Source organism: Amblyomma mixtum, chromosome 1 (assembly GCF_055824585.1).
Source record: "Amblyomma mixtum isolate Tamu chromosome 1, ASM5582458v1, whole genome shotgun sequence".
Taxonomy (NCBI): domain Eukaryota; kingdom Metazoa; phylum Arthropoda; class Arachnida; order Ixodida; family Ixodidae; genus Amblyomma; species Amblyomma mixtum.
In genome coordinates, this window is record NC_143012.1 from 66,343,673 (window position 1) to 66,487,145 (window position 143,473).

General features: G+C 48.6%; 3 protein-coding genes and 3 long non-coding RNA genes across 9 annotated transcripts; 4 read left to right on the top strand and 2 right to left on the bottom strand.

Annotated features, from left to right (window-relative positions):
- Positions 1–18,013: 18,013 nt before the first annotated feature.
- Positions 18,014–27,374, top strand: LOC149366574 (uncharacterized). Its single transcript, XM_089571350.1, has 3 exons — positions 18,014–18,244; positions 23,852–24,073; positions 27,186–27,374. The coding sequence occupies exons 1-3, from the start codon at positions 18,014–18,016 to the stop codon at positions 27,372–27,374; spliced, it is 642 nt and encodes a 213-aa protein (XP_089427476.1).
- A 2,200-nt stretch (positions 27,375–29,574) lies between these two features.
- LOC149366575 (uncharacterized) lies at positions 29,575–46,083 on the top strand. 3 transcript variants are annotated; one of them, XR_016283958.1, is made up of 4 exons: positions 29,577–29,674; positions 41,563–41,805; positions 44,235–44,307; positions 45,734–46,083. It is a non-coding gene; the product is annotated as an uncharacterized LOC149366575 (long non-coding RNA). The 3 variants fall into 3 exon arrangements; XR_016283957.1 differs by lacking the exon at positions 41,563–41,805 and having other exon boundaries at positions 29,575–29,674; XR_016283956.1 differs by lacking the exon at positions 44,235–44,307.
- Positions 46,084–46,495: 412 nt separating this feature from the next.
- Positions 46,496–61,513, bottom strand: LOC149366576 (uncharacterized). 2 transcript variants are annotated; one of them, XR_016283959.1, is made up of 3 exons: positions 61,132–61,513; positions 60,357–60,402; positions 46,496–46,671 (listed from the first exon to the last, which is right to left on the bottom strand). It is a non-coding gene; the product is annotated as an uncharacterized LOC149366576 (long non-coding RNA). The 2 variants fall into 2 exon arrangements; XR_016283960.1 differs by lacking the exon at positions 46,496–46,671 and adding an exon at positions 54,918–55,165.
- Positions 61,514–62,038: 525 nt separating this feature from the next.
- On the bottom strand, positions 62,039–63,083 carry LOC149366577 (uncharacterized). The gene is made up of 2 exons (XR_016286210.1): positions 62,807–63,083; positions 62,039–62,123 (listed from the first exon to the last, which is right to left on the bottom strand). It is a non-coding gene; the product is annotated as an uncharacterized LOC149366577 (long non-coding RNA).
- Positions 63,084–68,203: 5,120 nt separating this feature from the next.
- On the top strand, positions 68,204–106,378 carry LOC149366578 (uncharacterized). Its single transcript, XM_089571365.1, has 7 exons — positions 68,204–68,710; positions 68,804–68,941; positions 70,246–70,362; positions 79,710–79,844; positions 85,337–85,582; positions 88,055–88,209; positions 105,997–106,378. The coding sequence occupies exons 1-7, from the start codon at positions 68,204–68,206 to the stop codon at positions 106,376–106,378; spliced, it is 1,680 nt and encodes a 559-aa protein (XP_089427491.1).
- A 4,933-nt stretch (positions 106,379–111,311) lies between these two features.
- LOC149366579 (uncharacterized) lies at positions 111,312–125,838 on the top strand. The gene is made up of 3 exons (XM_089571376.1): positions 111,312–111,705; positions 121,279–121,500; positions 125,650–125,838. Exons 1-3 carry the CDS (start codon positions 111,475–111,477, stop codon positions 125,836–125,838), a joined length of 642 nt encoding a protein of 213 aa, XP_089427502.1. The 5' UTR covers positions 111,312–111,474.
- Positions 125,839–143,473: the final 17,635 nt, after the last annotated feature.

The following is a 143,473-nucleotide window of genomic DNA, read 5'->3' on the forward strand; positions in this document are numbered from 1 at the left end:
TCACCCTCGCCAAACTTTTCAAGGCCTGAGAACGCTGTCTCACCCGGCACAGACGAGCCAGACAAGTCGCGGAGGCAGTCCAACGAGGACGTCGATGCGGAGCCCGTAGCACGACGAAACCTGGCTAAGTCTTCCTCCTACAAGTCCGGCCGCAGCGCTCCTGTCGACCAGAAGAAGAAACGGGGACTCGAAAGGGACCAGAGCCAGAACAGCATCCACTCGGACCGTGACGTGTCGGCTGCTGCTTCAGCGGCTGCCAGCAAAAAAGCACAACCGAGACAAGACGAAGACAAGAAATCCCCGGCGTCCGATAGCCTCGCCAAGACCGCCGGCAAAGTCAGCAAACGTAACCAAAAGGAAGAAGGCCGTGGAAAGAGTCCGCCAGGCGCAAAATTCAAACCTAGCGCAGCTGGTAAAGCTTCTTCCCAGGGGAATAAAGATAGCTCTCCCGTATCACTTCCGAAGTACCCGGAGGCGTCGTCTGCTGCCCCCAAGGGGGCAGGCGACGGAGAAGATGCCGACGAGAAACCAGAGCTGCAACTCATTGGTGCTTGGCTAGACATCCTGGTAAGTCTCTAGCACTCATTATTCACTAACGTCGGCCTCCGTTTTGGTTCCTGCTGTCAGCTCTCTTGCAGGACGTGTATACAGTAGCACTGTGTTTTCGGCTTTTTATCTGCACAACCTTCCGCTTACTGATATCTGCTTCCCTCCTCATCTCGAAATTTGTCCGCAATTCGCTTTGAAAAGAATTTTTTTGGACCGTTGTCTGAAAAGAGACCCGACCCTCGGTTTTACAGTGTGCCTACTTCTAGGCACCCTGTGCGAATAACTCACTCCTTTTTCCTCTATATTCAGCGCCACTGAGTGAAACGGTTTTCCACGCGTTTGATCACTCTAAACGCTGCGTTGAAAGCTATGCAAATCTGAATCAGATTTAATTCCGGCACATTAGGGTCAGGTTTCTGAAGCCGCTACTCTGCCAGCAAGACAAATGACGCGATCGGCGGCATCTTGGTGAAGAATTTCAGTCTTAGAGCGAAAGCTGTTTTAAGCGTGGCCCGCATGGAGCGTTTTTCCGGCCATTCGTCGGCGTCGACGGCACCGGAGCGTTTTTTTGCCGCCGGAGAGGACGTTTTTGCCAAATCGTCAGGTTCTGTCGAAACAGAAAAAAACGTCGACGCCGCGCCGACGCCGGGAGAGGGCAGCGACAGAGGGCCAATGAGAGCCGGAGCGGGCGTCACGTGACTCTGGACGGAGCCACGCCGGCCGAGAGACGCGCTCGCGAGCTCTCTCTGGCACTCTAGCTGCGTCGCTTCTCGGGTATCTGCGCCGTGTAACTGCGTCGTTCTTCCCGGAAAGACGGGCGTTTGGTGCTCCGAGGGTACCGAGTTCTAGTTCACTATAGTACCGGGGCTTGGGCTTCGGGTTTCTCGGCCGAAATGGCCGAGCAGCGTGTTGTCTTTCGGAGGAGTCGCTTTTAGCTGGCCGCGCCGTCCCTCAGGTGGCGTCATCTAGTGACAAGACGCCAAAGCACATAAACGCTGTGTTGAAGAAATTTTTTATCCGTAATTACTGGTAACTAAGATGGCTGCGTTGCGAGCCTTTTTTCGGTCCAAGAAGAAAAACTGCAAATAGATGAAAATGTAGCAAGTGACTAAAAGCTAGACAACTGCTTCACCAGGTGTCGTTCTTGCGAGGTAAACACTTTAGTAAACACTCTGTATTTAATTAGGCCTAAGAGCTTGAAAATCGCCAAATTATCTGAAAAACAAGGTCTAGTTATCGCTTATACCTCTACGCGTGGGCAAGAGTAGGCGGAATAAAAGCGAACCGCTACCATTTGAGCGAGCTATCACGTCGAAGAATACAGCGGTGACATGTATTTATTCCGAAGTGGGCGAGCAGGGCGCCGCCATCTTGTCAACGTATCCCGTAACGCACCCGTAGCGCGCGCCGCTCGGCTGCTGACTATGCGGGAGTGAATTCGTCGACGCCGGCGCGGGCATCGAGCGCGCGGCGCGATTTCGCGGGTAAAAAACGCTCCATGCGGGCCAGGCTTTAGAGCGAAAGCTCTACTCTTCGCATTACAACTCCCAAGGTCAAGTTCCGTGCGCGTTTGACCTTGAGCCGGAGGAGCGGAGGTGTGGCGAGTGACGTCATACCACGTGACTCGCTGTCGAGAGGCGCCGCAGCTGCGCTCGCTCGCAGCCACGCCCCTGTTGTTCGACGTGACTAGCGGAGGATATAAAAGCTGATTCGCTGGCACTCGGTCGCTCAGTCTCGCCACGGGTGAGGCGCGTGCCGGACAGACTCCGTTGCCAAACCATGCGTAACCGTACTTAACAGAGCTTTCGCTCGTAACACCAGGTTTAACAAGCGCTAAACCTCTGCTAGTTTTTCTGCCTGGATTCGGGCACAGGTTTTTAGTATGGAAATAAGACTGAGACAAGTACTATGTTACCGCAATCCTCCAGAGTCCAGTAAAAATTCGTTGGAGGCACTTTGATATTTGTTAAGTGCGGGAAAGCGAGACCAGTTTGCGGCTCATTGCACTGATTTGATGTTGCCGCTCTTGAATTCATTTCACGACAGAGGAGAAGAGCCTGGCGAGAGGAAGCGATGACGTCACTCTGCGCATGCGCAGCGCGTCGGCAGTTGCTGCTTGGCGACGGATCACACTGCTTCGAGCTCCTTTCGTCTGATATGACGTCGTCATCCACTTTTCCTCGTTTCTGAGCAATTTTTACCGAAATTGTCGACCCTTAGATGATATGAAGTACTAATTACGCCTAATTACACATTTTCAACCTAATTTGACACAAATCCGGTGATTTCCCGCCCATTTTCTGATAATTTTCGCTATGCCGTGACGACTTCCGGCGGATGTGACGTCATACCGTTCTCGTCGCTATATCAACGCATTTCGTTGTTTTCTTTGTTTTTTTTCGCTATAAATGGCTATAATTAACGAATTACTCTACAGTCGCCAAACATGGCGTCGGAGCTACATTTTGTCCCCTCTATCTGATGCTACCATTCGTTTTCTCCTATCCTGATCAGTTGCCGCGTTATTCGTGGAAGACAGCGTTACACCGGACGTGACCTTGGCCGCGAGTATGAGCCATTAAAGGCTTTCGCCTTAAAAACCATTCACCTTCATTTGCAGCGTGGCGCACAACCCACCCTACTAAAGGTCCCCCGGAGCGAAGAAAGCGACGAGTCGGGAAGTGATTCTGGCCCCAGTGTGAGCCGCCTTGAGGCCGTTCCGGCCAGGGGCGACCTCAGGGTACGTTGCACCAAACTGCTGCAGCTCATCTGCCGCCTTAGACCAGAATGATAAATATAAATAATGGACAGTAACTATGTGGGGAAAAAAAGAATTATTTAACAAGCATATATTCACATCTTGTTTAATAAGATGGTGTCTTTGACAACTTGCCACTGTGGGTTGCGTGGAAGTGCAGCGTGTCAAATCACATGAATTAAGAAAGCGAAGAAATCAGAATTTCACAAGCGCAACTGCAGCACAAGACACTATTCGCTCTCATTTGCCCTTTGGCGCTAAATACACGCGACTCAGCTGGCTTTTGTTAGGATACACAGGCGCACCCCCGGATACCACTTTATCGTGACGTGGTGGCTGTCATCGCTACAGAATCATTCCACTATCTGAAGCAGGAAGTGTCACACTCCAGCTCTCCTACATAGTGTGCCCTTTCTCCGGACATTGCCGCGCAGGTGGAGAAGAGGAATGCGCAGCCGTCCAGGGATGCTGCCCACAGCCAGGCGCCCAGCCACTCCGAGTCGACGTCTTACGTACAGCCTTACGACGCACCTCTGAGCGTGCACACGAGGGACTTGGAGAGCGAGTCGGTAGGCGCACTTTTTCGCATCTGAGTGGGGCTGCGAAAAAGAGCATTGTCTATTGGAGAGAATGGACAATCGAGGTTGTTGGCACGTACACCTAACTGTACCCTGCAGTCATTAACGATACTCTCGTTAATGGCACCCGGTGTCGTTAACGCAGCGTGTGTTCCAGCTTCTGGAGGAAGACGACGACGGCGCTGGCGTGGAAGAGGCTGAGGGACGGTGGTGGTGGTGTACCTGGTCCAACATATGGCTGGGCAGTATCGTGTGTTTCGTAGTGGTGGGGTTGCCCGTCATCCTCCTCCTGATGGCCCACAAGGGACAAGTCTACCCACACGAGCAGCCCGAGAACGAGACGGAGACCAGCGACCCATCGGCCGTAGTGACGCCTCGCAAGCCGCGACCGCCCATGATTCCTCCGGTAAGAACCTTTGACAACCGTCCAGAGGTTCTGTTAGTCACCGAGGGATCAACAAACAAGCGCACACTGAGGCAGAAATCAAGTCAAGTCCGTGCTTTCGAACGCTTTGTTTAGTTTATGGGGGTTTAACGTCCCTAAGCGACTCAGGCTATGAGAAAGGCTATAGTGAAGGGCTCCCGATATTTCGACCACCTGCGGTCCTTTAACGTGCACTGACATATCGCACATTGCACGGGCCTCTAGAATTTCGCCTCCACATAAATTAGGTCACGGCGGTAGCGTTTCGACGGAGGCGAAATTCTAGAGGCCCTTGTACTGCGCGATGTCAGTGCTCGTTAAAGAATCCCAGGTGGTCGAAATTTCCGGAGCTCTTCACTACGGCGTTCCTCATCGCCTGAGTCGCTTTGAGACGTTAAACTTGTGTGATTTCCTTTTCATATGGTCGTTACATAGTGGTGACGAAACCAATATTCACAACGTGGTCCAGACTTGTCCGGGCCCTCCAGACCAGGCGTCATATCCCCATTTATTATAAAAAAAAACTAGGAAACTTGGCTCTTAGTAATTGCGAACGGTGGTCGAGATTTAAGGGGAATTGGTGTGATCTCGTTGCAGACGGGTACCATCGCGTGTGCACAAGACTGAGCGTAGTATTCGTTGACCGGATTACCGTCAGCCGCATTGTCCGTTCTTTCCGCACTACAAGCATGGGTATTTATGCATGCATACTACTCTAAATGAATCAAAGGTCTTCATGCCTCACTTTTTCGAATTTCCGTCTAAGGTGTGGGGAATTCTGCAATGTGCGTGTCTTTCGTTTGTTTGTGCACCGGGAACTCCAGGGGGAGATAACTGAGCGCCAGGACCTAAAGCGTCAATTCGGCTAACACTTGAGCTGGCATTAGACTACTCCTTTCATTTCATTGCCTTTGCTTGTATCGAGTTTGTACCCCTACCTACTGCAGCGGCAATTTACTTACTATGGAGGGAGCCAAATATTTATTTATAGGCACTGAAGTCGAACATCATGGATGCCTTAAATTTATATCTAAATAATGGTACATAAATACAACCGGTAAATTTCCTCGAACCAGGCTGATGCCATCTGCAGGCGGGCTATGCTCTTAGGTACACTCCAAATAGAAAGGAGTGAAAGGGAAGCAAGCTGCCCTCCACCGCACAGCAAGGGAGTGAACTGGGGGAGCTGACTACCTTTTTACTCTCATATAAGCGTATCCGTGTTTACAGTGTAATGGCGGCTTTTATTCCCGGATTCAACGCATTGCCCTCAAGGTGATGGGAGAAATGGATTTGGCGTGATTTCGCATGCCTTAATACAGGTAACTCGTACATAGCACTTAGAGCGTTAGGTTAATTAACACATCTATAACACAGATATAACACATCTCGGATTCGTGTGTTAGTCTCATCAAAGCAACTTTTTTTTTTGTAGCGGCCAACAACAAATTAGCTGTGGTTTAGCTCTGGTTAAACCGGCCAAGTTGCGCAAGCAGCGTGGAGCCTGGCGCAGCGCGGCTGAAACGGTTGCTATGGCAACGGCGCTCCATCTGTTTGACCTCGCTGCGGCTGAAGGTCAACCGTGACCACCGCCGGGAGCTACGCGGCGGCTCGAAACCTGGCGTAGTACTGCTTACGCAATAAAAAATTCAGTGCAGTTCAACTCAGTAAGGTTGAAAACGTAAGCGCGCAGGAAGGCGGGGACACCAAAGGGACACAGGACACAGCGCTATGTCCTTTATCTTTCTCATATCCCCGTCTTTGTGCGCGCTCACGTATTCGTTCAAATTATGAGCAACCAACTAGCCCATGAAACAGGTTTGCAGTAAGGATTGCAAATTAATGCAGGAGGGTATCACAGCCAGTCGTCCGAGACAACTGTTGTTTACCTTAAATCTAATATTGGAGGATCGTGCGGCTATGATTAGACATCGTTGCTTATTGCATCGTAACGCCACTTCAATATGCTAGGTCATGTAGGATGGCCTAGCAGGCTGAGCTGCTCGGCACAGAAAGTTGCGTATATATGAAGGAGCTAAACACCGCAGAGGACACGGGACAGAGAAAGAAGACGACCGCCCTGTGTCGTCTTCTTTCTCTGTCCCGTGTCCGCTGCGGTGTTTAGCTCCTTCATGTCTCACCAACTGGCCTACACATCTACCTTCCTTAGTTTGCGTATATATGGGGTGCACTTCTTGCGTGAGAGCTTCCGACATTGTGCATATTGCTGGGGCATCAATTTCCACACTGCAGGAAGACGCTTACAACGAGGACGAGATGGGAGTTGTGCCTGTATGCGTTTACGCGCAGCCTCCAACTGAAGATTCAAGCTTACAAATGCCGCCCGAGATCTCCATTTCCACCACCAGCACACTTAAGCCCCAGTACAGGCCGGTTATCTGTGTTGTAGACGCCAAGTGAGTACCTTGATTCATTGCCTTTTCGCCTCTTTTTCAGCGCGAAATATCGCTAGTTATTCAATTAGTCAACGGCCTATAACTGCGCTCTAGTACGATCGATAAGCGCTCTTGTGCAAGACAAGCGATGCTTGGCCAACCTGAACGTCCTAGTGCACTTCGGCCGATACCAAGGGATTGACAAATTACGCAAACCACACCGGCCCCTGTACCTTCACATTGGGGAAGTGCATGGGATTTAACGCCCGGCAGCTGTGCATAGGCGACGAGAGAATCCTCAATGGAGGACTTCTCATTATTTTAACAGCCTTGGATTCTTTTGTGTGCTCTGACAAATCGCAACAAACGCGCGTCTTTTTGTGCTCCTTGATCTAAGTCGGTCGCAGAGGCCTGGATTTGGTCTCGGTCTTCGGATGAGAGATTTAACGCGATTGCCAAGTAAGCAATGGCCCACACTAGGCTTGCGGAAGTATGTTCTATTCTAGCGCAGCCTCCTGATACCGGTAACAAGTCGTTAAGGTGGAAACAAACCGAAAACTGCAGAGAAAAAAGTTACTAAACAGATTCTCACAGCGCTGCAGAACGAGGACAGAAGGAACACTAAAAACACAGAACGGCCGCTGACTACCAACTCTTTATTTTCCTGCCTATCTGAGCTGCAGATGTCAAAGGCTGTAGCTGGGTCATGCACAACTTTTATCTGTTAGTCCTTTTATCAATAGTTTAGTAATGCTATAGTTTGATAGTGCATACACTTTACATGAGTTCTGTCGAGCTGTGTTACGACTCGCCAAGCGTGTGAGGCGTTCCTTCGCTGTGTCCCGTGGCTGACAGTGTATCACGTGGTCCAGAAAAATAGTGTAAATCTGTGCCGGTTTTTTCACGCAATAAAGAGTTAGTAGTCAGCGCCCGTCCTTTGTTTTTCGTGTTCCTTCTGTCCTCGTTCCGTAGCGCTGTGTGAATCTGTTTATTAAGCATGAACCAACTAGCCCACACCAGAATCCGCTTAAAAGAGCTACGCAGTGAGAAAAAGTGAGGCAGTGTTTAACTACGGTTATACCCAAAGTTCAAGAAAGAGAAGGGGAGCATTGGATCACCGCACAGTAGCATGTGCCGCGCCACCTATGCATCAGTGCAATTTTGTCAATGGCCCGGATCAAATTCGGAGGTCGCCATTCCACAAATCGTACTACTTTGCGTCATCCTCCAGCGTAAATACCTCTTATGGATGCTGTGTTCACCATCCAAATAAATCTAATCTAATTTATTCCCCAACAAATGTTACGAGAAGCGCTAGGGCAGGTAAAGGCTGTGAGGATAGCTTGAAGAGCCCTGACCCCCTAGAATACGGGGAAGCATAGAAGCGTGCGGCTAAGGAAGTACAATGCACTAGGACGAACATATGCGTGAGTTATGCAACATCGCTCAAACAGGGAATTATAAGATAAAGAAAGAAAGAAAAAAGAAGTCACTGTATCACATCATTAAACAAACACTGCACGCAGTTCTTTTGATGATATGTTAGTTTTGGAGATCCGCTAGGTGGCGCCGCCCTGGTTAGCTGGCTGACTATCGTGCTCCGTTTTTCACCTGCCCCTGGCCTGGTCCAGGGCCTTGCCCGCCCCTGGATTTACACTCCATCGCGTCAGGAAGACATCCGCACCACGAGGACACCATTCGCATCACGGCCCGCTGTCGAGCTGGCGCTCCAAGCGCCTCCAAAAATCTGCTGCGGCGCGGCGCCTCACTAACCCTAACGCGCCGCGCCTGCACCTCTGGCATGCAGCGTCTCAACAAGCCCCTGAAGCCGAGACCCACCCATACCTCGCCGGTGTCAACTTCTTCCGACGCGGCCGCCGCGGGGCCTACTCCAACCATGCTTACAGCCATGTCTCAACCGGCTGCGTTCACCACCGGCCACACCACCGCGCCCATTCCCGTCGCGTTCACCGACGCTGGGAGCTCCGAATCGACAGCCGCAACGCAGCCGGCAGCGTTCGTCACCGCCGCGGCGTCCACTGCTGGCCAACTCCACGCATTAAGGGAAGCCAAGAGCTTCGGGCCCACAGACGCATCGCAGTCGACTGCGTTCGTCGCCGCCGCCAGTGCCGCCGCACCTACTCGGACCACACTTCCCGCTGACAGCAAGTCCAGCACCTTGGTACCTGCGTCGCAGATTGCGGCTCAGGCTGACGACACAGCAGACATGGACCTTACGGCGTCCCCGGTCGACGGCCATCTCATTCCGGCCCCTGAGGTCGGCTGGACCACCATCGGTGCCTGCCGTAAGCCTGCCTCCGCCACCCGGCCCCGCACCGAGCTCATCACAGTTGGCATACAGCTTCCCCCTGGCACCCTCAACCCCAAGATACCGCTCTACGACGTCCTCGCCGCAGTCGTCTCCGCTGCACAACTGTCCTCCGAGAGCAGTGCGGAGATTACCCTTCAGGCCAAGCCAGCCCAAAGCCTCGTCTTTTTAAAAACTCATTCTCCTCTCACCGCCCACCTCCTGCTTTCTATCACGCATCTTCAGCTTCACGGTAAGCCTATCACCATTAAAACATATGCCCCTAATCCTCCCATCTCATGCCTCGGCGTCATCCATAACGTCGGTGGCCACTTCACCCCTGATGACCTCATGCATGATATCGAATCATTCAAAACCGATATTCGTGCTGCTCGTATGATGGGCACCACTCAGTCGGTGCTCATAACTTTCGCTGGAACCGTAATCCCCCACTTTGTGTATTTCAAACGCGTTGCCTTCCGGTGCCGTCCCCATAAGCCTAAGCCTCCCACCTGCACCCGTTGTCTCGCTCTTGGGCACCGCGCCCACCAGTGTCCACAGCACAGCGTTCCGGCAAAGTGCCGTCGCTGTGCTGCTCCTCTACCCGCCGACCCTTCCGCTCATGTATGTGCCCAGCCCTGGTGCGTTCATTGCCAGGTAAACACCCACTCCTCCCTCGACCCCACTTGCCCCTTTCTCCTCGGTAAACAACGCGAGTATGCCAAAGCTGCGTACCTACGACGCCTAGCTTTGCGCCGGGCCACGCAACCCACCCCTCCTCCTCCTCTAATCATGAACCTCCGTCGGCTCCGGTCACGTCACCACCAGGCTCCTACGCCGCCAAAGTTAAAGGCTCCTCGGTTCCAGCGTCCCTTTCCAGCGTCTCTTCCACTGCACCACCCTCTCCATCCCTGACTGACGAGAGCCGCTCCTTCGACCTCCGGCTCGCTATGCTGGAACGCCAGCAGCGAGAGCAACAGCGAATTTCCCACGACCTACAACAACAGATCCACGCCTTGACCCAAACACTCCAGACAACCACCTCCTCTCTTACCTCCCAGCTTACCAAGCTAAATGAGCACCTTGCCACACTCACCACTCCCTCCTCCACCGCCCAGGTCGCCCCTTTGGCTGATCTTCTCGAAACCACCACACAGGCACACCACACTCGCTTGGTTCAGCTAGAGACATCGGTTCTGCAGATTCTTACCACCCTCCAAGCACAATCCAAACAATTAGAATCCTTCACTTCTACGCTCCAATCCCTGCATGAGTCACTGCCCCCGGCCAAAAAGAAGGAACGCGTACCCTCACGAAGTTCTACCTCTACACTATCATAATGGCTCTTGGCGAGGACCTCGAGATTGTGCAGTGGAACTGCCGAAATCTGTGCCATAATAAGACCCCCCTCCACCAGTATCTACTCGCCCGCACCTCCCTGCCCCATTTTCTCCTTCTCCAGGAGACCCGGACGGCCCGCACTGTCCCAGGCTACCGCGCCTACCATGCCGCTACGGCCACACCACTTGCGTCTATTTATGTACGTAGCGACGTGCTCGTGGAGCCACTTGATATCCCCTCCGTCCTTCTTAAATATTTAGTTGGTGTGGTCTATTACCACCCTTCTTCCCGCGTCTCACTCGCCCTTTTGTCTTTCTACAACCACCCTGTTACCTCCTCTTTATTTTCCGCCCTGGGCAAGTTCCTTCACTCTCTTCCTTCTAACTCCCATCTCCTCTTTGGTGGTGACTTTAATGCCCCTCACACACTCTGGGGCTACCCTCAAACCCTCAAACCCGGCCGCCTCCTCCACTGTCTTGCCCAGGAACGCCACCTCACCCTTCTCAATACTCCTGGCTCCCCTACTCGAGCGGGCACTGCCTCACAGCGTCCCACGACACCCGATCTCACTTTCTCTCGGGGTTCACTTTCATTTCACTGGCAAGTCACAGCCGAAACTCTTCTCAGTGACCACTATCTTGTCCACATTTCCACCTCTCTTTCCCACATCCCTCGAAGTCATCCGGTCACTCATACTGACTGGCACGCCTTCCGCGCTAATCTCTCCTCTGACTCCTTTCAATCCTACGACGACTGGACGTCGCGCATCACTGCAGCGCTCACGTCCAGTAGCCGTCGTGTTCGCTCCTGTCACCCAGTCCCAGACCCAGATCCTCACCTACTCCGTTTATGGCGTCGCCGTAAACGTCTCCAACGCTCCTTCCGCTGCCAACCCCACAATGCCCAACTTTCTTCCCGGATCATTGCTCTGCGGGCCGAGATCGTCGCCCACTGCGCCTCACTCGAGCACTCTCGTTGGAGTGCTCTTTGTGACCGTCTTGACTCTGCATTGCACTCGCGATCCACATGGTCTCTGTTCAAATCCCTCCTTGGCACTAAGCCTGCCCTTGCTCCCACTCTAGCTAAAGCCCTGACTCAAGGAACTCCCTCCGATGTTTTGGATCAGCTCGCCTCTCACTATATCCCGCCCCCTCTGGCACCCTCTTACCCGATGTACTGCGGTGGACCTAACCCCGATCTGGACCAATCCTTCACTCTCCGGGAGCTCGAATCGGCTCTGGCTGCTAATGCTACACGCTCGGCTCCCGGTGAGGATGCCATTACATACACCACGCTTCGCAACCTTCCTGACTGCGCCAAAGAATTCCTCCTTAAAACCTACAATGATGCATGGGACAGCGGCTGCCTGCCCAGCTCCTGGACCTCCTCCCTCATTTCTATGATTACAAAGCCGGGCAAGCCTCCCTCTCTCTCTAACCTCCGCCCAATCTCCCTGACATCATGTGTTGGTAAGACCCTTGAGCGAATGGCCCTGACTCGCCTCTCTAATTTTCTCGAGACGAGGGAGTTCTTCCCTCATTCTCTCATCGGCTTCCGACGCCACGTCTGTGCACAGGACATGTTTCTAGTTCTCCAGCACACGTTTCTGTCACCTACCCCCACTCAAATTCACGCACTTGTGACCGTAGATGTTCGCAAGGCCTTCGACGGTGTTTGCCACGACCACATCCTTTCCCAACTCTCCTCCCTAGACTGTGGCTCCCGCATGTACTGTTATATCCGCTCATTCCTCTCTAAACGTGTCGCTCGCTTTCGAGTCGACACCTATCTGTCCGACCCCCACAACCTCACCCGAGGCACTCCTCAAGGTGCTGTTCTCTCTCCTACCCTTTTCAATCTTGCTATGGCCCCTCTCGCCTCCCAGCTAGCTGAAATTCCCGACCTGCATCATATATTTTACGCCGATGACATCACTCTCTGGTGTTCGTCTGGCTCTCCCGGTCACGTACAGGACACCCTGCAACGTGGCCTAGATCTCATCGACTCCTTTCTCACCACTGCTGGCCTCTCTCCTGCTCCTGAAAAATCCGAGCTCCTTCTCCTCAACCATTCCTCATACCAGCGCTCACACAACCAATTCGTCTCTCTCCACCTTTCTGGCTCTCCCATTCCTGTCGTCACACAGTGCAAAGTTCTTGGCTTTCCTTTGCATGCAGCCAAGAACGTGCAAGCCCTTCACCGTGCTGTCACCACCTGCCACTCCGTAACTCACCTTCTGCGGCGCGTGGTCACTCGGCGCTCAGGTCTCCACGAGGCTCATGCGTGCCGAGTTGCCCACGCGCTGGCCCTCAACAAGGTCTTGTCCTTTGCACCCTACGTTTCCTTCAATCAGACTCAACTTAACGCTCTTGAGACTGCCCTTGTGGGCCTCTACAAGGCAGCTCTCAACCTCCCTATCACTACCTCTACTGCAAAGATCTTTGCAACAGGCCTCTTTCATCCTCTCCGTTCTCTGCTCTCTCTCCATCATGACTCGCAGATTGCCCGGCTTTCCCTTACCCGTCAGGGTCAGTGGTTACTGACTCAAGCGGGTATCTCGCCCATTCCCTACGCCCCGTTTACCTCTCCTATTCCCACCCCGGCTCCCAATCTTCGGATCCTCCCCCTTCCGTCCAACATGTCCCCCGTTCTGCACGCCGGCCGTCGTCATGCGGCCGCACAGCACCATTCCCCTCTATTTGATACCCAGGGTGTAGCTTACACGGATGCCTCCTTCGTGGCTCCTCGAGGTTCCTGCGGCTACGCCCTGTACCACCCCCACCTCCCCGCTCCTGAAACTCACACCAGCGGGCCGTTTCTACGCCCTCCGGATGCATTGTCCCTCGAGGTCCTCGCCATTGCGCATGCCCTCCAGTCATTTGCCCTCCTTCCCTCTCTTCAAGAGTACACAGTCTATTCAGACTCACAAGCCGCTATACACCACATACAGAAACGCACCCTAACCCCTTCTCTTCAACAGGAGGTCGAACGAGCGGTCTCCGCATTGCAGCCTTCCATCGTTTTCCTCCGCTGGGTCCCTGGGCATTCAGGGATTGACGGCAATGAGCTGGCTCATCAGCTCGCCCGTGACACACTTTTCCGGGCACCGTTGATCCCCTGGCCCAAGCCCTCGGAGGACGGTGGGAGACTCACCCTTCGCCGCACCATAAAAGAGGTCTACCTCGAGCTCCGCCTCGACAAACGCCTTTACCCTCCCCCTCATCCATCACTTACAGTGCCGGAGGCTCGCCTTCTTCGGCACGTTCAAATGAATGCAATCATCACCCCGTCTCGCCTCTTTCTCTATCGCTATCGATCGGACCCTTCCTGTCCCAACTGCCCCTGTATCTATGCGGACCTTGCCCATTGCCTCTTCTATTGCCCGGCTGCTCAGCAGTCGGGTTCCTACCCCCCACCTTCTTTATCCATCACCACCTGGCTCGACTGGCTTGGCGCTGAAGGGGAGGAAGAACAGCGACTTCTGGTCGCCCAGGCGGTCGATATGCTCGGCCTGTAAATTTTGGCCGAATAAACGTCTTCTACTACTACTACTATGTTAGTTTCATTTAATATGCGATTTAGAAGTGTGGGCAATAGAAGTTTCCATATTTGAAGTCCATAATGGTTTCAGCATTTAGCGATATACCACACTTCAGGATGGCGAACATTACAAACCGGGAAGTAAAACAAAGGCATTAGCCTCGCAGCCAGCACTTTTAACCTGGTTCTCACTGCTTCTCAGATAAAACCTGAAATGCGGTTAAACGTAGGCATAAAGTCTTGTTTTTGCAATACCTTTCCTGCAGTAATGACCGGGACTTGCGGGCTCTATATGACACGCGCTTTCATTTCTTGCTACCGCAGGTACACCTTCGAGCGACCATCCAGCAACGGCTTCTACTACAGCCTTAAGGCTATCCCCAATCGCTACTGCACAGCAATGGTCTACTACTCTGTGGCCATTGCAGCCGGAAACCAGCCTCAGTACAGGATGGACAGTGGTCGAGCCGAAGAGGCGCTCGGGCAACTCGTGCAGTCAGCCGGACGCCGCCACCGCAATCGGAGCATTCCCGTCTACCTGACCATAGGCGGGTCACGGAGCGACAGCTACGCAATCATGGAACTGATGCGCAAGCCGAAAAAACTGCCCAGGTTACTCGATGTTCTTCCTGGCATTAGGGACGTTCAGGCAAGTGGCATGCAGTTTTAGAGTGCTCACTCGTCAACAGGCGAGAAAATAGGGGGCCACTTTACACCATTATTGCCATAAGGGAAGGGACGCCATAAGGGAAAGGAAGAAGGAGGGAGTGAAAGGAGAACGAGAGAAAGAGGTGCCGTAGTGGTGATCTCCGGAATAATTTCACCACCAGGGGATCTTTGACGTGCACTGACATCGCACAGCACACGGGCGCCTTTTGCGTTCCGCCCCCATCGAAACGCGGCCGCCGCGGTCGGGTTCGAACCCGGGTACTCCGGCTCGGTAGACGAGCGCCTTAACCGTTTACAAGGTAAGTTGCTGGGCGAGTTGGTTCCGATATTCCATGACTACAGCGCAAAGAACGGGATAAGAAGAAGGACACAGGCAGAGACACAACACATCGCTGACGTATACAACTGAAATCTTTATTATCTGCCAGCCGGAATAAGTACCTAGCAGGCGGTGAAAAATGAAAAGTAATAGACACAAGTCATGCAGCGGAAACAAAAAAATGCAAAAAAAAAAAACACTAAAGCACACGCGTGTCAACATTCACATTCAAGGTACCGTTTTTCTTTTCCTGACAGCAGTATAGATGGTGCGCTTATGCAATCTTCAGGGAGCCTTGCTATCATGTGTGCTTCTATGATTTCTCTTGTCAGCGAATCGCGGTTCCTTCCTATCACAACGCACTCGTTGTACAATGGTACGCAGGCATCATTGTCATCTTCGTCATCAACATCATCACTTTTGCAGTTTCTACAGTGTTTCGATACGTTCATTTTTCACCGCCTGCTAGGTACTTATTCCGGCTGGCAGATAATAAAGATTTCAGTTGTAAGTCAGCGCTGTGTTGTGTCTCTGCCTGTGTCCTTCTTCTTGTCCCGTTCTTTGCGCTGTAGTCATGGATTAACCGTTGAGCCACCGCTGCAGCTCCACGAAAAACCTAGTTGTGCGTCTTGCAATAGGCACATACAAAGAATGTACCCCTGGTAGTGATGCCGTCAAAAGGTGGCGCGACCAAGGTGGGCGGCCTGCGCGCAAGGTAGCTCCCCTGGGAATTTTTAGTGGATTTTTCGCTGACGGCCAATTACGCCGACGCCGGCTTTCCCGAGGCACGTGAGGCCCTAAACGCAGTCGCGTTGTTATATGCCCTGTAAGAACATACAAACCCAGCGGCAGGGCAGCATGCGTTACGTTCAGAAGGTGGAAGTAAAAAAAGGTAAAATATATATAAAGCGTAAATATATAACGTATGGATGAACGTATCCACACTGGGTAGATACTGAAGTGCAGTCGCATGATACGCTTGCTGGATTGTAGTCAAAGGGATTGATGGGTGGCTAGCGCGGATATTCCCAGCACTTGCGACAAAAACAACAGTTGAGGGAACCCTTAATCTCTTCCTTAAGGGTATGACGCAATAGCTTAATCGGTTAATCCCCATTCATGCAGAAGGTCATACTCTACAATCATAGATCCCTGGGAGTCCTCGTACCCCTCCTGGCGCAGTGGTGCAGCGGTTAAGCGATGCGCCACTGCCCTGCGACGGCAGGTGCTCACAGCGGTGGGCCTTGTGCGGCCCCGGTTGCTGTCCCCGAGAGACCAATAACTGCCACCTGTCAAGGTAGGCAGCCGTTTGCTCACTTGGCAGGCTGTGATGACGCCGTAAGCTCACCACGTGACCTACGCGATCCACCTGCCTCTTAGGTTGCTCTCTAGCAGTAACGTAAATCCACCCAAATTTCAGACCGGTATATGGCTCTCCAGTCCCCCCCCCCCTCCCGGTTTGTCGTGACGTCAGATCAGAGCCCTGTTGAGATCGTGTTAGCGTGATCGGGCCGGAGAAGGGACGAGGAAGTCAGCGATGTGGTTAAGATGAAAACGAAGAAAACTTTATACAGGCTATTTACACGATTTACAGCAGAGCAACTGAGAGGGACTCTCAGTGGATGAGGACTGCTTCGCTAACGGGAGTGCACTCGAGTCTCAAAACAACTTCCCGTTAAATAGTCTTCGTATTCCCCAGATCCCTGACTGGGGAATAAACTTCGAACAATGACATCCAATCAGATGGACAGTTGCGGACACTGTTGATACCGCCCACGGCAGGGGCGGCGCTGGGCCGTGGGGCTAGCACTTCTGTCTTTCAGTCAGCACACCACCACTCTGTTCGTTGACCCGAGGGTCGACTCGGCCACGGAACGCCGCCATCGTCGCCGCATCTTCGGCCTTCGGCGGTCTTTGACTTCGCCACTGCCACCATGGTCTCTCGGTCCTGGAAGTTCGCTGCCTTAATCCACTTAGGCAGGAGGGGAGCGCGAGCTGCCTTAATCCACCCAGGCAGGGGGGGGGGGGGGGGGGGGGCATCCCAAACCCAACAGCCCCCGCAGCTCTCCCGAAGGTCATGTTGCACACACGGCGATCTCGTCTATTTTTTTATATGCTAGAAAACGCTCTTAAAGAATGGTAAGCAATTTATGATGGTCGTTCGAGCATACACTTTTGCAACGGCCTCTTTTACAGCAGTAAAAGTTGCAGTAAGAGAGGTTATAAAACACTTACCACAAACCAATTCGTAAGTTGAAAGATTAAGATAATTTAACATGTCACGCAGCCGCTTTTTCCACATCAATCCGCATAAGCTTCATAAGTTTATGACGGCAGACACAGTCGTTCTAGCGTCAAAGTTTTTCCACAATGCGGCAACTAGGCGATAAACGATGTTTTGGCTTAAGTGCACCGTTTTTCGCATGGTTAGCTCCTATGAAGAATTTCTCAATGTTAACCAAAGGATAATGAAGTAACTTTAACAGGTTATACATCATTCGTACGCAGTCGTCGCAGTGGCTTAGTGGCTATGGGCTCGGCTGTTGACCCAAAAGACGCGGGCTTGATCCCGGCCGTGGCTGCCGAATTTCGATGGTGGGGAAATCCTAGAAGCCCGTGTGCTTTGCGATGTCAGTGCACGTTGAAGAACCCCAGGTGGTCGAAATTTCCGGAGTCATGCACTACGGCTTCCCTCATAGTGTGAGTCGCTTTGGGACGTTAAACCCCATAAACCAGCCTACAATATTAAACGGTACCGATTGTTTAGACAGCAGTAGGCTTGTAGTAACTTAATATTTGGGCTTTCCATTTCCATCATGCCTCTGATGCTGCCAATGTACTGGGACTAAGGGCTTTTCAAGCTGCTTTATGCAGCTTTTGCCTCAGTTTCCACCATTTTCTTTAAATGAAAAAAAAATCAAATCAAATCAAGCTGACGTTAGAGCGACAGCAACTGATTGTTCATCGCTTTCAATGTGAGCGGACTGCACTCTGTTCTCTTATTTGCACATGCGTAGGGCATCAATCTCGACTGGAACCGACCCGGAGACCGCTGCACCAGTAACTTAGGCGAGAATCAAACGAGCGTATTTCTGGAAAAGTTTGCTTCCTTTATGACGAAATACAAGCTGATGTTCACGGTGCCGCCGCTGCTCAAACTCCTGGGATTTTACCACTTGCGGCTGATGCTTCCGCAATTGCAATACGTGGTCGTGGCTACGCACAAGCTTCGTCGGCCGGAAGTGGTCGCATGCACCGGCGAACGGCTCCTGGCAGCGGCAGCCTTCCGCCACATCAGGGACCAGTTCGTGGAGCCCGGAGGCGACGACGAGACGCTCCGCAAGTTTGCCTACAGCATTTCGGTGCGTCATACAGCACATGCACAAGATTTAGAGATCAAAAGATGTGTTTCTGCAGAGTAGTCTAAAGATTTAGAAATCAAGAGATGTTTCTACAGAGTAGTCTCAAGATTTAGAGATCAAGAGATGGGTTTCTGCAGAATAGTATCAAGATTTAGGCATCAAGATGTGTTTCTGCAGAGTAGTCTCAAGATTTAGGCATCAATAGATGTATTTCTGCAGAGCAGTCTCAAGATTTAGGTATCATGAGATGTGTTTCTGCAAAATAGTCTCAACATTTAGGCGTCAAGAGATGTGTTTCTGCAGAGTAGTCTCAAGATTTAGAAATCAAGAGATGTGTTTCTGCAGAGTAGGCTCAAGATTTAGAAATCAAGAGATGTGTTTGTGTAGTGTAGTCTCAAGATTTAGAAACCAAGAGATGTGTTTCTGCAGAATAGACTCAAGATTTAGAAATCAAGAGATGTGTTTCTGCAGAGTAGTCTCAAGATTTAGAAATCAAGAGATGTGTTTCTGCAGAGTAGGCTCAAGATTTAGAAATCAAGAGATGTGTTTCTGTAGTGTAGTCTCAAGATTTAGAAACCAAGAGATGTGTTTCTGCAGAATATACTCAAGATTTAGAAATCAAGAGATGTGTTTCTGCAGAGTAGTCTCAAGATTTAGAAATCAAGAGATGTGTTTCCGCAGAGTAGTCTCAAGATTTAGAGAGCAAGAGATGTGTTTCTGCAGAACAGTCTCAAGATTTAGAGAGCAAGAGATGTGTTTCTGCAGAGTAGTGCCAAGATTTAGAAATCAAGAGATGTGTTTCTGTAGTGTAGTCTCAAGATTTAGAAACCAAGAGATGTGTTTCTGCAGAATATACTCAAGATTTAGAAATCAAGAGATGTGTTTCTGCAGAGTAGTCTCAAGATTTAGAAATCAAGAGATGTGTTTCTGCAGAGTAGTCTCAAGATTTAGAGAGCAAGAGATGTGTTTCTGCAGAACAGTCTCAAGATTTAGAGATCAAGAGATGTGTTTCAGCAGAATAGACTCAAGATTTAAGCATCAAGAGATGTGTTTCTGCAGAGTAGTCTCAAGATTTAGACATCAAGAGATGTGTTTCTCCAGAATAGTCTCAAGATTTAGACATCAGGGGATGTGTTTCTGCAGAGTAGTCTCAAGATTTAGAGAGCAAGAGATGTGTTTCTGCAGAACAGTCTCAAGATTTAGAGAGCAAGAGATCTGTTTCTGCAGAGTAGTCTCAAGATTTAGAGATCAAGAGATGTGTTTCAGCAGAATAGACTCAAGATTTAGACATCAAGAGATGTGTTTCTGCAGAGTAGTCTCAAGATTTAGACATCAAGAGATGTGTTTCTCCAGAATAGTCTTAAGATTTAGACATCAGGGGATGTGTTTCTGCAGAGTAGTCTCAAGGTTTAGAGATCAAGAGGTGTTTCTGCAGAATAGTCTCAAGATTTAGATATCAATAGATGTGTTTCTGCCGAGTAGTCTCAGGCTAATTCTGTCACCGCTGTCACCGTAGTGGTGTCTAGTGGTCTGAGCACCCGCCTAACATGCGAAAGGTGCGGGGCTCGATCCCCAGTGCCGCCGGGTACCCGCCGGTTATACAATGGGTACAAGCTTTCCCCTGGTCTGGTGCTCTGCTTACATAGGCCTGATATGCTTGGAAAATGGGTCCTGGACCCCACCTTGAGCAGAAGGGAAATTGTGCCTTGGCGTTCTTTGGCCGCAGATGCCCCTGCGCCATAAAAATCCGTCATCATCATCATCATCAACCTCCGGAACTTCGTGAAGGTGAAATGAGCTGTATTCGTCGCCTTTCGAAAAGTTAGGACTTTCATGGAAACTACTTAAGCTCTTGTACACTGTGAAGCTTTGACATCCTTCCAGGTTTAAAAAAAGCCGCCGCGGTGGCTCAGCGGTTATGGTGCTCGGCTGCTGACCCAAAAGACGCGGGTTCGATCCCGGCCGCGGCGGCTAGAATTTCTTTGGAGGCGAAATTCTAGAGGCCCGTGTACTGTGCGATGTCAGTGCACGTTAAAGAACCCCACGTGGGCGAAATTTCCGGAGCCCTCCACTACGGCGTCTCTCATAGCCTTAGTCGCTTTGGGACGTTAAACCCCATAAAACCAAAACCAAACCAAACCAGGTTTAAAAAAAGATGCCCTAAAGCGTTCTAGGGCTAACACACTTCATGATGTTCATAAACACCCTTATATTGTCTCATAAACCATTTTCAGGGTGTTCGTGAGCACCCAACAAGGTTTTAAAGATGTAATGGCCTTGTCCCAGCGATACCGTCGTTTGAGGGCGTTCGCGAGCGCCCTAATACAATAAGGGTGCTCACGAACACCAATAAGATGTTCACGAAGCCCATCAATAGCTGTTAGCATCCCTGGAAATGCGTTGCACCAGGAAGAGTGTAAACATTTTTTAGACGTACACTACTTGATACAACTAAACACCTTGCCTCTTCACTTTTCGCAAAGGCTGTACCAATAGCTGTAAAAATCCAATCCGCAACCGCAGCGGTAGCTTAAGCGAAGAGAGCCTCTGGCTCGCATGTGGGAGGCTTGGGGATAAATCCCCATAGCCACCTTACACTCACTGTCTTTTTTTTTTCGATCAGTACAATTGCTCCCTACCCCCGGTGCTCGACATCTCAAGTGGTGAACCGCTCGCAGTATGGGCCTTCATCACTGTGGTGTGGTCCCGTCGCAGTGGTCTGGAAACTGAAAGGCCTTACCTCTGCCTCTATCCCTGCCTGTGGGTCACTAACTTTCACTGTGTACGAGGCGAAAGTATTCATCATCAGCATCATCATCAGTCTGACTACACCCACTGCAGGGTAAAGGCCTCTCCCATGTCTCTCCAATTAACCCTGTCCTTTGCCAGCTGCGGCCACCGTATCCCCGCAAACTTTTTAATCTCAACCGCCCACTTAACTTTCTGCCGCCCCCTGCTACGTTTATCTTCTCTTGGAATCCATTCCGTTACCCTTAAGGACCATCGGTTATCTGGTCTTCGCATTAGATGCCCTGCCCATTTCTTCCTCTTGATTTCGACTAGGATGTCATTAACCCGCTTTTGTCCCGCGCGGATGATGATGATGCCCTTTTCAGTAACCACGGTACATGCAATCTGTAAATAGACCTATTACCTGTCTCGCAGGACGCTCCAGCAACAATGCTGTTCTCAGAGCATCGTTCAGAGCATTTATTCGTAACTTTGTGATTCAAGGACTGTGGAGGGAAAATATAATTTAAACGGGTAGAAATAACCAATTGAAGGTTTTTTTGGGGGGGAGTTTATTAGATAAACTACTGGTCCAAAAACCGTTTCAGTGAAATGTTAACCTCGAGAAATGCTGAGTCGTTTTCGCACCAGGGAATAGTTATTTAGAAGGGCGCTCTAAAAAAAAAGAAGAAAAAAATGAAAATTATTCATATCACAGGTTTATTTTCAAAAGTAAATGCATTGCTCTTTCAAATAAAAGCTTCAACTTGTGTTTCTATCACAAACAGAAGGGCATCTGTGCTCGTCAAGCGTGGGAGGCCAGCCTTAAAGGAGGTTGCGATGTGCATCTGCCGTTGCCTCCGGAGAAAAACAGTAATGCTCACGTACAAAGGAAAAAAGTGCACTGGAGTGTGAAAAATACTCCACACTGTTTTTAATTTAAGTTTTATTTGCATCTATACATGTACAGATGAGGGGAGTGCAGACAAAAAGCCAAACAAATTTGTCTTGACGGGGTCTGTATCCTCTAAGAAATGGCACTATGCACAATAAAGAGAACACAAAGATACAATAATGGATAAACGAAAAAAATGCATTAGTGAACATTCTATAACAGAAATACATACGGGTAAAAAATCAACGATAAAATGCTGCAAGGAATTAAATTAGAGAAAGCGTATAGTATAAAACGATATAAATAGAACAGCTTTGAAATTCACAAGTATGAATAATAAGTTAGTAACAAGCAAAGAAAATTGGTTAGGCATTAATGGCGTCAGTGTATAGCACAGCAAAGCAAACAAAACAAAAAATAAATCCAAAATGAGCCCATTAAAAGGAGAGATAGGTTGTTATTGACTTTCTAATGAGTTTAACTCATTAATTTTCATATCCTATGATTTACACCGCGGATGGCCTGAATCAATGAAGTGTGACGCTGAAATAGGCTTTCAAATAGGGCAACTTTATTAGCCGTCCAGCCCATTCCTCGAAGAAGAGCCTGCACCCAAAATAGTAGGCAACGCATGGTAAGACGGTAAACTTTCTGGTAAAACTTCGAAGGAGCTGCAAAGAGGGCGCCGCGGGAATTAGTGTGCCAAATGTTAGACGGACACTGTTGGTAGGAACTAGAATGCATGGTTTAAGTAGGCAGTATTGTTATATTAAAGGTGCACTGAAGAGGAATCTGAACTCGTATTTTTCCCGCGGGAACTCGATCTACACGTTCCGAGCATTCTTGGAAACTGCGAATTATTGCCCTGTGCGGCCGATTTCCCTAATTTAAATCGAATTAACGTCGGACTCCCGCCTTTTTTTTTTTTTTGAATTCCCCGCAAACGGTGGGAGGAGTCGACCAAGCTTTCACCCAGCCCCGTGGCGGCTTGCCGCTTTGCCATCGGCGCAGTGATACGTAGTGATCGGCGAAAGCAATGAGACCACGTGTATTTTTATTTCCGTGGGCCCAATTTGCACCTATGCAGTCTCTGACTAGATCTATTTATTCACGGAAACCTAAAGAAACAAAATAAAAGCGAAAGCAAAGTCGCCACGAGATTGAATGAAAGGCACTCCATGCGTTGGTCGACTCCTCCCAGCGAATGCGGGGATTTCAAAAAAAAAGGTGGGAGCCGGACGTTAATCCGATTTAATTAGGGAAATCGGCCGCACAGGGCAATAATTCGATGTTTCTAAGAATACTGGGAACCTGTAGACTGAGTTCCCGCAGCAAGACGACGAGTTCAGATTCCTCTTCAGCGCACCTTTAACTCAATAGCGTTTGGGAGTTCGTGTCGGAGAAAATCCGGCGGTGTCGCCGACGTCGTCGACCGCAAGTGAAAACTTCCCAAAAAATCCTCAGAGAAGCAATCTAGGAGGTAGGTGGGCAAGCTAGGTCACGTGACCTTGTGACGTCATCACAACCTGCCCACCGGATTGTGAGCAAACTGCGCACCGTGGCAGGTGGCATTTAATTTAACGATTGTTCGCGAGAGGTTGCTGGGAGGAGCAACCTGCATCGCACAAGTCCTGCCTGTGTCAGCTCCTGCCGTCGCAGGGCAGAGGCGCATAGCTTAACCGCTGCGCCACTGCGTCAGGAGAGGTGTGAGGACTCCCAGGGACCTACAATGTTAAGTAGAGAATGCCCACTTCTGCATATATGGGCATTAACCCATTAGGGATCGCATAATACCCTTTAGGCGGAGCTTAGGCGTTCCTTCCAATTTTCGCTACCATGTTGAGGGTGATTACAGCGAATACTTCAGTACATGTCAAAGTTATGTTTGGCGTTTTGACCGCTCCTCAGTCGAAAAAAACACCTAAGGTGGGCTTTTGCATGCTGGCGCGAGTCCGCTATGTCAACCTTGTTTTCCTTTCCAGGTGGGCGCCGACATCTACCATCTGGCGCACGAGACGGAAATGCAATACCTAGCGCCCACTGTGCGCATCTCCTCTGTCTTCAACGGGAGGGAAATTATGTGGGGCAAGACAAGCTACAAGGACGTGTGCAAGCTGTCCACCGAGGATCAGGATGCCGATGAAGAGTGCCGGGTGGTGAAGGGCAAGAGCACTCTCAGCCAAAATGACGGCGTTCTTCAGGAGGTGGGTGATGCTGACAGTGCATGCGTTTAACCCTGGCTGCTATAAAAAATCGCACCACGCCACCGTCCGTGTCTGCAGGCCAGCTGCGTAATTCACTCGCTCGGCTGAATTTCGATGGAGGCGAAATTCTCGAGGCCCGTGTACTGTGGGATGTCAGTGCACGTTGAAGAACCCCAGGTGGTCGAAATTTCTGCAGCCCATCCCTACGGCGTCCCTCATAGCCTGAGTTGCTTTGCGACGTTAAACCCCCATAAACCAAACCAAACCAAACCGTTTTCAGTTTTTTATTATGCGCTTGTTAGAATGACGTGCTTAAAAAGTGGTAGGGGCTTAGTGCAGTTAAACCGAGTAGACGTGTCATTCTTCAATTGAAGGAGACACTTACGCTCCGCCTTAAGGGTATGGACGTGATAGCTTCAGTGGATTAATGCACATAAATGCAGTATTGGCCTTTCTCAACTTATTCATAGATCGCTGAGGGTCCCCATACCACTGCTGGCGCAGTGGTTCAGCGTCAAGTGTTGCGTGGTTATTCTGCGATGGGAGCCCAGCGCTACCATGCGACCTATGTTGCTCTTTCCGAGCAACCTCTCGCGGGCGATGATTAATATAATTACCACTAGCATCTGCAGCCATAATGGGTCAGGGAGCAAACGCGGGTTAATGACATTCTTGTCGAAATCAAGAGGAAGAAATAGGCTTGGGCAGGGCATGTAATCCGAAGCGTAGCAGGGGGGGCAGAAAGTTAGGTGGGCAGATGAGATTAAGAAGTTTGCGGGGATACGGAGGGTGCTGCAGCTGCCAAAAGACAGGGTTAATTGCAGAGACATGGGAGAGGCCTTTGCCCTGCAGTGGGCGCAGTCAGGCTGATGATGATGATGATGATGATGATGATGATGAGCCAAGGTGATAGCTTGCTTAAAAATCATATGGGCAGGTTGTGACGACACCACCAGGTTACGCGACTTAGGTGGCGCGACGCTCTCCTCTGATTGGTTACAGCTGGCACGACGCCACTCCGAACTTACCTGAGATTCATCCCATCGACTGCAAACCGAGGTACAGCGACAGCGCATGACAAAACAAGATTACAAGGTTGTTGTTCGGGGTTGGTACGCCTATAGTAATGATTTAGCACCAATACCTGGAGCCACGCAAGGGAAATGGTAATGGTGGCGGCCGAGACGCGATAGTGCTAGCGCTACATCACGGTCTTCTGGGTCAGCTATGCACCATGTGACTATACTAGGTCGCATTACTCTTCGCCCTATCGAAAAAAAAGGGCATTGCCGTGATGCGGAGAGCCTCGAAGCCAAGCCGACATTCAAAAGCAAAACAAACAAGACACGTAGAAAAATAAGCGATCAGTCATAACTGAAGTTCGCGACGACTAGAACTCGCTTGCCGTTACCACGTATTCATGTCTTGAGACGCACAACAGGCGCGATGTCAGAACAGAAATGCCGCCGTCTAGGCTGCGCTGTTCGCTCTGGAAGGACTTCACATTTAACATCACTGACACGTCATGGCACTTTGTAAGGCCAAAGTAGCGCCAGAGCAGGCTCTCGAAAAAGTCTTGACGTGGTACTGGTGACCCTAAACACGGTGTCCTAGACTTGGTCACCGTTTTTGTAGTCTCAATTTATCTACGGCAAAGCTTGTGGAGGTGCGCATCAGTTCCCTGCTGCTTCCAGACGAGCACGTGGGCCAGCTGACGGTGTTGGGCAACTTGCTGGACATATAGCGTCGGCTAATCATCATCTGGCCATGGGAGCAGGGCGCCAAGCATGATCTGGATTTCTTCATCATCATGAACCTGACTGCGTCTACTGGAGGCCAAAAGCCTCTCCGATATATCTCCAATTAACCCTATTCTGTGGCAGCCACGGCTGAGTTATTCTACCAAACATCGTAAACTCATCCATCCACCTAACTTTCTGCTGCTCTCTGCTACGCGTGCCTTCTCTCAGAATGCAGTGCGCTATCCTTATTGAGCATTGGTTATCTTGCCTTCGCAGTGAATACCCTGCCCAGTCCCGCTCCTTCTTGATTTCGGCTGGAATGTCAATAACCCGCGTTTGTTTCCTCACCCACTCTGTTCTCTTCCTGTCACTTAGTGTTACACCAATAATTTTCCTCTCCATACATCGCTGCGTTGTCTTCAATTTTAAGCTGATTGCCCTTCGCAAGCCTCCACGTTTCTGCCCCATAGGTGCCTATCGGTAGAATAGAGCTGTTATAAAATTTCTCCTCAGAGATGTGAGTAAATTGCTATTCGTGATAAGACAGTACCTGCAAAATGCGCGCCACCTCACTTTTTATTATTCTAAATTATTTCCCTTTCATCCGAATATCTGGCCGCACCTGCCCCAAGTAGACACATTCCTTTACCGTTTCCTGCGCCTCGCCGCTAATTGTAAACTGGTGTTTCCTTTCCAGACTGTTGAACGTTACATTATGTAGCCAAATTATAATGCCTGCTGTTATAACGAACGCTCGCTTATTGCGAACGAGATTGGAGCTGCGTCAAAATCTTGTTCTACAATATATTGTTCTGCCCTGTAGCAATATATTAGGGCTGTGGCACTGGGCCTCGGATACAGCAAATAATCGGGGTCGCACTACTCACTACTACTAGGGTAGCATTAGAGCAAAGTAAGATAGAGTAAGTAAAGTTACACGCGAGATTATGGAGGCCTTTCATATTCACCAGAGAATTACTTTGTGTATCAGCAGCCCTTAAATTGCTTTATCTGAGAGGGAATTGAGGTATCTAAACTCCCACGGGCCTTCCAGACAACTTCTGTGTTCCTCATAAGTGTTTTAGTATTTGTATATATACGCCTTTCGTTCTTCAATAAAAACTAGTTGATAGTCAGCGCTTGTTTGTGTAACCCTTTCGTCTTTCCCGTTCTTGTTGCGCTGTGAACAAAATCATGAATACTTACCAACTCACCGGAATTTCCGCCTTGCTGAAGATATTCAGTAATTACGCCTTGACTGCGCTCGCAGCGTGTGATCGGACATCTTTACGTGTGTTATGGATGGAGAGATACACTTTTCGCTCAATGTTTCTGCAGGCTGTCTTTGATGGACTGCTCTGTGGTCGCAGGCGGCAGCTCTGGCGGGACCTCAAGAGCTGAAGCGTCGCATGCAGAGGTCGTACGATGACGGCATGGGCGAGGCACCCGTGGCGGTGTTCGACGTCTTCCTTGACGATGATCCCCGCAAGACGTGCAATGATACAGACATGGAGGCGCCACTGCTCCAGGCCATCGCCGAGACGGGGCCTGGGGAATAACTGCAATCCCGCCAGTGCAGCCCTCCTCGGTGATGGGAACCGGAAGTGACGTGTGCTAGTGGGAAGTGTACATGGTTTTGTTAGGCTGTTAGGTTAACATTGGGGTACTGTGCGTTATGACCAAGGACGCAGCGTCTCTGAGTATTGTCCAGGATCGCTGGTAGGCTTAGCTGCCCGGGGCTACAAGCTATGGAGACCAACTCTGTGGTAGCTTCTCGCTCTAAAATGTAACGCGAGATCCACACTTATGCACCTAGAAATCGAGAATACATATACGGCAATATTGAGGGCAGATTAACGCGAATTTAGTGTAACTTGACGCATATTAACTTGACACTTCGTACACTTGACACCTAAGGCATAGTACTTACTAACAAATGTATGTACCCTCTCCTGCTTGGGCCGATTCAGTCTGCACTATTCTGTAAATAAATAAATAGACACCTCGCACACAAGACCCATTTTCTACCGCCGCTGTCGTTTGATGGCAACAGCCAGTGCTTTCGCAACAATGGGCTTCGCTGGGAAAATGAGCACTGGGACACTCATTATCAGTTAAAATAAATTGGTTTTTGAGGAAAGGAAATGGCGCAGTATATTTCTCACACACACGTCGGTGGACACCTCAGCCACGCCGTAAAGGAAGGGATAAACGAGAGACTGAAGGAGGTGCCATAGTGGAGTGCTCTAGGAAGGAAGGAAGGGAAAACATAATTTTCCCTTATGCTTTTTCCTGCGGTTTGGGGGCATCTTCAGAGACGTCTTGGTTCTACCCCCAGGAGCCTTCTCTGTCGAAGTCGTGCGCCTGTAATCAATGGTCGGTTGCCCTCAGTCCAGGGCTCCTCTGGCCACTGCCGCCCGTTGAGCTCGCTGTACCAGACCTTGATGGTTTTCACAGCGGTCGCTGGACAGCAGAGTGTCCCATTGCTCCGCACTCGGGTTTTGTATTTTGGGGACCATGTCTATGTTTTGGCAGGTCCATGTGATGTGACACAGAGTAGGTTTTTCGTCGCACCGAATAATTTCGACCACCTGGGGTCTTAACGTGCACTGACATCGCACAGCACACGGGCGCCTGTTGCGCTTTGCCTACATCGAAACGCGGCCGCCGCCGTCGGGTTCGAAACCGGGTACTACGGCTCGGTAAACGAGCGCCTTAACCACTGAGCCACCGCGGCGAGTTAAGTTCTCTTTTTACAATAAAACTCCGAGAACCTGGCCCCAGCAACCAGCAGCCTGTGTGGGCGGTGGAGAGCACAACGAAGACTCATCACCGATGAGAAGATTTCTTCCACTGACGTCAATAAATGGTTTTCAAAACAATACCACTGATTTTCACAGCGTTGAGTATCGTAATTTTGCTATGAATGGAATTGTTTTCGATTGGCGCAGACAGATAATGGGTGAAGTCTCTCTGGTCCGAAGAAAGTGAGGTGTATACATACTCATTTTTTTTTGCTTTAATCACGAAAACTATTACACTGAGATAGTGTGGTCAAGAGACTGTTGGCCAAGAAGTAAAATTATATGCAGTTAGCGACATAACTTTTTGTTAACTGAGGTTTAACCTTCTGCTGTCTGGAAGGCAATGATGATTTCGTTAACATTCCAATAAAAGCTATCGCAAACTAGTGTGAGATATAAATAAGAAAATAAATAAGTAAACAAATGAATTTTTTAAATGTGGTCTCTTTACATCATTATTACATGAGAGAGGGCGGGAAGAGTGAAACCGATTACCGCTCGGCTATGCTACTACCTTTCACGGTGATACTGTGGTGCGATTCTCGCGGCTATTCCCAGCCTTAAAGGGAAGCTGAAGAGTTTTTAGAATTAATTAAAATGCTCACGTGTGGATGTGGGAACTTTATAAATCATGCGGGTGAAATTTTTTTGCAGATTCATAACTTAGGAGCGACGTAATCGCCGTTTAAAATTACGCGGTAGCTCTGCCCCTCGCGGTCGCGTGTTTCCGTTTGCTAGCCGCTACAGACAAGCCCAATGTTGGCCACGCCCGTTCCCGACAAGTGCAATGTTGCCAAAACAGACGCTGCAGCCAAGTTCAGTGTTGCTCACGCCCGTTCCCGACAAATGCAACGTTGCCAAGGTGTTGTCTGCTGTTGCCATGACGCCCAAACAGACGCCCCGCTGGGTGAATGCTAGGGAGCCTACATGTTGCGCGCCACCGTCTTTTTACACGTAGGCTCTCTAGTGAATGCAGAAATGCAGCGCCGCGTCTTTCCTGGCCCAAGTGTATTGTAGCAACGTTTGCCTGGCCTGCATATGTGCGAAAATTATCGGTGAGTGGTTCAGCGGTAGAGTGAGATTCCTGCCTGGCCTTTCAAGCCAGCATTGGTGGCACTTGTTTTGATTGTCGGTGATTTGACTGTGTAACTGTCGCTTTTTTGAGTCTTTTCTCTTAGCGGGTTTCGTGTAAAGTCCACGGCGGAGTGGTGTTTGTATGATGTAGGTTTTGAGCGTATATTTTCGTGGTTTACTGCAAAAATTGTCTTGACAGCCCGTACTCATTGTGCCCATTCTTCGTCTTAGGTTGTGGCACAATTTTTTGAAATTGCTGAATCGTCAAACTCATATCTATCTCACACCTCTCATGAAAGCTGCAGTTACGGATGACGTTGTCGCAAAACTGAAATAAGGGAGCTGGAGTCAGGTAACCTAGAACAGTGCATTGGGCTGTAAGATCATTTCCTTTAGACATTGTTGCAAACAGTTTCATGATGGCATATACCTGTTGTCTATTGACACAGGAATGATGATACGTCCACACAAAGTACTAGTGTTAAACGGTTCCGAGTGCAAACAGTAGGCGTTAGTAATATTGCACCCACTGCTCTGTGTGTAATCTGAGATGGATGTGGCAGCCACATATTTTCTGCAATCTGTGATTTTGTTGGTAGTTCCTAAGCATAGATGATCTGAAAGTGCAAGCTTCTCTCATCTAGAGACCAGCTTTCCATGCTTGGCATATGTGCTTGCTCCTTTTCTCCAATGCATAATGACTCTTTTGGTGTAAATCGTACCTTGATGGAAACAGCGCTGCTAGCGATTTTTTTAGACAATTTACAACTTCTACATTGACACTTTGTTCCTCAATTCAATAATGAAAAAGTTAGCTAATTATGCTGAACTAATTAATTAACTTTGAAGCACGAAAAAAAAACTGCAGACTAGGTCCATAGGTCGGCACACTCACTCTTGAGTGCACTCATATCAGCTCACATGTGAGTGAGTGGTCGTGCGTGTGAGTGGATGCGAGTGCGAGTGAGTGTGGGTGGTGATGGGTGTGAGTGCGAATGAGTGGACGTGAGTGTGAGTGAGAAGTTGTGATTGCTAGTGAGTGATCGTTGTGAATGCAAGTGGTCATGAGTGTGAGAGTAAGTCGTGAGTGCGAGTGGTTAAGAGCGTGAGTAGACATGAGTACGAGTGTGAGTGAGTGGTTGAGAATGCGAGTGGTTACGAGTGTGAGTTGACATGAGTGTGAATGCGAGTGATTGGTTACGAGTGTCAGTGCACATGAGTGTGAGTACGAGTGAGTGGATGTGAGGGTGAGTGGCTGTGAGTGCGAATGTTATTGAGACACCCCCCATGGTGCCGAGGTATGACTAGGTCACATGACTCTGAACTACCCTCAGTTGGTCTCACGCAGCTAGGACATTCTGTGTTTTTTAAAAGCTTGGATACTTTTAGCTGGGGCACCTCGTATATGACGCATGATAAAATATGGTAGATAGCAACTGCATACCGGAAAAAGGTGCAGTGGGAATAAACAATCATAACAAAACATTTTATTAAGCATGCTCAATTTGACAAACGTATTAAGGAGCACCGCAAAAAGAGAACACAATACTATATAAAAGCACTCAAGCAATAAAAGCCGTACACAATAAACACAGGGTTCATTCGCATGGCAAATGAAGGTTTTTAGAAATACACACTTTTTCAAGTTTTTATGGAATGATGCTTCTGTACTCGATGATTTGATGATTGTTAGTAGTGAGTTCCAGACACAAATTAATAAAACATAAATGAACAAAATGAATAATGAATAAAAACGAAATATCATCATTTTTCAAGCCAGGTATAGGGCTGTTGTCCTCACCAATATCTCTCACGTATTCCAACTACTCCGGGGAATTAAATGCCTTGTACTTTTGGTACACTTACTGCTAACTTTGCATAAGGGCTCCTAAGTCAGCACTGAACCGTAGTTTATCTCAAGCTTGCCTAGAGAATAAACTCTTGCCAGGACAGAAGCATTGCATATTTGAAACACTTTCTCTGCAATTTATTTATTTATTTATTTAGAGCATACTGCAGTTCCAGTGAAGGGCCCTGGCAGGAGGGGCACAATAAGCACAAAACAAATTTGTACAAGTCAAGTCATGAAACAAAAGCAATTCAATTCAATTCAATTCAAGCCTGTTCTGAGGCATCAGTGTCAACTATATATGGCGATGGTGGTAGCTGATTCCACTCGGTAATGGTGCGGGGAAAAAAAAGAAAATTTGGGTATGTTAGTTGTAGCAGCTCTGCATGCAGCACACTTGTCCGTTTTCGTTCCATGTTGTATGAAACTAGTTGGGACGATGTGCTGTCTTTAAAAGACGTGAATGACGCATATAATGCTTTTTTGTTCAAAGTTAAAACTGTCTATGATAAATGTTTTCCACTAGTCCATCCGCGCAAACGCAATCCAAAGAAGCCGTGGGTTACGCAAGAACTGCTGCGCAAAATAAGGACCAAAGAGAAAATGTTTGCGCAATTCATGAAATCACGGCAGCCTTCCAAGCTTGAGAAGTGTAAGAAATACCGAAACCAGCTCAAAAACAAACCTCAAAAACAACTATTATGACAATAGTGAAAGATGGTACACCAAGAGGTGGGGAGAAGTGTAAGAAATACCGAAACCAGCTCAAAAACAAACCTCAAAAACAACTATTACGACAATAGTGAAAGATGGTACACCAAGAGGTGGGGAGGAACTGTGTAATGAATGTAATAATTACTTTGTTAACATAACCAAAACATTATGCTGTCCCTCTGACACACCTGTGGGTTACGCGTATAATACACCATGCATTCCTGAATCCCTGTTCATGTATCCCACTGATGAAGGTGAAACAGTGACAGTGTTTAGAAATCTAAGAAATAGCAGAGCTGAAGATAAAGATGGCTTTCAGATCAAACCCTTCAAATTTGTAGTTGACATACTAGCTCCAATACTAATGCATATCTGTAATCTAGCTATAGAATCTGGCGTGTTTCCAAAAGAAATGCAGGTAGCAAAAGTGGCTGTCATTCACAAAGGTGGTGCTACCTCAGATTTGGCTAACTACAGGCCTATTTCCATTCTTCCGATATTATCCAAAGGTCTGGAAAAGATTATTTATGTGAGAATCAATACTTTTCTAGCCAAACATTCAGTTCTATCAGACAGTCAGTTTGATTTCAGAAAACAAAGGCCCACGGAAACGGCACTAATTAAGCAAAAAGAAATAATAAAAAATGCGTTTGAGGAAAAGCTCCTTGTACTAGGAATATTTGTTGATTTTTCCAAAGCATTTGACCTGCTTAATCATGCTTTACTGGTGCATAAACTCAATAACTATGGAATTAGAGGTAACAGCTTATCTTTAATTGAATCATATCTGAAATATCGTAAACAAATCAACCTTGCAAGCTATCCTCTCTGGTGTACCACAAGGCAGCATTCTGGGCCCCCTATTATTTAATATTTACATTAATGATATATTTTCTGCTCCCCTTCCTCTCAACATAATAGCGTATGCAGACGACCTCAAAATGCTTTCCTCAGGTAACACAGAGTCAGACCTGCTAGAACACGTCAATAAGTTCTTAGAATTCCTGCGTCAATGGTCCTTTAAGAACTACCTAAGGGTAAACATCACGAAGACCAATGCGTTCTGAGCTAAAAACAGAATGGTGCGTGCAAATTTTGACCTTTGGTTAGCAAACAAAAAAATTGATGTCGTGCCAGCTGTGAAATGTCTTGGTGTTGTTTGGACCGCATCACTTATTTGGGATAAACATACTGAGAATATCTGCGCTAAAATAAACAAGATTAATGGCATCCTATGCCGCCAGAGGCATACACTTCCGCCTAGAGTTAGAGTTACTGTATATGCTACCAAAGGTAGCTACCTTTGGTAGCATATACAGTAACTCTACCTAGAGTTAAAGTATTAATTTACAATGCATTAATATTGCCACATATAACTTATTGTCTCATGGTCTGGGCGACAACAACCAAGCAAAAGCAAATGAAAATTCTAATGGCGCAAAAACGAGCAATTAGATTAATAGCTAATGTGCTGTGGTGTACTCATACGGGTTCCTACTTTGTAAGGTTCAGTATAATGAAAATCTCTGAGTTATTCCCATTCAAGTTAATCTCTATGTATAAAAATGCTGTTTCAACTAAGAATGATTTCCTCTTATCAAGTTTCAACCTCATTTGTTCGATTCCATCTTATAACACACGGAACAAAATGTTATGGTCCGTACCTTTCTGCCGCACTACATACGGTAAGCAGTCACCGACATACAGTCTACCACATTACCTCATTATTGTGCACAAGAACAACATCATACTTGAAAAGACTTCACGGCATAAATTAATAACACTTATTCCTTTGTTTCAATGTGCATAATTTTTGACGTCATGATTAGAACATATACATATAGCTTTGTGTATCTTCTTTCTACTTGATTTGTATCTCGGTTGATTATAAATGCGTTTCCTGTACATAAATATTTTGAGCAGTTTCTTTTGTCAAATAATGTCGAGTGATAATAGAGGCATAACATCATGCAAATGTTAATGTATATATTTTGTGGCTGTATTTTCTTTTGTGCTTGTGAGTGCGCTCTTCCACTGCTGTTGTGATTAGCTGCCAGGCGATACCGCCGGCAGAGGGCGCAGGGTGGCCCTCAAGCTGCACCAACGCAGCTTTTTGCCTTGCGTCTTCTCCCCTCTGTTACTAATGTAACCTTGTGAGAGTTAATAAAGATGTATGTATGTATGTATATGTATGTTTTAGTTAAAAATGCAGAATCAAGCCTGGCTTTCACAAATGCACAGAACTGTCTCAAAGAGGAAACTTACTGAAGCGTTTTAACACACAAGGGACAAAAACACTGACTGGGCTTCTTTACCAATGGCTGTTCTGACAGAGTTGCTCGATGGGAATGCTTACAAGGTGATCTTGAGGCCCAAGATCAGATTATGTTTGATTGGTGCAGCAAGCATATACTTTCTAGAAAGCCCAAGAGGGAACCTGAACTCAAATGTCAGCATGTGTTAGTTAATCCTCTAGGTCATCCTGCTAGGATTGCAGTCACAGCAAAAAAATGTGAAGTTGCTTCCATGCATGTTGCACAAAGCATTATCTAACATTATCTCTAATCCTAAGTTTCAATGTACTCCATAAATGCAGAAAGATGACCCCGAGAAACTGCTGGAAGGCACATGTTAGGTCCAACAGGTTTGCAGCATAAGAATCCAGGTATCTTAAAGCTCTGCTACATTTTATTCCATTGCAATGACAGTAACTTCGAACACTCTGTGGACTGCAGCTACTAGCCTGCTAAATGTACCTATTAATTGAAACAGGTGCAGTCAGACTCCACAGCCTTGGCAAAAGAAAAATAGGAAATTGGAAAGGGGTAGGTAATGCAGCCAGCACTACAGCAGAAACCCTCCCATAACCAAACAGTAAACATGAACATTCATCGTGAGAGTCACTGAATGGAAGAACTGTAAAGTGAGAGTGTGATTGATTTGTGTCCTAAGTCTGTGTACACAATGCTGTTTCAAAAGTATCGTTACAACAGGATGCATATATTCTCAAAGACTGAATAGAAAATTCCTGTTGACAGTGTCAGCATGGAGCCTCTTGTATTGTTTTGAGTTTCAGATCGCTATCTGTTTTGGGGCAAGGAGAATGTTGGGGAATGGGAGATGCCCTTGGAGTGCACATTCAAAATGTAGTCCATTAAGGGAAACACCCAAGGTGAAGTACATTTCAATTAGGCAGTAATTACTCATGAGTTTGTACTTGATCGCAATTATACGGTTGTAGAGCAAAGCTAAACAGCTTTCTCAGAACCTTTGCAGCTGAAGGGAAATCCGTCTTAGTCTGGCGATAGAGCCAGGGACCACTGCCTGCCTGGGCAGTCACTCTACATTTAAGCTAACCAGGGTGCCTAGCAGATGCCATGGTGAGGCCGAATTGATAAGCAACCCGAAGCAAGAACGGTGTTAGTCTCGCTCTGAGTTGTCGATCAATTAGCTCTCTTTATCTGAATGGTGTGAAGCTTCTGACACCATGAGACACTGTGCAGGAAATAGTTGGGGATAGCCCTTGGCCTTTTGCTTCTGACAGCCTATGCAAAAGTTTTTGAGGCAGCATGGTCACATTGCATTAAGTGTATGTCTCTTCAGTCTTCTTTAGATGCTTTAAATTAATCCGGAGCCCTCCACTAAGATGACCCTTGTAGCCAGCGGGTTCTTTTGGGATGTTAAACCGTACAATTTACAATTTTTTTCACGCGCGGGATGCTGGAGCCATAGATGGGGCCGAGAGAAAGTCAAGAAGAGAGGCAATCCATTGATCTTTACGCTGCTCACGAGGCATGACGCAGGTGGTGAGTGAAGGCACAGCGGAGTGGAGGGCGGAGAGGCTGGCAAGCTCGGCCGGGAGCGGGACAGGGCATCAGTGTCCTGGTGCTTGCGGCCCGACCAATAAACGACACGTATGTTTTATTCTTGTAGACGGAAAGCCCATCGAGCAAGGCCGCCGGAGCGAAGAAAGCCAACATAGGGCATGGTGGTTGGTGATCACGTGAAAATGACGCCCATAGAGATAAAGTCTAAACTTGCCAAGGGCCCAGGCAATGGCCAAGCACTCTTTTTCTGTCACGGAGTAGCTGGATCCGGCTTTCATGATGGTGCGACTGGCGTAAGCAATGACACATTGTTCGAAGCCAGACTTGCGTTGGGTGAGCACAGCCCTGAGGCCAATGCCACTGGCGTCCGTGTGTGGTTGGAGCTTTGCGGGTCGAAGTGATGCAAGATGGGTGGTGCCATGAGGAGACTTCGCAAGGTGTTGTAGGCGTTGTCACAGGAAGGCGACCAACTCGAAAAAATCCACGTTGCTGCCGAGAAGCTGAGTTAAAGGGGCAACAATGGCCACAAAGTTGCGACTAAAATAGGAACAGAGGCCTAGGAAGCTGCGCAGTTCCTTAATGCAAGTAGGTTTTGGAAATGCAGTCACAGCATGAAGTTTGGCGGGGTCGGGGCAGACGCCCCCTTTTGACACACAGCGTGGCCTAAAATTTTCAGTTCACGAGCAGCAAATCGACACTTCTTTAAGTTCAGCTGAAGGCCGGCATCCGTAAGGCAGGTTAAGACGTGCTTCAGCCAGGACTGATGAGTCGCAAAGTCAGGCGAAAAGATCACGATGTCGTCGAGATAACGGAGGCACAACTTCCACTTCAGGCCGCACAGAATGGTGTCCATCATGCGCTCAAAAATAGCTGGAGCATTACAGAGGCCAAAAGGCATGACATTAAATTCATACAGGCCATCAGGGGTCACAAATGCGGTTTTAGGGCGATCGTTGGCTGCCATGGTGACCTGCCAGTAGCCAGAGCATATATCGAGAGAAGAGAAAAGTTCCGCTCCTTGAAAGCAGTCCAGAGCATCATCAATGCGGGGAAGAGGGTAAACATCCTTTTGCGTGATTCAGGTGGCGGTAATCAATGCAGAAGCGAATAGAGCCATCTTTCTTCTTCTCGAGTACCACGGGTGAGGCCCAGGGACTGTGTGAGGCCTGAATCACGCCGCTCTGAAGCATGGTGTCAACTTGTTGTTGAATAACTTAGCGCTCACTGGCGGAGACACAATATGGGTGCTGACGCAGAGGGGCATGGTCACTGGTGTCGATGTGGTGGGCGACAGTCAACGTGCAGGTCAAAGTAGGTTGGTGTAAATTGAAGGAGAAACGAAAGTGATGAAGCAGTGCGAGAAGTTGAGTGCGTTGAGGTGCAGGGAGAGAGGTGTTGATCGAGGGAAGGAAAACGTCTGGAGGTGAAGTGTCGAGCGAAGTGTGGAGGGCATCTACGTCGAGGGACAGCGAAGCGTCAGTCTCATCGCAATAGAGAATGAAATCAATGATCTGGACGGTACCAAGGCACTCACCGCGACACACAACGGAAGCATATGTAAACAGACTGGTCATGAACAATGCGCTAAGGCCAGCTGACAGGGTGAGGACGGCGTAAGGTATGGGCATGTACTTGTGGCACAGAAAGAGGCGATGGTGTAAAAAGTATGTTGCCGTCGCGAACAAAGTCAGAAGCGATGGGCACAAGAACAGAAGAACAGGGAGGCAGTTGAGTGTCTTCAGCAGTGACGGCTTTGGCAGGAGCAGCAGAAGGGGCATCGGGCGACGAAGAACCGCTGATAGCAAAAAGAACTCGAGTTCAGCCCGAGCACCATCGATGACTGCGTTTTGGCGCGATAGGAAGTCCAAACCCAAAATGATTTCATGAGAACAGTTTGGCAGAATGATGAATTCAATCATGTAGAGGAACTCCTGAATAACGACGCGAGCTGTGCACGTCGCTAATGGCGCAGTAGCCTGCGCGCTTGCGGTGCACAGCGAGAATCCAGAAAGTGGGGGCGTCACTTTTCGCAAGGAGCGGCAAAAGGCGACTGACTAGCGAGGTGGAGCTACAATGGACGTTTTTCCAAGAACTCTCGTCCAGCAAACTTTTGTCCCCGATAGTACATATGTGAACAGCGGCGTGTCGCGTCCGCAAAATATACGGTGCAGCACTGCTGCATTCTTGTACACGCGGCTTATCTTGGCCTGCATTCTTTACCCGTCCTTGTGAATCGCAATACGACGCCTTGAGAAAAGGGATTGAGACTGAAAAATTAATAGCTTCGCCACATATTCCGTGAACCTCCATGAATGCTAGCACCTCCGTTCAGCCGCTGCTGTGGTTATTGTGTTCGGCTTCTGACCCGAAAGACGCAGGTTCGACCCAGGCAGCTGTCGTATTTCGATGGAGGCGTTAATGCTAGAGGCCCGTGTACTGTCCAATGCAGTGCACGCTGAGGAACCGAAATCAATCCTGTTTATTTATTTATTTATTTATTCAAAATACCTTACAGGGCCCAGAAGGGCATTGAGTAAGGGGGGCAAAAACAATAGATTAAGCAAATAGGAACAATGAGTTAAAAACAACGCACGATACAAGGCAAAAAGTAAACACAATTATAAATATACAGGGCAAAACGTAACTACAAGACATACATCACCGCATCGAAAGAAAAAGCAGTAGCCATAAAAAATATTCTAATGGTTGAAATTGCACAAGAAACCAAAACTTAATACTATACCAACGAGAAGAAAAGGGAACCAAGGACACAGAACAACTTGAAACAAGACACAATGTCGTTAAAGAAAATGTTTGTGCACCTGGTCTTGAAATGATTGGTGGTTGCCGATAGATGCGATACAGTTGGGAAGATCATTCCAAAGAATAATGGCACGTGGAAGTGCAGATGAATTGAAGGCTAGGGTTCTTCCGTAAATGCGTTTAATGCTGTACTGATTATGTAGGCGGTGTGAAATGCGTGAAGGCTCTTCGAGGGGCAAGGGAGATGGCCTGGTGCTGTGACGATATTTATGAAGTAAGCATAAAAGAGCGATGGAAAGGCGAATATGTAATGGTTCGAGGGAGATATCAAGTTTGATCTTAGTGATGCTGGACGGGGGTGGTACTTTTGTGTGATGAAACGAGCGGCTCTATTTTGTACGGGTTCAAGCATGTTGATTAGGTAATTTTGATAAGGAGACCACGTAGGTGAAGAAAATTCTAGTTGAGGACGCACGATTGTTAAGTAAGCGACTTTTCTCACGTTATTAGGGGTGTTTCGCAAGTTCCGCCGCAGGTACCCAAGTGATCTTGAAGCTTTGGCACAGATGGATTGAATGTGCGTGGCCCATGAAAGATTATCCGTGAGGTGAATACCTAAATACTTATAAGATGATGCCCGAGACACTACAGTACCTTCAATGGAATACGAGAAATTAGAATTAGTATGCTTGCGGGTGAAAGAGATAACCTTGCATTTAGATGAGTTGAGCATCATTTGCCATTTACTACACCAATTTGAAATTAAGTTCAGGTCAGTTTGGAGAGCAAGGTGATCATCCATAGAATTAATGGGCCGGTAAATGATGCAGTCGTCAGCAAAGAGTCGTATAGAAGAAGATATGTCTGTGGCCAAGTCGTTAATGTATATTAGAAACAATAAGGGGTACGCCAGACTCTACATCACTTAGTGGGGAGGTGAAATTGTTTACTGTAGTGAACTGCTGGCGAAATGAAAGAAAGTTACGTAGCCATGACAGGGTTAAAGAATCTAGGCACAGAGCAGACAATTTTGAGAACAAGCGGGAATGTGCAACACGGTCGAAGGCTTTAGCAAAATCTAAAAAGATAGTCACTTTGAAGGTTAGCATCCATGTTGAAATCCAAGTCAGTTGTAAATTCTAGCAGTTGGGTGTCACAAGAAAAACCTTTCCAGAAGCCGTGCTGATTAGGAAAAAGAAAGAATTAAGTTCCAGATGGCAGTAAATATGGGAAGCGACAACATGCTCGAGTAATTCACAGCAAATGCAGGTTAGCGAAATGGGGTGGTAGTTTTCTGGTGAATTTCTGTTTCCACTTTTGAACACTGGAATGATCTTAGCAATTTTCCAATCTGTAGGAAGCAAACCAGATGATAATGATTGCTGATAGATGAGGCATAGAATTTCACTGGAGATTGATACAGTGTTTTTCAATATTTTAGAATTTATGTTGTCAACACCAGCTGATGAGGAAACCTTAAGATTTGCAATGAGACGAGCGATACCTTCAGCGGTAATGGTAATAGGGGCCATATATTCGTAATCACGATCAGGAACAATGGGTATGTTGGAATGATCTTCCCGAGTGAACACTGACGCAAAATATCTGTTAAATGCTTGGGGACATTCACTCTCCGAAAGCTGCACGTGATCGTCGCTGTACAATGAAAATTGGTTGCTAGTACTGTCGGGAGATATCACACGCCAGAGCTTTTTGGGATTAGATTTTAGGAGGGCGGGTAGGTCATGAGAAAAATATTTTTTCTTTGATGCCCGGAGGGCCGAACAGTGAGATTTCAGACAATCGTATTTTTTCCAAGCATCCGATGTAGATATACCAACCGAGCTTTTCTGTACAAACGCTTTTTTTTGTTTCGATGACGGCGGAGAGATCTATTGAACCATGGATTAGATTTGTTGTTTGAAATTGAAACCAAGGGAACATATTTGTAAACTAGATTGGACATCATGATCTTCATGATCTTATAAAGTACCCAGTTCTGATCGACGGACCTGTCTGCAAATGAGGGCAAGAACGTTTGAATAAAAAAATCATTAAGTGCAATATTCATATCTCTATAATTAGCTCTACTGTAATCGTGAATTTTCCTGGATGTAAGACCTTGAAACGCTAATGGGACATTAAGTCGTAGATGAATGAGCTTATGGTCACTAAAACCGTCAAGGAGTAACACTTCGTTAATCGTTTCGGGCGCATTGCAGAAAGCTAAATCTAAAATGTTTGAACCGCGAGTGGGTTGGTTAATCACCTGAAAGAAATTAAAATCTAACATAATGTTGATAAGCTCTGTTGAGGCGCGGCAAGATGACGACAAATGTCACCAACCAGTAAGAGAGCATCTCTAGACCTCCGATATACATATACAGCTTCTAAAGTTCTGCTTGAAATATTACTCATGCCTGGCAGAATTGCCGCTGCCGTGACGCAGACGCGACTCATACAGAAAAAATAATTGTGCCGCTTTCAGGAATAACAGCGTTTCAATGGCAAAAAAAAAAAAAAAAACCAAAGTCGCTTGCCGAGTTTCGGTTTTGATTTCATGGTTGGCAGTTTTGTGTAAAATCTATTCTTTCGTTATTTTTGCTGTCAGCTCTCATTATTTTTATAGTGCTATTGTGGTGTCGTCTCTTACGAATTTTGAGCCATGCTTCCAGCGCATTTCGCATCAGTTGCAAAAAAAAATTGCATTTCGTAGGTGGCGCAGCAGCGCCATCTGCCTGGGACGGCCTGCCTATCGACATCAGCATCATTCTCTGCGTGCCGCGGGTTGTTTATATCTGTGGCTGGATTGGTGCTGTTCGTGCTGTTCGTGTTTTTGTTGCGGTCGTGTACGTTCCAGCTTCAGTTTATTGTGCAGTTGTAACACTAAGTGCATTTTTAAGCGTAAACAAAAAGTCATGCTGCAGTGTTCAAGTATGACACGTTGGAACCAGTTCAGGTGAGCTCTCCGTGCTGCGCAGCTGCCTACACGGCCTTCTTTGGTACTGTACTAATTTATGAGAAAACAGCGGTTGAGGTACCTTATGGTCACTTTTATTTTATCATTTACTTTTATTTTATCATCCAGAAATCTTGAGTCACAGTCATGACCTTGTGCTGCACTGCTATCTTCTGTTTTGTCAGCCTCAAAAGTTTGCGGAATGTGGCTGTATAGGAAAAACTTCATTGCTGTGCCTTGTGTACCAGTCTCCTGGCATTACGCCAGTGAATGGAGCGTGCATGTTCTCTCATGATTGCCTTGCAAATGTTGCTATGGGTTATGGCGCATGTATATGGGTTTTTCTGCACACCCAAATTCCGTTGGGTTTTGTCAAGATCATACATGTCAGAAGGGCTGGTGGTTATTACATCAGAGCAGTGTGAATGTTAAAAATGTACTGCAGTGTGTAAATGAAAACTAAAAAGCATGGTACAAGGCAAAGCTGCCGAAACCGCTCACCAGTTCTTGAAACAAAGTGAACATAGCAGCACTAATTCTGTTTGGGCGAGTAGGTAATGATCCATTTTCTTAAGCAGTTGTGTTGCTTGTCTTCCTTTCATGTGTCCCCTCTTTCCGCACTGTTTAACAATGATATCACTACTATGCCTCACCATTTTTTACCTAATGTGTTTCTCTTGGGTGGCTTGCAAAAATGGCTCACGCTGGCATATCATGGTCCACTGAATGTTAAATTATGGAATAACTTGGATGGTTCTCTGTGTGCATTGCCGAATAATCAGTTTCAAAGAGAACTGCCATACCATTTCTTTGACATCGCTGTAATCAAATGCTGTGTAACCCATCCCTGTTATGCCTCTAACAGAAGAGACTGCAGTATGTGTAAGTAAATAAAAAATACTCGAATGCTTCCTTCTCAAAATTGACGCCATGCAATGACACCATTTTAGTGAGCAAATTAGTCATGAACTGATAATTCTTATCACATGCTTTGTAGCGTTTCAGTGCCTGTTTTTGTCAGCCTGTCTGTAAAGGCTTTCTTTGTTTTTGTTTAGGCGAATTAGGTGCCGATTAAACTAAGGTGCAGTGTTAGTGCATGAATCTGTCAATGAGAGCAGCATGTTTATTACTGAACAGGTTCCAGTTGACCTCCACTGAACGTGTTCAAAAATTGAGAAGAAAGTGCTCAGAAAAAACTGTCAACTCAGCATTTATTTCGGCGAAGTTTGCTCGGTTGTAGCACTTGATTTGTTTGTTGCGAGTTGCTTTTTTGTGGGGCTCGAAATTGAGATTTCCCGTGATTATGGAACAATTAGTAAGGCCTTCTAAAAGCGTAATATTGGAACAAAGGTTTACTGGTTAGGATAAGATCAAGAACTGTGGTAGAACGACGCGTGGGTTCAGAAATATGTTGTTGCAATAAAAAAACAAGGCAAGACTGGAGGAAAGTCTGAGCTTCAGGATCATTAGCTGGAGCTGTTAGTGAGGACCAACTAATTGCTGGAAAGTTAAAATCACCTATCAATAGTAAGCCTGAATTAGGAAATTGAACAGTAACTTCCCTTAACATTTTACAGAATTCACATAAGATTAAATGTTCATGTCAGAAGGGTAGTAAACACCAATAATGACATCCGTAGAGTCACATTTCACACGAACCCACACTGGCTCGAGGCATGACATGACCTCAATAAGCACAGCAGTGACTTCTTTTTGTAATGGCAAGAAGTACACCCCTATGGCTTACGCGGTCACAATGAAGTATGTTAAATTCGGAGTCGCAGAGGAAAATGCAATTGTCAGGAACCATGTCATTTAACCAGGTCTCGGTAAGTGCGATGATAGACAAACTGCATGAATCAATTAGTGAAGAAAGAGCCTTATTTTCAGATGGAACGCTTCTTATGTTAGTGTACAGGAAACTAACATGTGTCTCGTCTCCCCTTTCTGCGTCCTTCGTGAAGTTCGCGCTGTTTTCGTGTGTGTGCTAACATCTAAATCAGTGTGGCGCTGCATGTGACTGAGAGTGTGGTTTGACTGCCAGTTTATGAGGACTGGAAGGAATACATCACTCGTTTAACATCCGCACTGTGCAGAAGAGTTGTCCAGTTCCTTAACTTATGTTTCGAACAGAGAACTCGCAGTGCCTTGGTGCGAAGTACATTGTAGGAAATGTCTTGTTCGTTGAGAAGGGGTCTGGTCTCGCAGCATCAGTACTAGTAATTTTTATTTTTGGTTAAGTACACAGACAATGAAGACAGAGAAAAGGATGACACACTGCTGCTGCTGCTTGCCATTTACTAATCGCACTCTTGCACAGACTTGTGCAGTAAAGAGTGCTGGCACTGTGAATGCATAAGCATCATCATGACTGCAGGTTTTTGCAGTAAAATGTCGGATGGAGTAGACGTGCATTTTTTTCTTTTCAGACTAGGAATTATTTCTGCTCAGACAATTTCTCGGTTTATCAGAAATGCTTCTTCCCGTGACAATATGTCAAAGGTATGTTGGCATCTGCATACTCTGCAACGAAAGTTGAGGAAACCACCATTCTGTGACTTTGACATTTTTGCAATGCTCATGAAAAGTCATTTTAATGTACCCCAGTCTGCCGTTGAAGAAACCGTACCTAAGACAGCGGGATCCAATGTACAGTGAATCCTGCGCACTGAACAAATCTGATATTATGTTTGTTTGTTTTTTCACATTCTTTTCATGCAAGAAATGGCTGGCCTAGTCATCTGGCATAACGATTGCAGCTCGTCTGGCACAGAAAACAACCACTTTGACATTGCATCACTGTCCAATTTTCTCTTGGCTATATATATGGCAGTTTGGTTGCTCTGATGAGCAATGAGGAGACAGTGCCTTAATAAAGGACTGCTTCTGTACAATTCATTCCACCGTAAACTTGTCAAGACAGCTATCGTGAAGACAGCTCTTGAATGTCATGTTCACACCATGTTGGCGTAAGGTCCTCAAACAATGCACACTTAGCAGAAGCACAGTACCTTAACTACATTTTGGCCAATGTTGCTGAAGGCTTCACTGATATAGTCTCCAGGGCACCTTAGCTGTCGCATAGCTTGAAGAAAATCAGACAGTGAAATAATGTCAGTGGTTTTTTCGTGCATAGCACAAGCTGCAGTACTTTGTTGGATGACGGGGGCAACCACTTCTGGAAAAAAAATGTTCAAAGATACATGGAAGGGAAAAAATCTTCACTGCACAATATTCATTGTATATTAGATTCTGCTGTCATTGGGCAGGTGTTTAGAAGGGCACACTGGGGTATATTTTTTCTTTCATCTCCTCATGCCACAGTTTCACCTGAGGCTGCAGGATGTGAAGATAAATGTTCAAATGGCCATCTCATAAACGTTTAAACATTGTAAGAAAAGAATGGAAGCTTCCTCAACCTTTGTTGCGCCAACCTGCGTTGCAAATTAAGCAATGTTTGGTATTGAGATATGACTGCGGTTAAGCGCAGAAGAACTCAGCTTAACAGCAGTTCGAAGCTCTAAATTTATAGGTATAAGCAGCAGGAACAATTTTAGTCCAACCAATTTGGGATGAAACTGAAATTAAACTTTGGGAGTCAGACAGGTCCCACGCTTGACCTCAGCTTTGACACACACTCTAGCATCGATACTGCTGGACTGGGGAACGGCTCAACTCAGCAGTGCAGTGTCTGTCATTGTGGAGCAACATCAGAATTGGGATTTGGTCAGGGAACATGCAGATGGTGCTATCATGAACAGAGAACCATATGCAAACAAATAGATGTACCAGGGAATCTATGACTCCAGTACAAAAGGTGCAAATGCACACACAAACCTAGAAGGATTCCGCAAAGCCAACAAAGCCCACCTATACATTGGCTCACCATCGTTGTCACAGATCAGCCAAGAAATCGCATTCCTCGCAGGAAGGTCACAGGCAAATGAATGTGCGCATCAATGACATCCTCCTTGCAAGTCTTCAGGAATGCCTGCAGCTGATGCAGTAGACCCAGGAAGTGGTGAACAACAAGTCATCTACAGGGCCATTGTGAATACAACAGCAAACGCAGAATCGGACACCCAGTGCTAATCCTGACATGTCTCTCAAGGCCTGGGAGGCATTTCGCACTGCAGTGCAATTTTTGTGACCAGGAAAATGTTCAAGTTTCCAAGATTATAATTTGGAATTCACTGCTTGCTGTTATGCAGAAAAGCATACTGTAATCTTAGTGTATATATCTGAATAAATGTGTGTTTGTTTTATTTTTCTTCCCAATTTGTTATGGACAGTTTTGATGGAGGACCAATGTACCATAATTAACGAGGCACGCCTGTATAACCATACAGTATCCAAAAAACACCACCTGGTTTTGCATGATATGTATGGCCTTCCTAATGCAAAAATGGTAGAGCAGTTAGTTGAGCTCACAGAAAAGGTATTATGCAAAACTTTCTGAAGTAAACAGCAGCCAGCCAAACAAGTGTCGGTGCTCATTTTCAGAGTCCTTTCAATGCTCCTGTTATGAGGAAGCCCACTAACTTTGTATGCATCTTCTACTGCTGTGCCTGTATCAAAGGATGAACAGCACGATAAATACTGCCACTATAGTGGGAGCAATGTATAGGAAGACTCTCAGGATACCAATGATGGCAGGGGGGTCACCTTTATTTTGGCCATAGTAGAACAGATGCAGTAACTTGCAGACAGTGGCTATTTAAGAGGGCTAGAAGGTGGCATTTCTGGAGTGCACCCATGCCAATAAACAGCCTCACAGTAAAGGTGTTCGTGCATCACAGTCGGCTGCTGAAGTGTCGAGAAGCTTGATTTCTGCATATTTCCAACCAGTGTGTCGCCGTTTAGTGACTGCAACGAATATGACCGCTGCTTCAAACTACATTTCTGGTCATGTACCGCTCTAGTGTCAAAAAGAGGTGGCACCTTGCTCATTTTAAAAGTTCACTCGCACTTGACAAGGAAATGTGAGAACCAGTCAGAAAGGCAAAGTAGCAAGCAGTACGGCACTTGATGTAAATGATAGGATTTCAAGTCAACGTAATGTGCCCAGCAGTCTGTACCACATCTCCGTTTGAAGGGACACAGCTTTCAGCAAAATTTACTTTATTTCTAGCAGTATGAGGATCCATAGCGCACAAAATTGAAGGGACACAACACTTCGAATGAGACTAGAGCTTGTGTTGTGTCCCTTCAATTTTGTGCGCTATGGATCCTCATGTTGACTACCCACTAGCCCGAACCCTGACCCTTCTAGCTGTATCTACATGAATTTTTTTTAGCAATTTAAAAATAATTTTACTCATCAAATGTCACTGTTTTATGTGCAGAAAATTATTTTCTGATATATATTTTTCCTAAATCTTATGAAAAGGCTGCAAAGCTAAGAAAATGTGGCAGAAGGCTAGTTCAGCATTCATTGCTCTTGCAGGGTGAAGTCATGTAATTTTTTTTTGTTTTGCAAAGGTCAAATTTTTGTTTTGAATTTTTGAGATTCAGTGTTTGTTGACATATTCAAGTTAGAAGACAATTTCATACACGAAGTTTAAAATTTTTAAATGTGAAAAACAAAGGTTGCCTAGACCTGCCGCTGTGGTCCTAGGAGTGCAACAAAACAAGTGCTCAAAAAAGATAAAACTGTTGTGAAGAAGTATGCTCCAGGAGGCAGTATCTAGGCAGAAAACCTTAACAGAGAAAATTGCCCGTTTCTTGAATGTTTGGTCACAATTCACAGCCGCCGAGGTTCACGAAACAATTTTTTTACAGTACTTCCCAGTTTATTTCAAAAATAAAATTTGGGGACAGGAGGGTCATTCCACGCGAAAGGAGATGCGCCAAATTTTTGACATTGTAGATTTGGGTGAGGAAATTCATGCCAGTTAAGACCAGTCCCAACAGAAGTGTAGAGACCTTTCGAAGAAAAAAAAATTTTCTCCAAATATCATGCTCCAAAGTGTAAGAAATCCCCTTCATGTGGGCATTTTGTGAAAATTATTGTTCAGGAGCCGTTCTGCCGGCAAAGTTTCTCTCCGCATATAGTCTGGTATTGAGATGCCCTGTCATGCCTCAAAAAATAAACCGTGGATGATGCCATTTTGGTTTCAAATGGAAGTGCTTAACATGGTTTAAAATGGAAGTGAAGATTTCCACATTTTTTGAACTAAACTTGGAGTCTAAATTTAAGCAAACTTTTTTGCAGTTTTGCCTGAAACCTTGAAATAGCACTGTTTGCATTAAAGTTGAACCTTGCGTTGTTCTGTAATTTAATTACAAGTATATCGATTTCTCCGAAAACGGCCACATTGTGGACCAGAAAGCTCTAAGTGGGCAACTGTGCTAGACAAAAAAAAAAATCCAAATGGTCAACCCATTCAATTAGTTTCACATATAAAAAAAACTAGAAAAGTATTTTTTGTTGGTGAGAAATAAATTTTTAAAAAGGAGTTGCAGAATGTGGCGCCAGCATCTGTTATGGTACGGTAAAACACTGCTTTTATTTCCAGCCTCGCTAAACTCTAGTAGCTGCCATTAGCATTTGGACATACTGTGAGAAGCCACTGCACTGTTTCAGTTATCTTTAAAGAAAACCTCTTGGCAGAAATAAGTCTCCTCAATAAATAGTTCAATAACATCAAAGAAAATGTGGGAAAAAGTTCGTAAATTTACTGGTGACCATATCCCTTTCACACTTCCTCTCTTGACAGCACCCGGGACACAAACATCTTTAGAAGAACAGGCCAACATATTGGGCGAGCATTTTGCTGAGATCTCAAGCTCATCCAATTACACAAGCACATTTCAGAAACACAAAGCAATAGCTGAAAAACGAAAATTCCCATCCGGATCGGGTATACATGAAGATTACAACCAGCCTCTCACACTGCAAGAATTAAATAAGGTATTATCTTCTGGAAAAAAGACAGCACCAGGACCAGACAACGTGCACTGTGCTATGCTTGCCCACCTCTCCGAGGCTGCTGTAGAGGCACTGTTAAAATTCTTTAATAAAATCTGGATAACTGGAAATATACCTGACGAGTGGAAAAAAGCAGTCATAATACCTTTTCTCAAACCCGGAAAACCACCAAAAAGTCCTAGCAGTTACAGACCAATAGCCCTCACCAGCTGCATTGCTAAATCTTTCGAAAGTGTAATAAACATTAGATTGACCTTCATACTTGAATCTCGGCAACTATTAGATACACAGCAATGTGGGTTCAAAAAAGCATGCTCGACCACAGATCACCTTGTCCGTCTAGAAAACACCATCCGGGAGGCGTTCATCCACAAGCAGCACTGTATTGGGGTCTTCTTCGACTTGGAGAAGGCCTACGATACTACGTGGAAGTTCGGCATCCTCCGTGACCTAGCAGAGCTAGGTATCCGCGGCAGGATGTTGAACTGCTTGAACGACTTCCTGGCTAACCGCACATTCCGAGTCCGCCTAGGAGCAACTCTCTCCATGACTTTCACCCAAGAGAACGGCGTACCCCAGGGGTGCATTCTAAGCACGACACTCTTCATAGTAAAAATGAATTCCTTAGCTAAAGTAATACCCAAGTCCATAATGCATTCAGTTTATGTAGATGACCTACAAATAGCATGCACATCCTCCATCATATCAACCTGTGAGAGACAAATACAAATCACACTAAATAAACTAGGTGCTTGGGCAGACAGAAATGGGTTCAAATTTTCTCCTCAAAAAACAGTAGCTGTTCTTTTTTCATTGCGACGAGGCCTACAGGTCGATCCCAATCTGAATCACACTGCACTACCAATTAAACAAGAACACAAATTTTTAGGCCTAACTTTTGACAAGAAACTCACATTTCTACCACACATTAACAACCTTAAAAAGAAAGCTTCTCAAGCCCTCAATATTTTAAAAGTTCTCTCACAGAAGCGGTGGGGGTCCGATAGAGCAAGCCTTTTACAAATATATCGCTCTCTGGTGCGCTCCAAGCTGGACTACGGGTGCATAGTATATGGTTCGGCAAGAGCATCCTACTTAAAAAGATTAGACCCCATTCATAATCTTGGTCTGCGCCTATCGAGCATACAGAACATCACCAGTAGTTAGCCTTTACGTTGAAACTAATGAAGCCGCTCTTGAGGATCGAAGAATTGCCCTTAGATGCTCATATGTCTTAAAAATCCGTTCTCTTCCGAAACATCTCTGCCATCCAGTTGTCACCAAGTGCCCATCTAAAAGATTATTCATCAACAAACCACATTCTATCAGACCATTACTACTGTGCTTTGAAGATAAATGCGAAGAGCTAACAGTACTAGATGCCCTACTGAATATTGCACAAAGGAATGAATATTTACCACCATGGTACAGCCTGCCTTCAGTATGTGACCTCAAAATGACACATTTAGATAAAAAGCAAACGCCAAATGAGTACATATTACAGGAATTCTTTGCACTACAAGAAAAGTATGAGACCTACATTGAATTTTATACCGATGGCTCAAAAACAGAAAGTCACGTTGGAAGTGAAGTAATCCAAGAAAAAAATAAACAGATAATGCGACTACCAGAATGCGCATCGGTTTTTACTGCTGAGTGTTATGCCATCTTTGTAGCTGTAGAAAAAATAGTAAGAGAGAATATCAAAAATAGCATCATTTACACTGATTCCCTGAGTATGCTTAAAGCACTGCACTCCAGAAATGCAGCTGAACCCATAATAGGAAACATCATACATAACATAGTTAAAATCACAAAACAAAAGCATAATATTAAATTCTGCTGGATTCCTAGCCATGTTGGAATTGTAGGTAATGAGAAAGCAGATGTATGCGCTACACAAGCCCGGAATGGCCAAATAAAGCAAGTGAACATACCGCACAGGGATTGTTTAAAGTTTATATACAGTAAACTCAAAAATAAGTGGCAGGCTGCATGGCAAGAGCACGTAAACAACAAACTACATTCTGTGAAGCCCATTTTAGGGGAATGGCAATCATGTAGGCATCAAGAACGTTTTACCGAAGTTATTTTATGTCGGCTCCGCATTGGACACACCCACCTCACGCACAGCTTTCTGCTAACCAAACAAAACAAACCTCTCTGTGAAATGTGTGGTGCTGAACTCACAGTGAACCACATTTTAATTTCATGTGTCAAACTAGAAGAACTAAGAAAGAAATATTTTACAACATTTTATAGGGAAAGACTCCCATTACACCCCATGTTACTTTTAGGCGATCGTGCACTGGTTGACATCTCATGTATTTTTAGGTTTCTCAAGGAAGCCAGCATTTTAAACAAACTCTAAGTATAGAAAGCTTCACCTTTAACAAAAACTCCAACCTTGTGTTTGGCGCATCATAGCCTCAGTTGCTTTTGCGCCATTAAAATCAATATAACTAACTAACTAACTAAAGAATATGTTTGGGCAGAATACTCACGGTATACAGGGTGTGCCATGTTATTCCCTATAGATCTGACCTAAACGCAGGATTTAAAAAGCCAGTCTGAACGGGTTAGATGGATAAGCATTTATTATTTACATTTGACTTGACTGAGGCATCAGCCTGTCAGATTATTCAACTTCCAAAGCTGTGGTGTATAGCGAATACATGCAATGTTTAATAGACCATTTGTATTGAATTAAACAGGATGCCCTGTATATACACAAAATATGAAGGGGAGATTGCATAGTACAACAACAAAAAAAAAAAAGGATTATAACATCATGTAGGTCTCTTCTGTGAATACTGAAAATTTTTAAATACCGAATCAAATATCCTGGTATTTTATTTGGTATGTTTAAAATTATTTGGAATGAACTGAATCTGTTCTCAAGTTTGCTAATCATAAGCAAGTTCGAATAGAGCACGTCAAGCAGAACCTGTTCTGGCATTGCACAACATGTTGTAGCTATCCGTCTGTGCAGAAAGGAGGGTCCAGCACCACGACGCAGTTAATTCGTGAGACGGCATTCATAATGCTCATATATCGCCTTCAAGATTGTGCGATGCTGCAGAGTTGAACCTGGTTTAGCAAACACTGCCGTTTTGCCCAGTCTCTGAGGTCATGGCCTAAACTGTCGTTCCTCTCATCAACCGAGATATTGCATTAGTTTGTATGCTGTCATCATCGGTAGCAAAAGGTAAATGCCCTATGCAAATTTCCTAAAGATCATAGTGGTAACATACAGACTTCGTGTTGCATGTCCCCTGGAGGACATCGGTGCTGCGTCTTTCGATTGCTACAGCTGCAATTTCATGACTTATAGCGTAGCCGTTGGTGATTCCTTGTTTCACTTAAACATTTGTTTTGCACTAATATTCGTATAAGTCTGCACAAGCAACTTCAAAGCTGCAAATAATCGCACATATATTCAATTCATATTTCATTCGGTCCTTTCACTGTTTGATTCCTGTTCGATTTGGTTTTTAACTACATTATTCATGTTTTATTCGCAAAGCTGGCCTGCTTGTATTAGATTCAATTTCAAAATAACGCTGTTCGCACGCCCCTAATGCTGGATTTCCCAAACAAGTTTGCAAATTGGGCTCTTGTACACCTATTACATACGCTGGAAGAGGTGCAGACAGTACTCTGCAGTGCAGAATTTTCAAATATCATTCAGTTTCGGAAGACTGAATAGAGGCTGATACAGGGGCAAAGAACGGCGCCCCTCATAGCCTGAGTTGCTTTGGGGCGTTAAACCGCAATAAACCAAACAGAGGCAAAGAACAAACTCATAGCAAGTTCAGCATGTGTACCATTGACTGCTTATTCTTTTGACTTCTGCGGTAAGTCAGCTGAGTATGCTCAAAAACAAAAATGCACCAACTTGCCGAACTTTCACTTGTAACTGTAATATCCTAGAAATTAAAAATGTGTAATGACAGGCACAGTCCCTTGACCTCCGCAGACTGCCACTAGTGACAATTTCGGTGCACTCAACAAAAGCTCTTTTCATGAAAAGCTCATAACAGGAGCATCAGGAATAGTTCAATAAGTGAGTTGCTGGAAGACTGCCAAACAAAAAATACTGCTAGCTGCTTTCTATGCAAGGGTGTGCGTTAGCAATTTTTCAGAACCGAATCAAATACGGAAGTAAAGCTGGAAAGTGGATAGAATATGAATAGGATAACTTTACAAATATTCACTGTTTCACCACTTGAGCGAATATTTGTATGAAACAAGTATGATGTAAAACAGTGAAGCGAAAGTGGTGGCATTGTAGCACGCTGCTATGCTATAATTTATCAATTTTTAGCTACAGCTGTCAAAAAACAGCAGTGGTGACCTCAGCTAGGGACTATGCAGCACTAAGAATATAAACTCTGACTATCATGTCCAATGTATAGAAAAAATTACATTTGCTATTGATTGCACTATGCTCTGCAAGACCTTCATGCGCGTGCGACTTGTGTATATGTTATTATGTTAATATGTAAATAGATTAGTTGCCAGTGTACCTCTCCCCTGTCCTTTCTACTTTCCGCTCACCTCTTTCAATTCCTTTCTACACACTGCCTGCTATCCTTTATTTCAGCTGCCCCAGCTCAGATGCTTCCAGCAGCAATGGCAGATGCCAGGGCGAGCAAAAATCTTTTTCCTTCCATTTACCATGTTTGATAAAACTACTTACTATTGATTGCAACAGCAAATACACCAACGCCCTGCGTCGATAAACACATGAGAGGCAAGAAATACCTATAAGTATGGCCTCAGAGATCAGGGCCATTTGGTAAACCTGCCAGAACACTGTTGAGTCGCCCAATCTTGGGGGCCATGAGTGAGCATTGTGAATCCCACCACACAAATGGATGCCGTCACGAAACTGAAGCCTCTATCTCATGCAGACCAGTACCAGCAAAATGCTGTGTGGTGTTGTAGTGAACGCTGTTTTTAAAACGGTCATCAAAGAAAACTATGAAAACTATGGTGTGCCTGATTCAAGCTTCATGCCCATTATACAGAAACTATTTGAGAACAAAAGAGCATATTCGAACCATTTCACATAATTTTGAATGTGTACTATTGACGGCGTTCAGAGTATTGAATAGCATGATGATTCGCTATAACAATTTTTTAAACGTTTGCTCACCCATAGTTTCATGGCATAGCATCACCATCATTTCATCTAGCAACAGGCATGGGCAGTATTGAAGATACATACATCTTCTATACTATTTTATGCATCGGTATTAGGTATCGCTTGCCAAAAATGAAAGAATCAGAGTATCCGTATCAAAAACATATATTTACTATACCGTGCATTTTAAAGATACAGTGAATGAAGGCAGTGATAGCATAGCAGTAGAGCATCTGCCTCACGTGCAAGATGACCGGGTTCGAATTTCGGTGTTACGCAATTCTCCACCGGGTTAAAACAAAAAACCATGTCGATCGAATTGCACAACCAGGCCTGGTTGTGAAATTCGATCAACATGTTTTTTTGTTTTAACCCGGTGGAGAATTGCATAACCGGTGACCAGAACCGACAACGCACTCCCTCACCAGAACAGGATTTGGCCGCGTTTGAGTTAATGGCATGATCGTAATATTGACATTTTTTCACGCAAGTCGAAGAGTTTCAAAATAGTGATTGTGTCTTGTGTGTTTCCTTTTAACTCATCCTGAGGCATCTTTTGACACCACTCACTGTTAACCCTAGCCTTTCCATAAAAACACCATCAATTACTTCCTTTTCCAGGTCGTCACTAATCTCCTCGCTTAGCTTTTTTATACTGTAAATGACCAGGTTATTTCTGCTGCCTGTTTCCTAAACAGAGGTTCCTAACTGTACTGAGCCGCTCCCGAAGTTCCAATATTGCCGATTCTATGTCTTTTACCTTCGTGGCTAAGACATTTAGGCTCTACAGCAGTTTCTCAATACCATCAATTACGAATGCTCAGTTAAATTGGAAAGTTTGTTCTCAATTATGTTTTCAGATGCCTGCAAGCCCTACATTGTCAAATTAATCTTGCTCTGGCCTTCTAGCAATTCCAATAGCATTTGTTTTTCAGTCGGGCCAGGATTTGCTTCAACATCGCTTCAATGTCACGGATCCCCCGAGAACACTCGGGCCGAAAGAATGGACTAGGTGAAAGGTGTACTCCCACAGACGCACATTTAATACACCCTACATGACACAAACACTAGCACACAAAACTAATACAAAACACAAAGACTACCAATACACACGACCCGGGAACACCCAGTCAGCAACTAGCGTTCGGCGTTCGTGCTCATGGTTTGGTGCTGATGAAGCGTTGCATGGGTCCAGTCAGGGGCATCTAGGTAGCCGACGTCGAGGTGGCATTCGAAGTGCTCAGGCTGGCGTCGCCTCTTTAAAGGAGGCATTCAGAGGACTGCATTGGGAACAGTTGGGGATAAGAGTCAATGGAGAATGACTTAATGATCTGCGATTCACTGATGATATTGCCTTGCTAAGTCACTCAAGAGATGAATTGCACATCATCAATGACTTACCTAAAATATAACATGCAGAAAACCAAAGTAATGTTGAACTGTCTCGCAAGGGAACAGCAGTTCGCAGTTGGTAGCAGATGCTAGAATTGGTAGGGCAATATGTCTACTTAGGGCTGTAGTGACCACTGATCTGTATTATGGCAGGGAAATAACTAGAAGGAAAAGATTGGGGTGGAGCACATATGACAGGTTCTCTCAGATAATGAATGACAGTTTACCAATATCCCTCAAGAGAAAAGTATACAACAGCTGTATCTTGCCATTACTCACCTATGGGGCAGAAACGTGGAGGCTCACAAAAAGGGTTCAGCTTAAGTTAAGGACAACGCAGCGAGCTATGGAAAGGAAAATGATAGGTGTAATGGAGGTGGGCAGAGTGGGTGAGGGAACAAATGTGAGTTAATGACATCTTAGTCGAAATGAAGAAGGAATGGGCTTGGGCAGGGCATGTAATGTGAAGGCGACATAACCGCTGGTCCTTAATGGTAACGGAGTGGATCCCAAGAGAAGGCAAGCATAGCAGGAGGCGGTGGAAAGTTAGGTGGGCAAATGAGATTAAGAAGTTTACGGGGATAAAGAAGCCGCAGCTGACGAGGGACACTTAATTGGAGAGACATGGGAGAGGCCTTTGCCTTGCATTACGCACAGTCAGGCTGATGATGATAATCATGCAGAAGATAGACGGCGTGCTCATATACTTTTGTCGGCATTCTTGGCGATATGAAAGCCTCAGTTACCTTCCTTTCAGTGTTACCTCTTGCCTTTGCAAAGAACACTGTGTTTTCAAGGACAGGGCAGCAGCCATGCTTCTTGCACTTACTACAGTGCATTGCCAAATGGGCATACTCCCACATGGTAGGCGAATCTCGGCCTGCATTCCAATGTGTGTCCCCTTTGAAAACATCCCTTTCAGCGATACCTGATTGGCCAAAATGCCAGAAGCAGATGTGCATTCACTTCCGCCATTTGGGCCAATCAGTTGTCACCGAATGGAATTTTGAAAAAAGATGATGCGCAAAACAGACAACACAGGAGAAAGACAGGCGAAACACGCGCAACTTTGCAACTGTTTATCCACTTAAGCGAGTGAATAAAAGGCAAGAGCAGGCTTCAGCAAGCTGGCTATCCTACTTTGCTGATAAGCCGAAGCATTACTGAAAAAGGTGAAAAAGTAAGTGCAATAACAGTGCAAAAAACGATGTTACCAAACAGAAACTTGTGATAATTGCTTATATTCATAAGATGGCACACAATCTGAAACATGTTGAGAGAAAGTTTAATGTTCCTGTAGTTTTTTCCACCCGCAAGAAGCTGTTCTCCTTGTGTGGCAAAATGGATCCCAACAAACTGAAAAAAGCTGAATGCCAGAAAAAGCATGTGATGCCGCTTGTAAAATGTGCAGTGGGCATAGTTTATCAGATCCCGCCAACGTGTGGGAAATCTTACATTGGCCAAACGGGCTGATGTATTAATTAATGATTGCCTTGCTGACCATAATCGCGCGTTAAAGAAAGGCTCGGGTACTCTCTTACCACGTAATTGTGAAGCCTGCGGGGAAAAAGAGAAAAAATTTCAGGCGAAGCTGAAGGAAACAAAAATTCTACGCAGGGGCAAAGACACCACAGCCCATGTAAGCACGCCCTGTCTTACAATTTACAAAAAAGAAGGTGTCTTTTTAGATATGTGCTGAGACACATTTTTTTTGAGACACCACAGCCCATGTAAGCACGCCCTGTCTTACAATTTACAAAAAAGAAGGTGTCTTTTTAGATATGTGCTGAGACACATTTTTTTCCTTGAGCCTTTTGTTATTTTTGTTTCTACTTGTGCGCATGTGTGGGTCCCTCTCTGGTTTTGCCTATATATTCACTCGCTCCCTAGGTGAATAAACAGTTGCACTTGTTTCGTCTGTCTTCCTCCTGCATTGTCTGTTTTGCACGTCTGTTTTCAAAACCATGCACCAACTAGCCCCCCCAGCATGTATTACTGAATGGGATGTTTTTGAATGAGCCGCAAGTTGGAATACAGGTCCTCGATGATGGCCGTGAGGCATATTGTGTTTGTGCTGATGTCTTTTTTTTTAACTCTTTCAGCTATTAATCTTTTGGTCAACCTTGGGTACACCTCAGCAAGCTTACGAGAAGAGGTCTAGAATTTTTGGCCTTTAGCTGATGGAACGAAAGACAAGGGTTGTACCAAAAGAGTGTATTCATGCAAACATTTTCAACGTATTTGCCACTGATGTCAGTGCGTTTTTTCTTGTAACAGATTTATTTTTCCTAATATGCTTTGAAATCATTCCTTTGTGACTTTTGCAATTCACTGTTCCCAGTGGCAGTGGTCTCATTTGTGGAAATAAACAGTGGTCCTAGATGAATCTTCACTCCAAAGATGCTGTTGTAGCTCGAAAAGTCGATAGGCGAGCCTGAGACCACAGTGAAAATGGTACAGTATCTTTGTTCATTTTTGTTCTTTAAAGAATGCCGCTGTTGTCTTTGTACCATCTCTACTTTTTTCTCATATTTATAGTCAGTATGTGTATTTGGAAAAGCACCATGAAGCAGTTATGATTCAAAAACGACGTAGAAACACCACTGTAAGCTTGACAAGACAGAACATTCATGTATTGCCAAAGTTCACAAAAATTGGACCTCCTTGCATAAATGGCATCAAAAACAGGCTTACTCGTTACCTGCCTGCAACTTTCTTGACGTTGTGGGAAACGTAATGCACGTAATGCACAGAACACACTTGCTTCCTCTCTTCCTTGCTCTTCAAATGGTGTGTGTGTGTGTGTGTGTGTGTGTAGTTCTCATTTCTCCTCCTTCCTTCCTCCTTGCTTTTTCACGCAGTTTTTTTTTAAAGGAATATATAGCCACTAAATATTTTCTTGCATGTTTTCTTGTTTGAAACGATGCCTTAAGATATTAGTATATATGGATCACCCCGTGTATGCCAGGACTGCTAAATAATTTACAATCGAATTTCACCTTGGTGCTCTTTCAGTTCCAGTGGCCAGGAGATGGGATGGTTGTGACATCAAAGGTCTGCGTATGCCACATGCAGCATAAAAAAAAACTGCAATATAATTGCTCCTTCTTTGTTTCCATTAAGTGCAATGCTAAAACCAGCCTGTCTCAAGAGCGATAGTGACTACAAATGAAGAAGCAGTGACCTATATTGACCTTTGATGTCACAGTGATTGTCTGGCTATCTAAACTGTTCAGAAACAGCACAAGAAAATAAATTGAATTTCAAATTATTTAGCAGTTGTAGCTAAATACCATGTGGTGATCCATGTATTCTAATATTGTGTGCTTCACTACAGAGAAGACAACATGCAACTAAAACTAGGTGTCATTTCCAAAGTGAGTGACAGTATGACATTCACTGCGACCTCCCTTTATCCTTGTTTAACCATGTTAGGACCTTGTTCATAATTCATCAACCTTTTCATGCAGTTCAGATGATAGTAACTGCATGAAGCTTATCTATGTAATAAGGTACACTACCTGTGCAATATATGACACAGATTGGCACCTACAAAATGTGCCATCTTCTGTCAGGAGCATGTTTGCAATTCGTAACAGTGGGAGAAAGCTAAGCTGGCAGCACAAGCGGCCACTTCAGTAAGAATGAAGCAATTAATGACCTCATTGACACCGCGCCTGGCCTCTTCTTTTTTTTTAAATGCATATAATTTCGTGTATGTAGAATTGCTAGCAAAATTAGCAGAGCTCAAAATGGGACTAAGAGCCTTTGCAAGTTTGTCCAGTGTTACACTATGTGTATGACCGTTTTAATTGTTGAGGACTGGCAGTGATTTCCTCACTAAATTCCCTTGAGATATAGTTTCATGCATCTACATTTCGAGCAATCTATCCCGAGTCAACATACACTGCAGCTGGGTGCAACACTAATGAGGTGTATATTTCAGTGTTTGCCATTCAGCAACTTTGTACACCACAGCTGTCTGGAATATGAAATTGCACATACGAAAGATCTGTTTTTAGATGGACAAGCTTATTATTAATCATTACACAACCTCACTTACACAGCTTTAGACTGGATATCTAAAAGCAATCTTTGTACAACGTGCAGTTATGAGCAGGTTTTATTGCTCTCTCAATGCATAGCAATCGTGAACTTCATGTTAATAGTAAATTATTTAAAGAGAAAGTGCACTTTTTAAAGTAATTTTAAAGAAAGCTGCATAACTACACACAACTTAAGCTTCAGTTATCACTGGACAACCAACTGATCTTAAAAGGGAAGCCGCCGCTATGGCTCATTGGTTATGGTGCTCGGCTTCTGACCCGAAAGACGCCAGTTGGATCTTGGCAGTGGCAGTCGCATTTCGATGGTGGTGAAATGCTACAGACCCATGTTCTGTGTGATGTCAGTGCACTTAAAGGAACCCCAGGTAGTCAATATTATCTGGAACCCTCTATTACAGCATCCCTCACAGCTTAAGTCGCTTTGGGACGTTAAACCCCATAAATCAGACAAAAATTAAAAGGACACTGAGGATAAATTAAAGTTGACCTGCTTTTCGACAGACTATGATATTTTAATGACAAAGGAACTGCTCTCGCCAAAAACTGAGCTTTAATAAGATGAAAAACACCAAAAGTCGAACTACAGGTGTTGTCATCACCAGCTGATTTTGCAAGTAAACTGCGTGCGTAAGCACCAAATTTTTGGGTGTGGATTGCAAAGGCTATGCAACACTGCCATTCACTTCAAAACAGCGGTAACCCGACCTTCTCAGTTCGGATATCATGAGTGTGACCATAGAGTATAAAGGAGGCTATGGTGTGACTCATGGGGCGGGGAAATTTTTAAATTCAAATTCCTCAGCCATAATTAGCGTTTGCCGGACAAACTTCAGCATATCAAAAAAAAAAAAACTCGAAAATACCAGAAGATTCTAAAACATTTGCATGACTGAACAAGATGAAAATAGCCCAAGTTGTGGGAAGTGGACAATAGTGGCTTCACCCCGACAACACACCAGCACACAAAGCTGCCTGTGTGTGAGCCAAAAACAGCATTACCTAGAATATTTACCTCTACCATTCACATCACCTTGTTCTTCACAACTTCTTTCTGTTCCCTGAAAGAAGAAAGTCCACAGGGTAAACTATTCTGTGGTCGTGAAAGAGGTAGAGAGAAAAAAAGGTGCAGCCACTGAAAGACCCCACTTCTCACAAGAATTTCTGGACTGGTTCAAAAAAGTGAAAAACAAATTTCACAGCAGAGCATTGGATCAAATGGGCGTTACCTTGAAGGAGATTAAATGTGGGGCACCGCAAACTAATTACACAATTTTTTTTTATACCAAATCTCCCCTTTTAAAATAAGATGTTTAGTTCATTTCGGCCATATATTTGTTCACAGAATGAAGGACGATTTTGTGACAGAGGTGACAAGATGCACAACAAAAGAAGCACTAAAAAAAACATATCTCTATATGCGGCTCACAAAGTCATAATTTCACACATTTGTAAAATCATGCGTAAAGTTCGTAAAGTTAGTCATGTATTTCATGCAGTCACCGTGGTCAAAAATGCTACTTATTCAAGTCCGAGTTCCTCAACTATAACAACTGTACAATGTTGAGCAAGTGGAAAAATAGATGTGAGAGTAAAATGTTACACTTGAAGAGAGAAATATAAAATGAATATGGTTTTATTTTCCTGCATTAAACTTATCCCAAGCGGCAGACATCGTTGCTTCTCAAATGGCGTGTAAAATTACTCACCGGCATAAAATAGATTACCTGCGTTATCGAAAAGCACGACAAGCTGCCATCGAAAAGCATGAAAGCGAATAAATTACTCACCTTGAATTAAGCTTGTCCAAACGGCACTGTGATGGTCACCGCAAGCGGCAGACATCGTTGCTTCCGAACTGGTGGGCATCGATACGCCCTAAGCTTGCCCAAACGGCACACATCGTCGCTCCTGATAATCACCGCCTCACCGGCGTTAAATAAATTTACCTGCGTTGTCGAAAAGCTGGACAACTTGTTATCCTAAAGGCACGAAAACCGGAAGGCGGCAGGGCGCCGCCATTTGCAATTACCAGCGTCGCATTTTCTTGCCTGAGTTGTCGTAGCAACAGCTGCTCCGCGCGCGCGTTGGCGTAGGCAACATTGGCGTGTTCATAGTTGTCATGGCAACAGGTCCTCCGCGCGCGCGTTGGTGTGGGCAACATTGCGTTTGTCTGTAGCGGCTAGCAAACGGAAACACGCCTCGCGGTCCGCCGAGCGCTGCTGATGACCCTGACGATGCGAGCCAAAACCGGAAACCGCGGAGTGGAGAGGTAAACACCGGTGATCCGTCGCTTCACAGCCTCCGCGGCCGTGCCTGTTTCTGCGTGCGTGCCATCATAAGCTCCTTCTAGCTGCCGTGTGTTTCTTTATTTGTGCGTTTTTATGTTTTTAGTGTGGTACAGAAAGGTGTGCAGCATCGAATGAAGCGGTGGACCCATCATGCCGGCGTTCTGCGCAGCCCTCGGCTGCACGAACATCCGTGGCCGCGACGTTGTGGTCTTTCATTATTTCCCTCAAAAAAAGAAGCTCTCCGCGAAGTGAGTCGCTGCTGTGAAGCGAAGGGATTTCAAGCCGTCAAAGGCAACAGTGCCATGCTCTGGCCACTTTCGTGATTAGAACTATCACCAGAGCCTGTCGAAAATGCATTCACTGCGCCTGTCAACAGTCACCTCAACTGAAACCCGGTGAAATACCGTCTGTTTTCTGATAATTTTATTAATTCCTGGCAGCATCAGCAGTCTTCATCATTCCCCTCAGGAATGCAGCGGACGGAGGAACACCTGTTTTGGAAGAAGAATGTTTACAATGACATCACTCAACTGCCAGGAATACATTTCTAATAACGCTGTAGTCGTAAAGAATTGCCGACTACCGCATGGCTTCATAAATTAATAATATTATTATATAATTGTGCGCCAAGTGTGCTACAGCCAGCCTTGCGATTCGTCCTGCTCGGTTGCAGCACGAGTCCATCTAGTTAGTGAAAAAATCCCTGGCCGCTAGATCTGAGAACAAGCACGATAAAGGCGGCGCAAGCGGATGAAAGTATTCTTACAAGGACTTGTAACATGAACCAATTCGCATAAACAAGGATTTTAATTTACTGCTAGCTCCCATCTTGGTACGCAAAACGGAAGGCGCACGTTTGTCACCTAGACGAGTTCTGTCGCAAAGCGCTGCGAACTTATGTTATGAATCGAGCCGGCATGCAGCTACTATGAAGTGGTGCAAGCATAAAATTTGCGTGCTAGCCTGATAACTTCTTGCGCATGCCAAGGATCTTTGTGGATTACAAGCAGATTTGCGGCAGCACTGACAAGCAGCAAGACAAAAATGCCGACGATCGCATCCCGCTTACATTGTATTAGGAAAATTGCGTCGGACAGTGCTATACTGCATTTGCTCGCCTCAAAATTCATCTATTGTATCTCTGAAAGTAGTTTGGCAAGAAAAGTATACTTACCAAAGTCATTTCCAACACATGGAGATGCTGACACTTCGCTTTCGTTCGAGTCAAAATCACATCTTGCGCCAGCATCGTTTCTTTCTTGGAGAGGTTTGCTCTTTGCAATCGGTTCTAACATGTAGGGGATGAAGCCAAGATACTCCGGGTAATCTTCGATGTGTTCCATCGTCGTAGAAGCAAAATAACAACCTCGAACCGCCAAGCGCCGCGGTTCATGTGCAGCGGCGGCGGCTGAGCCGACCGAGCCAGCGCCATTGTTGACGTCACGACGCGCCCAACCAATCACAGGCGGCAACGAGGCGCGCGAGCTCGCCCGAGGCTGCTGCTGCACTTCTCGCCAAAATAAAATAGGTTTGCGCTTTCCTTTGCCTAATTTCGACGAGAAATTCGAATTACGAGGGTGGAAAACTGTAAAGTGTATCTCTCAACTCAATTTTTCTGGGAAACCTTTCAGCACCCCTTTAACGCTACACCTGTCATTTTTCCTGCCATCGCTCGCTGCGTTGTTCTTAACTTAAGCTGCGCCCTCTTTGTTAGCCTCCACGTTTCTGCCCCATAGGTGAGTACGGGTAAGATACAGCTGCTGTATATTTTGCTCTTGAGGAATATTGGCAAACTGCTGTTCATGGTATTGAATACATCCCATTGGACCCCATGTTGATATTAGGTGATAATTAAAGTCCCTCTCTTTGAAGCGCTTGTTAATTTTTCAAGTATTTTCACGTTTCTCATGGAAGCCACTATTTTAAACGAACTATAGGTATCTCCTTTAAAACAAGACAATTTAGCCCAGTATTTAAATGGAATTTAATGGAGAAAAATTAACTATCTTGACATTTCCTGTACTCTACCTGGAAACGGTACACTGCTTTTCTTCCGGTATGTTCTTCCACGTTCATACTGCGGTGTCGCTCATAGCCTCAGTCGCTTTGGGACGTTAAACCCGCATGAACCAAACAAAACCTGCTAGTACCCAATCAAATGGCATCACTCAAGGTGCAAAAAAAAAAGACAGGAAAGCCATTTCTAGTGGCCAGGGCTGCCAGGAGAGGTGGTTGAAAATCACATGGTTGTCGAGGCCATTGTACTCAAGGTTCCGAATGTGCCCAGTCATATAGCAGGAAGTGACGTGGCAGATGTGCTTTCGAGAAGAAGGAAGAAGACTGTCTACATACACTGGCCTTTCTAAACTGAAAGTGTATGTTATGAACCCAGAGAACAATATAAAGCTAAATAAATGGAAGTGTGTCAGTCAAAGGAAGCGAGTCAATGAGGTTATACTGTATAGGCTTCCATCAGGGCATTCGCGCATGACGCACAGGTTTTTGATAATTAGCGATGACCCACCAACATGTAAATAAACCGCTGAAGGGCCGAGCACCATATTTTTACAATATAAACAGCTATATGCAATAAGAAAGTCAGCACGTTCTCCACATTCAACTGATGATTACTTCGAAAGTAATAGTAAAAAAACACAGATTTCTTTTTGTTATAGTTTTCCTCTGGACCGATAATACCCACGAAACACTTTCAGCTTTAGTGCAGAAGTAACGACAAAATTTGTTCTTTTGTTCAAAGTTCCCTTTCATGTTTCTGCTGCCTTACTATATGCAGCGAACAAGATATGAATATTTGAAGTCTTTATTTTCGCAAAATATTACCGTGCGTCCCATACTTCTCTTTCGCGAAGAATCTTTTCTCTTTCCCAAAGATTCTCTTTGATGGAGACTCACAAATTGTCGTAGAGATTTCTAATACTCTGGGAGAGACGACGGTCGCCATTTTCGCTTACACAGGCCAATCGAATACTAACGCAATAATAAATAGTATTATTATTAGGCTTCCCGATGGGGGGGGGGGGGGTTTGGTGACATGACACATGACGTAATGATTTCGATAACCGGTCAGGTGCATCTCGGTGATCACGTCATCGAGGTTGGTTCTTCAGAGTCTCTACCTCTATGGCACTGGGGTGGTGGCCCACCTCAACAACCAATACACTCGTCTGACAAAGACAGGGCCGGGTCGCCGCCTTCTAGCCCGACTTCACATCCAGCACACCCAATTCACAGAGGAGAGGTGCCGCCTTCCCCTACACTGGAGACGCGCCCTCCAAGTGCGGCCTCTTCCCACCAACATGTCCAAAGAGGACCATAATGGCAGGCGCCTGGCGCGGGCGGAAGCCTTGGACCGCGCTTTCGGGGGCAAACCAGGAGTCTTCTGAGTTGACGCCTCCGGCCCGGATCCCAGGGGATGGTACACGGCTGCGGTAGTCAACGAGGGCAAAACAGTAGACGCCCTTACTTGCAAGGCCCAGTCAGCAATTCACGCAGAAGAAGTTGCCATCGCTTTGGCAGCCTCCGACACTTCCTCCTAATACATAATCACCGATTCGCGAGCGGCTCGTCGAAACGTCCAGCAAGGATGGGCTACTCCCCTGGCTTATCCCATCTACCGCAACTGCCGCCGAGACTCGAATCCCGCACATCGATCTCGTTTGGGCTCGAGGTCACGAAGGCCTCCTCGGAAACGAGGCAGCCAACGCCGCCGCCCGCGTGCTCTCTCTCCAGGCATTACCCACGGACCTGACGCCGACCAGAACTCCGATTTTAGTCTGGTTTACACATTTAAGGAAATATGCGGTTATTACAAATCCACGCACCAAACTCTTCCCACCCCGTGCAAAGGCCTGGGAAAGGCCGACGAGCTGGTACTCCTGCGCCTGCTCGTTTCGATCCTCATTTGGCGATCCTCGCATTTCGATCCTCGATTCGACGGGTGGTGCTCACAGTGTGGGGAGGTGTCTGACACCTACCACATGATGTGGGCCTGCTAGCAGAACCCATTCCTATCCCCCATCTCAAACACCACCCGAGAGGACTGGGTGGCGACCCTGTCCGGCTGCTGCACCCTCGAGGCCCAAAGGGCCTTAACGCAGCGCGCCCGAGCTGCGGCAACTGCCAATGGGGTGCATGACTAGCCATCCCACCTAGTGGTTGTAAGGGCGTGACCCTTCATGTCAGGACCCCAAACATCTTTCCCTATGGTTACATAAATGTTTTCACCAGCAGCCCCAGGTGCTGCGCCGTCATCACCATCATGAGCCTGACTACGCCCACTGTTGGGCAAAGGCATCTCCCATGCCTCTCCAATTAAAGCTGTTCATACCCAGCGGCGAGCACCGTATCCCCGCATTTCTTCATCTCATCCGCCCAGCTAACTTTCTACCGCCCCCTCCTACGCTTGCCTTCTCTTGAAATTCACTCCGTTACCCTTAAGGACTAGCGGTTATCTTGCCTTCGCATTACATGCCCTGCCCATTTCTTCCTATTGATTTCGACTAGGATGCCATTAACCCCTAATAAAAGAATTGGATCTGGACGAGGTGAACAGCATGCATTGCCGTGGAGCTAAGATTCCGCCGCAAAATCCGCGTTTATGCTCCGATCATGGCCAAGCCGAAAAATTCAGGGGGCACTTTGTCTAAATTGGGTAGAGGCGAAAACGTTTTCCGCACCACTTTGCCTGTTTGACACTGGTGACGTCACCACTGGATGACGTCACACATAACTGATGACGAAGTAAAGACAAATTATCAATTAGTGACTAATTACTGATTAATGACTAAATACTAATTAACAGCTAAGTAATGAAGCTTAAGATTCGCGTTTACGAGTAGAACGCGACAGCGTGTTGTAGCGCTGCCAGGCAGTCCACGGAACGCCACCACCCGTTCGGCGCGATGCCTCGCCCTTTGAACGCAACGCTTTTTCAGGAAAAGAAATGGCGCTGTAATTCTCAGTCATCTCGGTGGACACCCGAACCGAACCGTACAAGAAGGGAGGAACGCCACCACCCGTTCGGCAGGATGCCTCGCCCTTTGAACGCAACACTTTTTCAGGAAAAGAAATGGCGCTGTAATTCTCTGTCATCTCGGTGGACACCCGAACCGCACCGTACAAGAAGGGAGGAACGCCACCACCCGTTCGGCGCGATGCCTCGCCCTTTGAACGCAACGCTTTTTCAGGAAAAGAAATGGCGCTGTAATTCTCTGTCATCTCGGTGGACACCCGAACCGCACCGTACAAGAAGGGAGGAACGCCACCACCCGTTTGGCGCGATGCCTTGCCCTTTGAACGCAACACGTTTTGAGAAAAGGAAATGGCGCTGTAATTCTCTGTCATCTCGGTGGACACACGAACCGCACCGTACAGGAAGGAAGGACGTGGGAGTGAAAGAAGAGGGGCCGTAATGAAGAAACTGAAAATTGCATTTGAGCTAAGGAAATTGAGCAGTAACTGTCTCGCATATCTCCGTGGACACCCGTCAAAACGCGGACACATCTGCCGACAGGGCTGTCGACACTGCTGTGGACACGGCTGCCGACACGGCTGCTAACGACAGTATGAGGCATGAAAGGCTTTCGCCTTAATACATGGTGCCCACTTCCTGTCATTACCGTGGTTCATTGCGTTATCTTCAAGTAACTCGCCAAGATAGTGACGCCTCTTTTCCTTATCTTCAGAAACTCTGTGGCCTGGAGCTCACAATTCATTTTGCGCCGTAGCTCGGCAGACGAAGGAGGACAGTCATCGCCAGATACATGGCCTCCGTTTATCAGAGTACGAAGGCAAAGAAATAGTGACGCGGTATAACACTGCAGCCGGCTCGAAGTGAGCGGCGCAGGCGTTCCAAAACGTAAACACTATCAACTAGTTCTGAAAACGCCTTAGTGAGCATTGCCTTTTCTTTTATCATCGTCTGTTTGCTCTCAACTCTGATTATGAAGGCAATCCAACTTGCCCTATTCAGCACCCCCTTGTATGTGAAAACTACATTCTAGCGTCACTATGCCCACGTACGGCTGCATTTTACTGATACGTCTAATATCTCGTGCCAGTCATCCACATCGGGCGAAGAAGATGAAGAGCCACATCTTGCTCGAGGGGCACGCAGAAGGAGGCGTTCCCCCGCGAGACTGGTCGCTGCATCCGCACTGTCCCAGAATTTCTGCTAGGCCTACTACTCAGCGAAGAGGCTAAGTCCATCCGCCGAAGAACTGCCTGAGGACAAGCCCCGGAGGGTCGCTTCATCCGAACTTCCCCAGGATATCTACTGGGTCTACTACTCAGCTGAAAGGCAAGGTCCATCCGCCGAAGAACTGCCTGAGGACAAGCCCCGGAGGGTCGCTTCATCCGAACTTCCCCAGGATATCTACTGGGTCTACTACTCAGCTGAAAGGCAAGGTCCATCCGCCGAAGAACTGCCTGAGGACAAGCCCCGGAGGGTCGCTGCATCCGAACTCGCCCAGGATATCTGCTAGGCCTACTACCCAGCGAAGAGGCAAAGTCCATCCGCCAAGGAACCGCCCGAGGTCGAGCCCCGGAAGTCATGGAGAAGCGGGAGAGGCGTGGTCGACAGGAAGATGAAAGCGTCGAAGCAAGGGGCCACCGTGAACGTCCGACGGCTCCCTCGAGGGTACGCAGCTACGACCGAAAGGAGGAACGGGAGCAGTCGCGCTCTGGCAGCGAAGCAGGCAGCGTGGAAAGGACGCGTCGTGACGGCGAGGAACAGACTTCACCCTCGCCGAACTTTTCAAGGCCTGAGAACGCCGTCTCACCCGGCACAGACGAGCCGGACAAGTCGCGGAGGCAGTCCAACGAGGACGTCGATGCGGAGCCTGTAGCACGACGAAACCTGGCTAAGTCTTCCTCCTACAAGTCCGGCCGCATCGCTCCTGTCGACCAGAAGAAGAAACGGGGACTCGAAAGGGACCAGAGCCAGAACAGCATCCACTCGGACCGTGGCGTGTCGGCTGCCAGCAGAAAAGGGCAGCCGAGGCGGGGCGAAGACAGGAAATCCCCGGCGTCCGATAGCCCTGCTAAGACCGCCGGCAAGGTCAGCAAACGTAACGAAAAGGGAGAAAGCCCTGAAAAGGGTCCATCAGGCGCGAAATCGAAACCTAGCGCTGTTGGAAAACCTTCTTCCCAGGGAAAGAAAGGCAGCTCTCCCGTATCACCTCAGAAGCACTCGGACGCGTCCCCTGCTACACCCAAGGGCGAAGGCGACGAGGAAGATGGCGACGAGAAACCAGAGCCGCAACTCATTGGTGGATGGCTAAACATTCTGGTAAGTGTCTAGCACTCGCACTCGTTATTCACTTACGTCGGTCTCTGCTTCTGTTCCTGACGTCAGCTCCGCCGTAGGACGTGAAAACAGTAGCATTATAGTTTTTGCTTCCTGTCTACACAACCGGCCACTTACTCGGTGCGTTAGACGATATCAGGCCCGTGGGAGTACTTCATATCTACTTCCCACCTCATCTGGAAATTCCTCCGCAATTCGCCCTACTTTAAATTGGGGCCTAGTAACGCGCCTAGTGCTAGGAAGCTTGTGCGAGTAACTCACCGTTTTTTCTTCCATATACAGCGTCACCAAGTCTAACGGTTTGCGACGCGATTCTTCACTATACGCGTTTTGTTGAAAGCTATGAAAATCTGAATGAGGTTAAATTCCGGCAAATTGCCGCCGCGGTTGCTGAGTGGTCTTGGCGCTCTACTGATGTTTCGAAAGACACGGGTTCAAACCCGGCCACGGCGGACGAATTTCGATAAAGGCGAAATTCTAGAGGCCCGTGTACTGTGCGATGTCAGTGCACGTTAAGGAAACGCCGGTGGTCAAAATTTCCGGAGCCCTTCACTACGGCATCCCTCATAGCGTGAGTCGCTTTGGGACGTTAAACCTCCGTAAACTATACATTCCGGCAAATTAGGCTCAGTTTCCTGAAATCGCTACTCCAAAAGGAGGACCAATTTCATGGGCGCCGGCATGTTTTCTAAGAATATGATTCTTTTCGCTCTTTTTCTGACTCTATTTGGGAATAACTTTTTAGCATTGAGGTAAGATTGAGACAAGTGAAATGTTTTCGGTATCCTCCAGGGTTCTGAGACTGGCTCCTTGAATTACACGAAGGATTCCCTGATCACATATTATGATCCAGCCAATCATTTTAAACGAGAGAGGAGAACTCCCCCCCCCTCCGCACAAAAACCTGACTGAAGAAGAAGAGGTTACGTGGCGTCTACAGACGACGTCGATACGCACCCCATTATTCCTCGCGTTCATTTATCCTGATCTCAACAAACTGAACTATAAACACTGCGGCCAACGAGCCAACTACAATCATATCCTATGGGACTGAAAAATAGCGCCACCTCCGGGTGATCTAGTTACCGCTCCTTCTCTCGAGTGGTGGGAGACCGTGCTGGCTAGCTCTGACCCCAGAACGCAAGTTTTGGCGGTGGAGTGGGCTGACAAAGTCGTCGAGGGCTATGCACTCTCGACCACTTACCGCGACCTCTTAGCACCAAGTCCTTTCCGACGAATAAAATGTATCACAGTCAGCAAAGATAACCGCTCACCTTTATTTGCAGCGTGGCGCCGCTCCCACCCCTCTAGATGTCCCCCGGGACGACGAACGCGACGAGGCGGGAACTCCTGGCCCTCAGGCGAGCCGGAAAAAGCTCGTTACGGCCAAGAGCGACCTCAAGGTACGTTATACACAAATTTCGCAGCTTCTCTACCCCCTTACACCAGGCGTGAGCACCAATAGTTACACGCATGCCGCTAGACATGCACGTTTTAAAAGTCGTTGCAAATTACATAAGCATTATGAGGGACACGTAAGAAGCCAGAACTCGCGAAAACCCCAAAATTTCCGGGGAATGTTCTTCCTAAGAGTGCTGTAAATTATACTCTAAAATTGATTGCACAGTCGTTTCCACCAGATGGTCCGAATGGGGCTTGTAGAGCACTGCACGTTAAAGATCAAGTAGCATGGTCGGGCGGGAGAGGGAATGAGGGAGGTCGGAGACGAGGATGCGGGAAAGACAAGGAGGGAAACTTTATACAACTAAATTTACATTATGTACAAACAAAGGAGCTTGTGACGAGACGCTCAATGGTGAAACGCTTGAAGGTGATACCCGCCCCTCGGCCGTACTCGCTGCCGAGTTTTTAAAGTGTTTTCTTTCCCTAGGTTCCCTATATGGGGGCCGGGCCTGCCGAGGAAGGAAGTTCACTGTCACACCCATCACACACTCTCTCCTTAGGAAACACGCCCCCGTCATGTGTTGGGAGAGAGAGAAATATGTCAACCACGTCGCGCAGAAGCTGGAATGTCCTCGAGCGGCGTTCCCGCGCATTTCATGCGTTCGAACGTGCGTTCGCACCTCGTGTAGCGGAAACGCTCGCTGAAGACTTCCTGGCAGACGGACGCTGTTTCCGCGGGTAATCCAGGCGTTGACCCAACATGTCTTTCGTGGCAAGTCGGCGTTCCGCTGCAGCAGCGCCGTTTTTTTTCCACACGACGAAGGCGAAACGTAATTTGGCGCGGGGACACCCCCTCTCCAATCGACTGGTAAACGGCTCTGGTCACTTTTATTCCTAAAGCAGGAAAACCAATTGACACAGATAACCTCCGCCCCATCTCTCTCACCTCATGTGTGGGCAAACTAATGGAGACGATGGTGCGGGATCGGTTACCTGGATATCTTGAAAGCAAACATATCTTTGCGAGCACCATGTTCGGAATCCGCCCACACAGATCCGCACAGGATGTCCTCGTGCTACTTAATCGGGAAGTCCTAGACCCCCTCGAATGCCCCCATAATGACCAAGTAGTACTCGCCTTGGATCTTAAGAGGGCATTTTACAACGTAACACACGAGGTCATACTCACTAACATTAGCCTGACCGACGGTGGCCTCAACACATTCCGGTACATAAGCCAATTTTTAATAGATCGTGAATTCCACACCCGAATCCAAGATAGAGAGCATGATCCTTATCTACTCGGCACACGGGGAACCCTCCCAAGGCGGGGTACTTTCCCCGCAGCTCTTCAGTCTGGCCATGATGCACCTGCCGGCACAGCTGAGTGGTGTCGCCGGCGTGCAGCACGCCCTGTACGCTGATGTCGTCACTCTGTGGGCCACGCAGGGCAGCACAGGTGACATTTCATTTCATTTCATTTATTTTACCCTCAAGGCCCGAGGGGCATTGAAGAGGGGAGTGGTTGTAAACAGGGGTTTAGTACAAAGCGTTTGATTTCTAATTATACAGTGATAGGTAAGGCGGAACAAAAACGCTGATGGTCGATGATGGAGGCTGTGCTTCCGGGTATGTGGTTTCAGTCCTTTGCTGTTCGTGGAAGGAAAGACTCAGCTGCGGATTTTGTTTTAAACAAAGGAATGCCGATTTTATGCGCATGATCAACTCGTGATGAAACATATGACGGAGGAAGTATAAGATCGCGGTGCAGTATGGGGTTATGATACATTATTTTATGAATTAAGCAAAGGCGAGCGTGCTTTCGACGGCTAGCAAGAGATGGTAACTGTAATGTATTCTTCATAGAGGTTACGCTAGCGGTACGGTTATAGTTCTGAAGGATGAAACGTGCCGAGTTATTCTGAATTATTTCGAGGGAACTGATCATGTTTTCCGTGAAGGGATCCCAAATGGACGCAGCATATTCCAACTTACTACGAACGACAGATTTATAGAGGAGAAGTTTCAAGGAAGTGGGGGCAGAGAAAAAGTTACGGCGAAGGTAGCCGAGGGCACGGTTGGCGTTGTTAATCATTGAATTGATGTGAAAAGACCAAGTTAGATCACTTGTTATGTGAATGCCTAAATAACGGTATGAAGACACTTGTTCTAGTTCGATGTTATCTAGATGATAAGAGGTGGGGTGTGTAGAAATGCGTGACACACGTAGTACTTTACATTTGGTTTTGTTTAGTTCCATTGACCACGTTTTTCACCACTCAAGAATTCCATTAATGTCTTTTTGCAAAAGAAGAGTGTCGTTAGAGTCGTTAATTTCACGAAATATTACGCAGTCATCTGCAAATAAATGAATGTGGGAGGTAACGGAAATAGGAAGGTCATTAATATATATCAGGAACAAAAGGGGCCCAAGGACGGACCCCTGTGGGACCCCAGAATGCACGGAAGTGAATGGAGAACAAATGTTATTAGCCATTACAAGCTGTGTTCTATTACAAAGGAAATATTCTAACCATGCTAAAACATTTGGGAGAAGATTTAGCTTGCTAAGTTTAAAAAGAAGTAGTTTGTGACTAACCTTTTCGAAAGCCTTGGCGAAGTCTAGAAAGATACAGTCCGCGCATGAACGACGATCCAGAATAGTGTGAAGTTTGTGCGTGAAGGTAAGTAACTGCGTCTCGCACGAGAATGATTTGCGAAAGCCGTGTTGTGCGTCAGTGAAGAAGGAGTTAGATTCGAGAAAGGTAACTAAGTTAGTGTATAGAATGTGCTCAAAAATTTTGCATGGTATGCTGGTTAGTGATATTGGGCGGTAATTAAGAGGAGAATTACTACTACCTGACTTGTGCAACGGAACCACCTTCCCGATCGTCCAGTCCGCTGGAAGCACTGACGTCTCAAGTGACTGCTGGAAAATTTTGGAAAGGATGATTGAGGAATAAAGTTTGGTACTCTTCAAGAACTTCGCGTTAATTAAATCTGTTCCAGGGCTTGTATAGGTCTTAAGATTTTCTATTAATTTTTCTATTCCTAGGGGCTCGATGGATATTGCATCCATGATTGAGAATTGGCAGTCCTCCACTGTAGGAAACGTGACGTTGGAAGAAAGAACAAAATTGCGACAAAATGTTTCATTTAAAATTTTAGGACAATCAGTATCAGCGATAGTTGAACCGTTTTCATCTAACAATTTAATTGAATGGTTTCTATTGGGATTAATGGCACGCCAAAATTTTTTGGGATCATTTGTGAGCATGTTGGGCAGTGTGTGCTGTAGGAAATGAGCTTTTGCGTTTTTCATTGCCGATACATACACGCTATTTGCCGCTTGATAAGCTTCCCATTTATAAACGGAGTTACATTTTTTTGCGTTTCGGTAAAAGCGTTAATTTATGTTACAAAGCCTTCTTATGTGAGCGTTGTACCACAGTGCATGTTTATGAGTTGTAATGGTGCGTAGGGGGATATATCTTTCCGTTAGTTTGTTAACCTTAGCAACGAAAATGTTCCAGTTCACCTGCGCCTCCCGGCTATCAAAATCTGTTAGAAATGCATCGAGAAATGAAGATAGTTCCTCGTTGACCGCCTGAAAGTCAGCTCTGCTATAATCACGGATACGCTTGACTTTGTTGTCAGCGTTATTGGAAGGAATGCAGAAATTAAACGAGACTAGGAAGTGGTCACTTATGCCGGGCATGCAGGTCAAGTCTGAAACAAGATCAGAATGGGATGTCAACACTAAGTCCAATATGTTAGCAGTGGTGTCTGATATACGGGTTGGTTGGGATACTAGCTGAGAAAGAGAAAAGAGTGAACAAAGGTTCAAGAACTCATTGCCTTGAGACGATGGGGATGATTTAGGAGTTATTTTCGAAGACCATGTCAGCTCAGGAAACTTAAAATCGCCTAACAAAGTAATGGGTTCTGCAGGGTGCCGCGTAACAACAAAGTCAAGCACATCATGCAATTCTGGTGTGAACGTGGAAGGATAATTTGGAGGTCGATAGCATACACCAAAAACGTATTTTTGATGGTTTAGTTCTACGCAGGCCCAAATGGATTCTAGGTTAGTTTTCACAGGAATGTGATCGGACTGTATTGTTTTCGATATAGCAAGCAAGACACCACCGCCTGGCCGCTGAGTGCGATCGCGTCGGTAAACTGAAAAGCGGGATGAATCGTCAAATATTTCACTGTCATGTACGTTAGGATGAAGCCAGGTTTCTGTTATTGCGATGATATCAGCCTCGCACGTGTCGACAGCGGAGTGAAACGATTCACGTTTATTAAGAATGCTTCTAGCGTTAGCCAGTAGCACGGATGTGCGAGGAGGTGATAAAGCCAGACCGCTTCCCCTCGTTCCATGCTATGGGTTATCTTCTTCGCTTTCCGAAACATTGCTTACCTCAAGGGGAGCGGGACGGCTCTGCTCGCTTTCGACAAAAGATTGGACTTGCAGCTCCTCAATGGTATCGGTATCAGCGTTAAAGATGTAGCACTTGCGATTAACAACCAACTTGTTATATCGCAGGCGGTACTTGGGAGATCGCGGCAGTTTTTTCGCGAATTCTGTTAGTTTTTTGCGGGCAAAACGAGTGGCGGGGGAAAAATCTTCAGACACGGAAAGTTGTTTTCCACTTAGTTTAGTACGGAGGTCTAACACTTTCATTCTGTCTTTGAAGGAGGAAAATTTGATGATAATAGGGCGACATTTTGAGGGTGAAAAAGTTCCGAGACGATGAGCACGTTCAATGCTTAGCTGTGTGGAATCGTCGTCAAGTACTTCCGACAACGCAGCAAGCGTTTTCCTTTCAGTCTCATTCCATGATTCGCTTTCATCAGGAATGCCATGCAGGATCAGATTATTCCTTCTCGACTGGTCTTCCAGGCTATCTATACGAGACTGCAGTACTGCTTGGTGCAATGTCAGACGTCTAGCAGTGTCCTGAATTGAAACCAGCTCAGGCTGGATAGTATTAAGAATGTTAGTTTTTGATTCCAGAACTTCAAGGCGATTGAATACATCTAGTATTTTGCTTTCCAGTGATGCTTGATTGTCTTTAATGATCTTAACGTCTGCGCAGATCTGGGTTTGACCTTTAGCTAATTCTAATGTCCGGTCGTTGATGCTTGTAAGTATCGCTAATATAGACGTTTCAGGATCGTCATTTGCTTCTGACTTTGAAATGACTGGGCGCGGCTTGGGTGGGCCGGGATTGGTCTCAATGTCTCCAGAGCAAAGTAGTACAAGCGATACATCAACACATTCACTGAAGGTTGTGAGCAGCACATGTGGACATGGGAGCAGAAAGAGAAATCGGTTGTCCGATCTTTTGGCATACAGCGAATAGCTTGTACAAACCTGCGGAACGTAGTGCAGAGTTGCGTTAGCCGTGGTGCCGGGAAGGCTGCTCCCATGTCCACTGAAACTGCAGTCGAGATGTGGCCTGTTTAAGTAGTCCGCCAAGCAGGCTTCCGTCCCAGATCCGATCGACACGTGTGGCGAGGCGATAGAAGTGCCGGTGATAGGTAGTCCTTCCAACGATGCGCACGCAGGTGATGGTTTTTCCATTTTCAGTGACCGTGAAAAACCGGGGTAAGTCACGAAGCACGGCGAGGCCAGCATGCAGTACGTTGCCAGGGCCATTATAACCTGCGGAACGTAGAGCAGAGTTGCGTTAGCCATGGTGCCGGGAAGGCTGCTCCCATGTCCACTCTTGAAACCAGCCTGCAAACAGCGGCGACGATAGTGGACCGCTACGCCCGCCGCTGCGGTCTTCAATGTTCCCCTTAAAAATCTGAATTTGTGCACCTCCGCCACTCACAAAAGTGCACAACTAAAATATCTCTTTCTCTTGGGAGTGGTCCCATACGCGAAAGTGTTGAGATACGGGTACTCGGACTCTACATCCACAAACACAGACGGCCAGACACTACATTGGCCAAACTCCGTAAGTTGGGGGACCAGGTGGGCCGCATAGTCCGCCGGGTTTGCAACAAACGCGGGGGTTACGAAATAAGGATGCCTTGCGGCTTGCAAACGCCTTTGTAGCCAGTCGAATTCTCTATTCGACTCATCGCCACCTATGGAAACAAGGGGAGCATGCGCTTGAGGTCATCCCTCTTAAAATTATTAAGCGTGCCCTTGACCTCCCCGTCACTACTTCAAACAGCCGGCTTATGGCCCTTGGGGTGGTGAATACTTTCCGGAAGCTCCGGGAGGCGCACCTTACAAACCAGTACACGCGCTTCTCGCTAACGGAGTCGGGTCGCCGCCTTCTTGCTCGTCTCCATATCCAACACTCCACCCCATGGAAGACAGGTTTCACATCCTAGAACTGTGGAGCCGTGCCCTCCACGTGCGGCCTCTTCCAGCCAACATGTCACACGAAGACCATAACGGTCGGCGCCTGGCACGAGCGGAAGCGCTAGCCCGACATTATGGCAAGAAAGGTGTATACTACGTGGACGCCTCCGGTCCTCACCACGGGGGATGGTACACGGTCGCTTGTAGTTCACAACAGCAACACAGTTAACGGCCTCACCTTCAGAGCCCGTAGTGCAACACTAGCAGAAGAGGTCGTGATTGCTCTCGCGGCCTCACATTGCGATTCAAAATACATAATCACCGACTCGCGAGGGGCCTGTCGGAACGTCGAACAATTCTACACTCCCTTCCTAGCCTTTCGAATCTATCAAAAATGGCTGAGGCTTAGCTAAGGTTAAGCCTAGTCAGATGGGAAGCATATTGATGGCTAGGCTTGGTAATACATGGCTTTCCTTGGTTGACGTTCATCCCGCTCTTCATCGGTCTCTGTGGCACGCTGAAGGTTTCGCTTCTCGTTCAAATCAGCCCTGCTTCTAGGCGGCATCCCAACACCTGGCCGCCTCGTAAGTGCCCGGAGAGCGAGGCAAGCTCAGCTTTATACCGCTGCTGTAGCGTCACGTGGTCAGCTGCAGCGCCTCTGATGTGGAGCCTCCACCGCCGCGGCCGACCGCGCGAGCCGGCAGCCCATCTCTCCTCTGCTTTGACGTCATGTTTTCACGTGGTCAGCCGCCACGCCTCTGATGTGGAGCCTCCACCGCCGCGGCCGACCGCGCGAGCCGGCAGCCCATCTCTCCTTTGCTGTGACGTCATGTTGCCACGTGGTGTCACGTGGTCACGCTAAAGGTCAATGGTAGCTCCACCGCCGCGCTCGACGGGCTGTAGTGTAGCTCTAGTAATATGCTTCGCATAAAATTGCATACGGGATACGGACCCCCCACACCGTTACCTTATATGGGTCCCTGCTCAACAGCGGTTGGCAGGAAACGAGGCAACAGACGCAGCCGCCCGCGCGCTCTCTCACCGGGTTGTTTTCTCCTCCCCACCCGATCAGGAACCCGATCCTAATCCGATCTATATCTTCAAAGATATTACAACCTATTATCAAGACATTCATCGCCTTTACCGTGGCCCATGTAAAGGCCTGAAGAAGGCGGATGCGCGGCTCCTTCTCCGCCTTCTCACCAATACATTTGTGTGCCCGGCAGCACTAAAACATTTTATTGCGAAAGCAATACTGCTTGCACTTTCAGCCCGTCGCGTAGCGAGGCCGGTAGCTACCAAGCGCGGCCTAACTCCTGCTCCTGCCACGCGCGGCGCGTTTAGCGGTCTGACGTCACAGCTGGAAGAGCGTGGCTCCAACCTGCGCCGTCGCGTAGCGAGGCCGCAGCTACCAAGAGCGGCCTAACTCCCGCTCCTGCCGCGAGTGGCGGGCTTAGTGGTCGGCTCGGGTGTCCACCGAGATGACGGAGAATTACTGCGCCATTTTCCTTCCTCAAAAAGCGGTGCGTCCAAAGGGCAAGGCATGGCGCAGTAATTCTCTGTCATCTCGGTGGACACCCGAACCACAGGAAGGGAGGAACGCCACCACCCGTTCGGCGCGATACTTTGCCCTTTGAATGCAACGCTTTTTGAGGAAAGGAAATTCTCTGTCATCTCGGTGGACCCCCGAACCGCACCGTACAGGAAGAGAGGAAGTGGGAGTGAAAGAAGAGGGAAGCTTCTAGACAATCACCCATTAGCGTCAGCCGCTCGTTTCGGCGACCGAGGCACGCATAAATCTCCCAGCACGTGGGGGCCCTCGTGTGGTGAGTATAATGGCATGTAAAACAAATCGGCAAAACTTTCATAACTACCAAGACACACCACCAGGCAAACCAGGCGCAGCCAGGGCCACTGCTTTCGCTACTTACTGGGCTTAACCAAGCTAAGCCTCTGACAAATTTTTTTACCCCTCCTTTAACGGCAGCTGCCTGCACTGTAGTGCGGTGTCTTCTGCCACCTATCACACAGTGTCCCTCCAACCCGGCTATTCCCCCATCCCCAACCCAACCCGGCAGGACTGGGAGGCGACCCTGCTCGGCTGCCACGACTTACAGGCCCAACAAGACTTAGTCGGGCGCGCCCGGGCGGCGGCCACCGCCACTGGGGTCCCATACTAGGGACCTCCACCTTGTGTTTGTAAGGATCAGTCCCTTAAGGGCTGATCCAAACATACCTCCTGTCCCTTTCTAATAAATGTTTTCACCACCACCACCAAGGCGAAACGTAACAACGTGACGGGAATTCGTAGGTAGGAATCCCTCTGCAATCGTGAATTTGTACAATTTAAGAATCTATATTGATTACAGAAATAATTATCCAGTCCTGTAACACTTAAAGAAAGAACTTTACCTATTTTTCTTGCTTTCAATTAAATTCGTTCTTTCCTATGAATATAGGCTGAATCCTCATTTCCCTATGCTTCTTTGCTGATTATCTACATGCGTCATCAAGTATAAGCGCTCTCTGGAGTGGCTGATACGCTAGCAGCGCAGCTCGTGGCAGCTCTTTGACGTACCAATGCGTATTAGTTTTATTAGAACGATGGAACTCCGACGCCCTATCCTACCGCCATCTTTCCGTGCACTCACACTTCACCTTTTCCTTCGGAGAACACCTCATCCACACAGGTAATGCAGCAAGGCAAGAGGTAGAGGGAAATTTTAGGGGCGGTGAATTGGATTGAAGGGGACGAGATGCGATAGCATTCCCCTTTCAGTCGCCAGACTTCTCCACTTCTGATTCTGGAATCATAATATTCCAACTGCGCCACTATGCACCCCATGTCACATGCAATGGGTGTTGACAGGTTGATGATGATAACAGACGCACCCCCGGATGCCACTTTATAGTGACGTGGCTGCCATCGCTACAGAATCATTCCACTATCTGAATCAGGAAGTGTCACACTCCAGCTCTTCTACATAGTGTGCCCTTTCTCCGGACATTGACGCGCAGGTGGAGAGGAGGAATCCGCAGCCGTCCAGGGATGCTGCCCACAGCCAGGCGCCCAGCCACTCCGAGTCGACGTCTTACGTACAGCCTTACGACATACCGCTGAGCGTGCATACGAGAGACTTGGAGAGCGAGTCGGTAGGCTGACGTCTTTGCCGGGGGGCACTTGTGATGGGCACAACCGAAGCACGTTTTTTTTGTTGCACTACGGCAACCAGCGGCGCCTTCGGCTTTGAACCGTCAGCGAATGTTTTCATGAAGGGTTGGAGGGCTGTTTACCTTAAATGACTCTTGATCATGCTCTGGTCGAAAATGTGTTACTCCGCTGTGGGGTGAGGCATGGCCCGGGGAGCGTGTGAGAGTAAAGGCCCGGCTACATAGACACTTCTGCGTGCTACACCCCATGCGCGCTGCGCGCCGCACCCCGACGCGCAAGAAAAAAAGCGGTACACAACTCCAAGCGTATGGCGCAAGTATGCGTCCAGTCGAGCGCTGCAGGTAACGCTTGGAAGACCCGCTCTGGAAGACACAGAAGCAGAACGCTCACTGATTGGTCGATGCTGGCGCGCCGGAAATAGCATAAGCGCTGCCGCGAGTTACGTGCGCGCCGAATATCTGGTTTACTCGGATCCGAGCGTCGTGGACGCGCTCGGCGACGGCCGACGCGTCGCGCATGCGCAGACTTCCTCTGGCCGGCGCGCGGGCGCCCAAGCGCGCAAGACGCCCGCCGAAAACGGCCCGTGGAGTTGGTCCTTAAATTATTCATAAAAAAAAAATATGCCCAGGCTTAGCTTGGTTAAGCCAAGAATGCGTTGCATATTGCGCGGTCTTTTTTGCGCGAGGTATTCCTTGGCGGCAGTCGATTTTCTCAGTAGCTTTTCCTCCATGATCAGGCACCCAACCCTGCGAACGAGGCCACATCGGTCCTGTATACATATCATCAAATTACAACATTCTACAAACTCAGCCGCATGACACTGCCACCACCCCACAGTACCTTGTCGCCCTCATCCAGCGCCACATGGCGGCAATTACAGACAGGCTGTTTTATTTCCCCCCACCGTCTCTCATGCTTTCACCCCACCTTTCCTCCTGATTGTACCACCTGTGGCGTGCCCAGATCTACACTTTTCCACTACCTTTGGGAATGTCCTTCCCCAAAGGCAGTACTCCCCATCCCCAATCCCACTCATTCTTCCTGGGAGGCTGCTTTACGGACCGCTCAGCCCGCCGGCCAGAAATGGCTAGTGGATCGGGCTTTACGTGAAGCGCAAGCCCGTGGACTCCTGGACCAGTAGGGGACCACCCTGGAAGATTTTTTTTTTTTTGGTGTAATAAAGTTGTTTCCATCCATCCATCCATCCTCCGTGACGTATGGATGGATGGATGGATGGATAGGAGCGCCCCCTTTGAAACTGGGCGGTGGCAACCGCCACCATGCGCAGCCGTTTCCTTCTTTTTTTTTCTTTTCTTTCTTTTTTTTTGGTTTTTTTTTGTTTGTTTTAGCGGGAGTCAGGTGGTGGCTGCGGCCGCGCGCGACCGCGCGAGTTGGGGCCCAGCTTTTCCTCCGGCTGTCGTGACGTCACGCCACGTGGTTTGGTGGCTGCCCGGCCCCGCCTAAGGGCTGAACTGAGTGATTGCAATATGCTACGCGTAAAAGATCAACAGTGGAGTTAGAGCCGTCGCATTCGAGTGGTTTCGAGAGGTCCTTTCTTACCATACCCTCTACGGAGATTTTTTCCGTCACTTTGAGTAGCTATCGCCGGTCAAATTTCTCCACTTAGTCCTCTTTTAGCGGGAGATAGGATATAGGTGTACGCCAGATGCTTAAGTCATCACGTGCCTTTACAAGCATTCTTGACTTTTGCGACCTGGCGTATTTCCCCATGCGCCCCCGGTGGCGTTTTCATACTCTGTGCGCTTGTTTTTTTTAAAAGCGAAAGCCTTTAAAGACTCATATTGTCGTCAGCAGACGCGTCGGCTGCCGTGTAGACAGACGTGTCGGCAGCCGTGTCGACAGACGCGTCGGCAGATTTGTCCGCCTTTCGGCATCACTGCTTAAAAAGAAACTGCGCCGAAGGTGGGAATAGAGCCAGGACCTTTGGTATTTGAAGCAGAGGCTCAAGGTTCGAGCATGAATAAAGGCGCATGTGGTGAATGCATGGGTTTCATAAATAAAATAAAAGGAATAAAGTGAAGAAAAGGAAAAATAAAAAATTAATTAGAACATAAACAAAAATAAAACAAAGTAAAAATGAGATATTAAAATAAAATAAAAACAATAAAAATAAGAAAATGAGCAAAAAAACAAAAATATGAAAAATTAAGTTAATAAAGTTCCCTTGGGTTTGGGAAATTCACGGTCTCCTTCACTTTGGAACATGCCCCGCCTTACGTGCCTGAGTGAAAGGCCTCCAGGGAATAATCCAGCGGGTGGGAACAGTGCGCTATTAGGCGTTAGCCTCACGCTTAAGGACGCGGTTATCAGCACTGCTGTGCACGATGCAGCGCGCACTAACAGTAGTCTCAGTATGGAGTTACACATTAGCTTTCTTGAAGAGGGTTTGCGTGCGAGTGCTCTAAGATGCAAAACTATGAGCGAGATCAGGGCTATACGAAAGTGACAGCACAAAGAATGCGCTGAATCATTCGTGGACTTGGACAAAAAAATATCTAACTAAAATCCAGTTTTGGTTTTCTTTGTGCTGAAAACGAAATGTGCGACTGGCAGGCGCCGCGTTGTTGTGGAAAATTCGTCATTCCATTTTGCCATTGGATTTCCGTTCACTTATACGTCACTACGGATGCTTGGGTGTCAGCATACTGGACGAGATGGTAGGCCTAGCGAAAGAAAGTGCCGAAGTGCTTTGATATGAATTTTCGCCGTTCTTCGGGGCGAGTGTGCCTCCAGTATTTTGCATACTTTCACCGAGGCACATTGCACGCACTGCGCTTTTTTGCATAAACTATCCAATGCTGGTCAGTGGCTCTTTAAGAAGATGCAGGATTGGTGGGCTGTAAACCTTCAGTCTCTATTCGTAAGTTGACAAACATAGCAACTCTATGCATACCATTCGAGGGCGGGTAATCTCTGGTCTACCACGTGAGTGTCAGCAGCTGCATTTATCCTGCCCAGGTGTTTGTTAAGCTTTGACTTGGGGCTATACATGCCGATTCATTTTCCCAATTGTGTTGCGGATGTCCTTTTTTTCTGTTCTGCCCGTCATGTGCTAGCTGCTCTTGTTCTGATAAGGACTGTGGCCTTTTTTTCCTCACGCCAACTTCAATAAAGTTTTTCAGTCACCTTAGACCACTTTATAATCCGTGCACTCTGCCTTTTTATTAATGTGGTCGATCTCAGCATCATCATTAGACACTGCAAACCACTCTCATAGGCGTAATTTTTAAGCCCGACGCACTCTTGTCTTTTTTACACCTTTAAAAATGTTACCGCAGCCTGAGTTAATACCCTAAGTTTACCACTCACATTGCGTTCGAAGCTGTTCGGAGCTGTGTGATTGCAAATGCCCTTGATCCATATAAATTAATTTGTTTCTACCTTTCGTTTGCGACTTTAATAACTTTGTGTTTGGAATGTCCGGCCAGTCATCACTCAGTTTATTGGACTCAGGAGCTTAACAGGAAAAGCGACAAGATGTTTGTATTTTTCGGCTGACGAGTACAGTTTTACGCTAATTACACGTCACAGCACAGCTGGAGGCAGCAAGAAAATGTGGCTGTATTACGATTACTTACCCCCTGTCAGCAGATCCAGCGAATACGTCTTGTGAAGAGACCGTGACATCCAGTGGCGTAGGCAGAAACATTTTTGCGGGTGTTTATGACGACGGTAAAAAAATAAAAAAAGATCCTGCGCCCAAAGAATGCCTTAGACAATTGCATTTTGCGGGAATTTACACTCTTATGTTGGCACATTTAGTTCAGCATGTGTAAACAGAGACAACAGTAACTTCAACTCAGTGGCGCCATCAGGTTTTGGAACAGGAAGGATTTTTGTCAACAAGCCCACACTCTTGTTTTCGTTTTTACATTTTTGATACATCCATGCACTGTAAAATGACATGTGCGAAAAAAAGCTGAAAGAAGGGGGGATTCAATGCGCAGAAAATTTCGGGGGGGGGGGGGGGGAAGGGGGGTGTTCGGACACCGAAACACCCCCCCCCCCTCCTGACTACGCCCCTGGTGGTGACGTCCAACCTAAACTTCTGTCCTCTCCTCAAATTCATATTCCAAAGCACTGCAAGAATTCGTTCATAGCTGGCACAAAAATTCACGTCCGTTTCGAATCTTAGCGGCGTCGCGAAAATCACTTCGTTTATGGTAGAGAATGGACAATCGAGGCAGTTGGTGCATACTCCTAGCTGCACCCTGCTGTCATTACTGATGTTGGCAATTTCCTCACTGGCGTCCCAGAACCCTCCTCGCAGCGCCGCCTCTCCTCCTCCGCTCTTTTCTCCCTTCTCCTCTTTTTTTCTTTCACGGCTGTTGCGCTCTTCGGTCTATTCCTCCGGCAAGTCTGCCTCCGCGCACCGCCGCCGCGAATCTGCGCGTCTTCTGGACCTGGTCAGCGCGCCTCTCAATGTAGGTGGTGGTGGAAACGGTTATTGCCAATGATGTAAATCGTAGGGGGCGCCTGGTTTGCCGCAAAAGTTTACATGATTACGAGCATTGGTCTGGGTATCGGACATGCAGCAGTATTGGGTATTGAGCAGTCCGGGTTTGTAGTTGTCGCCAATGTGCAGCCTGCGCTATGGTGAGGGACGGAGCGGGGGGTGCGTTTTCCCTTCTTTTGTCTCGGTAATACGAGAGAATATCACGGAAGGAGACCAGGTAGTGCATTCCCTGCTCACGACAGTATGAGGCATTAAAGGCTTTCGCCTTAATAAAGCGATTCTGCTCGTATTGTCTTTCACAGCTGTTCTGCTCCTGGCGAGCTTCTAGGGCGGCCGGCTCGCGATTTTCGCGTTGCCCTTCGAGCCATTTGTGTGGCCGGCACGTTCCTCGCGCAAAGAAGGCGACTGCGCACGTACTTAAAATGGCGTTAAAGGGCGATTCACACGATTGTCCGTTCGCCCGCGGCCCGCGCACTACCTGGTCTCCTTCCGTGATATTCTCTCGTATTACCGAGACAAAAGAAGGGAATACGCACCTCCCGCTCCGTCCCTCACCATAGCGCAGGCTGCACATTGGCGACAACTACAAACCCGGACTGCTCAATACCAAATACTGCTGCATGCCCGATACCCAGACCAATGCTCGTAATCATGCGAACTTTTGCGGCAAACCAGGCGCCCCCTACGATTTACATCATTGGCAATAAACGTTTCCACCACCACCTACGTGTTCATGCGTCAGCACATTGAGAGGCGCGCTGACCAGGCCGCGGTTCAGAAGACGCGCAGATTCGCGGCGGCGGTGCGCGGAGGCAGACTCGCCGGAGGAATAGACCGAAGAGCGCAACAGCCGTGAAAGAAAAAAAGAGGAGAAGGGAGAAAAGAGCGGAGGAGGAGAGGCGGCGCTGCGAGGAGGGTTCTGGGACGCCAGTGAGGAAATTGCCCTGATGTTCTGGTTGGTGGCACCCCATGTCATCAACGCTGCGTTTGTTCCAGCTCCTGGAGGAAGACGACGGCGCTGATGTGGAAGAGGCTGAGGGCTGGTGGTGGTGGTGCACCTGGTACAACATATGGCTGGGCGGCATCGTGTTTTCCATAGTGGTGGTGCTGCCCATCGTCCTCCTCCTGATGGGCCAGAAGGGACACATCTTCCCGCACGAGCAACCCGACAACGAGTCCGAGTCCAGTGACCCCTGGGCCATAGTGACGCCTCGCAAATCACCAGCTCCCATGATCCCCCTGGTAAGAAGCCATGACAACCGTCTTGAGGTTCCCTTTGGTCACCAGGGGATCAACAAACAAGCGCACACTGGAGCAGAAATCAAGGCAGGGCTGTGTTTTGGAGCGCTTTGTGTCCTTGCCTCCCTAGACTCCCTACTGCCAGCTCTTCCAGAGCGGCCTTGTTGCAGGGACTATGCTTTACTAATTCGTCTCTAAACCAAAGCTTAGTTTATTTCCCTAAATGGGAATGCCTCAGAAAAATTGGCAGTCACATACGTAGCGAAAGCGAGCGCAACGAAGAGGCAAGCGGTGTGACGTCATGCCAAACGGCGGCTCCGCGGCGAGGCGCGCGGTGTGACGTCATGCCAGATGGCGCGGCGAGCGCGCGGCTTCCGCCAGCTGCGGTGGTTGCTAGGCGACGGCTCAATGTTCAACGGCTCTGTGCCTCCTCGGAGCACCACCCCAGAGAAATCGCATGTAAAATGTGTCGTCGTGTTCAGACAGTCATCGGTGCTGGTCTGTCAGTACAGCGGAGGCGTGAAAGCGTTTAGGTATTAAATGGCCTCGGGGGTGTGTTTCTGCCGTGACCAAAGGGACATTAACCATTACGACCTGCGTCCCCCAGAAAAACGGCCAATAAGTGGGCAATCAAGTAAAATGAAAACCAAACGAGCTACAGGAACATGCGGTCCCCGATTCTCTTTAGCAGTAGAATTATACAGTGGGTTGCTTGTTCTGTAGCCCTGCGTCTCAGTGGTGTTATATAAGGAAAAGGCGCAGGATCCGTGATAGTATAAAGAAATGCTTTTTTTCTGTAGCGGCGCGTGTATTACAAAGCATAAGGCACTCATTGTGGAGCCTCCTTGTTGTGGTACCACACTGTGATCTGCTGTATTCTAAAAGTATGTGGAACCTTCAGGGAACACCTTGAGAAACCGTTGCCCAGTAACTCAGGTTAATCTCAAATACATTAGAGGCGCTCTATATTGAAGGAAATATACTGACAAGTACAGCCCATACAACTCCAGTCCAGAACCGAGGGCCTCGGTTCTGGCAGCCATGATGCCATAGGAAGCATAACAGGGTTCTCACACAGCTTCAACCTTCGCCGTTTGATGACGTTCCACGTCACACAAGCGGTAACTCAGGACGTACTACGTCCGCCGTTTATAGGCGTGCGTGGCGCTGATGAATAATCTCAAGGTTGTATCAGTTGTAAACTAAGTGCCCCCGATAGTAGAAGATTAGACAGGAACCGCCAAGCGAAGTTGATAGAGCACCGTACTCAAAATTCTGAGGTCGTCGGTTCGGATCGCAACGGTGGCATGTGATTGCTTTGCCTTCTTCCTTCTAATAACTTAAATTATTAGCCGTGGAATAATTAGTTTTTCAGTTGATTAACGAAAGGCATTTAAAAAATGCAGTCCATTCCCTTACGCTTTTCTTGTTATTCGGCGACAACTAGCTTTGTTCATCCACCGGTTGGCCTTCCATTTGGGGAAGATACCGGCATAGTCCTGGTTGAAGGACTGCTCCTCGGACACCACGTGATAGAAGAGCTCATCGCTCAGCGTCAGGTTGGCGGCAGAGGCAGCCACCTAACAGTTCCCACACTTCCTTGTACGACGGCAAACCTTGATGCTCCATCCACAAAGAGCATTAGAGAGTGACACACATCCGCAGGTCGTAGCCACATGATTGGGGGAACTTGGGGCTTTGTTGCCCCAGACTGAGCTGCCCTTACAGGGGAACTCGGGGTCCTCAAAGAGCGTCCCATGGGCCCGGCACTCCTTGCGGAGCTGGTCAAAATCCTGGCTGCATCCACTGCGGTTCTTCAGGCCAGCACCACGCTCACCTGTACCCCGCCGCTACATGTTTTTTTTCCGCATCAGCACATCGCCCACCATGCAACACGTCGACCGGCCCGCCTGCGCGAGCGAATTCGTCTTCTTCCTCCCACGTCTGGCATGCGGCGGAGCCCACCTTCAGACAACGCCACCGACGCTACGCCAGCGATCGCCGGCGCCCAGAGGCTTATAGAGACGTGGGAGATTCATTTGCCCTGCAGTGGGCGTAGTCAGGCTTATGATGTTGATGAACTCGTACATAGCACTTAGGCCATGAGGAGCGCACCAATAGTACGCAGCGCGGCTTCCTGTGTCAGTTTGGGAAAACGAAACTATTTTTCTTGCAGCGACCAACAAAATTTTCAGGGGAGTTCAACGCAGTAAGGATTGCAACTTAATGCACGAGAGTATCGCAGCTAATCGTCAGAGGCCAGTGTTGTTTGCTTTAAATCTAATATTGGAGGATCGTGCGGCAATTATTACAGCGTTGCTTATGGCACCATAACGTGAATATGCCAGATCAAGTAGGAAGGTGTAGCAGCCTGAACGGCTCAGTACAGAAATTTGTGCATATATAGGGTGCACTTTTAGCGCGAGAGCTTCTTACTGTGTGCTTATTGTTGGTGCATCAATTTTCGCACTGCAGGAAGACGCTTACAACGAGGACGAGATGGGAATTCCTAAATGCGAATATGTGGGTGTTTCATCTGAAAGTTTAACAATGCCGCCCGAGCCCCCCGCTACCACCTCCAGCACAAATAAGCCCCAGTACAGGCAGGTCATCTGCGTTGTCGATGCCATGTAAGTAAACGACCCTGACTCATCGGCCTCTTTCCTGTTTTGCTGCGCGAATTGTCACTAGTGTTTTATTTAGTCCGCGGCGTATAACTGCACTCTGTTTCTGCTTCGAGGCCATGACATCAGAGGCGGGCTTGCATCAGTGTTAAGTTATTACTTCTTGGAATGATGCCTCTAAGCGGCCAGGGCCATTATGGGGCGCAGTTTCCGTTTGTAAGTTCTACACTCTGCCAATTAACCTGAAGAATGAATAACGGGCAGAGGTGGATGCACGTGGTGGATGCGCGAATCTCGGGTGGCTAATACGGCATGAATGATGGTTGGCTGGGGATATAACGGAAGTTCTCAGGTTATAATTTTTAGAATTTATTATAAAGGCAAAGTCTATTCATCGTTCGGCGAGATTCGAAGGCAAGAAAGGTTAGCTTGAGATATTAGTGACACAATACTAGAGTGGTTACACTAATCTCAATATAAGAAACGCACCGCGCGATTCTGGGCGGATTCCGGGATGAATGACACGAGTGACCACTTATCATATATCAAATGATCATACGATGTAGAAACGCTCTTGTGCAAGACGTGCGATGGTAGGCCAACCTAAACCACCTAGTGCGCTTCGGGCGATACCAAGTGAGTGGCCAGATATGAGGAGAGCAGATGTTGTGGAGAGGCACACCTCAACATCGCCTGTGTATTGACAATAGGGAAGTGCATGGGATTTAAAGTCAGGCCACAAGAAAATCCTTGGTAGAGGAATCCTGATTATTTCTTTATGACCGTCTCGGATTATTTTGTGTGCCCTGACATGCCGCAGAATACTCGCGTCTTTGCATGCCGCCTGGATTTGGTCTCTGTCTTAATGGGATTGCCAACTTCAGAGGGGCGCACTGGTTTTGCGGAAGCGTTTCAATTCTGTTCAGGCGCAGCCTCCGAACGGCGCTAAGTAGTCGTTAAGGTGAAAACAATCCGAAAGCAGCACAGGAGAAAGCTACCCTGGGATCAGTGCGGAAAATGAACTCGAGGCACACCTGAGGCAGTTTACAGAGTAACGTGTTTCGTTCAACTTGATGCCAATGAGTGCATTCGCCTTCAGGACACTTAACTTGTTCGGGCACTTTTGTGGTGTGCTGCGTTAGGTCACACTAAAACCAAACCCCTTGATTCTGAAAGTAACGACAAACTCCTGTGCGTCCTCAGTTTCCACCTCGCCTCTCTTCGCCCGCTTGGTGCGTGTTGCGCACAGAACGTTTTGAAGGCTGCAACCGCTTGCCGCACATACCCAAGAGCGGGAACGAGTGGGCGCGACGGCTTGTTTTCTCATTTCTCGCTTCTATATCGACAAGAGTTGCTCGCAAGCGATTCGGTGTGTTTGGTGGTATCATAAGCGCCGTTTTAAACTTTTGGTACGGACCAGAAGTTCCTGAAAAATTAGGAGTGGCTTAGCTCGGCTATGGCAGGATATACGCAGCGAAAGCAGGCATGCGGCACAGCTGGCAAAGCGAGCGGAGGCGAGCGCAACGACGGGGGCAAGCGGTGTGACGTCATACAAAACGGCGGCGGCTCCGCGGCAAGGCACGTGGTGTGACGTCTTGCCAGATGGCGCGGCGAGCGCGCGGCGTCCGCCAGCTGCGGCGGTTGCTAGGCAACGGCTCAAGGTCGGTTTCTGTGCCTCCTCGGAGCACCGCCACAGCGAAATTTCAAGTTCATGGCCAATGTAACTTTTGGTAAAAAAATTTTGGCAGGTGCACTAAGACTACTGCAACGCAAGACCACTCAAGAGGGACCAGTGGGTGGTATTGGTACACACACTTGGTTTATTGATGTTTAACGTCCCGAAGCAACTCAGGCTATGAGGGACGCCGTAGTGAAGGGCTCCGGAAATTTCGACCACCTGGGGTTCTTAACGTGCACTGACATCGCACAGTACACGGGCCTCAAGAATTTCGCCTCCATCGAAATTCAGCCGCCGCGGCCGGGATCGAAGCCAAGTCTTTCGGGCCAGCAGCTGAGCGCAGCAACAACTGAGCCACCGCGGAGGGCTGGTACACACACTGTGGACCACCTAATTGGCATAGGATCTTTGGAGTAGTTTCATATGGTTCACAGCATTAGGATCATAATATTACTAGTCGAATAAAAGTGTAGCTTATCATAGGAATTGGCACGTACGACCTTTGGTTCCGCAAACCGTACTTCTTGAAACTTCAAACGTCCATTGTGGCCAAACCAATGGACGTAGGACATTCTAAGTGGTGTCAAGCTATTTGTCCTTTTACGATGTATACGTTGGCGTGAAAAAAGTAGATATCCGGATATAACGAAAAATGTTTACCCGATATAGTGAATATGGCTAATGACGCAATATTCGTTCGATATTGCAAACGCCCGATACTCATACGGTGCCTCAGTGTTTTGCTATTTTTATATCTGAAACCAGCGCACAACGATTCGAAACTTTCAGGAAGTGTGATCTTTCAGCGACAGCTTTTAGGAGTGTGTCTGTCCATGTGCTTTGTCATTGGTGGCTATGTTGAAAAAAGTCAAGAAACTTTATGCATGAAACTTCGGGACGTTAAACCACGCATCCAAAGCCCTCCCTGATGAAACTCTTGACTGAAACGATCATTGAGAAGTTATTTGCACCGCCGGAAGTCTCGGACCAAAGCGTCTCATTTGGACACGGCATGAGTGCGGGAAAATGAGCATTAATTTTAAGCCTATTCGCCGTTGGCTTACCAGCATGAAATGTGCTTAGTTTGCTGCCGAACATGATGTGGATTATAGCTCACATTCTCTGAAATGCAGCGGCAAATAAAGATGCCCAGCCGTGAAATCACTCCTGCGTGAGTGGACGATGAGAAGCTGTTTGAGCCTGGTACAACGCCACTGCTGTCTACAGAGGACGCAAAAGGAATTCAAGTGGTTCAACTTTGCTCAACCGAGTTTTAACGTATCCAAAGCAGAGCGCACAGCTCCGGTTGATACACCCCATACCCTGACTTCACAACTGTAAACTGAATCACGTGACACCACGAAATTACCACGTGGCTTCTTACCGCCCTCTACCGACCACTTAAAAGGTCAAAGATGAAGTGGAGCAGCACCAAGGTGGACAACACATGATAAGGCAGATGTGCGACCACTACTTATTTCAAGGTCGTTTCAAGGTCATTCGGAGCCTCATGGCGACATGTGTGTCGTTTGTCAAACTTCAGTCACAGTTAAAGGCCACAAGTGGTTCACTAAGTGGAAAACACACTGTTATTTGTTCTTACCAACACACTTATCTCAAGGTCGTTTCACGGTCACTCGGAGGCTCACGACGAAATGCGTCGCAGCTATAGTAGTGTGGCTTTCGCTACAAAAAATCCTGCAGTTGCAATCAATCTCTCGATTGCGGATTCCGATAACCCGCCTAATCTAGTAACATTCTAATCTAGTAACATTGAGAAGGGGCTTTAATGAGCACCCTAAACAAAGATAGTCCAGTGCGTGTCTCCTTGTGCACACTCAACGGTGTTATATATATATTGTCACGTAGTGGTGACTGCAGTCAGGCGAACAGGAAAACAACGAGGATGTCTTCGAAACGGAACTCTTTATTTGGGCTGACTTGCGCCCGCGAAGAACTGAATCACTCGGCGGCGGCGTAGCAACGAGCGTGCTCGGCGGTCGTCGAAAAGAATGCCCGCCGCTGTCAGCCGTGCTCTTTTAAAAGCTGATAGCGAACATTTCAGATAAAGCTTGGAAAGTTACTAGAATATTCTGGTGGAAACTAGAACCGGCTCCGCCTGCATGCGATGAATCGAGATAAATCTAGGCGCGTCCTGCGTCACAAACGAACCGATAAATCGACGTGACGGCAGCCTTGGAGCATGTACAAATAAACAGAACAAACAAACACTACAAAGTTTCGCGGCATTACTCCCCTCTCAAAGAAGCATCGACTCGATGCTTTAGAGCATAATGCGGTTATAAACAATCAAAAACGGATTGTGCAAAAATAAACACCGAAAGTGGAAACACGGCGTCCTTAAGCGTGCATGATATATCTTTAGGCGTACGGAATGGACTACTTCTGGTCGTAACGCGGCGTCGCTGGGATGCACTCATTTGATCAGGGACGACTTCATAGTCTAATTCACGTAGCCGACGAAGAACCTTGTACGGGCCGAAATAGTGGCGGAAAAGCTTGTCACTCAATCCTCGGCGGCGAATGGGCGTCCAAACCCACACTCGGTCTCCTGGCTTGTATTCCGCGTTGCGTCTTCGTCAGTTATAGCGTCTGGCGTCGGTCCGCTGCTGGTCTTTGATCGTTAATCGGGCAAGTCATCGGGCTTCTTCTGCGCCTTGAAGGTAGGCGGCGACGTCGACGTTATCATCCTCGGTAACGTCCGGTAGCATGGCGTCCAGCGTGGTCGTGACCTCTCTGCCATGGACGAGCCTAAAAGGCGTCATCTGCGTGGTCTCTTGCACTGCTGTGTTGTAGGCGAAGACTACGTAAGGTAAGATGACGTCCCAGGTCTTATGTTCGGCATCGACATACATGGCGAGCATATCGGCGAAGGTTTTGTTGAGGCGCTCGGTCAGTCCGTTGGTCTGCGGGTGGTATGCAGTTGTTCTCCGGTGGCTGGTTTGGCTGTAATGGAGGATGGCTTGCGTCAGTTCCGCCATGAATGCTGTTCCTCTGTCAGTGATGAGCACATCGGGGGCGCCGTGTCGCAGAAGAATGTTCTCCACGAAAAATTTGGCCACTTCTGCTGCTGTTCCGTTCGGTAGGGCTTTTGCCTCGGTGTAGCGGGTCAGGTATTCGGTCGCTATAATGATCTACTTATTTCCAGACGTTGATTTCGGGAAAGGGCCAAGCAAGTCCATGCCGATCTGCTGAACGGGCCTTGAGGGGGGTTCAATGGGGTTCAGAAATCCTGCTGGTCGGGTTGGAGGGGTCTTTCGTCGCTGACATTCTCGGCAGGTACTCACATAATGTGCGACATCGGCAGACAGTCGGGGCCAGTAAAACTTGTCTTGAATGCGGTGGAGGGTGCGTGAAAACCCGAGATGTCCAGCTCTCGGCTCGTCGTGTGAGGCCTGAAGAACTTCTCCACGCAGACTTACAGGTCCAACAAGGAGGTAGGCTTTTTCGTTCGCTGCGAAGTTCTTCCTCACGAGGATATCGTTCTGTAAACAGAACGAAGGCAATCCTCGCTTGAACGAGGCGGGGGGTGAACAAACCTTGCCTTCCAAGTACTCGATGAGGAATTTTATGCCGGGGTCCGAGCGTTGCTGTTGTGCAAGAGAGCTGGAGCTGATGGGTCCCAGGAAGGCGTCCTCATCGTCATCCGGCGGCGGTGCATCTACAGGGGCTCGTGACAGGCAGTCGGCGTCAGAGTGCTTGCGTCGCGACTTGTGAACGACCGTTACATCAAACTCCTGGAGCCGCAGGCTCCATCGAGCGAGGCGGCCGGAGGAGTCCTTCAAACTGGCGAGCCAGCACAGTGCGTGGTGATCGCTCACCACCTTGAACGGTCGTCGGTACAGGTAGGGGCGGAATTTCTAAGTAGCGCAGATGATGGCAAGGCACTCCTTCTCAGTTGTCCAATAATTAGCTTCGGCTTTGGACACGGAACGGCTAGCGTACGCGATGACCTTCTCCACTCCGTCAATTTTCTGAACGAGGACAGCGCCTAGGCCCACACTACTTGCGTCGGTATGAATTTCAGTCTCGGCGTTTTCATCGAAGTGCGCGAGGATCGGTGGGGACTTTAAACGACGCTGAAGTTCCTTGAAGGCTTCCATTTGCGGCGCTTCCCATTTAAATAGCACGTTTGCCTTTGTCAGGTGGGATGAGTGGCTCGGCGCTGCGCGAAAAGTTCTTCACAAATCGTCGGTAGTACGCGCAGAGTCCGAGGAATCTGCGCACAGCTTTCTTATCTGCCGGTGGTGGAAACATTGCGATAGCAGCGGTTTTCTGCGGGCCTGGCCGTACTCCCTCCTTGCTAACGATGTGACCTAAAAACAGCAGCTCTCCATACGCAAAGTGGCACTTCTCTGCTTTCAAAGTTAGGCCGGACGATTTGATTGCGTCTAGTACTGTTCGAAGCCTTTCTAGGTGTTTCTCAAAGTTCTAGGCGAAGACAACGACGTCATCTAAATATGCCAGACAAATCTGCCCCTTCAGGCCTGCCACCACTGTATCCATTACTGGCTGAAATGTGGCTGGTGCGGAAGAGACCAAATGGCATCATCTTGAACTGGAAGAGGACATCTGGAGTGATGAATGCGGTCTTCTCGCGATCTCTTTCATCGACCCCAATTTGCGAGTAGCCGCTCTTGAGGTCCATCGATGAGAAATATCTGGCGTTGCAGAGCCGGTCCAGTGTGTCGTCGATGCGAGGGAGGGGGTAGACGTCCTTATTTGTGATGTTGTTCAAGCGCCGGTAAACAACGCAGAATCGAAGTGCTCCGTCTTTCTTTCTCTTCAAAGAGCCCTTCAAGGGGCTCTTTGAAGGCTGAATAACGTAGTCGCGCCGCATTTCTTTCACTTGGTACCGGATGGCTTGTCGTTCTCGCAGCGACACTCGGCAGGGGCTCTGGCGGAGAGGTCGGGCGTGCTGGTCGGTTATAATGCGATGTTTGGCAATTGGCGTTTGTCGGACGTTCAAAGCACTGTAGGTTCGAAGGAGATTGCGGATCTGGTCTTGTCTGTTCCGGGGCAAGGCTGGGTATATGTCGAAAGCGGGCGAGTTCTCATGGTCAGGCGAATCTTGTACGGATGGGTCGGAGAGCGCGAAGAAGTCTCGTACGTCGGATACTTGTCGAGGAATGCAATCGTCGTTCCTCTGTCAACGTGCCGGTATTCCTCGCTGAAGTTAGTCAGGAGTACTTCGGCTTGTCCTTTGCGGAAATGTTCAATGCCTCTTGTGATGCTGATTCCTCGGTCGAGAAGCAACTGCATGTTCCCCTCGATAATGGCTTCAGTGTTATTCGCTTCCGTGGCGCCTACGGTGATGACGATTGAGCGGGGTGGGACACTCACTTGTTCCTCCAGGACACTAAGCGCAACGTGATGTTCCGGGGTTCTCATCGATGTGATGGCCTCGTCCGTGAAAAGTGTGATGTGAGCATCAGGGTGATCGCCTGATGCTCATTAAGGAAATCCGTGCCCAAGATCACTTCGCGGGAACTTTGCCGTATCACTACGAAGGTCGCGGGATAGGTATGTCCCTTGAGAGTCACTCGCGCTGTGCACCGTCCTAATGACGTAATGAGGTGGCCTTCTGCGGTGCGAATTTGTGGGCTTTTCCAAGCGGTCGTTACTTTTCTCAGCTGCGCACCGAATGGTCCGCTCATCACCGAATAATCGGCTCCTGTGTCCACTAGAGCGGTGACTTTCCGGCCGTCGATAACCACTTCTAAGTCGGATGTCCTGGCTCTGGCGTTGCGCGTCGTCTTCGTCGTCGGGTCACGGCTTCGTCGGATATGTGAATTGTGGGCGGGGCGTATGGTCGAAGTTTTTCCTGACGACGGCGTCGTTTTGAAGGTGCTTCGCGTCGTCGTCGAGGTTGTCGTTGTATGGGGCGTCCGCTTAGTGGGTGCGACGTCTTCAAACGGCATGGTCGGTGGAGGATCTTCGTCGTTTCTTTGGCAAGCAACCAGACCTCCACAAGTTGCTTTTAGTTTCCCCTACGTGGGCTAGGGGACCTTCCTCGGACAGCCGCGGCGTAGCTGCGGCCCAGTGATGCAAATCGTGCGGTGGACGGCGACGGCGAGCCGGAAAGACAGCTTGTCGACGCGTACTCCCCTCTGTGCAGGTAGTCGTCGATCCCTTAGCCCACGTCGGTAGACGTGGGCTAATGGATCTTCCTCGGACAGCCGCGGCGTAGTTGCGGCCCGGTGATGGAAAACTTAGTGGACGGCGACGGCAAGCGGGAAAATCGGCTTGACGACTCGTACTTCCCTCTGTGCAGGTAGTTGTCGATTTCCCGTGATCGCTGGCCGGGGATGGCCGTGGGGCGTCGATAGCGAAACCTCGCAGGCCGATGCGTCTGTACGGGCAGTGGCGAAGTATATGACCGGTTTCGCCGCAATGGAAGCACAACGGGAGGTTGTTGGAAGTTCTCCAGGCGTCGCACCTCCTGGGGCTTGGGCGTCGTTCGTAGGCTGGGCGTGTAGGGGCAGGGAGATGGCGTTCGGGAACAGCTGGTTCACGTCGAAGAGGCGGACCTCGCCTTTCGCGTTGGGGCTGAGGGCTGCGTAGTGCAGTGGTGTAGGTTAAGGTGGAGCTTCAGTTGGAGGCAAAGATGGCGGGGTGCCAAGCGCATGCTGCACTTCTTCGCGTACGATTTCCTCAAGGGTCGCTACTTGAGGCTGGTTGGAAGACGGTAGCAGGCGACGCAGCTCTTCCCGTACAATTTCTCGGATAACATCCCGCAGGTTGCCGCCGAAAGCTGTGCCATCCGAGAGGGCAGTCGAGGTCACTTCGGGCTGTCTAGGAAAATGACGCGCTCGTGCTTCCAAGGTTCTCTCAATGGCGGCTGCTTCACTGGTGAACTCCGCGACCGTCTTCGGTGGGTTGCGGGTCAGACCGCAGAAAAGTACCTCTTTAGCACCACGCATCAAAAGCTCCACCTTCAGCTCCTCCGCCATGTGACGATCGACTCGTCGAAAAGGCGCTTCATATCTTCTACGTATGCGGTCACTGACTCGTTCGGGTGTTGGATGCGTGACTGTAGAAGCAGCTGAGCTCTTTCTTTCCTGATGATGCTCGTGAAGGCCTTCAGGAACTCCCGTTTGAATAATTCCCACGTCGCTAAAGAATCTTCGTTATTCTCGAACCAAATTTTCGCTGGTCCTTCCCAAGGCTAAGTAAACAAGGCTCATTTTAGTCTGGTCGTCCCAGCTGTGTAACACGGCGACACGTCCAAACTGTTCCAGCCATTCCTCGGGATCCTCGCCCGGTGAAGCGTTGAACGTGGACGGCAGTCGGGGATGGTGTAAAATAATGGGGGCTGATGTCGTCTCCATGGCTGAAGTCGAAATTGAGTGGTCCTTCTTCGCTCGCGTGCGGACCGGTAGCAGTCCGAATTCTGGTGGACACCTCTGGAGACGAGGGCTGCTTCGCCCTTAGCCTTCGGTTAGTACGGATTGTGCGGCTTTCGCGTGATCTTCTTCGAGACGGCTCGGGCTGCTCTGATGCGTGGTGCTAAAGAGGCGCTTTTCGGCGGTCTGACACGCAACCCAGCGGAGACGGTCGCGGAATTCACCAGTGAAGCAGCCGCCATAGAGAGAACCTCGGAAGCACGAGCGCGTCATTTTCCTCGACTGCCCCAAGTGACCTCGACTGCCCTCTGGGATGGCACAGCATTCGGAGGCAGCCTGCGGGATGTTATCCCAGAAATTGTACGGGAAGAGCTGCGTCGCCTGCTACCATCTTCCAACTAGCCTCAAGTAGCGACCCTTGAGGAAATAGTACTTGAAGAAGTGCAGCATGCGCTTGGCACCCCGCCATCTTCGCCTCCAACTGAAGCTCCAGCCTTAACCTACGCCGCTACACTACGCAGTCCTCAGCCCGAACGCGAGAGCCAAAGTCCGCCTCTTCGACGTGAACCAGCTGTCCCGAACGCCGACCCCTGCCCCGCCCGCCCTGCCTACGAACGACGCCCAAGCCCCAGGAAGTGCGACGCCTGGAGGCCTTCCAACAACCGCCCGTTGTGCTTCCATTGCGGCGAAGCAGGTCTTGTACTTCGCTACTGTCCGTACAGACGCATCCGCCTGCGTGGTTTCGCCATCGACGCCCCACGACCATTCCCCGGCCAGCGACCACGGGAAATCGACGACTACCTGCACAGAGGGGAGTACACGTCGTCAAGCCGTCTTTCCGGCTCGCCGTCGCCGTCCACCGCACGATTTGCATCACCGGGCCGCAGCTACACCGCGGCTGTCCGAGGAAGGGCCCCTAGCCCACGTAGGGGAAACTAAACAAAGCAACCTGCGGAGGACAGGTTGCTTGCCGAGGAACCGACGAAGATCCTACAGCGACCATGCCGTATGAAGACGGCGCACCCACTACGCGGACGCCCGATGCAACTACAACCTCGACCACGACGCGAACCGCCTTCAAAACGACGTCGCCGTCAGGAAAAGCTTCAACCATACGCCCCACCCACAATTCACATATCCGACGAAGCCGTGACCCGACGCCGAGGACGACGTTAAACTCCAGAGCTAGGACATCCGACTTAGAAGTGGTTATCGAGGGCCGCAAAGTCACCGCTCTAGTCGACACGGGAACCGATTATTCGGTGATGAATGGATCATTCGCTGCGCAGCTGAGGAAAGTAACGACCGCTTGGGACGGCCGACAAATTCGCACCGCAGAAGGCCACCTCATTACGTCATTAGGACGATGCACAGCGCGAGTGACTCTCAAAGGACATACCTATCCCGCGACCTTCGTAGTAATGCGGCAATGTTCCCGCGAAGTGATCTTGGGCATGGATTTCCTTAATGAGCATGAGGCGGTCATCGACCTGCGATCCAAGATGATCACATTTTCCACGGACGAGGCCATCCCAACGATGAGAACTCCAAAACGTCACGTGGCGCTTAGTGTCCTGGAGGAACAAGTGAGTGTCCCACCCCGCTGAAGCGTCATCATAACCGTAGGCGCCACGGAAGCGAATAACACTGAAGCCGTTATCGAGGGGAACATGCAGTTGCTTCTCGACCGAGGAATCGGCATCGCAAGGGGCATAGCACATTTCCGCAGAGGACAAGCCTCGGGCACGTTAACAGAGGAACGACGATTGCATTCCTCGACGAAATATCCGACGTACGAGACTTCTTCCCGCTCTCCCAGCCTTGCCCCGGAACAGACAAGATGGGATCCGCAATCTCCTTTGAAGCTACAGCGAGTGCTTCTCGTCATCGCCGAAGATCCGACAAACGCCGATTGCCAAGCATCGCATTATAACCGACCAGCACGCCCGACCCCCCCGCCAGAGCCCCTACCGAGTGTCGCCGCGAGAACGACAAGCCTTCCGAGACCGAGTGGAAGAAATCCTGCGCGACGACGTTATTCAGCCTTGAAAGAGCCCATGGGCGGCACCTGTTGCTATAGTGAGAAAGAAAGACGGAGCACTTCGATTCTGCGTTGATTACCGGCGCTTGAACAACATCACAAAGAAGGACGTCTGCCCCCTCCCTCGCATCGACGACACACTGGACCGGCTCTGCAACGCCAGATATTTCTCATCCATGGACCTCAAGAGCGGCTTCTGGCAAATTGAGGTCGATGAACGAGATCGCGAGAAGACCACACTAATCACTCCAGATGGCCTCTTCGAGTTCAAGGTGATGCAATTTGGGCCTCTGTTCCGCGCTAGCCAGATTTCAGCGAGTAATGGACACAGTGCTGGCTGGCCTGAAGTAGCAGATTTGTCTGGTATATTTAGATGACGTCGTTGTCTTAGCCTCGAACTTTGAGGGACACCTAAAAAGGCTTCGAACAGTACTAGACGCAATCAAGTTTTCCGGCCTAACTTTGACAGCGGAGAAGTGCCACTTTAACTATATAGAGCTGCTGTTTCTAGGCCACATTGTTAGCGAGGAGGGAGTACGGCGAGACCCGCAGAAAACAGCTGCTATCGCAATGTTTCCACCAACGGCTGATAAAAAAGCTTTGCGCAGATTCCTCGGACGATTTGTGAAGAACTTTTCGCGCACCCCCGAGCCACTGACCCACCTGACAAAGAAGACGTGCCATTTAAATGGGAAGCGCCGCAAGTGGCAGCCTTCAAGGAACTTCAGCGTCGTTTACAGTCCCCACCGATCCTCGTGCGCTTCGATGAAAACGCCGAGACTGAAATTCATACCGACGCAAGTAGTGTGGGCCTAGGCGCTGTCCTCGTTCCAAAACCTGACGGAGTGGAGAAGGTCATCGCGTACTCTAGCCATTCCCTGTCCAAAGCCGAAGCTAATTATTCGATAACTGAGAAGGAGTGCCTTGCCATCATCTGGGCTACTTCGAAATTCTGCCCCTACCTGTACGGACGACCGTTCAAGGTGGTCAGCGATCACCACGCACTGTGCAGGCTCGCCAGTTTGAAGGACCCCTCCGGCCGCCTCGCTCGATGGAGCCTGCGGCTCCAGGAGTTTGATGTAACCGTCGTTTACAGGTCCGGACGCAAGCACACTGACGCCGACTACCTGTCACTAGCCCCTGTAGATGACCCGCCGCCGGACTACGATGGGGGCGCATTCCTGGGACCCATCAGCTCCAGCTCTCTTGCACAACAGCAACGCTCGGACCACGACATAAAATGCCTCATCGAATGCTTGGAAGGCAAGGTTTGTTCATCTCCCGCCTCGTTCAAGCGAGAATTGCCTTAGTTCTGTTTTCAGAACGATGTCCTCGTGAAGAACTTTGCAGCGAACAAGACAGCCTACCTCCTTGTTGTACCTGTAAGTCTGCGCGGAGAATTTGTTCAGGCCTCACACGACGAGCCGACAGCTGGACATCTCGGGTTTTGTTGCACCCTCCGCCGCATTCAAGACAAGTATTACTCGCCCCCACTGTCTGCCGATGTCTCACATTATGTGAGAAACTGCCGAGAATGTCAGCGACGAAAGACCCCTACAACCCGACCAGCAGGATTTCTGAACGCCATTGAGATCCCCTCAAGGCCCTTTCAGCAGATCGGCATGGACTTGCTTGGCCCTTATGAACATCTGGAAATAAGTGGATCATTATAGCGACCTACTACCTGACCCGCTACGCCGAGGCAAACGCACTGCGACGCGAAGCGACGCCCCCGATGTGCTCATCATTTACAGAGGAACAGCATTCACACGGGAACTGACGCAAGGCATACTCCATTAAAACCAAACCAGCCACCGGAGAACAACTGCATACCACCCGCAGACCAACGGACTGGCCGGGCGCCTCAACAAATCCATCGCCGATATGCTCGCCATGTACGTCGATGCCGAACACAAGACCTGGGACGTCATCTTGCCTTACGTAGTCTTCGCCTACAACACCGCTGTGAAGGAGACCACCCAGATGATTCTTTTTAGGATCGTCCATGGCAGAGAGGCCACAAGCACGCTGGACGCCATGCTGCCGAACGTTGCCGAAGAAGATAACGTCGACATCGCCGCCTACCTACAACGCGCAGAAGCCCGAAGACTTGCCCGGTGGAGGATCAAAGACCAGTAGCGGACCGACGCCACGCGCTAGAACCTACGAAGACGCAACGCCGATTACAAGCCAGAAGACCGAGTGTGGGTTTGTACGCCGATTCGCCACTGAGGATTGAGTGCAAAGCTTTTGCGCCGCTATTTCGGCCCGTACAAGGTTCTTCGTCGGCTAGGTGAATTGGACTATGAAGTCGTTCCTGACCAAATGACTGCATCCCAGCGACGCCGCGTACGACCAGAAGTAGTCCACTTCGTACGCCTAAAGCCCTATCATGCATAAAGGACTCCGTGTTTCCACATTCGGTATTTATTTTTGCACAATCCGTTTTTGATTGTTTATAGCCGCATTATGGTCTAAAGCATCGAGTCGATGCTTTTTTGAGAGGGGAGTAATGCCGCGAAACTTTGTAGTGTTTGTTTGTTGTGTTATTTGTTCAGGCTTCAAGGCTGCCGTCACGTCGCTTTGTCGGTTCGTTTGTGACGCAGGACACGCATCGATTTATCTCGATTGACTGCATCCAGGCGGAGCCGATTCTACTTTGTGCCAGAATGTTCTAGTAACTTCCGAAGCTTTGTCTCGAATGTTCGCTATCAGCTTTAAAAAGAGCACGGCTGACAGCGGCGGGCATTCCGTTCGACGACCGCCCAGCACGCTCGTTGCTACGCCGCCGCCGAGTGATTCAGTTCTTTGCGGGCGCAAGTCAGCCCAAATAAAGAGTTCCGTTTCGAAGACATCCTCGTTGTTTTCCTGTTCGCCTGACTCCAGTCACCACTAGGTGACAATATATATATATATATATATATATATATAGCGAAGTATACGCTTCATTAAGGGAAACATATTTATTCAACTCGACGTTTCGATCGGAAGACCGACCTTCTCCTGAAGAAGGTCGGTCTTCCGATCGAAACGTCGAGTTGAATAAATATGTTTCCTTTAACGAAGCGTATACTTCGCTATATATTCTTATAAGCAGTCTAGTACTTCACGCTTTCGCAACCTATATATATATATATATATATATATATATATATATATATATATATATATATATATATAGTAAAAACGTCGACCAACGTTTGAAACGATTTAAACAATTTATTGACGTTTTGACCGTGGAACGGCCTTCGTCAGAATGTCGCATCTGACGAAGGCCGTTCCACGGTCGAAACGTCAAGAAATTGTTTCAAGCGTTTCAAACGCTGGTCTACGTTGTTACTACCACATACCGTGCCAAGATTTTCCCTTTTGTGCTGGATAATATATATATATATATATATATATGGTTTCACTTCCCAAAGCGATTCAGGCGATGAGGGATGCCGTAGTTAAGAGCTGCGGAAATTTAGACCAAATGGGGTTCATTAATGTGCGCCGCGGTGGCTCTGGCTGCTGACCCGAAATACGTGGGTTCCATCTTAGCCTCGGCGGTTGATATATATAATATGTTGTAATGTTTCATGCCAGCGCGCACCCAGTGCAGGCAACCGCTGAAGAGGACAAAGCTGATGGTGACTAGTGCGCGAGCCCTGTTTTTAGTGAACCGCCTTTCTGAGCTGACTGGACGTCGCGCCGAAGCTGCTGTGATCGCTGCCTTGCCGCTATCTTCTGAAACACCTAGCCCCCTTACGATATATATATATATATATATATATATATATATATAGCGAAGTATACGCTTCGTTAAAGGAAACATATTTATTCAACTCGACGTTTCGATCGGAAGACCGATCTTCTTCAGGAGTGATTTTACATTGTGAATGCATCCCCTTTTATAGGGGCGGGCACAGAACAGGTTCTGTTCTGTGCCTGTTCTGTGCCCGCCCCTATAAAAGGGGATGCGTTCACAATGTAAAATCACTCCTGAAGAAGATCGGTCTTCCGATCGAAACGTCGAGTTGAATAAATATTCTTCCTTTAACGAAGCGTATACTTCGCTATATATTCTCATAAGCAGTCTAGTACTTCACGCTTTCGCAACCTATATATATTGCCACGCGCCTAACGCGCCGCGCGGCCTCCGCGCTGAGTCGAAGACGACGACGAAGCGGCGGTGGGCTCTCGTGGCGCGTTAGGCGCGTGGCAATATATATATATATATATATATATATATATATATATATATATATACATAGGTGAAACTTGAAATGCGGCTACATGCATATATATTGACACGTATCATTGTAGTGTTTGTTCATTCACGCTCAAGGCTGCAGGAAAGGGTTGTTATCATTTTTGTTCGTGAGGCGAGAAGCGACGAGTCTAATCTCGATTGATCGCAGCCATGAAAGGCTGCATCTAGGTTTTTCCAGATTACTGTAGATGATCTTGTCCTGCTATCTGGAAGTTTCCTTGCCGGCTTTAAATTGAGCGATTCCGCGAGCAGCGGACATTCATAGTTCGACGATTGACGAGCACGCTTGTTGCTTACGCCGCCAGCGAGTGAGTCAGTTCTTTTGCGGGCGCAAGTCAGTCCAAATAAAGAGCTTCGTTTGCACGTATTTCTGGTGTCTTCCTGACCGCTGGACTGCCGTCACTACAACGTGACATCTGGTGGAGGTGCTGGGTAGCCTTCCAGGTACCGGACAACCCCTGCAAGTCGTGACGCAAGCCCTTTGAGTTATTCGCCGGAAGACCTGACTCCAGTCTACCACGCAGCCTCTGGAGCCTCCAGCCATGACTTACGCCGCAGCAGTGCGCCGTCCTGTACCTCGACGACGGGACCCAAGTCCCTATCGCCCTTAGCCAGCTGCGCTGGAGCGCCGCCCTCTCGCACCAACTCGCCCGTCCTACGAGCGTCGTACACGGCCGAGGAAATGCGTCGAGTGGAGAACACCCGACCAGCGCCGACCACAATGCTTCCACTGCGGAGAAGCCGGTCACATTCTCCGGTACTGCCCATACAGGAGAATGGGCATCCGAGGGTTCCCTTACGACGCCCCACGACCCCGATCCGGCTAGCGACCAGCCGAAATCGAGGATTTTTTTCGTCGGGAAGGATACCCATCGCCGAGCCGCCTTTGCGTTCTCCGTCGCCATCGTCACCGCGCTAAGTATCTCCTAGCCGAGGCTACGCAGTGCGTGGAAGCTTCCCCAGCCCCCGAAGGTTAAACTGAATAAAGCAGCCTCTGGAGGTGAGGTTGCTTCTGAGCGCAAGAACTAAGATCCTCCATCGACGAAAACAGAAGATCATGCCCCCTACGACGACGACGACCCTTACGACGACGACGACCCCTACGACAACGACGACCCCTACGACAACGACGACCCCTACGACGACGACGACCCCTACGACGGCGACTATCCCTACGACGACGACGACGACTACTACGACCACAAATACGACGACAAAAACTACGACAACACCGACGACGACGACACGGCCAGACTTGAAGCTTTTACCGCTGCCCTTACACCTTATTAGGAACGCTAAAGGACACTAAGTTCTCGAAGCATTCTCCGTGTTTAATTTCATTTTAAAGCATCAAGACGATGCTTCTTTGGAAGGGGGGTAATGCCACGTATCATTGTAGTGTTTGTTCATTCCCGCTCAAGGCTGCAGGAAAGGGTTGTTATCATTTTTGTTCGTGAGGCGAGAAGCGACGAGTCTAATCTCGATTGATCGCAGCCATGAAAGGCTGCATCTAGGTTTTTCCAGATTACTGTAGATGATCTTGTCCTGCTATCTGGAAGTTTCCTTGCCGGCTTTCAATTGAGCGATTCCGCGAGCAGCGGACATTCGTAGTTCGACGATTGACGAGCACGCTTGTTGCTTACGCCGCCACCGAGTGAGTCAGTTCTTTTGCGGGCGCAAGTCAGCCCAAATAAAGAGCTTCGTTTAAAAGTATTTCTGGTGTCTTCCTGACCGCTGGACTGCCGTCACTACAACGTGACTATATATATATATATATATATATATATATATATATATATATATATATATATATATATATATATTGTAGCGGCCTTTATTGGCAAGAGATGACTGGTTGTTAAGGCCGGTTAGAGCGGGCAAGGGCAGGTCCGGTCCCGGAACAGTTGATGCTTTTGCCTCGCATCGGTTCTGTTGCTCCGTCTGCTAAGCGTCTTCCTCTTTACAATATATATATATATATATATATATATATATATATATATATATATATATATATATATATATATATATATATATATATGTATAGGTACAGTATTACGACAAACGCGACTGTTCTTTTAACGTTTATTTTGCCAACAGTTTCGGGAATGGTATTCCCTTCGTCAGGGCCCTGACGAAGGGAATACCATTCCCGAAACTGTTGGCAAAATAAACGTTAAAAGAACAGTCGCGTTTGTCGTAATACTGTACCTAAACTAGTAAACTGGGCCATTGGAACCCCTACTGAATACAATATATATATATATATATATATATATATATATATATATATATATATATATATATATATATATATATATATATATATAGGTGAACCTTGAACTGCGGTTACATGCAAGCATAAATTCGTGTTCAACAGTAACTTCTGCGCAGTAGTGGCTGGGATCTGTGGGCTCTCTATAACAGGCTTTTTCACTTCTTGCTCCGGCAGGTACACCTTCAATCGAGACGCCAGCAACGGCTTCCACTACAGCCTTAAGGCCATCCCCAATCGTTACTGCACAGCAATGGTCTTCTACTCGGTGGCAATCGTGGGATTAGGCCGGCCTGAGTACAAGTTTGACAGCAACCGAGTCAATGATGCCCTCAATGCTCTCGTGACCGCTGCCAAACGCCTTCACCGCAATCAGACCATTGACATCTACCTGACCATCGGCGGCTCGCGGAGTGACAGTCACGGAATCGTTCAGGAGTTAGAACGGTTCTTCTCGAATACAACCATCCCACTATTCCTAGGAAATGTTCCTGGAATTCAAAACTTTGAGGCAAGTGACATTCCGTTTTACAGTGCGCACTCCTCGACGGCTAGTTAAATCAGCGCGTACTTTGCAGCATTATTTTGCAGTCCAGTTATGAAGGCGCATGTGACCCTTGCTGATCTCTCCGTCGGGTCGATTTGGTTTGGTTTATTTTGGTTTAACATCCCAAAGCGACTAAGGCTATGGGGACGCCGTAGTGAAGGGCTTTGAAAATTTCGACCACCTGGATTTCTTTAACGAGCGCTGATATCGCAGAGTACACGGGCCTCTAGATTTTCACCTCCATTGGAATTCGGCCGCCGTGGCTATGATCGAACCGGCGTCTTTCAGACCAGCAGCGGAGCGCTGTAACCACTGAACCACCGCGGTGGGATTCTCCGTCGGGTCGAGTTACCCGACGGACTCACCCACTGAACATGTTTTCTTTCATCCCGTCCATAGATTGTTTTGTTTTATTTTTTTCCACACACTGCCGAATTGTGGAAATACTTAGGGGGTTCTCTGCGTTCATTGCCAACTAATCAATTTAAGCTAAAACTGCCTAACCATTTTACTTGACGTTATTCTGCCTAATCATGTTACTTGACATTGCTGTATTATGCTTTGTAATGCACCCCTGCTAAGTCCCTAACAAGACAGCAGTATTTGTAAATAAATAAATATATCTACCTTCACAATGCTCAAACCACTTGTCGATCAGCAAATGGCTGCTACGAAAGTTCTTGTTAGTCTGGCCTGACAGCTCTAATATTAGACTAAAGAGTGACAGCAGTGGAGCGTGCTAAGAATCTCTGGCTCCGGACAGGCCGCCATTGGAAACTAAACCTGGCAACGTTTAACACTAGAACCTTATCCAGCGAGGCTAGCCTAGCAGTGCTGTTCGTGTAGCAGTGCTAGAAGTAGGTGGTGGGTTGGTTCGGCAGGATACCGGCAAGCTATTTGAGGAGACGAAAAATGTGATTAAGAAACTCCAAACATGAAACCACCTAACCCTACACAGTAAAAAAATTTGCACCCTTAAAGGCGTAGCCCTCATGGCTGCACCCTTTCCACACCCTCATTTTTTATTATTTTTTTGGAAAAGGGTGCGCTGAGCACGTTAGCACGTTTAATGCATCCATGAACCGTTCAAAGCTGCGCGGGTGCAAGGGTGTTGTAGCTCCTTCAGTTGCAAGGGTGCGTAAGGGTGTACGGTATTCTTTGACTTGTCAAAGTACTTCCATCAAGCGTGCTTTTAATATAGTGTGAGCTAATTGAGTTTTCCATTAAAAGACAGCTGCAATCATGATGCGAGCAGCTAGAACTGGGATCTGCGTCCCCAGAATGTGATAATTAACTGAATTATTTTAGCTGAAGTGCTAAGCGTCACTGACTCCAAATAGGGGGTGGCTGGAATGGCTTATATAAACTTAGAGAAAGTGCGCCCGGAATGGCATCTGTTGTTTCAGCCGGCGTCTTCGCTTCGGCGGACGCGGTTGTTTCGAACACCGTGAGACTCACATCTGGGTATTATATTTATAGTTTGAGATGCCATAACCTTAGTGCAATGTGGGGCAGGTCGTCGGCAGCTTTTCATAGGAAATGTTTAGCTTCCATTCAAAAGTGTGCGCTAAAAAAGAAATTGAACACCACCTTTTAAAGCAATAAAAACCTATGAAACTTTAAAGCAGTCGTTAAAAGGGTACGACAAGCATACTTTGCACCCTTTTAGGCTGCCAAAACATAAGGGTGCAACTGGAACGATCCCACCCTTGCTATGGGTGCGACGATCATACTTTGCACCCTTTTAGGAGGGTGTGAGTTATAGATACGGGAATGCACCCTTAAGGGTGCAATTTTTTTTAGTGTACGGTGGCAGAGCTATCAAAGTTAACAAATAAGTGCAAGCTAGTCGAGTTAAGGAAGTCTAACAAGGAGAAAATCGAGCATGTTATAAAAACGGAGGCAGCCTAAAAGCAATGAAGAAAACTAGGCGCAGTTAAAAACCAGATGTATGCGCTAAGAAACAGAGGGAAACGACATTAGCAATATGAACAATGTAGTTAAAGTAGCCGAAGAGTTCTACACAAGTCTTTACAGTAGCCATAGCAATCGGAACATTACTGAGAGAGTAATGGGACAGCAATGGGATATCCCGCCAGTAACGAAAGAGGAAGAAAGCCTCAGGAACAATGCAAAGGGAGAGAGCAGCTGGTGAGGATCAGGTAACTGCAGATAAGGACGGAGGGGAGATTGTGCTGGAAAAACTAGCCACCCTGTATACGCAATGCCTTATGACCTCGAGCGTGCCAGGAGCTTGGAAGAACGCTAACATTATCTCAATTCATAAGAAAGTCGACGTCAAGGACCTCAAAAGTCAGACGGATAAGGTTACTATTCGTTGCCTTCAAGATATTAAGGCGAAAGCCTTTGAAGCCTCATCGTTGTCGACAGACGGTTGCCAGCAGAGGTGTCACGCTTCAGGAATCGTGCCAAGTGTGCCTCTCCTCCGTGCAGCGGCGCAACCTCCTCCCCTCCTTAGCAACCGGCGCGCCGATGGGGGGGGGGGGGGGGGGCGCAGCTGTGCATAGTAACCGTGACGTCACACAGTAGTGGTAGAACGAGCGCGCGCCCATCGGCGGTGGGCGCTGCACTGCCGCTTCTTCGCCAGACGTCTCGTTGCAGTCGAGTAAGTGAGACCTATGGCTCCGAAGCGGCCCAGTGATTCCGCGCCAAGTGGTTCGGGGAAGCGGCACTGGGTTGACCACAAGGCTTATTTCCAAAGTGTCTTCGGAAATGTTTTGCTAAGGTAATCGCAAATAGAATCAGGACAACCTTAGACTTCAATCAAGCAAATGATCAGACAGGCTTTCGTAAAGGATACTGGATAATAGACCATATCCACGCTATCAATCAGGTGATAGAGAAATGCGCAGAATATAACCAGCCCCTAAATATAGCGTTCATTGATTACGAGAAAGCAATCGACTCGGTAGAGTCCTCAGCAGTCATGCAGGCAATGCGGAATCAGGGTGTAGAAGAGTGTTTTGTGAAAATATATGAAGATATTTATAACGATTCCACAGCTATGATAGTTCTCGATAAAGTCGGCAATAAAATTCCAATAAGGAAAGGTGTCATGCAGGGAGACACAGGAGGTATTCCGGGGCCTGAAATGGGAACAGTTGGGGATAAGAGTTATTGGAGAATACCTAAGTAATCTTATTTCGTGATCATTGCCTTGCTGAGTCACAGAGGACATGAACTGCAAAGAGTGACCAAGGAGTTAGAGAGGCAGAGCAGAACGGTGAGCCTAAAAATGCAGAAAACCAAACTAATGTTCAACAGTCTAACAAGGGAACAGTAGTTGACAATTGGTACCCAGGTGCACGTCTACTTAGGGCAGCTAGTGACCGGTGATCCGTATAATTAGAGGGTAATAATTAGATGAATAAGAGTGGGGTGGAGCGCATATGGCAGGTTTTGGTCAAATGTTTAGGGGAATCCTCCAAGGTGGAGTAGATTTGTAATAAGGGAGTAATTACTCATTGACGTCCACCCAAGCGCAGCCATACGGCTACAAAGGAAAGCAATACAGCTTTCTCAGAAACTTCGCAGTTAAAGAAAAATTCGTCCTGGTCCGGGGATCGAACCCGGGACCACCGCTACACTGGTGCAGTCGCTCTACCAATTGAGCTAACCGGGACGGCAAGCTTATGGTAGGGCGAGAGCGAATTGATCGATAACTCGAAGTGGGCACAGTGTTGGTCAAATGTTTAGGGGAATCCCCCAAGGTGGAGTAGATTTGTGATAAGGGAGTAATTACTCATTGACATCCACCCAAGCGCTGTCATACGGCTACAAAGGAAAGCTATACAGCTTTCTCAGAAACTTCGCAGTTAAAGAAAAATTCGTCATGGTCCGGGGATCGAACCGGGGACCACCGCTACACCGGAGCAGTCGCTCTACCAATTGAGCTAACCGGGACGGCAAGCTTATGGTAGGGCGAGAGCGAATTGATCGATAACTCGAAGTGGGCACAGTGTTGTAAGAGTCCGGTTGTGGGCAGAGTGTGTGAGGGAACAAATGCGGGTTAATCACATCCTGGTCGAAATCGAGAGGAATAAATGTGCTTGGGCGCTTCTCATGACCCCTACCCGGCACACTGGTTTCGTGGAAGAGTTGGTGACAGTAATATTTACACCATATTTTTGAGAAATCGCAGCGCTTTGGGACGATAAATCGGACTAAACCAAACCAAACCAATCCAGGCGCAAAGAGTAATCAAGTATGGCATAATCATCACCCTAACTACGCACACTGCGGGGCAGAGACCTCTCGCATGTCTCTCCAATTAACCCTGACCTTTTCCAGTTGGGGCCACCCTATCCCCGCAAACTTCTTAAACGCCCACCTAACTTTCTGCCTTCCCCTACTACGCTAGCCTTCTCCTGGAATGCACTCCTTTACCCTTGAGTACCGACTGTTTATACAACTCTAGGCTTGTGCTAGACTTTCCATTCGGGACTTTCCATTCTACTCTGATATTTCAATTCTGATATTAAGGCGAAAGCCTTTAATGCCTCATCGTTGTCGACAGAAGGTTGTCAGCAGAGGTGTCAGGCTTTTCGGTTGGTCGGAATGGTTATGTCGTTAGAGTGCGCGGATTTGGAGTAATGAGGTCAGCCATGGAAATAAAAAAATAAGAAAAAAAATGAAAAAAAAAGAATTAAAGAAGTTAAGGAAATAACAAAGAAATCAAAAACAAAGAAAAATCAGAAAAAAATCAAGAAATCTATAAACGGGAAAAATATTGAAGAAAAAATTGAAAGAAGAGAAACAAAAATTAAAATGAAAATAAAAATAAACAAAAAATAAAACTACAAAAAGTAAAAAAGAAATAAAGAGATCAATGCCAGACTGTGCGCCAGGAAAGGCTTTCCCCCTTGCAGCACTTTAGAAAGCCAAAGTGCCCACTGAATTTCTTTTGCAATGATATGATTGTACACCATTTTTAGCGTAAGCCGACTGCGCTTAGTTTTTTTTTCTCCCCTATCGCAGGCATCAATCTCGACTGGAACCGGCCGGGAGACGCATGCAGCTCAACCAGAAGCGGCTTATCGGATTTTCTGAAAAAATTTTTTGTGTCGGCCAAGGGGAGGTACAAGTTGATGTTCACGGTACCGCCGCTGCCCAAGTTCCTGGAATCTTACAATTTTACGGCTCAGCTGCCGTACTTGCAGTACGTGGTCGTGACGACGCACAAGCTCCGTCGGCCGGCAATGCTCGCATGCACCGGCGAACGGCTCCTGGCAGCGTCAGCCTTCCGGAAGATCAGGGACCAGTACGTGAAATCTAGCGACGACCTCGAGACGCTCCGCAAGTTTGCCTACAGCATTTCGGTGCGTCGTAGCGTAAGCACTCCTCGGATGTACCGCTTCAGTTCGAGGGATTTGTTTCTGCAGAGTGGTCTCAGGGTCACTGTGTATTAAGGCGAAAGCCTTAAATGCCTCATCGTTGTCGACAGAAGGTTGTCAGCGGGGTTGTCACGCTTTTCGGTTGGTCGAAATGGTTATGACGTTAGAGTGCGCGGATTCGCAGTAATGAGGTCACGCACAAAGTCTTGACGCCCCCTTTGGGAGCAGACAACTAATAAAATAGTTGCCGTCCACTGCGACAGGGGCCGTAAAGCGTCCGTGGGTGACCGCATTGCATACCTCATTACTGCGAACAGAGCCATGAATAAACCGAGCTCATCGAAGCAGAGAGAGAGTCGTGCTAAAGAAGCAGTCAAAGTCGGCAGTCAAAGTGTGTTGTAATGTGTAGCCAAAGTGTGTAGTCAAATAAAGCACTAGTAAAGCACAAACAGTCTCGCAGAGAATTCCCAACAGTGCGCCAGGAAAGGCTTTCGCCTTGCAGCAATTTAGAGAGCCAAAGTGCCCCCTGAACTTTTTTTTTTTAGCGAAGAGACCCTGTGTTCTCACGTTGTGAAGGTTCTCTTGTACGGTGTTCTTCAAACGATCGCGCATTTCTCGTTCGGTAGTGAGTTCGAGATATTTCCGGCAATGTCGAGATTTTCTTATTCTCACTTTACTGACCAAATTAGGAAGGATTAAAATATATATTTCCCCGAAATTATGCTAGGCAATAGACCCGCGTTTAAAAGCAGATATCAAAATGTGCGATGTCAGTGCACGTGAAAGAATCTCAGGTGGTAGAAATTTCCGGAGTCCTTCACTACGACGTCTGTCATAGCCTGAGTTGCTTTGGGACGTTAAACCCCATAAACGAAACCAAAATGTTGCCAACGGCGCAAATTGTTGAAAAAAGTGAAATAGAAAATTGGTTTTGAGGAAGGAAATGGATGAATACCTGTCGCACAAATCTCGGTGGACACCCGAGGGAAGGGAAGGAAGATGGAATAAAAGGAAGGAATAAAGGAGGCAGTGAAAGAAGAAAGGAAGAAAGAGGTGCCGTAGTGGACGTCTCCGGAAGGAAGGAAGGAAGGAAGGAAGGAAGGAAGAGAAAACATTATTACTACTGCTTTTCCTGCGGTTTGGGGGAATCTTCGAAGGCGTCTTGGTTCTATCCCCAGGAGCCTTCCCTGTCGAAGTTGTCCGCCTCTAATCAATGGTCGGTTGCCCTCAGTCCAGGGCTCCTCTGACCACTGCCGCCCGTTGAGCACGCTGTACCAGACCTTGTTGGTCTTCAAGCGGTCGCTGGACAGCAGAGTCTCCCATTGCTCCGCACTCGGGTTTTGTATTTTGGGGACCAAGTCTATGTTTTGGCAGGCCCATCTGATGTGGTATAGAGTAGGTTTTTCGTCGCACCAGGGTCATTTGTTCGTGTATATCGTAGGGTGCATTTTGTTTAGTATATGTAGGTTTGGGAAAGAGCCTGTTTGTAATTGTCTCAAAGTGACAGCGTCCTCTCTGCTGAGTGATTTGTGCGGGTCGGGATTTCGCATTCTTCTGGCTCTATAGTTTTGTAGTATGGCCGAGTATTCCATGGGTGCTGGCGCGAGTTCTGCGGTCTCGTAGGATGCTCGGAAAGTATTGTATCCTTGAGCTATCCTGTCGGCCTCTTGATTCCCTGCCACCCCCGTGTGCCCGGGCACCCACACAATTTTGTGCGGGATCTTGTCGTTTTGTTCTTCCTGGTTTTCAATTCTGTCGCTCGCTGCGAGGAGTATACGGAGCGCGTGACGACCTATTCTGCCATTCATGTAATTTCGGTTCGTGAGTATTGTTAGCGACCGCCCGGTTCTATAGCCCTCCGCCACCGCTAGAGCAACGGCTTCTTCCTCGGACTCTGCAGCTGTGCAGCCTCAGAGAGACGCGCTGGTCATTTCGCGTAAAGACGAATCGACCACCGCCGCCTCAGCGATTTTGGTGTCTCCTCCTCTCTAAGACGCGTCTGCATACACGGTCGTGGCTTGAGGAGCGTGTGTTTTCTCGATGAATTCGGCCCTTGCTTCTCTTCTGCCTCGATGGAGGTTGGGATCCATGTTTTTTGGTATTGGCGCTATACCTTGAGGCTCTTGCGAAGCTCGTCGGGGATCGTTTCTGTCCTCGTCATTTCTCGCATCTGCTCGCGGTAGCCGAGCCTCTTTAGGAGCGCTCTTCCAGTCGTTGTCTGCAGCAGCCTTGGTTTTTGCGACTCAAGCTGCGCCTCTCGTAGCTCCTCAGAGGTGTTGTGTTGTGGCATGCGTTGTGTTGTGTTGTGGCATGCCATGTCGCCTGTTGGTGATGCGGGTGATCATGCGTGCGACTTGTAGCGTTGTTGCTTTGAGCAGGGTAAAAGTGTGAGTACTGTTCTGGTCGGATTGAACCCACATGCCCAAAATTTTTATTGTTGTCTTTTCGGGTATGGGCGTCCCTTCAAGGTAGACGTAGAGTTTTAGGTCCTCGTTGGTTGGAACGTTCCGGTTTTGCTTGCCTCTCCAGACTCTCAGCAGTTCTGATTTCTCGGTCCAGCATGCGAGTCCTCTTGCTGCGAGGTATTGCTCTACTCAAGAGGCCGCTTGCTGTAGCCTTTCTTCCTTCTCTCCGAGAGCGCCCGTGTCTGTCCAGACCATGGAGGAAGGAAAAAGAGAGGAGAGGCCGTCACGTGACATTTTGTGAAGCCGGAAACCAGCTCGGCGCCATCTTGTCCGGGCTGACGTCATCGCATAAGTCCCGCCCTCGACTACTGCGCGCGCGTTTCAAAGCCAACGAAGGAGCGTGCTACCGCAGGGGCACAGATCCCCGCGCTGGTGGCGCTTGGCTGCTTACCGGCCGGTTTAGGGCGCCCTATGCCGGTGTTCGTCAGCGGAAAAGTTAATAAAGCGGAAATATCCGTGTGAGACAGGCGGCTACTTTCAGTTACTGCTTCGTACTGCGTCGTCTCCGCGCCGTCTCCAACTGCTCGGCCCTGGTCACAATTAGTAGCAGCCGAGAAAAATACTTATCTCAGCTCTTGCAAGCGCGGGAAGTGACCTTCGCTTTCAATTACTGCGGTGGCCCATCTTGCGGTGGCCCCCCTTTGGCAACGCCCATCCCTGGGACTCTGAAGTTGAAGGCTGCATTCGATGAAACTAGTATACTTGCTTGTTTAGCTCAGCGCTCGAAATTAGCCTTCACCGGGTGAGGTGAAGGACACGCGAGAAACGTGGGCCCCTCGTCGCGCGAAACCACACGACGGCCACCGATGCCCGGGAAGGGCATTCGTGCGGTATCGAAAATCTCCTCCCTGTTCCTCAACTCTTGTAAGCACGGGAAGTGACCGTCGCTTTCAATTACTGCGGTGGGCGAAGGACAACTAAGCACACGCGAGAAACGCGGGCCCCTAGCCGCGCGAATTCCACACGAGTAGTGGTGTAGCCAGAAATTTTGTTCGAGGGGGGCACATGTTTTATTTATTTATTGGAAACGAAAATAAATGTGGAAACGAAATGTGGAAACGAAAATAAGAGTGCCCATTTATTCTTCACCGTCGCACGGCGTATGGCACTCCTTTTAATTCTAGGCACAGTTCACCCCATTATTAACAGACCTTTTTAATCCTTTGCATTCTCCTCAAATGAAGGTATCGCGAAAATAAAAAGTGCTTTTTTTTTTAAAGGATCTGCAGCCGAGCGCAGGTTTGCGTATGGGGTTGAAGTTTTGACAAATGTCATTTGTTTGCAGTTGATGACTTTGTTATAGAGCAGAAGCTTTTATGTTGTTGTATATGATGTGAAGATATTGTAAATAGCCACGTTTTTTCATGCGAGTTGTTTTTTGTGAGAAAATAAATGTTTTTTACAAATGAAGTTCTCGGCATCCTGTGTGCATTCGTATCTTTATGTAGATATTGCAGTGAACTAAACTAACCCTTCGCCTTTATTAAAGAAAAAAAATCTCTAAGGTATTGTTTAAGCGCAGGGTCTCTTTCTTTTCATTTTTACCGGCGGCGTATAACAGGGGCGTGCAAGCATGCAAAGCGAGCGCAGCGGCTTCCTTTAAAATATCGCCCTCCACCGATGTCATGGCCCCCGCTGCTCACACAAGCGCAATCGCGAAAAACGAAAATAGTTACACTAACACCAGTAACGGTCACTAGAGCGTTGCAAGAGCACGCCTAATAGCAACGAGGTTTCACTGCCGATGGAAACGGGAGCGCGAATGGCACACGCACACTGCACGCACAGGACGCGAAACGTCCGCGCAATACGCCGACGACCTCTCTAGCGCCCGGCGTATTGAATCACTGGTAAACGAACAGCGCGAGTGCTCCTCAGTAAGCAGCGGCGGTCTCCCGACGGCTCCGAGCAGTGACGCAGTTGACGAAATGCCCGTGCGATCGTGGTCGAGCACGCTGAAATGAATGCACGCAACAACGAGAGCTTTGCAGCGAATTCCGCCTGAGATATGAGTGAACGGCGCCAACGCAAGCTTGCGAGCCCGATCAAAAACAAACTCGAGCAGTTGAGAAAAGTACGCCGCACCGCAACTGCTACGCCGCGGTCGTCTGCTACCGCCCGGCTTGCAAGCAGCAACTACGACGCCGTTGCTAAGCTGCCCGGACAAGATGGCCTCCCGATCGCGAAAAAAACCACGTGATTTCCTCCACATTTTTCTCCCATGGTGTTGTGTGGAAAGGGCCTCTCCTCTCTTTTTCCTTCCTCCATGGTCCAGACTGTTATATCGTCAGCATACATGGCATGCCTGATGCCTTCGATGTTCTCTAGTTTTCGAGCTAGGCCTATCGTAGCTATGTGGAAGAGTAAGGGTGATATAACTGACCCTTGGGGTGTTCCCTTGTTTGGAGTGCGAATTTTATCCGATCGAAGGTCTCCTATGCCGATGGTGGCAGTTCTATCGGACAGGAAGGCTTTGACGACGCCGTGGAATCTGCGTGCGCAGTCCAGCTTGCGTAGGCCCGTAAGGATCGCTTCGTGGCTGACGTTATCGAATGCCCCCTTGATGTCCAGGGCCATTATAAAATAAATAAATAAAATAATAAATAATAAATAAATAAATAAAATAATAAATAAATAAAATAAATAAATAAATTATGACATTTTCTCCCGTCCGAGGTACGTACGTTTCGCAGCACATCTTCTTGTATTTGGAGGAGAACGTCCTGCGTCGAGAGCTTTTTTCTAAAGCCGAACATGGGATTTGGTACACAGTCGTTATCTTCCATGTAATTTTGCAGTCGTAAAGTTACCACCCGTTCGTAAAGCTTGCCAAGGCACGACGTGAGCGATATGGGCCTGAGGTTTTCAATTTTGAGCTTTTTGCCAGGTTTAGGTATCATTATTACTTCGGCGTGTTTCCAATCTTTGGGTGGTGGTGAAAAACATTTATGGGAAATTAAGTTTTTTTACAGAAGGGTGATTGGAGTAGGACCCTATTGGCCCTTTCCCCTTACAATACTGGGTGGAGCCCCTATTCCGGTGCCCCATTGGCAAGCAACGCCGCCCGCGTCCGTTGAACCAAAGCCTTTTGGCTCTTTAGGTCTTGACAGCCGAGCAGGGCCGCCTCCCAGTCCTCTTTGGTGGGGTTGGGGTTGGGGGGATAGATGGGTTTGACTGACACGCCCAAACCATGTGGAAGGTGTCAGCCACCTCCCCACAGAACTGGTACGCGCCATCAAAGGATGTATTGAAATGTTAAAGCACCGCCGGGCACAGTACACAATCTCCGGGAACCGTCTCCGCCTCCCAATGTTTGTTGAGGAAGCTGACGAGCTGTTGTATGAGGTCGTCGCTCAGGTTGCGGATTAGGGCGTTGTCGATTCTGTCCGCTCCAGCTGCTGTGTTTCTGGTGGTGTTTCTTATGGCCGCGTAAACCTCTTCCACAGTTATGGGGAGGTCGAGCATCTCGTTTTCGGCTCTTCGATACGTTCCTTGGTATCGCGGGGGGTTGTGATCGCCGAAACATTTTTCTCGTGCCTTCTCCAGTAGGGCGATGTCTGATCCCTCGAAGGAGTAGATGAACCTTGGGATGACTTTATTGTTTTCTGATTTTACTTTGGTCGGATCGATTAGTGCTCTAAAAGAGATTCCAGGCTCTGGCCGTGCCTAGAATTCCCATAAGCGAGTCACTGAGTTGTTCCCAATTTTGTTTCGTGAGTTTCATCGCGTATTCTGCCTTTCTCGTCAATTCGGCTATCTTACTTTTAGTTTCCTGTTGTGTTTTTGCTTCCGCCATCTTTTGGTGAGACTGCGTCTCGCTTCAGATCGTCTGAGAAGGTGTGCGGTCTACTTCGGGCGTTGCTGTCGTTCTCCTTGCACTTTTTGTGCATCGTTCTCCGGAATAATAATTTTGACCATCTGGGGACCTTTAACGTGCACCGACATCGCACAGCACACGGGCGCCTTTGGCGTTTCGCCTCCATCGAAACGCGGCCGCCGCGGTCGGATTCGAACCCGGGTACTCCGGCTCTGTAGACGAGCGGTTTCTGAACATTTGAGCAAAGGAATTGGCGCTGTAACTGTCTCACTTCTCGGTGTACAGCTTAACCGCACCCAGAGAGAAAGGGAGAAGGTGAGATGAAAGAAGCGCGCAGGCACTAAAACAATGTTATCTTTGACTTGCCTGCTTGCACAAAGTTTTTTCGGGGAACTAGTGCACCATAAACAGTCTCAATTAAGTATTAATCTCAAGAAATGCCGAGCGATTTTTGCACCAGAGTGTAGTTATTTAGAAGTGACCCTATAAATAAGAAAAAAACGAAAATTATGCATATTACTAATGAACAAAATTTGTATATCTATCACAAACGGGAGGGTCTTCAGTGATCGCTCAAGCAGTGGAAAATTTCCAGTGGCCGACATTATGCTAACAGATAATGTATACTACTTGGACGCCTCCGGTCCTCACCACGGGGGATGGTACACGGTCACGGTAGTTCACAACAGCAACACAGTTAACGGCCTCACCTTCAGAGCCCGCAGTGCAACGCAAGCCGAAGAGGTCGCGATTGCTCTCGGGGCCTGACATTCCGATTCAAAATACACAATCACCTACTCGGGAGGGGCCTGTCGGAACGTCGAACAAGGCTGCACTCCCTTCCAAGCCTATGGAATCTGCCAAAATTGCATTCGGATACGGACCCCGCACACCCTTACCTTAGCCGCACTTGCTGCGAACTATCCTGTGTATTGTACACGAAATCCGGAAAAATGGAAAGTTGATGTATGCCGCACAAATTACGGGAAACAAATGTTGAAATATCGTCTGCCAGCTATCCTGAACGAACTCTCCGGTGATGATAACCGAGACGTCCTCAACAAATCGTTCAGGGATCTACGCAGCATGTTTCTGTAATCAAAAGAATTGTACGTGGCGATAAAGTGAATTTCTTTGTTTTTGTTTGTGAAATAAGCACTGTTACAGAGATGTGTGTTATTTTGTTCTCGTTTTTTCTTCCCTTCACTTTCGTGCCGTGCATTTTTTATACTTAGCCAGCTTTGTGCACTACATTTTTTTTTTCATGATCCGGACCCCTAAAGTTTTGTTTGCCTTTCGTTTTCTGCCTTGTGGGCAGCTGCTTTTTCTATGTTTTCTGCAAATTCACTGCCTGTATTTGAAACATTCCGCGTATTCCACTGTATGCCTTGTAAGGGGCACGGACCTCGTCAAGCCGCCTTTGGCTTTTTGTCCGTGCCCCTAAGCATCTCAGGATGTTTGAATAAATTGATTTGATTTGATTTGATATGGGCCGCTGCTCATCAGGGGTTGGCAGGAAACGAGGCAGCAGACGCAGCCGCCTGCGCGCTCCCTCACCGAGCTGTTTTCTCCTCACCCGATCAGGAACCCCATCCTGATCCGATCTATACCTTCAGAGATATTAAAACCTATTATAAAGATAGTCATCGCCTTTACCCTCGCCTATGTAAAGGCCTGAAGAGGGCGATGAGCGGCTCCTTCTCCGCCTTTTCACCAGTTGCTATGACCGGCAGCACTGAAACATTCTGACCCCTCCTTTAGCAGCAGCGGCCCTCACTGTAGTGCGGTGTCTTCGGACACCTCTCACATGGTGTGCGCCTGCCCCTCCAACCCGGCCATTCCCCCTATCCCCAAACCAACCCAACCCGGGAGGACGGGGAGGCGATCCTGCTCGGCTGCCACGACTTACAGGCCCAACAAGCCTTAGTCGGGCGGCGGTCACCGCCACTGGGGTCCCAAACTGTTGACCTCCACCGAGTGCTTGTAAGGATCGGCACACCTCCTCTTCCTTCCAAATGAATGTTTTCGCCACCACCACCAGAGGCCGTGCAAGCGTGGGACGCTGCCATAATTGAGGCTGCGGTATGTGACCGCCGTCGCGCGTGAGGAACGGTCACATGCAAAGGCAACGGAGCGAAGAAGTGGGATACATGATGTGCTATGATACAAAGCATGCAAATGATCTGCTACGTTATGACATGCTATACAGCAGGTGTATCTTACCGGTACTCACCTATGGGGCAAAAACGTGGAGGCTAACAAAGAGGGTTCAGCTTAAGTTAAGGACAACGCTGCGAGCTATGGACAGAAAAATGGTAGGTGTAATGTTTAAAGATCGGAAGCGGGCGGAGTGGGTGAGGGAACAAACGCTGGTTAAAGATATCCTAGTCGAAATCAAGAGGAAGAAGTGGGCTTGGGCAGGCCATGTAATGCGAAGGCAAGATAACCGCTGGTCCTTAACGGAGTGGATTCGAAGAGAAGGCAAACGTAGCAGGGGGCGGTAGAGAATTAGGTGGGTGCATGAGGTTAAGAAATTTGTGGGAATATCGTGGCCGTGGCTGGCGATGGACAGGGTTAATTGGAGAGACATGGGAGAGGCCTTTGCCCTGCAGTGGGTGTAGTCAGGCTGATGTTGATGATGGTGATGACGGGTTTCCAGGGTCAACAAGTTGGGAAGCTCTAGCAGGCCTCAAAATAAAGCACCCTTATTAATAAACCATCCAGTACAATCCTACGGCGAAGACTAGACGGGCACTATAGGTGGGAACTAGAACGCCTGGTATAAGTGATAAATATTGCTATATCAGTACCATTGAGAGAGTGATGGTTTATGGTTTATGGGGTTTGAACGTCCCAAAGCGACTCAGGCTATGTGGGACGCCGTAGTGAAGGGTGCCGGAAATTTCGACCACCTGGGATTCGTGCACTCACATCGCACAGTACAACGGGCCTCTAGAATTTCGTCTCTCTCGAAATTCGACCGCCGCGGCCGGGATCGAACTCGCATGTTTTGGGTCAGCAGCCGAGCGCCATAACTGAGCCACAGAGGCGGAGCATTAAGAGTGTGATCAGTAGCGAAGGTTTCAATACTTGTCATGATAGCCTTGTCATGATAGCATGATAGCCTTAGTTGCTTATGCGCCATTAAACTCAACTCAATACTTGTCAAAATTATTATGTCTAGCATTTAGAGCGCTGCTTAGTCGGATAAAAATCTAATGTGCGGCTCTTCCATGCTCGCGAGATTGCACTTTCTGAGAATTGTTCGCTTTCCAGGTGGGCGCCGACATCTACCACCTGGAGCACGCGACGGAAGTGCAATACCTAGCGCCCACTGTGCGCATATCCTCTGTCTTCAACGGGAGAGAAATTATGTGGGGCAAAACAAGCTACAAGGACGTGTGTGAGCTGTTGACCGAAGATCACGATGCCGATGAAGAGTGCCGGGTGGTGAAGGGCCGGAGCATCAAGAGCCTAAAAGATGGCGCTATTCAGGAGGTGGGTGATGCTGACAGTGCATGCGTTTAACCCTCGCCATCGGGTATTTTGCCCACTTTCAGTTTTCTATTATGCGCTTGTTAGAATGACGTGCTTAAAAAATTGGCAGGGGTTTAACGCAGTTAAACAGAGTAGAAGTGCGAAAGCATGCACTCATTCTTCAATTGGAAGGGATACTTAAACTCCGCCTTAATGGTATGACGCGGGACCTTAAATGGGTTGATTGCCATATATGCAGAATTGGACATTCTCCTACTTGACGTTCATAGAAAGCTGAGAGTCCTCATACAACTCCAGGCGCAGTAGTGCAGCGGTTAAGCGTTCCGCTGTCATTCTTTAATTTGCGCGTTTCGATCCCGGCCGCGGCGTCCTTTTGACGAGAAATTCTAGAGGCCGGTGTACTGTGCGATGTTGCGATGTCAGCGCACGTTAAAAAACTCCAGGTGGTCGAAATTTCCCGAGCCCTTCACTACGGCGTCTCTCATAGCCTGAGTCGCTTCAGGACGTTAAACCCCATAAACCAAACCAAACCAAACGTTTTCAAATTTTTTATGTATACTTGTTAGAAAGGCGTGCTTGTATACCTGAAGCCAAGCTATAGCAAGCGTTAATGGCGGCCGAGACGCGATAGTGCAGCCCCTATATCGTCGTCTTCCAGGTCAACTGTGCGTTACATTGCCATATTAGTTGGCGTTATGGACAGCATGTACGCACTAGTCTTGTTCAGTCGTTCGGTTAGTCCATTGCTCTGCGGACAGTACGATGTGGATCTGCGGAGGCTCGTGCTGCTGTTCTGAAAACTGTGGTCGACGAGTTGAGCTGTAAACACCGTCGTGCGAAGGGGTGCCGTGCCGCAAGACGATATTTCGCATGAAAACGTCATTAACTTCGCAAGCTGTGCCGTGAGAAGTTGCGCCGCAGGGGAATATGCAACATGCAGGTGACAGTGAGTTGCGACACCCCACCACGGTCTCCCGAGCATCCCCAGGGACATCCCCGCAGCGAGATTTGGGTGGGCACACAGGGCTCACCAAACCCACACTTCGAAGTGTGTGGTAGCGTAGTTCCCCTGGAAGAGGGGATCCTTGTGGTTGAGCAGAAGCCGAGTGTTGGGACCTTTACGGCCCATCGGCGGAGGCAACACACCCACTTTTACCTCCACTTCCCGTAGACGGCACTTGTGGCCTGGCTCGATTGGGGAATCGGCAGTCTCCTTTCCTGCTCTCCTCTCCACCTTTCACTTTCCTATCTTCTTTCTTTTAACTATCCTATTTCTCCTCCTCTGTTTTCTCTTTCTTTTAATCCTGGCGGCTGTGGTTAATCTTGTGTGGCGGTCGGCTCTGCGTTACGCCATGTTGGGGTGGGCAAGGACTGCTTCCAAGTTCCTGTCCCGTCCGCTCGTTGGGTGGGTGGCTTGCACCCAGGCTGAACAGTATATATATTTTATGGCTCTTCCCTTCCCTAAACATGATCGTCCTTCGGATTAACAGGGCGAACCGAAGTTACAGCTGAATTTTTCCGGTGAGGATAAGAAGCATTCCTAATGTACCATGTCCTTTATAGTCAAGAAGCAGAAAAAAATTTAACGAACAACGTTCCTTCCTTCGTCTCTAAATGTATAACTGATGCCTGAGGTAAGACAAACCGCTGGTCCTTATGGGTGAGGAAGCGGACTCCAAGAGAAGGCAAGCGTAGCAGGGGGCAGCAGAAAGATAGGTGGGCGGATGGGATTAGGAATTTGCAGTGACATGGTGGGCGCAGCTGGCAAAGTGCATGTTTAATTGGATAGACATGGAAGAGGCCTTTGCCCTGCAGTGGGCGTAGTCAGGCTGATGGTGATGAATCCAGGAAAAAAAACTATCAAAGATACCCAGTAGTGTCATACTAGCAGAGCTTAAAGAGACTGTGCAATACTCCCAACCTTTTGTCCATTGGATATATCTCTCTCTGTCACTGCACACCGATCCCTGAACAGCATCCGTGGTGTGATTTATTAAACAGATTTCGTCCACCGGATTGATCATGAAATTCTGGAAGGCCTCAGGGAGCAAAATGACATAAATTTACATCGTAACAAAATAAGGAAGGAAGACAAAGAAATCCCAACAAAACATCTAGTCCTGACATACAAGTCGAGAGCACTCCCGGAGTGCATAGGAGCAGGCCAGTTGAAAGTAAATGTCCGTCATTACATCCCAAATCCACGAAGGTGTTCAGACGTAAAAGGTATGATCATGTGTCACAAAGCTGCCGCGGGCACAAAACTCGCGCTAAATGCGCCTCAAAAGTGCGTGCTTCCTGAAACTGTGAAGGTGCAGCACTTCGTTGCAGAATCTGTGAAGGTGATTACCCGCCTCTTCAAGGTCATGTCCCTCATGGAAGAACGAGAAAGAGATTAAAATGATCAAGACAAAACAGAATATCACTTTTAAGGAAGCGCAACGACTCTTCAGTGAATAGAATACTTTCAACTATTCTGCAAAAACCACTTCCTCATTCGTGAGGAAAAGGCTGAGGCTTTTATTTGATTGGTCGGTATCCTCAGCATCCTTGCCCAGCCAAGGATGGCCGCTGAGGCTACCTGACCTTTTTAAAGCTTTTACCATTAGCCATTCCTAAATCTCGTTTTCCCCATTATTACTAGGTAGTTAAATTTTTAGGCCCTTTATACCACTGAGAGCTTCCACATTTTTACTAAATCTTCCTATACCTTGTGTTTAGCGCATGATGGCCTTAGCTGCCTATGTGCCATTAAACCCAACACAACACAACAATATTCTGCAAAAACAAACTTCGCCGATGTGGTGCGCACCATACAGCACTCCGGCACCTGTCCAGTCCACTTTCACCAAGCCTATGACAGTGCCATCCAAGCCGCAGCCAGGAACATCGGTTTCCAGGAATTTCACTAGTGGTGTGCCTAATCCTACACGCAGCTCTTCGTTTCTTCACTCCTGAGAATTTCTTACAGGCGCCCAAGGTTGTAATTTCGTTTATTGTGTAACGAGCATGAAAGTGGCCTTCGGAAAGTAATTACTGAAGGTTTAACTTTTCTAAACCTATTTATACAAAGCAAAAGCTGGCGATATCCGTGGGGTGGTCAGTGGTCGCTTAATGACGACATTGCAAGGTCCTCTGCGTAACTTTCCGAGATGGCCCTGCTTCGCTCGGTTCCATGGAAGCACGCACTGCTTAGGCGAGCGGTGCGCTCCTCTTTAAACCGCCGTCAAGGGCGCCATGAGTCACGTGGACTCAATGCGGGAGAGCGCATGCGCGGCTGTGGAACCACAGCGGCGAGTGACGTGGCTAGTCACATGGTCGAGCTTGCGCAACTCCGGAGCGGCTGGAGGTCACTGAAGGTCAAAACGACGGGGTCGGCGAAACTCGCGGAACGTGGTGTAGCAAAGCTTTCGCTTTGAAATACGTAGCAAGTGCCTCGTAGCCTCTGTGACAGGCTGCTCAGCGCTGCACGATGTTTAGGCTTAACGCCAGCGTAGTATGGTTTGGTGTATGGGGTTTAACGTCCCAAAGCGACTCAGGCTATCAAGGACGCCATAGTCGAGGGCTCTCCGCAAATTTCGACCACCTGGGGTTCTTTAACGTGCACTGACATAGCACAGTACACGGGCCTCTAGAATTTCTCCTCCAAAGAAATTCGGCCGCCGCGGCCGGGATCGAACCCGCGTCTTTGGGGTCAGCAGCCGAGCACCATAACCACTGAGCCACCGCGGCGTCTCCAAGGTAGTATCAGAAGAAAGTAAGGTATTAAGTAATTCACACCTTAGCTACGGTCGAAACGTGTGGTCGGACATGTTAACTTTTTGCGCCGCCGATGTGGCTCAGTGGTTATGGTGCTCGGCTGCTGACCCCAAAGACGCGGGTTCGGTCCCGGCCGCGGCGGTTGAATTTTTTTGGAGGAGAAATTCTAGAGGCCCGTGTACTGTGCGATGTCAGTGCACGTTAAAGAACCCCAGGTGGTCGAAATTTCCGGAGCCCTCCACTACGGCGTCTCCAGAGCCTTAGTCGCTTTGGGACGTTAAACCCCATAAACCAAACCAAACCATCTTTGCGTTTGTTATTGATGGAGAGACACACTTTTTCGCTCAATGTTTCTCAAGCTGTCTTTGATGGACTGCTCTGTGGTCGCAGGCGGCAGCTCTGGCGGGACCTCAAGAGCTGAAGCATCGTATGCAGAGGTCGTACGACGACGGCATGGGCGAGACACCCGTGGCGGTGTTCGACGTCTTCCTGGACGACGATCCCCGCAGGGTGTGCACGGATACAGACATGGAGGCGCCGCTGCTGCAGACCATCGCTGAGACGGGGCCTGGGGAATAACTGTAATCCCGCTAGTGCAGCCCTCCCCGGTGACGAAACCTGGTACTGACATGCCCCCCCCCCCCCCCCCCCGGCAGTGGACGTGGATTATTTTTTTAAGCTGTCACGTGGACTAGCTATGGTGAACTATGACCTCGGATGTTGAGTCTGAGTATTGTTCGGGACCACTGGCATCCTTATCCGGCCGGGGCTACAAGCTACGGATGCCACCTGTATAGTAGCTTCTCGTTGTAAAAAGCAAAGCTAGACGCACGTTTAGCACCTACCAATGGAGCGTGCAGGTGCGGCCAGAATAATACCCCAGCAAACCAAAAACCTCTGAGACGTCTAGCTAGGCGTCTCTGAGAGGTTTTTGGTTTGCTGGGACGCAGCATGCGAAAGGCGGCCAAGCTAGCAGGAACTGTATCTAAGTGCCACCTGATCTCATTTTCTTAGATTTTTCGAAAGCTTTCGACCGCGTATCACATTCCAAACTTATTATGAAACTTAATGCAACCATTGGAGCTGGCCCTATAGTAGATTGGATCGTTGATTATTTGACTGACCGTACTCAATTCGTCGAAATTAGCAATGCTAAGTTCGAAACAGCTAATGTTACATCCGGCGTGCCACAAGGAAGTGTTCATGGCCCAGTATTTTTAATTTTTATAAACGACTTACTTACTAGTATTTCTCACAATATTAAACTCTTTGCCGATGACTGTGTACTTTACCAGGAAATTAACTGCGTCAATGACCATATAGCTTTAAATAACGCTTTAACAGCAGTGACCAAGTGGTGTGAAGAATGGCAGACGACTATTAATGTTAAAAAATCACTTGCTTTATCCGTAACCAGAAAGATACACCAATCAAATTTCCAGTACACATTGAACAACATTCATCTTGATTCGGTGTCCGAATATAAATATTTAGGCATAACACTGACCTCTGACCTCAGATGCGATTCTCATGTTAACAATGTCACATCAACCGCCTTAAAACAGTTATTTTTCATTAACAGACGCCTCAAACTACACCATCAGAAACAAAGCTCCTTGCGTATAACACATGTCAGACCAATTCTAGAGTACGCTAATGTTGTTTGGTTTCCTTTCACTAACAAGCTTACTAAACAAATAGAAGCAGTGCAAAGGAAGGCGGTCAGATGTATATTTAATAAACACAGGTTGACAGACTCACCAATAGAACTACTCAAACACGCAGGACTACTAACCCTTCAAAACAGAGCAAAACTAGCGCGCCTTAAAACCATGTATCAACTCGTACACAATCAATTAAAAGTCGACACTTCAAGATACATATCAAAATCACAAACGCGATAAGCACGTAACAAACACATACACACTCTAAACGAGTTTTCATTCCGTACTGACAGTTTCAAATATTCATACTTCCCTCGTGCTATACGCGAATGGAACACCTTGAACACATCCATTTTTGGTAATCCATCATTAAATTCCTTTAGCACACGTGTGGAAAATCTACTACTTATATCTTAGTATTTATTGAGTTCATATATGTCATTAAGAAGTTATTCCTTGCATTTGTGCTTTCACTTGTGGTATTATTGTCCGCCAAAGTCATGTCACATGCTCCTCATTCTGGTTTATTTTTTATACGTATCTTCTAATGTATAATCTCGTGTAATATTTTTTATGCACTTTGATTAATTACCATTGCTATTTTTTTGTGTGCCTCTGTACTTTTGAATGCACTCCCTGTTACGATCCCTGATGGGATTGACAGTATCGAATAAGTAAATAAAATAAATCAGCACACCAAAGACACCCCTGGCTATCCTGCCGCCGAGCCCCCCTCTTTGCTGCAACCGTGCCGTTATATCACTGTTAGAAAGATGCCGAGCTGGTTCGGGCAACACCGCCAAGTGCTGCCTTCATCGAGGCGTGCTCACTTCAGCCTCGGTGGCTGCGCGGACTGAAGGGCCGAGGTAACACGTAATGCCAGAACGGCCGTCTCGCGCCCGTTCACAGCGCGCGCCGCTCCTCGATGCGAGAAACGGGGAGCGGAGTATCAGTCGATCATAGAGCAAGGGATTGCATGCTATACGCTGTGATGTTGATAGGCCTGCGGAAAAAGTGGGTCCGTGATACCGGTGCCATCTCGCCGCGTCCAAATTAGGATAGTTCCTGTCGCCACTGCTAGGCGGCGCGCATAAGCAGGTTTCCGCCGCTCCGCGACCCTTCCTGTGCCCCGTATTATTCTGGCCGCACCTGTACATATAGGGTAAATTTGAGGAAGTACAGTCTCATCTTTTTTTTAATATAGCTTGACGCATATTCGTTTTGACTGCACTTTTCACCATGGCGTGACAGTCATCTGCCGCTTCTGTCGTTTGATGTCAACAGCCAGTTCATTTTCACCTCTAGGATACGAGACATCTCTTAGCTAATAAACGAGCAGTTTGTTCAATAGGACACGCACTGCCAGCGTTTCTTGCCTAGTGATGCAAAACTATCGATAGTACTATCGATACTATCGATAGTTGATTCACTATCGAACTATCGATGGTAAGAAAGACTATCGATTATAGTACTATCGATCGATAGGGCGCTATCGATAGTACTATGGATAGTTAGCACTTTCTATAGTAATATCGAGAGTACTATCGATAGTACTTTCGATAGTTCTCTTGATAGTGCTATCGATAGCTGTATCGATACTACTTGTTATGTATATAGTACTGTCGTTTCTATAAAATCAACCACGCGTACCCATTGCATCCTAAACTCTGTTTCCCCAGTGTGTGGTATGGAGGTGATGGTATGAGTCACGGACAGGACTCTCCTGTTTTCGCGGCCTACGCGTCACCGAGCTCTGCAGACGTTCCCTCGTAACGTATCGCAATTTTTTTGGTTATATTGGAGGCCCGAAAATGTATAATGTCAATATTGTTACTATATCAATAGTCTTACCATCGACAGTTTCACTATTGATAGTCTTGCTATCGATAGCGGTACTATCGCTAGAAATACTATCGATAGCAGCACTGTCGATAGTAATACTATCTATTCTACTATCGATAGTAATACTATTGGTAGTAGAATCGGTAATAATGCCACGCGCCTAACGCGCCGCGCGGCCTCCGCGCTGATTCGAAGACGACGACGAAGCGGCGGTGGGCTCTCGTGGCGCGCTGTTCTGTTCTGTGTCGTGGAAGCGGGCTCCATAATTAGAAGAAGGCTACCGGTCTTGGGTTCTTCCCGACGTCTACCTGCACGGCTCCTCTGGTTGTGACACTATCGATAGTAGACTATCGATAATACTATCGATGTTTTCACTATTTTCCTACATTTTTGAGCTTGAAAGCAAAATGTGGTTTATAATGAACACTTATCCGCGTTATTGAGACAGGCGCTGTGTCCTGTCTTCGTTCTTTCTTGTAGTTTGCACGGATTGTCGTTTTTTTTTTTCACCAATTCAAGTATGCACCAACTATTCCAAAGAGAGGAGTTAATGCAGGTTGTTCTTGTTTCCTGATAATAAAGCGGTCTGTAATGTGAGTGTTGCTATGCGAACTAGAAATAAAACACTGTCAATGAAACATTGTGAGAGTGTGCGTGTTCCGTTCGCCTAGTATAGGTTTCACAAGATGTACCTTATTCAATGTTCAAATTAGTCTGCCCTTCATCTCTCCGCCCACAGTGCACTAAATTGCTGTAATGTTTGTAGAGAGAGCTTACATTTTTCTTTCCCCTGTCTCGCGCATGTGCAAACCAGACGTGCCTTAGTTCTTCGTCCCTATTTCAGAAATTGCTGAGGACCTACCAAAACATTAATCACAAAACTGCCATCACTATGTTGAAAGGATAAGTTTGTTTTCTATGATTCCGCCGAATGATACTGTGACTGCATTCATAGGGTGGAAACACTGAGTTCTTTTATGTAGTCAATGCAAATTCCGAATTGATCAATTTTACGTTCATTATTTTTCTACATACAAAAAGATGGCAAAACATTGGCAAAAGATGGCAAAACGAACCCGCGTCTTTCGGGTCAGCAGCCGAACGCCGTTATCACCCAGCCACCGCGGCGGGGCCTTAGATTACTTCTAACGAAATGCTTCTAGAGTGCGATCGCATGGTAAGGGAAAATTGTACCATGGGTGCAGTGATTTGTGCTTTAAGAAGTGCTAGCTATGTCCATTATGCTAACATTGTGGCAGGTGTCTTTTATTTAATCCCAAAATTTATTCGAAAATATTCTGAAACGCCTTCTTTCGAGGGTACTGCATAAGACGGTTACTACATCTACTGTGGCCTAACTACTACAACGACTATAGCCTAATTACGCGAGGTGTATTGTGGATATTGTTTCGGGGAGACGATTGGATGTCAGAGCTGTGGGGGCAGCGAGCCTTTCTTTTGAACGTACAGTACGGTCCACTGTTAAAGGGAACATGCGATCGCGTGGTCTCCGCGCTTCGCGGAGCGCTACCGCCGAGAACTTGCGGGAACTGTCGGCACAAGACGCATGCGCAGTAAGCATAACGACTGGTCATTCCGAGCATGCGCCTGATGCCGCCTATTCTCGCCGCATCTAGGCGGCAGGGCTTCGTGAAGCTCAGAGGGCAAGCGATCGCATGTTCCCTTTAACAATGGACCGTACTGTACGAATAAGTGAGTGCAGTTTTTTGTTTGGTTTGGTTTGGTTTATGGGGTTTTACGTCCCAAAGCGACTAAGGCTATGAGACGCGCCGTAGTGGAGGGCTCCGGAAATTTCGACCACCTGGGGTTCTTTAACGTGCACTGACATCGCACAGTACACGGGCCTCGAATTTCTCCTCCAAAGAAATTCAACCGCCGCGGCCGGGTTTTTTGTTTAGTGTACGCTCATTTCGCACTGAGTGTGCAGTGGGGAATCGCGGCCAAGGCTGTTATCGCAATAAAGCAGGTCATGATACGCGTGAAGGGAGCATAGAGAGCACCTGTGCTTGCAAACAGCATAGCGGAAGTCCTCTGCGCTGCGATGCGCACTTGCGGGCACGCCCAGCGGGCTAAAACTGCCCGAGGTATGATGTACGGGGAGAGCTGTAGAATTAGTCTTAATACGTATTAAGTTACTGAGTACATTTTTTAAGATCTATCGAGAAGGAAATAGCGAAATATTACCTATGAAATATTAGCCACGCAGTAAAAAGCAGGTAATGAATAATGCAGTTTAACATTGTTCAAACGAAATGGAAGATACCCCAAGATTTCTTCGTTATAGCCATTGCTTCGTTATGCCGGTATATGCCTTTCCTGGCAACTGTCGCATGCCAGCGGGCTTACCTGCCACACCGGGTATAACGAAGAGATCATAGCTGGGGTTCTGTGCGCCGTGGGTGTGCATTGTGAGATCAACGCGTGAACAGAGCGTGTACCACGTGACCGATTGTACGAACGCCAATCCAATATGCAAGCCTCGATTTTGGTCAAGGTCAAATTTCGGGAACAAGGGAAGATTGTTGGGCCAATTGCTCCAAAATCATAGCAACGGAACGGCGCGAAATAAAGGGGGCAGGAGGACATGAGATGAAAGACACAGCGCCGATGGACTATGATGAGCAAATGTCTGGGGTGGCTCGGGCCAGTTTCGAAAATGACTCGGGCTGAAAATGACTCGGGTCGCCATGGTCGCCATCGTGTCGAGCAGTTATGATTGGATATCGATTTTGGTCCAAATCGTCCAAGGTCAAATTTCGCGGGCCGCCGAGGCCAAATTTGTATTGTTACGACATACTACACCGTCATTAATTTGTACCTCATTTACACAATTATAACCTGATTATGAGTTCATATGACATGGTACCAGTTTTCATGGACACGCTCTGCGGACGCGATCTGCGGACAATTTCCGGTGACAGCTTTTGCTTCTCGTGAGCCATGTAATGGTTCTGGCCGCCGCGGTGGCTCAGTGGTTATGGCGCTCGGTTGCTGACCCGAAAGACGCGGGTTCAATCGTGGCCGCGGTAGCCGAATTTCGATGGAGGCGAAATTCTAGAGGCCCGCGTCCTTTGCATTGTGAGTGCACGTTTAAGAACCCCAGGTGGTCGAAATTTCCGGAGCTCTTCCCTACGGCGTCCCTCATAGCCTGAGTCGCTTTGGGCCGTTAAACCCCCATAAACCATAAACCAAACCATATAATGCTTCCCATTAATAAAACAAAAGAACCCTATGAGGGACTACCCTCCTCCCGATTCACTGAAAATGAATCAGATACTTGCTAGTTTCTTCTTCGGGCTTGCAGGCGCTTTTTCAAAAATGATCGCCTGCGATACTTGGTTTCTATTACGCGATAAACTCAAAAGAAATTGGAGCTACCTGTATTCACAATCGCAGTCAACGCGAGATCGAATGACACGAGCCAGCAGGCGCAGCCGCCCGCGCGCTCTCTCACCGGGCTGTTTTCTCCTCACCACCCGATCAGGAACCCGATCCTAATCTGATCTATACCTTCAAAGATAGCACAACCTATTATCAAGACAGTCATCGCCTTTACCCTCGCCCATGTAAAGCCCTGAAGAAGGCGGATGAGCGGCTCCTTCCTCCGCCTTCTCACCAATACATTTCTGTGCCCAGCAGCAATAAAAAATTCGCTGTGGCTTAGCTTGGTTAAGCACGGTAATTGCGAAAGCAATATCCGTACCTACGCCATGGTACAGCTGGTAGTGTAGCTGGTGGTGGTGCTTCTGGTTAGACTTGTGGTGATGCATCGGTTATACAATCCAATCCAAACCAATCCAATCCCATCCAATCCAATGCAATCCATTCCAATCCAATTCAATCCACCCCAATTCAATCCAATCCAATCGAATCCAATCCAATCTAATCGAATCTAATCTAATGCAATGGAATCCAATCCAGTCCAATCCAGTCCAATCCAGTCCAATCCAGTCCAATCCAATCGAATCTAATCTAATCCAATGTAATGCAATCAAGGTCAAATGAAGGTCACTGGTGGTCACCGTCGCGGCACGATGGTGGTCACCGCCGCGGCATGGCAAAGGCGTGAAAGTGCAAGTAGTATTGCTTTCGCAATAAAACATTTGACTCCTCCTTTAACGGCAGCTGCACGCACTGTAGTGCGGTGTCATCTGACACCTATCACATGATGTGTACCTGCCCCTCCAACCCGGCAATTCCCCCCATCCCCAACCCAACCTGGGAGGACTGGGAAACGACCCTGCTCGGCCGCCACGACTTACAGGCCCAACAAGCCTTAGTCGGACGCGCCCGGGTGGCGGCCATCGCCACTGGGGTCCCATACTAGGGACCTCCACCCAGTGCTAGTAAGGATCGGTCCCTTACGGGCTGATCCAAACATACCTCGAGTCCCTTCTTAATAAATGTTTTCACCACCGCCCACTTTGCTTTGCTTATCTGAAGGTCACATGAAGGCGAAAATGCAAGCGCCGCGATTGGATTGGATTGGAGTAAACTTTATTTGTGCCTGCAGTTGGGCGCTCGCGCGCCCCGACGAGGGCCTACGTCGTCTACGAGGCTGCCGTTACTCGGCGCGGGTCTCCGCTCGCCGTTGCCGGCTCGCTGGGTCCCTGCCTTTCGAGCGCCCCGAGAACCTGCTGGACGGCCCATAGCTGTTGGTCATGGTCGTTGCCCGCGCCGCGAAGAAAGCCCGCGGACCCGCAGAGAAGCTTTTGCTGCAGAAGACACCCGTGTGCTGTGCGATGTCAGTGCACGTTAAAGATCCCCAGGTGGTCGACCTCCACTACGGCACGATGACTCTCTCCCCTTGGTGGAGACATCGCGACCGCGTGCAGATATTTAACATCCACTGAAATGGCACCGCACGTGAGCTGCCTTTCGCGCTATGCAAAAGGGGTCCGCGTGCTGTGCAATGCAATTAATTTTATAAAATTTATTATACTTTCTCGGCGTCGTCGTACTTCAGATGCCAAACGAGACATGGACCATAAACTGCGCTCTTTCTAGTGGCCAAAGGCAACCAAGCTGCCGTTGTTGTTTAATCATCAGTTGGCTTTATGTTCGTGGTATTCTCGGTGCAGGGGTGAACAGTGTGGCCCACTAACAGTTGTATGCAGCCCTGTAGGAGCAACGTTACTTGTTATAAAAACGGTGTTCTCTTCTCAGAATTTTTAAAGAAATAATTAGTATCTGATAGCTTAACCTGCAGTACTTTCTGAGCTGGAGAGAGGAGCTTTCGGCAGGGGCCACAACAGCCAGCGGCGCTGCGAGCACTCTTACAATAAAGTCACTGGAACTCTTACAACGGCGTGTATTGAGGGCGTCACTGCTGGATAAAAGGATGAGTAAGGTTTTATCGGTGCTCGTAAGCCCTGCGCAGACCTGCAGCGTGCCCGGACGCTCGGTGTTCTCGTCTATCGCACTAACGCGTGACTTGTTCACGTTCACCTCGAGAACAGGAATTCCGGGTTGTTTCGTCTATCCGATCAGGCTAAAGCCTTCGATCGGGTCCAGCACCGATACCTTTTTGGAGTTCTCGGGGCTTTCGGCTTTCCGCCGGAGTTCGTAGAGCGGTTGGAGCGGCTGTACTCCGATCTTACAGCTTGCTTGCTCTTCAACGGGGCGTTGACCGCACGTTTCCGGATAGAGCGCGGTATTCGCCAGGGTTGTCCCCTGTCACCTATGCTCTTCGCGTTATGTTTAGACCTGCTCTTGCGTCGCGTAGCAGAGTCTCAGTCGATTCGCGGTTTCCCTTTGCCTGGCCAGGGTGGTGTGGTGGTGGTGGTGAAAAAAAATTACCGACGATTACGTTACTTCCTAATGCGAAATTTGAGCGCAGCAAATAAGCTGTTTCACCTTTTCGATAGTGAGTCAACCCCAGCTGCGGAGTTGGTTTCAGGGACAACGCCGCCGATGCCGACACAAACAATATGATACCCTCGCTTCCGCAGCGCTAAGAACCAGGTCTAGCCGTGGGAAGGTGGTCACGTATTCATCGACGTGCCGGGGCCTACGTGAAATAACCGGCGCGTCAGCAACTGAAGAGCACCCTATCCGCCACACAAGAACAGGGGGGGGGGGGACCCTTTCCTCCTCTTTCTGCATGGCGGCGACGGTGTTCTATGCAGTCACGTTATCTTGACTCTCTAGCGGCGTCAGCGGCATCCAGCGGTATCAGTCGGTCGCTGCTAGGGGGGGGGGACCCTTTCCTCCTCTTTCTGCATGGCGGCGACGGTGTTCTATGCAGTCACGTTATCTTGACTCTCTAGCGGCGTCAGCGGCATCCAGCGGTATCAGTCGGTCGCTGCTAGCGCTGGGGGGATGAAAGGGGGGCGGAGCTGGTTACGAGGCCGACGACAACGCCGACGACGACGCGAAACCCAGGAATGGACGCCAAAGAGCTGCGCTCTAAAACATTTATGGGAAATTAAGTTTTTTACAGAAAGGGGATTGGGGTAGGACCCTATTGGCCCTTCCCCCTTACAATATTGGGTGGAGCCCCTATTCCGGTGCCCCAATGGCAAGCAACGCCACCCGCGTCCGTTGAACCAAAGCCTTTTGGCTCTTTAGGTCTTGACAGCCGAGCAGGGCCGCCTCCCAGTCCTCTCTGGTGGGGTTGGGGTTGGGGGGGATAGATGGGTTTGATTGACACGCCCAAACCATGTGGAAGGTGTCAGCCACCTCCCCACAGAACTGGCACGCGCCATCAAAGGATGTATTGAAATGTTTAAGCACCGCCGGGCACAGTACACTGTTAGTAAGAATTTTGATGAGGAGGCGCTCGTCAGCGCGATTCAGACCCTTACAAGGGGCCGGGTAGCGCCGGTGCTCCTCCTTGTAGTAATCGGTGATTTGTTTGAATGTAAGGGCCAGATTGTCTGATTGGGAGTACCCTTCCAAGGACATTGAGATAGCCCGGGGAGAGAGTGCGCGGGCGGCCTGATCGGCCTGTTCGTTTCCCTGGAGTCCCTGGTGACCGGGGGCCCAAATCAGGTTGCGTGGAGTTGGATCTTCGCATCGACAGCTATATTCCAGTATGCGCCAGGCAAGCGGGGGAGTCCAGCCCAACTCGTAGTTCCGACAGGCCCCTCGCGAGTCGGTGATGATGTGTTTTGACTTGGGATTCGTGAGAGCCAGAGCAATGGCAATCTCCTCCGCGTGTGTTGCGTTGCAGGCTTTGAAAGTGAGGCCGTTAACTGTGTTCTTGTTGTGTACGACTGCGGCCGTGTACCACCCCCCGTGGTGTGGGCCGGCAACGTCCACGTAATACACGTGTTCTTGGTTACCATAGTATCGCGCCAACGCTTCCGCGCGCGCCTGGCGAAGACCGCTATGGTCTTCTCTGGACCTGTTGCGGGGAAGGGGTCGGACCCGGAGGGCGCGTCTCCAGGGTTCTGGCACTCTCTCCCTTTCCTCAATGTGGTAGTCATGTTTGATGTGTAGACGGTCCAAGAGGCGGCGACCGGACGTGGTCTGTGCAAGACGCGTGTATTGGTTGACTGAGTGGGCTTCTCGAAGCTCCCGAAATGTGTTCACCACGCCCAAGGCCAGAAGCCTCTGGTTGGACCTAGTGACCGGGAGATCGAGAGCCCGCTTGATGACTTTCCGCAGGATGACCTCCAGTTGGTCATCATCGTGTTTGAGCAGGTGCAAGTAGGGAGTTGAGTAGAGGATTCTACTCGTTACGAAAGCATGGGCAAGCCGCAGTGCATCCTTGCTTCGTAATCCGCCCCGCTTGTTGAAGACCCGGCGGACCATGCGGCCCACCTGGTCTCCCACCGTGCGAAGTTTGGCTAGGGTGGTGTCGACTCTGCGTTGGTGGTGTATGAAGAGGTCAAGGACGCGGATCTCCTTGGCCTCCCGGATCGGTCCCGAGGGGAGACTGATGCGAAGCGGTGTTGTGTCCCGAGGGGAGGGACGTAAGTGCACAAATTCTGATTTAGCTGGGGCGCACTGGAGTCCGCAGTAGGCCGCGTAGTCGTCGACTAGGGTCGCCGCTGCTTGCAGGCAGGACTCCATGTTGCCCAGGTTACCTTGCCTGGCCCAGATTGTAATGTCATCCGCATAAAGAGCGTGATGTATCCCGGGAAGAGAAGAAAATTTGGAGGGAAGACGGAGCATTGCCAAATTGAAGAGCAGGGGTGACAGGACCGCGCCTTGAGGTGTTCCCCTCGAGTCGATGGTGTATGGCCCGTGTTCCGCATCTTGTATGCGTATATAGGCTTGACGGTCCGTAAGAAATTGTCTTATGTAATGAAATGTTTTGTGGCCACAGTTGGTGTTACTTAGGTGGTACAGGATTACTTCATGTTTGACGTTGTCGAATGCGCCTTTAAGATCCAAGGCCAGGACCACCTTGTCGTTGTGGGGACATTCTACAGGATCTAAAATGTCGTGGTGGAGCTGCAGAAGTATATCTTGTGCTGACTTGTGAGGACGAAAACCGAACATAGTGTCCGCGAAAATGTGCTGTGTTTCGAGATAATCGGAGAGTCTATCACGCACCATCGTCTCCATCAGCTTGCCGACACAAGACGTGAGGGAGATGGGGCGAAGGTTCTCCACATCAATAGGTTTGCCGGCCTTCGGAATGAAGGTCACGAGAGCCGATTTCCAATCGAGAGGGAGAGGAGTCTCTCCGTCCCAAATGCTATAGATGTATTTGAGGAGCGCGGCGTAGGCTGCGTCGGGAAGGTTGGCCAAGAGCTTGACCGTAACCCTGTCGCGCCCGGGTGCAGTGCCCCGCTTCATCTTGCTTAAGGCTGCCCGGAGGTCGTGGAGTTGGAAAGGCTTGTCCAGCTCCGTGTTCTCTTCGCCTGCATACTAGTACGCCGCCTGCCGGGGGTCCTTAGTGGTGCACAGGTATCGATCCCTGAGCGTGTGCGCTAGTTGTTTTGTCGTTCCTGTAAAGTTGTGCAAGGCCCTATGTAAGTGGCGTTGGGTTTCCGTGCGTGTTTGTATTGGATCGATGAGAGCGCGGAACAGGCGCCACGTGTTGCGGCCAGACATCTGGCGAGCAGCCGCGTTGCACCGGTCCACCCAGTTAGTGTCGGCTAGCTGAGTAGCATATTCCGCTGCCTTTTGTGTGAGTTCGAGGATGGGTTTCTTTAGGCGTTTGTTATGTTTCTGTTTCTTCCATCGTTTGGTGAGGCTGCGGCGGGCCTCCCAAAGGTGTAGCAAGTGGTTGTCCACGTCCGTTTGTGTTTCTGTGAGCTGTATCTGCTTTTCGTGTTGTGTGAGTGTAGACGTGAGCGATTTGGACCATGCGTCGTATCCCGACTGGAGGGGGTCTACGATGGGTAGAGAGGTGCGGAAAGTCGTCCAGTCCTGGACACGAGCTTGTGTTAGTGGGCGTTTCAGGGAACGCATTTAAATGGTTGTGTTGATTATACAGTGATCACTACCCAGAGTGTCCTCTGTATTCAGCCAGTCGGCATGGCGTAGGTTGCGTGTAAATGTGAGGTCCGGGCAAGTATCTCGTTGAATCGAATTGCCGACACGTGTTGGGTTGGCGGGGTCAGTGTGTAAAGTGAGTCCAATTGTGGAAAGAAGTTCCGCTAGCTTCCTCCCACGTCTGTCCTCCCGGGGGTACCGCGCCTGCTCGGGGCGTTGAAATCCCCGACGATCAGAAGGGGATCCCTTCCAGCCACCTGCATAGCTTGGGTGAAAATTTCATTGAACGTGACGTTCTTAAGTTTAGGTGGGCAGTAAATGTTTAGAATGTGTACAGGTGGGTCAGACCGCTTTAGGGGCAGCACTGACACCATCGTGTATGGGAAAGGCGGTGTTGTGGGGAGTGTGACCTCCTGCGCAGTATACTGCTTGTGAACAAGTATACATGTCTGCGGGTTGTGTTGAAATGCAGTGTAGTTTGTTAGTTTGGCCCCGGCGCCGGGTTCCTGAAGGGCAACCACGGCAACGAGGAACTCAAAGGTCTCAAGATAGAGGCGGAGATGAGTCCGCTTCGTGCGGTTCTTGAGACCACGGCAGTTCCACTGCGTTAGTGTAAGCGGCTGAGTTGTTCTTGCTCGCGACTTAGGGTTGGGGACCATGGTCGGAGCCGGAGGGTGGGGTTACGTTGTTAAGACTCCCCAGTCCGCTAGTGCCCGGCGCAGACGTTCAGGAGTCTTCCGAGAAGTCAAACTCATCGGGAATAACTCTGTTGAATTTGGAGGGGCGGTTAGCGTCCCTGATGGGCCCTACGCGTTTCAGGACGCGCGGATTGTCCTTTATCCATTTTTGGATAATGTGAGTTACGGCTTGTGTCACCTGTGCGATGACACTCTCCACCTGACGCGCAATGGTATCGTGGATAATTTTGGGAAGGTCAGCCAATTGTGTTTCAATCACGGTCACCCGAGCCTCCAGGGCCGCGGCGCGACTCTCCACAGGAGTAGGAATCTCCCTGTCTCTGATGTTTTCTTCCTCGCCGCTCGACGCGGACGGAGTAGGAAATTGGGCTTTGAGCAAGTTAAGCTCGCTGGCTAGTTTTTCGTTTTGAGCTCGTAAGAGGGCGAGCTCGCGTTTGAGTTCCTGCGTCTCGGCGGTGCTGGTGGGGGAGGAGGGAGGAGGGGAAGGAGAGGAGGCGACCCTCGCCCAGCTGCCTACCTTGGGTTGGTTGCAGGCGGCGCCGCCAGATGAAGCGCTGAGAGCTGCTTGGATTGGATTGGAGTAAACTTTATTTGTGCCTGCAGTTGGGCGCTCGCGCGCCCCGACGAGGGCCTACGTCGTCTACGAGGCTGCCGTTACTCGGCGCGGGTCTCCACTCACCGTTGCAGGATCGCTGGGTCCCTGCCTTTCGAGCGCCCCGAGGACCTGCTGGACGGCCCATAGCTGTTGGTCATGGTCGTTGCTCTTCGCTGCTGCCTCCAGCCGCGGCGGGATTGTTCCTGATCTTGCTTCCTTTGGATTTCTGATGCAGTCCCACAAGATGTGCGTGTGATCTGCCGGCTCCCTCCGGCAGACTCTACACGTATCGGTCGGGTAGGTCTCGGGGTACATGCGATGCATCAGTCCCGGGCTCGGTAGCGATCCGGTCTGGAGCTGTCTCAGTAGTACCGCCTCCGCTCGACTCAGCCTCGGGTGCGGGGGTGGGAGAGTCCTGCGAGCCAGGCAGTAGGCCTTCGTGATTTCGCTGTAGTCGGTCATGCGGTCCTTGGTTCCGAACCACGTCGGACGGTGTGTTGCCGGGGCGCGGTTGGTTAGCGCTCGCGCCGCTGCGTGTGCCGTCTCATTGTGGTTCGCACTGCTTTCCGACGCGTCGCCCGCGTGCGCCGGAAACCACTTGATTCTTACTCTTCTGTCTTGCAGTTTAGTCGCTCGTAGTACGCGCTCGGCCTCCCTGCAGACTTGGCCTTTGGCGAAGTTTCGCACCGCCTGTCTCGAGTCACTCAGCACCGTGTAGCAGTCTGCGTCGGCGATGGCCAGGACGATGGCCACCTCCTCCGCTTGTTCCGCTCCGGCGCCTCTCACGCTCGCTGCCGTTCTCGTGGTGCCGGTCGACGCCTCTATGACGACCGCTGCGAAGGCGTTCCGTTGGTATTCGGCCGCGTCCACGTACCGCGCGTGCTCGTCGTTGGCGTGCAGGTCGATGAGAGCCTTGGCCCTCGCCGCTCTTCTTTCCTTGTTATACTCGGGGTTCATGTTCTTGGGTATGGGGTCGATTCTGGTCTGGCGTCGGACCTCTTCGGGGACGGGGAGCTTCTTCCCCGCGTCGTTCGAGTGTCTTATTCCCAGGTCGTCCAGTATCTTACTCCCGGCTTTGGTCGTGGACAGCCGTTCCTGTTGAGAGGTCCGTTGCGCTTCGGCTATTTCTTCGAGCGTGTTGTGAATCCCGAGTTGTAAGAGGCGGGTCGTGCTCGTGGACTCGAACAGGCCCAGCGCCGCCTTGTACGCTCTCCTGATGATTACATTAATTTTGTTGCGTTCGTGTTGCAGCCATCTATGGTAGGCTGCAACGTACGCGACGTGGCTGATGATGAAGGATTGGACGAGCCTGATTAGGCTTTCCTCTCTCATGCCAGCCTTCTGGGAAGTGACTCTTTTGAGGAGTCGCATAGCGTTGGCCGCTTTTGCCGTGAGACGGGCGATGGTTCCGCCGTTTCTTCCATGCTTTTCGATGACCATGCCTAAAATCCTGATTTTGCTGACCTCGGGGATCACGTTGCCGGATTTGGTTACGATTCTGATTTTTTCGCATTCGCGTTGTCTGGTCTTGCATCTGCCATTGTTGGTACGTGGGAGTATGAGGAGCTCCGATTTGCTCGGCGAACATCTCAAGCCGGTGCCTTCCAGGTGGTCTTCTATCGCGTCGACGGCGGCTTGCAGAGCGCCCTCGATGTGGGCGTCGCTGCCGGCCGTCACCCACAGTGTGATATCGTCCGCGTAGATGGTGTGCCTGACGTCTTCGATGTCCGCGAGCTTCTCGGCCACTCCGATCATTACCAGGTTGAACAGAATCGGCGAAATGACCGATCCCTGCGGTGTGCCGGTGCTTCCGAGCTTCTTCTCTTGCGTTTGTAGGTCGCCAGCTCGTAGCTGGGCGGTCCTGTCCGTGAGGAAGTCCTTGATGTAGTTGTAGGATCTTTCGCCCATGTTGAGCTTAGAGACTTGGGACAGAATCGCCGAGTGTTTCACATTATCAAAGGCGCTCTTTAGGTCGAGACCCAGGATTGCCTTTTTGTCGCGGGCGCTGCCGCCATTGTCTATGATTTGGTATTTGAGCTGCAGCATCGCGTCCTGCGTGCTGAGGTGCTGTCTAAAGCCGATCACCGTGGCCGGATACAGCCCTTCTCGTTCCAGGTAGTCTTGCCACCTGTTGAGCAGGACGTGCTCCAGCACCTTGCCCACGCAGGACGTGAGCGATATGGGCCGAAGGTTGTCCGTGTCCGGTGGCTTCCCCGGCTTGGGTATCAGGATAGTCTTGGCTGTCTTCCACTGCTTTGGTAGCGCGGCCGCTCTCCAGCACTTGTTGAAGTATTTTGCGAGGTTCTCAATCGAGCCGTCCTCGAGGTTCTTGAGCGCCTTGTTCGTGACGAGGTCCGGGCCAGCTGCCGACCGGCTCTTGAGGGCGTGCAGGGCCGCGCGGACCTCCTCGACGTCGATGTCACGATCGAGCTTCGCGTTGGGTAGGCCGCCGTACGGCGCGTGTTGTTCGGTGGGCGTAGTGGGCAGGTATTTGTCATTGATACGCCTGGTGACTGCATCGGCGCCCTGTATCGAGACCGCCTGATGTATGAGCTTGGCGAGTCTGTCCCTTTGGTGCGACTTGGGCTTGGTTTCGTCGAGCAGGTACCGCAGCAGGTTCCACGTCTTCCCGCTATGCATCTGCCCGTCTGCCGCGTTGCAGATCTCGATCCACTGTTGCGTGCATAGAGCGCGGCAGTGCTCCTCGATCGCTCGGTTGACCTCCGCCACCTTCTTTCTGAGTCTGCGGTTGAGCCGTTGGTTCTTCCAGCGACTGAGTATATTGACTGCTTGGCTTCGATGAGATGCGCTAGCCGGCTGTCTACTTTATCAATCGCAGCGTCCGTTTCAATTTCTTTGGTCGCTTCGCGTACGCTCTTGGTGATTTCGGCCGTCTATGTCTTCGATCTCGCCGTCAGCGTCTGTCTTCTGGCTTCTGGCGTCTCGGAAGGCATCCCAGTCTACCCATCTGTGTGTTTTGATGCTGGTGTCGTTGTGTTCCGGTATGCTGATTTTGCACGATGGGGTGGTCGCTGCCGAGGTCGGTTCCCGTGTTTCGCCAGGTGATCGCGCCCCGGACGTCGTTCTTGACGAACGTGAGGTCCGGAGTGGTGTTCCGGGACACAGAGTTATCGATTCTCGTCGGGTACGCCGGGTCCGTGATGAGGGTGAAGTCGAGTTGGATGGCGTCTTGGTACAGGCCGCGGCCCTTTGCTGTGTACTTGTTGTAGCCCCAGGCTGGGTTCATCGCGTTGAAGTCGCCGCAGACGATTAGCGTGTTGCGGCCTGCCGCGGTGCTGGCTCTATGTAGTATTGTTTTGAATCTCTGTTTTCTCTGCGATGGGTTGCTGTATATGTTGAGCAGAAAAATGCTTCATTTTCTCTTCTTGCGCGGGATGATTTCGGTGAGTGTGTGCTCGATCTTGATATTGCTTTGCAGCTCGTGCTCAACGAACGTGAGTCCTTTCCTGACCAGGGTGCACAGGCCTCTCCCGTCGGGCTGGCCCTTGTGCACTCTGTAGCCGGGCAGGGACGGTGCGTCGGTGAGTGTTTCTTGTAATAGGATCACGTCTGGTTTGCGCGCGGCATGTGCGATGTGCTGTTGGATAACTGCCTTCTTCCTTCCGAGGCCGCGACAGTTCCACTGCCACGCTGTTACGGCTGCTGCTGTTGTTGCGTTGGCAGCCATGGTTGCGTTGGTGTGTACGCGGTTCCCTGGTTGGGTGGATGCTGCGCGAAGAGGGGCGCGAACGTCGGGTGGTTCACTATCGGCTGTAGGGTCCTTTCGATGTAGGCGAATCTGTTCGTGTTCTCGGCTTGGTAGGACTCCATTGTTTGTTTCATTGCTGTCACTGCTGCGATGTTCGCCGTGATTAATTGTTCGAGTTTAGTGAACGGCGCTTCGAATTTGGCCTCGGGGTTGTCGATTCGATTGTTCTCTGTTTGCTTGCGCGTGGCCTCGACGGCTCGCTTCTTAGGTGCCGGTTCCTCTACGGCTGTCT

Coding starts and splice junctions, on each gene's coding strand:
- LOC149366574 (XM_089571350.1), top strand. CDS start 18,014: ATGTTCACGGTGCCGCCGCTGCTCAAACTCCTGGGATTTTACCACTTG. Junction 18,245..23,851: donor AGTTTGCCTACAGCATTTCG/GTGCGTCATACA, acceptor TTTCCTTTCCAG/GTGGGCGCCGACATCTACCA. Junction 24,074..27,185: donor ATGACGGCGTTCTTCAGGAG/GTGGGTGATGCT, acceptor CTGTGGTCGCAG/GCGGCAGCTCTGGCGGGACC.
- LOC149366578 (XM_089571365.1), top strand. CDS start 68,204: ATGGAGAAGCGGGAGAGGCGTGGTCGACAGGAAGATGAAAGCGTCGAA. Junction 79,845..85,336: donor GAGACTTGGAGAGCGAGTCG/GTAGGCTGACGT, acceptor CGTTTGTTCCAG/CTCCTGGAGGAAGACGACGG. Junction 85,583..88,054: donor CAGCTCCCATGATCCCCCTG/GTAAGAAGCCAT, acceptor TTCGCACTGCAG/GAAGACGCTTACAACGAGGA.
- LOC149366579 (XM_089571376.1), top strand. CDS start 111,475: ATGTTCACGGTACCGCCGCTGCCCAAGTTCCTGGAATCTTACAATTTT. Junction 111,706..121,278: donor AGTTTGCCTACAGCATTTCG/GTGCGTCGTAGC, acceptor TTCGCTTTCCAG/GTGGGCGCCGACATCTACCA. Junction 121,501..125,649: donor AAGATGGCGCTATTCAGGAG/GTGGGTGATGCT, acceptor CTGTGGTCGCAG/GCGGCAGCTCTGGCGGGACC.